General features: G+C 50.3%; 2 protein-coding genes and 2 long non-coding RNA genes across 7 annotated transcripts; 3 read left to right on the top strand and 1 right to left on the bottom strand.

Annotated features, from left to right (window-relative positions):
* The first annotated feature begins 23,871 nt into the window (after positions 1-23,871).
* LOC140624553 (uncharacterized) lies at positions 23,872-30,968 on the top strand. The gene is made up of 3 exons (XR_012024019.1): positions 23,872-24,144; positions 24,997-25,329; positions 30,720-30,968. It is a non-coding gene; the product is annotated as an uncharacterized lncRNA (long non-coding RNA).
* A 1,509-nt stretch (positions 30,969-32,477) lies between these two features.
* On the top strand, positions 32,478-55,073 carry MEAK7 (MTOR associated protein, eak-7 homolog). 4 transcript variants are annotated; one of them, XM_072819477.1, is made up of 10 exons: positions 32,478-32,615; positions 33,680-33,878; positions 36,151-36,186; positions 38,959-39,136; positions 40,437-40,667; positions 40,977-41,121; positions 43,610-44,035; positions 46,677-46,795; positions 48,480-48,607; positions 49,128-55,073. In XM_072819477.1, exons 4-10 carry the CDS (start codon positions 38,984-38,986, stop codon positions 49,393-49,395), a joined length of 1,470 nt encoding a protein of 489 aa, XP_072675578.1. In that variant the 5' UTR covers positions 32,478-32,615; positions 33,680-33,878; positions 36,151-36,186; positions 38,959-38,983; the 3' UTR covers positions 49,396-55,073. The 4 variants fall into 4 exon arrangements, with proteins under 4 accessions (XP_072675578.1, XP_072675577.1, XP_072675580.1 ...); XM_072819476.1 differs by having other exon boundaries at positions 32,583-32,711; XM_072819479.1 differs by having other exon boundaries at positions 32,583-32,711; positions 48,480-48,659.
* Positions 55,074-60,118: 5,045 nt separating this feature from the next.
* On the bottom strand, positions 60,119-120,429 carry ATP2C2 (ATPase secretory pathway Ca2+ transporting 2). The gene is made up of 27 exons (XM_072819475.1): positions 120,167-120,429; positions 100,894-101,004; positions 98,955-99,071; positions 94,614-94,703; positions 93,059-93,094; positions 92,892-92,953; positions 89,188-89,296; positions 84,448-84,597; positions 84,301-84,369; positions 83,870-83,945; positions 80,041-80,107; positions 75,485-75,609; positions 75,255-75,352; positions 74,320-74,421; positions 73,146-73,235; positions 72,181-72,282; positions 69,801-69,957; positions 68,398-68,568; positions 67,551-67,648; positions 67,421-67,471; positions 66,312-66,478; positions 65,029-65,097; positions 64,818-64,934; positions 63,280-63,427; positions 62,014-62,112; positions 61,714-61,855; positions 60,119-60,472 (listed from the first exon to the last, which is right to left on the bottom strand). Exons 1-27 carry the CDS (start codon positions 120,260-120,262, stop codon positions 60,354-60,356), a joined length of 2,838 nt encoding a protein of 945 aa, XP_072675576.1. The 5' UTR covers positions 120,263-120,429; the 3' UTR covers positions 60,119-60,353.
* Positions 120,430-136,475: 16,046 nt separating this feature from the next.
* LOC140629979 (uncharacterized) lies at positions 136,476-138,539 on the top strand. The gene is made up of 3 exons (XR_012027772.1): positions 136,476-136,929; positions 137,449-137,511; positions 138,048-138,539. It is a non-coding gene; the product is annotated as an uncharacterized lncRNA (long non-coding RNA).
* The last annotated feature ends 2,952 nt before the right edge of the window (positions 138,540-141,491 follow it).

Genomic DNA, 141,491 nt, shown 5'->3' with positions numbered 1-141,491 from the left:
TAGAATCAGTTTACAGGGTTCCATGGTGCTCATCTCCTCCCAATGCCACGTTTGTTGACCTCACATTGGTAGCTTGCCATCAGCCACAGGGGAGGTATTTGCACCAGGGGAACTGGACATTGGCAAATAGGGCTCCCCTCACAGTCAGCTCTTAAGCACGTTGGCCAGCCCAGCTCTGTGTGCCTGGAACTATTCCAAGCTCTTCCCAGGGACTGACTCATTTAATCCTTCCAACCACCCTCTGCAGTACCTGCTATGATGGCTTGTTCCCATTCTACAGGTGTGGAAACAGAGATCCGGAAAGTGTAAGGAACTTGCCCCAAATCATGCAGCTGTATCAGACCCAGGCTTTCAACCTAGACATTCTGAATCCACTGTTGGCCTTGGTAATCAGGCTTGTCCAAACCCTAATGTTGTGGATATTTCCTAAAGCTAAAAAGAGAAAAGCCACAAGAGGTTGATTTTTAAAAATATGAATGAAATAATAGTACTGCTATGTTGCAGACAACAGAGTTAGCTTATTTGCTATGGTAAGGCTAAGAACAGGAAAACCATAGGAGGTTGATTTTGAAAAATATGAACTAAGAAATAGTACTCACTGCTGTGTTGCAGATACCAGAGGTAGCTCAGAGGGGCTCTCCTGGGTTACTCACACGGGAAGGGTATGCCCTCCTTTGGAGAAAAGATTCCAAAGCACTTCACAGTGTGGAGGTTCATACTGGTGGGGAAGCTGGGGCTGGTGTCCACAAGCAGGGGACTCTGGGAGATCAGCATGTCCACATGGTGTTTCTAGATGTCTTGAGTTGCACATTATGGCTTTGACTTTTAAACAATGATACTAGTTCAAATTTATCCTCAAATTTGGAGCTGTGCACATGCCTTCAAGATCTTATTGATAGGTAAATAGAAAACAAGGAGATTTAATAATCTACCCTTGGCAATGCCTGGAAATGAGAAAATCTGTCAGGGTGGCCTTGAATGAGGACGTCTTTGAGATGCATGGGCTCACTGGGCCTTCTAGCTCTGCTAGTGTGCAAAGCTCTGGCTGCAGCTTCCTTATGGTTGCTGGGGTGGGTTGGGGGTGTGGAGTAAAGGCAGGCCCAGAATCGGGGTTGACTGCACCCCTCAGACGTGCTGGACTTCACTGCTGACAGCTCACTGCAAGAATGCCTGTTGACTGGGGCTCAGGGAAGTTGACATAGAGAAATAACAGGGAAATCCTCAAACTCAAGACCCTGACGTCAAATTCCTGAAAAGTCCCCTATGGAGGATAAAATTTAGGCTGAAATCGCCAGGCTGAAGGGGTAGAGTGATGTGGCCACAAGCCAAGGAATGCCAAGGAATGCTGAGGAATGCTGGCACTCCTGGAAGTCAGAAAGGCCAGAGTGGATTTTCCCCTGGAGCCTTGGAAGGAACCAACCCCACCAACACCTTAATTCTAGCCCCATAATATTCATTCCAAACTTCTGATTCCAGAGTGTTAGAGTAAAGTTTAAGCCACTGTGTTTGTGGTTAGATGTTAGAGCAGCGTAAAGGATTATCTTTGACCATTTTGGCTTCTGTCCCGTGAGGTGACCTTAAAAGCTCTCAGAATGTCTTGCTTGATAAGAGTCTTGACTGGGAGCCACATTGTATAATTTATGCTAAAAATGTAATTTATGGTAGAGGTGGAGGGACAGTATCAACTTGACCCCTGGAGGGGCTGGAGAGTTAGCTGTGCGGGGAGTCAGCCAGGCCTGAAATCACCAAGCCCCAGTAAAGCTGGGCATCAGGGCTCAGGTGAGCTGCTCTGTCTGGCAATACTACAAGTGTGTTTTTGCACATCAGTGCTGGGAGAAATAAGTGCTGTTCACACAACTCCTTTGAGAGGGAACAATGGGATGCTCGTGTCCCGTCTTTCTGGGACTCTGCCCAATGCACCTCTTCCCTTTGCAGATTTTAGTCTCTATCTTTTCACAGTAGTAAACTGTGATGGTATGAGTATAATGGCTTTTCTGAGTCCTTCCAGCAAATTATCAAATCTGAGGGTGGATCTTGGGTGCCCCCAAACTTGCAGTTGGTATCAGAAGAGATGAGGTCTTGGGATTCCCAAACTTTGCAGGCAGCAATGGGAAACCACTATGATATGCAAAGGCCATGTGGTACAAAGGCACACCATGCCCTGGGGGCTTTCACTAAGCCGGTGTAGCCGGGATAGAGAGTGATGGAGGATGGGGTGGAGTGCCAGCCACGGAGACACACACAGTGCCTCCACCAGTGACCATATGAGGCTTGTCACCCCCCTCTGATGTCTAGTTTCCCCAGCAGCTATTCCCCATTAGAGATGGAGAACTCAGGCCTCCAGAGCCGAGCTATTCAACACCGATCCCGTGCCTCTTCCTGGCTCTTTTCCTGAGATCCAGGAACTATTCCAGGATGTTCCCTGGACTCCCGTCAGAACTCTGCTTCTGCAGTGGTTGTCGGAAAATATCCCCCCAGAGTCAACTTCAGACAGCTTGTCCACCGGGTCTTTCTCACTCTGCAGCAACTGGCTCTGTCTGGTGGGTGTGTCCCCCTCATGGTGCTGGCAGTCTCACGGTGAGACTGGGAGGGGGGTCCTCGGGTCTGGGTAGAGATGTCAGTAACCAGCAGGAGCCACACACAGTGACATGTCTGGGGAGTGCTCACCTACACGGGACCTGCCTTGCCCCCTCCCCCCGGCCTCCCAACCACTCTGTGGGGCGAGTGAAGATTGTTCCAATTTCACAGATGAGGGGCCTGCCCCTCAGAGGGGCAGGAACAGACTCTGGTGAGTGACACAGGTGTGCTAGAATCCAGGTCTGACTCAGAGCCCAGCTCCACGTCCATCAGGGAGACTGCACATACTCCAGGAAACCCACCACTTCACTGATTTGTTCAAAAATGCTTCCCTGAGTGCCCCTGCATGCCAGACTCGGCGTGCTGGGGACTTCATGGCTGGCTTAATTTGGGTTCCCAAATCCATTTTGAATTATCTGGGATGTGGGTCTTTCAGTTGTAAAACCGGACACTTCTAAGGATGATCCTGGGCAGTTGGTGACTCTGTCCCCACCCAGACCATTTGCTGGTTTGTGGTCCCTGTCTGGCTCTGGAATTGGAGTTTGGGGCCCCTTGTTAACGATGTGTTAATGATACCACACCTCCCCCATTCTTTTGCCACACTAGCCCTTTGCAGCCAGGAGGCAGGGAGGACCCCCTTGTTTCTCTGTATCCTAAACCAGCTGGGGGGGGGGGCAGGGAGGGAATCTGAGGGGCCAGGGAGGCAATAGGAAGAATAGCCTTCCCTGAGGCCACAAGGCAGAGGCCCAGTGTGTGGCTCTGCCAGCAGAGGAGGAGAAAACCCTGCTCCTGCCCTCCAAGTACTCAGGAGGGACACAGTTCCAGAACCCAGGGAGGAGGTGCCATGTGAGCTGGCCTTGCAAGGTGCAGGTGTTCAGTCACCAAATACATTCACGTCACTGCTGCAGCTGCAGACCTTCTCAGTACTGGGGACCCACCGGGGTGGGGGGGTCAACAGCAGGGTCCTGCCTTCCTGGAGCCCAGGGCTAGGGACTCAGTTCCCCAGGGAGGGATGAAGGGGAGCACCTGCCAGCATTTGGGCCAATGACACTCAGCTGTTAAGACTGGCTGGGAACTGCCAGGCCAGGGCCAGCCCCATGGGTGATGGTGAGACTTCCTCCCCGCTGGCATTTATTGACCACCTGTTGCATGGCCAGCACCGTGCTTGGTGCTTTACCTGACTTTCTTATCTGGTCTCTAACGGTCCTCCTGACTGGCATGCCTATCACCCACACTGTGCAGATAAGGAAACCGAGGCTGGCCAGATGAAGGGACTTGAACACTCATCCTGTCTGTGTAGCTTGCTCTGTCTCCTGGGTGCCCAGGACATGTGGGCGCCACTCGATTATGGTTCTTGGTCTGTCTCCGGAGGGCAAGAATTGCATCCGGACACGGAAAGTGCACAACACATGTTCGTGGAGGGAAGGGGCGCCTTCCCTGCTCCCCACTCTCCTGCCCATCCCAGACCCTCATATCTCAGGCATCCAGCCATCCTCCTCCCCCTTGGAGAAACTGCTGCCACCTCCTCTTCCACAGTGAGGTGCCAAGGACCGGGAATAGCAAAGCAGTGCCCTCCCAGGGCAAGAGTGATGGCAGGAGGGATGGGAACTTCCATGGTGGGATTTCAGGCATCAGGTAGGGGAGCATGCTTGAAGCCCCCTCTTGCTTGCATCCAGAAGTCACCCCGTGGAGCTGGCTACAGTAAGAGGACACAGGTTGGGGAGGGAGCTAAAGCCCAGATTTTCCATTTCTGTGCTGCTGTGATTTCCCAGCCCAGTGGACACCGGCCTGCACGAATGTCCCCCAGTCTTCTGGATCTTGGGAAGGGTACCCAACGCTTCTGCTCTCAGCCACCATCACCTTTTGGCTTAGGACTCACCAGGGGTTCAGTAGGCCTTTCCCGGTGGGTCCCAGTTACTTTAAAAATGAGAGAAAAATCGAGAGTATCATGATGTGGCATGATGCCCCATCCATGGCCACCAACAGAATTAGTGCCCAGAGGCCAAGGGCCAGCTGGCCCCTTCCCTGTGGTCCTAGAAAGACTTCAGCTTTGATGTCGGCGTGAAGGTGACATTTCCTCCCTCCAACCCAAAATAAATTAACCTGCATGGGAAGATGGCCTGAGGCCCTAAAATTGGGTTTCCAGCCCCTGTTCTGCCCCCCACGTGGCCGTGAGGCCTCAGGCACCCGCTTCTTCTCTCCAGCGTCTTGATTTTTCGAGAGAAACCACGCCTTCGGATTTTTTTTTTAATGTTAAGATTTTTATCATACTTTTGTCATTCTGAGGTTTTGAAAAAAAAAGTTTCTCATTCATGCCCAAAAAAGGTGTTCAAGTGCACCTTATCCCCGCCCCCCTACCATCACTGCCTCTCAGTCACCCCCCACTCGCCGGGTCCTGACCTCTAGCACCCTCGGTGGCTTTGACAGTTGTCCTGACACCTGGTACACACAGGGTGCATTCTTGTGTCTGGTTTCTTGCCCCCACCCCCACATCATACCTGAAATTCTACACGTTTGGGGCGTAGTTGTAAAGTGTTTGCATTAGGCTTCTGTACTGTAGTCTGTGGTGTGAATATACCACACGCCTTCATTCTTTCTACCGCAATGGGTGTTGGGTGGTTCCTTGGGGTGGGTGCTAGGACGGGTAGAGCTGCCCTGAGGACTCACACCTTTTGCAGGTACATGTGCACATTTCTACTGGATCTATCCCAGCAGTGGGACTATGGGGTCAGAGAGTGAGGCAAATAATCCGAGAAAGATGGATTTTATCTGAAATCTCCCTGTTACTAGGACTTATTTGGGGCGCCTGGCTGGCTCCGTCCGTAGAATATGTGACTCTTGATCTTGGGGCTGTGAGTTCGAGCCCCATGTCAGGTAGAGAAATGACTTAAAAATAAAACCTTATGGGGTGCCTGGGTGGCTCCATCAGTTAAGCATCTGACCCTTGATTTCGGCTCAGGTCATGGTCTCGGGGTCCTGGGATCAAGCCCTGCATCAGGCTCTGCACTCAGTGGGGAGTCGGCTTGAAATTCTCTCCCTCTCCCCCTCCCCTGACTCCTGTATGTGTGCACTCTCTCTCTCCCTCTAAAATAAAGACATTTGGGGCAGCCCCGGTGGTGCAGCAGTTTAGCGCTGCCTGCAGCCCGAGGTGTGATCCTGGAGACCCCGGATCGAGTCCCACATCGGGTTCCTTGCATGGGGCCTGCTTCTCCCTCTGCCTGTATCTCTGCCTGTGTCTCTCTCTGTGTGTCTTTCATGAATAAATAAATAGAATCTTTTAAAAAAATAAAATAAAGACAGTTTTTAAAAATAATAAAATCTTAATAAATTGATAAATATACAAGGACTCAGCCAAGTGGAACAGTCCCCACGCAGATCAGGCCCGCTGGTGGCCAGCACACAACCTCAGGGCTGGGCTGCACTTGACTTTCCTCATCCCTCATAACTTCCAATCAGCCTCATTTATGCTTTATCTTCTTAATTGTTTATGACTTTTTTTCATTATAAAAGAATTATGACTGTATTATAGAAAATTCAGAAAACAGAGAACAGTATCTTTGTTTTTTAAAGATTTTATTTATTTGAGAGAAAGAACACGAGCAGGGAGGAGGGGCAGAGGGAGGAGAAGCAGATTCCCCCCTAGGCCCCTCAGAGCAGGGAGCCCCATGTGGGGCTCAATCCCAGGACCCTGGGAGCATGACACGAGCTGAAGGCAGACACCTAACCGACTGAGCCACTGGGCACCCCAGAACAGTATCTTTGTATACCGTGTGCTAGTGCTCCCCTGTCCTGTGTGTACATGTTTTTCCTTGTATAAGTGTGATACTGCTGTACATAAATTACATATACTGCCCCCCTTTTTGAAAAGATTTTATTGATTTATTCATGAGAGACAGAGAGAGAGTCAGAGACACAGGCAGAGGGAGGAGCAGGCTCCATGCAGGGAGCCCGACGTGGGACTCCATCCTGGGACTCCAGGGTCACGCCCTGAGCCGAAGGCAGATGCTGAACTACTAAGCCGTCCAGGCATCCCCATATCCTGCTTTTTTGAGTTAATCATGAGCATTTGAATGTTTTTACTCGGTCTTCCTACCCAGCTATGGTTGGTTTTAGCTTCATTTGATTTGCTGGGGGAGGGGCTTTGTGTCTCGTAATAATAAGGCAGAGAGGAAAGTGGGTTTAAGAGCAGGAAGTCTGCAGTCTCGCTTGGGTCGAGAATCCAGCTGTGTTGATTGCCCACCACCGGACCGCTCTAGGCCTCAGTTAGTTTCACCTGGAAAATGGGGATGAGAAACTGCACCTGCCTAAGAGGGTGTGCCAGGCTTAGTGCTTATATAATAGGCCCGGAACTCAAGGTCACATGATGTGTGGACTATTTTATAAACTGTTTCTCGGTGACGCCCCAGTTTCTCTGTGTCATTTTTGGGGCACAATTCTCCATGGTGCTCTCGGTGGTCTGGAGGTCTTGAAAGCAGAAGCATGGACTCTCTTTTTAAGGGTGTTTATGTAGCAAAAGGCCTTGCTGGTTAGACAGTGTCTTCCTCTGAGCGAAAGGCAACGTGGTTTTCTGCCCACTGTGACAGTCTCACTCCAGGACGAAGGTCAGGCAGGCTTTCTGCCCAGCAGAAGAGGTTGGCGGTTCCTGAGCTCAGGGTTTCTCAGTGGGAAAGAGCAGGCTGGGCCACTTCTCATCGCCCCCACCCCCAGGGTCCTGGGGCAAAGGGAACAGATGCAGACCTGAAGCTCAGATTGCTGCAGGACTGAGAGAGAATGAAGTCCTCCTCGGGGTCAGAGGGATCACACCTTCTGCAGCAGACCTGGATTTACTGGCTGGCACACAGGGTAGTCTCTGCTTGTCACGAACACTGGGTCATCAGCGGTGCTCCCCCGTGTAGGTCCTGCTTACCCACACTCCCTGGGCCACTCGGTGGTCCTCCCCAGTGTACGTCCTCTTACCCACAGCCCCTGGGCCACTCAGTGGTCCTCCCCAGTGTATGTCCTCCTCACCCACAGCCCCTGTGTCATCGATGATCCCCCCCCCGTGCGTCCTGCTCACTCACAGCCTCTGACACATTGGTGGTCCTCCCTAGTGTACATCCTCTTCACCCACAGCCCCTGGGCCACTTGGTGGTCATCCCCAGTGTACATCCTGCTCTCCAGCAGCCCCTGGGCCTCTTATTGGTCCTCCCCAGTGTACGTCCTGCTCACCCACCACCCCTGGGTCGCATGATGGTCTTCCCCTGTGTATGTACTGCTCATCCCTGGCCCTGGACCCTTTGGTTGTCCTCCTGAGCATTATTCCAGTAGCTGTACAACATTCTCTCATTTTGCTTTTCTGTCCCAGTTTGCACCAATCGTCCATTTTCAGAGACATAGGTCATTTCTGATGTTCTCACTATCTGTGCAATGTTGTAGGGAGCAGTCTCGTAGCTAGGCTTTGCTCTCCTGTGACTCCTCCCATGCCATAAGTCAGAAAGAATTAGTGTGTCAAGACGCCTGTTACTGGCACGTCATGGCTCTTGATCCCATCGTAGATTGAGGCCTTGCTGATCTGAGCTGCTAGGGTCCTGCCCACCCCATTCCCACTGGCCCCTCCCCTTGGGCCTGTAGAACCATGCCAGCCTTCCCATCTTCCTGAATCCCTCCTGGGGAGCACTTAACACACACTGAACTCTAAAGGAAGAGCCATCCCTCCTACTCTGTCACCAGACCCTGAGTTCTTCAAGGCCAGAGACATCCTTATCTTGTGTCCCTAGTACCTAGAACATAGTAGATGCTCATCCAATGTTGGCTGAACCATAAATAAAACCAAGACTAACTAAGCTCAGACACTACTGCACAGTATTGAACCTGCTGGCTCTCTCTCACCGTTATTGCATGCTAAGAGATGTTCTGGATGTCACGAAATCCCATCTAGTGTGAGGAGCCAAACAGAAGCCAAACAGAAGACAAAGGAAAGCTAGGACTTGGGAGGGCTGCCCCGAACCAGCTCCTTAACCCCTAAATCATCCCCACAGTGAGTCTCTGGGAATAGCTATTAGAACATTTGGCTTTACTTTCTGTTGAAATAGAACAGACACATAGAGCACACGTATCTGAGGTGTACAGCTCGCACTGAACACAGCTATGTTGTTGGCATCAAGATCAACATTACCAGCCCCTGACCCCACCTCATTGCCCCCCACCAAGCACCCGATCCCTGCAATGGTAAGCATTCTCCTGACTTCTAACAGCGTAGATTCATTGTCCTGCTTTTGTACACAAACCACACACACACACACACACACACACACAGTCCACGTGCTCTTTCCTGTCTGGTTCCTCTGACGCGGCATTAACGTTCGTGGGATCCAGCCCTGCTGCTGTGTGCACTTGTCAGCCATTCTTTGTTCTGTGTGGTTTTCTTTACTATGGGTAGACCACGTGTTTTGTTTTGTTTTTTTCCTGAGGGGCATTGGGGTCATTTGTAGGTTGAATAGTGCTGCTAAGAACGTTCTAGTGCAAGTTCTTACACTTGCAAGTCCTGTTGGATGCGAACTGAGGGGTAGTATTGCTGGTGTGCATCTAAGTTCAGCTTTAGTAGATATTCCCAAATGGTTAAGAACTGTTTGTCCAATGAATGACTTTCTGGAATCAAAGGATCAGGATGATGGATAAATCGAAAGCATGGCTACGGTCAGGGCTGGTGGACTGGGTAGTTGGCCAGTGAAGTCACACAAGGCCCCCTGCTCAGGCAGGCCTGGACTTGGGATTTAATTCTCTGTGGTGGCTGTCTTGAAATTCTTGATAAAAATGTTTAAGGATTTGATTTGTTTATTTGAGAAAGAGAGTATGAGCAAGCTCAAGTGAGGGGCAGAGGGAGAGGGAGAAGCAGACTCCCCACAGAGCAGGGAGCCTGACGTGTGGATCTATCCCAGGATCCTAAGATCATGACCTGAGCTGAAGGCAGATGTTTAACTGACTTTGCCATCCAGGCGCCCTGAAATTCTTGATAATTTTATCTTTGCATTTGCACTTTGTAAGTGAAGTGTGATGGACAGAGGAGCACGCATGGGGCGCTTGGTGGCCATGCCTGCCGCCACCTCCCTGCCTCCGGGAACACGCTGCAGCCCCAGCTCCCAACTCCTCCACCGCATAACCACTGCTGTTCTCCAGCCACTCTTCCGAGAGCATCTTGTTCCAGAGGGAGCACGACATTAAATAATAAATTAAAAACACCACCCCAGGTGGGGGCAGGGGGATTGCAGAAGAAGGGAGGAAGGTTTTTCCTGACTTTTGAACAAGGAGGCACACAGTTTCACTTTGCTCTGGCAACTGCTGGCCAGAGTTCATCCTGCACTTGCTGTGGCCCGGGCCCTCCGCCAAGCACTCCACACATGTGACCACGTTTAGCCTTGCAGCACCCCTGTGAACTCCGCCTTACTGTCATCATCCCCCTTCTGCAGACAAGGAGGCAGAGGCAGGGAGCTTGGAAGTCACCCTCCCGGGTAGTAGCTAGGAAGTGGGTACTGAGCGGATTTGAAAGCCTGTGCTCATTATCCGCTTAGGGTAGCTGGCCTTCCTGCAGGCCAGGGTCCCATCACACAGCGTGATCATCGAGGGGAAGCCGAAGAGCCTCATGAAGAAGGCCTGCCCCACCCCCCAGCCTGGATGGCAGCCAGGGTGGCATCAGCAGCAGGCCTGACTGGATTTATGGCAGGGGGGTTGGCAGTTCCCTGGGGGCGGAGAGGCTGCAGCGTGGAGGCGCCCTGGGGGTCTCCTGTGGCATACACCCTGGGGATGGGCAGTGGCCATTGCAGAGTCTGGAAAGCTTTGTGCAATGATGGTGAGGTCACGACTCATAATGCAGAAGAGGTCGGGTGGAGGCGCCTTGCTGGACACTGGGCCTTTGTTCCGGCAAGGACTGCTGGAGCACTTTGCTGGTAATCATCTCCGAGAGGAAGGAAACGAAGACCATTTATCTCCCAGAGGCCAATCAACTTCCTTTGGAGGGGAACACAGAACTCTGAATGCCCCCCCAGAGAATGCTTTGCAATGAGTTAGGATCAGACATTGAAGGACCAAAGATCTATAGCTTGCTCAGCGAGTCTGCGGAAATGTGTCTGTGCGCGTGTGTGTGCACATACGTGAATGTGTGTGAGATTTCTTTCCAAAAAGCCATTTTCACAGATACCTCACCCTCCCAGCCTGCTTGTGAAGTTTTGTTTGTTCATTTTGGTTGGTTTGGTTTTATTTTTTATTAAAGATTTTACTTATTCACTTGATAGAGAAAGTATGAGCGGGGGGAGAGGCTGAGGGAAAGGGAGAAGCAGGCTCCTCGCTTAGCAGGGCACCCGATGCTGGGCTCCATCTAAAAACCCTGAACTGTGTGATCATGACCTGAGCCCAAGGCAGATGCTTTAAGACTGAGCCACCCAAGTGCCCAATGGTTGTTTTGTTTTTAAACAAGAGAAAGAAAATGACAAGAGGCCATAGGATTTTCCTTAAATGGGTAGCTCAGCTGGAAACAGACTGAAGGTCTTTTGAGGACCCCTCTCCTGGAAAAGAGGCTGGGGGGGGTGTGGGCAGGAAATGGTTAAGCAGGGCACCACCACCACCACCACCACCACCACCACCACCACCCCCAGAGGGGGAGGCTGCTGCAGCCAGGGGGCTATGGAATGTGTCTCCCTGCAAGTTTCAAGGCAGGCTTGTTCTTTGACAATTGCTGACTCTGGTTTCTGCTTCCACTCGGAAGCTGTGTTGGTGCTGCGGGACCCTGACCCCTCGGCCAGAACTGGTTGCACCAGGACTGGATGCCAGACCCACGCTGGGCCAGTCAGCGTCCCTGTCCCCTGAAATTGCTTTTGGGATGCATCCTGGAACAAAGGCGATGAAATCCTGGGTGTGGCCGGCACCCATGTGTCTCCCTCCAGGAGGGGGTAAGGGCATCCTGGACTCCTCTTGATCTTCCAGACCCTGCTTCCAGCCTGGTGAGGCCCCACCATGGTCTTACCTTTGGGTTTCCTGAGACACCCCCTTGTCCTTCCAATAGGTTTTTGGTAATTCGAATTTCCTGAACGACTTCATGCAGGACCAGCTACATCATGCGTGGGGTTCAGTGTAAAAGGAAACCATGGATCCTCCTGTTCAAACATTTTTAAGAACTCCAAGGTGGCGACAGCTGAGCCGCAGCCCCATGTGACCGATCATTCAGGCTAGGCGCTCCTGGTGGAGCCGGGGCTAGGTTTGTGTTACCTGCAAATCAAAGGGCCTTGAGCAAGACAAACCTGGAAAGTCGGAAAGGTGGTCTCCCATGTCTTCAAAGGAAAGAGGCTTCAGAATCCTCCTAGAACTTCATTCAAGGGAGGCAGCCATTGACAGGGGGACCATAGAGGACAGCAAAAGTCTAGGGCGATTACATGAGAGGAAAGGCATCCCCGGGGCAGCTGTCTGGCAGAGAGCCCCCTGGGGTGGGAACTGGGAGTGAAGTCCCTTAAATTCCATGGTGCTTACAAGAGCACATGCAGACAGAGCCCGAGGTCCAGGGAGAGTGCTCCAGGGCAGGGCACTACAGCCCAAGAACCCCAAAGGGGTCCGCTATACGTGCCCGACAGGGAAGAGCGGGGTCTGGACCAGAGCAGAGAAGCTTCTCTTTGCCCAATGCAGCCCAGAGGCCCCATCAATGACATAGACAGGAGGGCCCGCAGGCCCCCTTGGCATCCCTCAGTAACCTACCTGCACGGCTGCCCTTGGGTGCCAGTTGCTGTGTTTGATAAACCGAGGAACCAACTGAACCCTTGTTCTCTTTCTCCATCATGAGATCTATACTCCTGTCCCACCTGAACCCTCTCGAAGGCCCTCATCTCCAAATGCCATCACATTTTTTTGGGGGGGGAGGGCTTCAATATATGAACTTAAAAAAAAAAAAGATTTATTTGAGTAGTAAGGACAAGGATAGGGACCAAGATAGCAGGGAGGAGAGGGAGAAGCAGGCTCCCTGCTGAGCAAGGAGCCTGACTCGGAATTCAATCCCAGGACCCTGGAATCATGACACAAACTGAAGGCAGACGCGCGACTGACTGAGCCACCCAGGCACCCCCAACATATGAGCTTTGACAGGACACACACATTTGGTTGGAAACACTCTTATCTGTGGGGTTTTCCTTAGGATCTGGCTGCATGTCCTGGCCCTGTTGATGTAAATAAATCTTCGTGGTGAGTACAACCACATGCTGAAAATGGGAGTCCTTTTAGTGAATCTTTGATGGTGGCATGTTCCCGGGGACCCTCAACACAATGCATGTGGGTGATTTCTTACTTTTTGTTTCTGGAAGGTAGTCATATCACTTATACAAGGAACAGATAAATGTGCTTTAAAAGATGGTCGAATGAACATGCAGCCACGATGTCGTGTTAGCAATGACCTTGGGTTCTTGTCGCGGCATCCACAGCGACATTTCCGGCAGCCGCTCTGCTGTGTGGCCTCCTGCCCGCTCCTGGTCCTTGGCTCCAAGATCCTTCCTGGGGATGAGAGTGGCTGAACCGTGCCCGCCTCTCTCCAGCAGCCAGGACACGGCTGGGTGTCCCTGGGAGGGGACTGAATGTGTGCGCAACGAGAAACCAAGATTCCCAGATGCAAAGATGAGATTTCTAGCCGTTGAGGAAGGTGCTTCCAGAGATGCTAGCTACCAAGGTCCTCGGGCATGTCTGGGGGACTTCCTCTCAAGAATGTGGAGGCAACTGGCCTTTCTATTCCGGAAGGGTCACCGTGTGCGTCACATTCACTGTCCCAGTGACCACCCTGGTTACACTCGTGAGCGAGAGACTCAGAAGGAAGTGATTTCCAGAAACAAGAGTGAGCAAAAGGACACTTTGCTAAAAATGCAAATCTGGCAGCCCCAACTGCCCATGAATTTGCAGGTCGGTAACATTTTTGTGATTTCTTTGTTCATGCTCCGGCTTGTCTGCGTGGAGGGCGTGTTTGTCTGGACTTCCCAGGGGCACCCGGTTCATGCAAGACGATGCAACCTCCCCAGCCCATGGAAATCGTGGGGAGACGAGCCCATGGTGGAGAGCAGGAGCGGACACACACCAAAGCTAGGCCGCCAAAGGGCGCAGGCCGAGAGATGCAGGAAGGAGCGCACGGTGGTCAGAATGAGGGCTCCGGCGTCAGGCAGTGTCCTCCCGCCTGTCTCCAGCTTGGAACTGGCAAGCCCCAGGACCTCTCTGAGCATCTGTTTCTCATCTGTAACACAGGGACAAAGGCTTCTCCTTCAGAGGGGTGTGAGGATGACACACGAGGCATCTAAAGTGCAGGCACTGTCTTTGACACACTCCTCGGCCCGGGGGCACCGCCAGCGCAGGCTACAGAGAAGGTGGAGTTTCTACCTCCCCGTGGGCAGAAAAGAAGGTCAGGGGAAGGAGCTAGCCTTTCTGTAAGTCAGTAATGTCCTGGGAACTTTACATTTTATTTACCCCAAGAATCCTAGGAGGTAGAGCAGGATTTTTCAAAATTTAACGTGCCTGGAAATTTCCTGGAGGATCTTGTCAAAATGTAGGTTCTGACTCAGCAGGTGTGTGTGTGGGGACGGGGGGGGGGGGGGGGGGGGTAGCCGAGATTCTGTGTTTCTTATACTGCCAGCCCATGCTGGTGCCACTGGTCCATGACCACGCGCTGAATGACAAGAAGGCTGGCAGCTCTGACTGTGCCCATTTCACAGATGAGGAAACAGGTTGAGTGAGGCCACCTGTCATGTTTTCCACTTGATAGAATTCATGGCCAGGGCTTTGGTGTTGAAATGAGAGAAATTACCTGCAGATGCAGCTGCAACCCCGTTGTGACCTTTGAAAAAGTCATAGTCATAAATCACAAGCCGCTGTGGTCCACACGTGGTTGTCACTAAGTCAGCCTGGGCAGCCTCTGGGGCAGAGGGCTGCATTGTCCCTGCAGAGTCATGCCAACGTTCAGACAGTGGGGAGGGGAGGGTGGTGGTGGTTTGCTGGGTGTGTCGAACTGACCAGAAAAGCAGGGGTAGCAAAGCCTAACTAACCTCTGCTGAGCGTTGAGAGCCAGGTGTCATTTTCAGAGCTGAACTTACTGCCTAGAGTATGAGGTAGGTGCAGCCACCCCCTTTTACAGATGGGGAAACTGAGCCAGTTAGAGAAGTGGCCTGGTCACACCAGTGGGTCTGCAGAGAGGGGCTCCGTGCCTTCTCTCTTCACCTAGAGGCTCTGCTGTCTCGGGTTGATGGTGCCTGTGTCACAACCAGTGGTCTGATGCTGCAGGCAGAGGGCCTTTTTTGCCCTTAAATCCATTGAGTTTTGACCCCGTTCATGAGCTGGACCAGCTTCTCTTTTCTTTAAAAAAGATTTTATTTATTTATTTGACACAGAGGAGAGATCATAGAGGCAGAGAGAGAGGGAGAAGCAGGCTCTTCACCGAGCAGAGAGCCCGATACGGGGCTCGATCCCAGAACCCAGAATCATGGCCCGAGCTGAAGGCAGACGCTTAACCAACTGAGCCACCCTGGCAACCCCCCCTCCCCTCCTCCCCCCGCTTCTTTCTTTGTGTGATCTTTCTTTTCTTTGCAGCAGAGGGCAGTGGTTAAGTTCACAGATTCCAGAAGCAAATCCCAGCTCAGACGTTCTCATGTGATTTGGAGCAGGTCCATTAGACTTTCTCTGCCTCAATGTCCTCGGCAATAAGAAGACTTGGATAAGGCCTGAACCACCTCATGGAGCTGGGGGCTGATGAGCGATCCAGTGCTGGTGAAGGGCTCAGAACAGGGCTTGGCACATAGTGAGCACCATGTGTGTGCTTGGTCTGATTACATCTTAAAATAGCAGCATCCATATTTGCTCAAGGAACAGATTTTGGTTGGAAAATTATTTTAATTGGTTCCTGGGTGACCAGATGAGCGGTGTGCTCTGCTTAGAACGAGGAGACCCGGGCTCCTGCCTTGGCCCTGCCCGTCCCAGCTGTGTGACTTTGCACCAGTCACTAGCTCTTCCAGAGCAGTGATTCAGACGTCTGTGAAATCGGGTGCCCTTCTACACAGGACCCCTATGAGCGTCCCAAGAAACACTGGCTCGAAAGCAATGGCTGAATCTGAGCCTCTTATTTTTAACCAATCTAAGGTTCACACAGCCAAGGGAACATCAGAGTGGTAATGTGTTTCTCTGAGATTTGCACGCCACCAAGCCCTTGGGGTCACCAACAGCACAGCCGCAAAAGTCACTGCCGCTGGCCTGGCCTGTTTTCCACCTCCTGGGCTGCTGAGGGGCTGGAGCCGACGTCTCCACGGTGGGGTTGGTGGCGGTGTCGCCAGGGCGTCAGCAACTCTCAGCCCTGACAAAGACGACACTGTGCCCGTGGCTCTCCGAGGGCCTGGTCCCTGCGGCCAGTGCAGGAGGGCTTGGCCCCCTGTCCCCACTCGGGGCATCACGTGACTGCTGAGCTGGAGGCTCTGAGCAGTCTGGCTGAGCCGCGGAGGGCAGACTGTGCTCTCTAAGGGGCATTTGCTCAGAATCTGCTTATGCTCTTAGCTCGGCAGGCAGAGCTGAACAAAGATGGAAGCAGGGCCGTGGGGCCCACGTGGCGGCAGGGAAGGAGGAAGGAGGTTGGGGGGGAGCAGGGGGGGATGCCCACTCCACCCCACTCCACCCCCAAGGCCCACGTGGGATTGAGACACTTCCCTCCACAGAAGGCTCCACTCCCTGCTCTTGCCTGGGGCAGGGGAGATGGGGGGCAGGGCTGGTCAGCCACTGGGGCACCTCCAAGGCAGAGCTCCTGCTTGGGGAGGCTGGGGCTCACCCCCTGTCCGGGACCTTCCTGAGGTGCTTCTGGGCAAATGGTCAGCAATCCCTAGGACCTTCATTTTTCCCTACAAGTAAGGGATGTTTAGTAGTAATACAGAAAGTGAGTCATTAAGGTAAGGATTCTAATTATTAAGTTGGTGTCCATGGGACAGGGGAAAAATATTAGCAGAAACGTATGCATTGGCTGCCTGGCTGGCTTAGCCAGAGGAGCTGTGACTCTTAATCTCGGGGTCATGAGTTCAAGCCCTATGTCAGGTGTGGAGATTACATAAATAAGTGAATTTTTTTTTTTAATTTTTAAAGATTGTGTTTATTCATGAGAGACACACAGAGAGAGGCAGAGACATAGGCAGAGGGAGAAGCAGGCTCCCCATGGGGAGCCCGAAGTGGGACTCGATCCCAGGACCCTGCCCTGAGCCAAAGGCAGATGTTCAACCACTGAGCCACCCCGGTGCCCCAAATAAATGAAACTTAAAAAAATAAAAAAGTATGTATGCCCTCCTCCACAAGGCCCCGTGTCTTCCCACTGCGGTTCTCAGAGCTGTTGTGCGTCGGAATGCCCAACACCTGAGTCCCGCCTCCCCTGGACCCTGGAGATCCAGGCTTGTGTGAGCTCCCCGCAGGATTCCAGCATGCAGCCAGGCTGAGAGAGCCGCATCGATCTTTCCACTCAACTCCCTCTCAGATCCCACAGACACTATGTGCTGTCCCAGAGTGTTTACCGGCTCAGATGACCTCTGGCACGTGACCACAGAGGACTGGGGACACTCGTTCTGGGGGTCTCATCAAACCAACTCCCGATCCCTTAGCATTGGCTGTTAGATGTTTCCCAAAGCACCACCAGATGAACGTCCTTTTATTTGGGCCTGGTCATTCCTGGTGGCCTCCTTGGGGTGTTTGAGCCCCAGTTTATTCCCTGAGATTCATGGGCTGCTGGGTGGGGCTGGCCTGACAGCCACCTGGCTGCCACTCTCTGGCCCTCAGTGTCCTGGTGCGTGTGAAAGCTGCTGGTGGTGCTCTGACCCGGGCTGTCTGCAATGTGGGGGGAATCATCGCAGCCCCCACTGGCTTACGGAGGACTGAGATCTCTTAGAGGACACAGCCTTTCTTCCGCCCAGAGGAGAGGAGATGTGACAACCATAAACTCCTCAGAGAAGAGCCAACTGCAGGTAGGCCCATGGCAGGTTGAATGCTGGCTTGAATGGTGGCCCCCCAAGAAGACATGTCCAAGCCCTAACCCCCCACCCTACTCTGGACTTGTCCACTTGATCTTATCTGGAAATAGGGGTTTTGCAGATGTAATTAGGGATCTCAGGATGAGCGCATCCTGGATCAGGACAGGCTCTGAATCCAATGTCCAGTGTGTCCTTACAGGACACAGAAGAGAAGTCACAGACATGGGTGAGGCCACGACTATGGCGGCAGAGGCAAGTGACACATCCATGGGTTCTGTGGCACCAAGGACCACTGGCAGCCACCAGGAGCCAGGAGAGGCCTGGAGTGGACTCTCTCCCAAAGCCCCCACAGGGAACCGACCCTGGCACCACCTTCATTTTGGACACTGTCCTCTGGAAAGCAAGAGAATACGTTTCTGGAGTCCGAAGCCACCCGGTTTGTAGTACTTTGTCACAGCAGAGCTGGCAAGCGGCATAAGACCCAGTCCAGAAAAATCAAACTTCAGCCCTGGAGGATGATCATTAACATTCGCCTTCTGAGAAGGGGGAAGGCAAGTAGAAGGTTGGGAGACACCAAACCCCGGAGCCAAACCACCTGCATGCCTGCATTTTTCCTGTTGGCGAACCGGAGGTTGAGGGACGGCCTAGGAGAATCCTTGTTTTCCCGAGGATCTTGTTAAAATGCAGGGCCTAAGTCACTAGTCTGGGGCAGACCTGAGATCCTGCGTTTCTTTTCTTTTTTTTTTTTTTTTAAGATTTTATTTATTTATTCATGAGACACACACACACACACAGAGGGGGCAGAGACACAGGCAGAGGGAGAAGCAGGCTCCAAGCAGGGAGCCCGAGTGTGGGACTCAATCCTGGGTCTCCAGGATCATGCCCTGGGCTGAAGGCAGACGCTAAACCACTGAGCCATCCAGGGAGTCCCCAGATCCTGCATTTCCAAGGGGCTCCAGAGATGCAGCAGATCTTGGCCCCACACTCTGAGGACAGAGGTCTTGTGAGGGTGCGTATCTGAGTGCTCCCCAGATGCTGGCTGAAGAATGAAAAGGCTCAAGGCACCACGCCTGGCAGATTCAGACTTTCTGGGACCAATCCCTGGAATCCACATGTTTAACCACCTTCCCCAGGATACTGGATTTTAGGTGTGTGGGACTGGGGCACCTGGGTGGCTCATTCAGTTAAGCATCTGCTTTGGGCTCAGGTCCCTGCGGACCCACATTGGGCTCTGCTCAGCAGGGAACCTGCTTCTCCCTCGGCCTCTGCCTGTGGCTCCCCCTGCTTGTGCTTTCTTTCTTCAATAAATAAATAAAATTTTCAAAAAAAAAAAAAAAGAAAGAAAGAAAGAAAGTATGTGGGACTATATGGGTTTCTGGGATAGTCAGAGTTGGGAAGACAGGGGTCTCTGAGGGAGTCTGAGTCCCCTCCTGATTGAGGCAAGGAAAAAAGTATCCACATTTTTTGAGCACCTCTTCTGTGCCAAGTCCTGGGGTAGAAAGCCTGACATTCGTGAGAGTATATAATCCTCAGAACAGCTCCCAGGAAGCAGCTCTTGTTCTTACCCCATTATACAGATGGGGTGAACGAGGCTCAGGAAGATGAAGCATCTGACTGCATCCGTCTGACTGCACCCCTCCCTGGGTCTTGGTGTGTGTCGGCCAAGCTCTGTTTAGGCTGGTGCTTCTCGAACTTTAATGCCTGTGAATCACCTGGTTAAAAGGCAGGTTCTGGCTCGCGATGATGCGGACGCTGTCGCCCTCAGTTGTGCAGGCGTTAGGAGCCATCTGCAGGGTCCATCTGCAATTACACATAAAGGAGGAGAGGCCAGGGGTCCCTGGGGAGATGGGGAAGGGCCAGACCACAGGCAAGCCCATTCTGTTTTCCAGCCATTTTAGCACCTGGATAACAGAGACCATGCAATCGAATTACTGAGCAACTGGCGTTTAAAGGAGCTGAGTCGATAAGCACCTGCTAACGGATTTCTTTGAAAATGAAACAGCTGTCCAGTTGCCTCGTTAATCTCATTAGGCCCCTGCTTAGAATTACGGTCTCCAGCAATTCAGTCTGCCTCCCTAATGAGGATGGAAGGGCTCCGTCCACATTAGCAGCGGGTCTCGTCGATGAGAGCAGAATGGGGGAAACCTGGCGGGGGCCCCTTTTTATGAAACCACGCCCTTGGGGGATGTCGGTGTGTGAGCAGCTGGGACTGGCTGGGAGAGCCCCCCGTGTGATCCAGGCCCCCTTCTGCCCTGGGAGAAGGTGTGGAGAACCAGCCAGTCCAGGGTGAAGTCGTCCCAGGTCTGTAGTTACACAAAAACCGTGAGCATTCTGCAATATCATGCGCTCCATTTATCCCTTCTTAAAAATCACATTTTTCTAAGACTTAGCTGTTGAAATGATTTTACTTGATGACAGAAGCCCGAGAGACAGAATGATTATTTTTAAACATCCTTTTAACATTGTGCCCGCCGCTCAATGTTTTGACTGGCCTGTGAAATCCGCAAGTCTAGAAACTCAACGTGGGGCCGTCGGTATAAAGGTGTGCGTGCAAGAATGCTAAATGCTTAGCTGTGCCGAAAAGATGGGGAGCAACCAAAATGCTCGTCCATAAGGGTTTGGCTTAATTATGTATTTTCAGATGGCAGCCGGTTCTAAAAATAGAGGGTTGTGTGTGCTCCAGGGTGTATTGTTATGTGGAGGAAAGAGACAACAAGGTGTGACGCTGGTTGTGGTCGGCTCCTGGTGTGTGTGCTTCAGGGCTGTGGATGCATTCGCGTGTGCATTCACAGAAGTCTCTGGGAAAAGCTTCTGGTCGTGGCTGCCTTTGGGGAGTAGGACTAGGAACGGGTGTCATGTTGAGATTTCTCTTTTATCATATCCTCTCTTAGGACTGTTTGAAATTATTACTATGTTGGTGTGTCAATGTCTCAATACGCAAGTTAACAGAGCGAGCCTTCTGGGAGCCCTGGCTGGCTGGAGATGCTAGTTTGAGGTCCAGGAAGGAAATACCCAGGCTGCGGCTATTGGTGGGGGATTTTGCTGCTTTACACCCGGATGGAGAGCTCATGCTCTTAAAGTCCCCACGGGTTGGTGCAGATGGAGGTTGTCAGAACACACGCAGTTTGGGCCTCCACTTGTTGAAGGCTCTGATTCTCAGGCTTGGGTGTGCATCAGAATCGCCCGGAGGCTTCCTTAAAACGTAGCTTGTCCACCCCATTCCCCCCACAGTCTCTGATTCCTAATGCACGTGTGGGGCACAAGCATCTGCATTTCTCACAAGCAACCAGGTGATGTGGATGCTGCTGGCGCACGATCCCATGTTGAGGACCACAGCTATGAGGGCCCCGACCCTGATGTTGGGTATTTCTCTCCTCCAGATAATCCACTAGCCCTTCTTCTCAGCAACCAGCAGCAGGTGGGGGCCTCAGCAGGTCGCTGTTTCATGCTTAACCGGGAAAGCAGGGCAAGGATTTCAGCTGAGGCCGCAGCTGAGAATCCTCGGCAGTGTTCGGAGCACCCACGCTTGAGGTGCACCGGGACCAGTGATGCCAGAACCTTTCACAGGGCCTCAGCCTCGGGGAGTTGAAAAACACCGCAGGGGAGCTTTGGAGTGTGGGCTGCGCGTCATATCCCAGGGCTGCTGTGGCAACATACGCCAGAGCTGCGTGGCTGAAACAGTGCGCACGTGTCCTCACACAGCTCTGGAGGCCTGGGGTCTGAAATCAAGGTGGTTCTCAGCAGGGCTGGTCCTTCTGAGGCCACCAGGCAGGATGTGTTCCAGCCACAAAACGCACCCCACCCACCAGCCTGTAGAAGGCCACCTTCTCCTTGTCTCCTTACATCTTCCTCCCTGCGTGTCTGTCCCTGTGTACAAATTTCCCCTTTCTGTAGGAACACCAGTCCAATCAGAGTAGGGGCCCGCCCCTGCTCCAGAGTGACCTCATCTGAAGTAACTCCATCTGCAATGACCCCAGTTCCAAATAAGGTCACATTCTGAGTCCTGGGGTTAGGACTTTGAAATATGAACTGGTGGGGGGGGAGCGGGGGGGGGGGGATAGAATTCGGCCCATAGGGGCGCCTGGGTGGCTCAGTCAATTAGGCCTCTGACTCTGGGTTTTGGCTCAGTTTGTGATCTCTGGATCTCCAGATTGAGCCCCATGTCAGGCTCTGCACTCAGCGTGGAGTCTTGCTGGAGATTTTCCCTCTGCCCCTCCGCCCACTCTCCTGTGTTCTCTCACACGCACTTGCTTGCTCGATTGCTCTTGCTCCCTCAAATAAGTAAATCTTAAAAGAATTCAGCCCATAACAGACTGGGTATAAAGTTTGCTTTTCATATGCGCAGCAAATTACTTGGGGACATGGATCAGACACGGATTCTGATTCAGTAGGTCTGGGGCAAGACCTGAGACCCTGTGTTTTCAACCAGAGTCCCAAGGCTCAGGCTCAAATGATACTATGGATTTGCGTTAATGGTATTGCGGTTGGGTAAGAAAGTGTCATATTTCACAAAGAGATGCAGATGGACCTATTTAAGGCCGAATGTCAGGATGACTTGGGTTTCCTTTTAAATACTAAGAACCATAGGAAATAGAGCAAAATGTTAACTGTTATAACTAGGTGGTGGGTATAAGAGGATTTGTCTTATTCTGCTTTTCTTTATGTTAAAATTTTTTTCATAATACAATTAAAAAAACAATTTCCAGGTGAGTCTAAGGGGACAGTGAGGGCTAAGTACCTCTGGAAATGGATGGATGGAAAGACAGAGGACAGATGGATGGGTGGGGGTTGGGGGACACTTAGGAGTGAGGTGTTGGGTTGCAGGGGCTCCCCTGAGTGCTCTGACTGGGAACAGGAGCTGTGTACACCAGCATCTTCTCCACATGGGTCCCTAATTCTTCCCCCACCGCCCCTGCTGCCTGTTTACCCGAGAGTGAGTTCAGGGAGGCATCGGGAGTGGGGAGACATTCTGGGATCCCCCTGCCTGCCTCGCTTGCTCGGGGGGCAAGGACACCTGATGTTTCTGAGCAGCAGGGCTGGCTTCTGTGTCCCCACCCTTAGCATAGCGCCCAGCACACAATGGGCACCCAACAAATGGGCTGAGTGAGTGAGTGATTATACACTTACTCTGAGGGACTGGTCTCTTCCAGAGAAGCCAGGCTCTGGGAGGTCAGGTGACCTGACCCAACCAGGGAATTGGGGTCTGAACTCAGCCAGCCCTGTCCAGTGAAAACAGGATGCTGTTTCCCATACAGGAAGCCTCAGGTAGCTGCATTCTAAAACGTGAAAAGAAATGGGCAACATTAATTTTAGTTTATATTTAACCTGATATGGCTAAGATATTATTTCAACACGTCATCTCTACTTTAAATTTTTGAGAGGTAGCACGAGGGAGAGCTTTGTGGTCAGGGACTTGTCCTGCATCTTGACTGCATGGCGGCTGCATGCATCCCCACGTGGGATGAAGGGGTGCGGATACACACACATCATGTCCGTTTCCTCACTGTGACACTGGGCCATAATTATAGAAGGCGTCACCAAGGGCAAAGCTGAGCGAACCTCTCCATGCTGTCCTTGCAACTTCCTGTGAACATGTAATTATTTCACAATAAAACTTAATGTGATATTTTACAATTGAAATTTTTGCTTTAAACAATTTTAACAACAACAAAAACTCACCCCTCCAAACCGGTCTCTGAATGCTGGTGTGTTTCGTGCTGTTGGCGCATCTTGTTTGGACTAGCCAGCGTTCCCATGTCCCACTGCATTGGATACAGCTGCTGCCAACTTTGCTCCTTCCCTCCAGCAGTGTCATCGGGGATGGGTTCCTGGACCCCTGGTCTGTCCCTCCCACCCACAAGGGGTCTAGGTAGACTAGTCCCTTATTTTGGATAAGTTGCTGCTACCCTCTGAGCCTCAGTTTGTCTTGTCTGCAGAATGGGATGAATAGTGGTACTTATCCTACTGGGTTGTTGAGATGCCAAGTGCTGGGCGCTTTGCACAGGCCTGGACCATGGTTCACTGGTGGTGACATTCCCCACCATTGCCCTGTTTGAGATCCAAAATGGCATCTTCCTCTGATCTCCGCCCCCCCCACCCCGCCCATTTATAATACCCTACTGCCTCTCTCTGCTGGCCTTCCCCAAGTGACAAGTTCTTGTTTTAACTGCTGGGCAGGAAGTAGGATGACCTCTCTATGTATCTTTGACACCTAATTCCTGGTTGCCATAGATACACTGTCCCTTCCGGAAAGCTAGTGAGCATACTGCAGGCTTAGAGGCCAGCCCTTCTGCAAAAAATCCTTGCAAAGCCTCTTTTGAAACTTTGGACTTCCTTTATGAGCCCTGCCAGGCTCCCAGCTCACTGCTTTTCACCATATAAGGCAAACCCCTGTGCGGGGCACAGGTGAGCCCGCTGTGACCCAGGCCTTGCTCAGCTCAGCTGCAAAGGCACTTCCAACGGAGCGCAGCGCGTATGCACAGATGATTTTAGCAACGAAGAGGTTTTGACACCTTTTATGGTTTTAGAGGAAGAAAGACTTGTGTACCACAACGGCAGAAACACGGCTTTGGCTTCATCGTGGTGAGAAATGGTGGGTTGTAAAACCAGGATGTAACTCACACCGGGGCTTTCACAGAACACTGAAGGGGCCTGTGTGTCCCTACGTTACCAGTTACCATCGTGTGGTGTTACCATCGCGTGGCAGGAGGCCGGAGGCAGTCCTCCAAATCAACATGAGAATTTCAGCCAGGAGGGTTTTAAATAAGCCTCCACCACCCCTCCCCAGAGCCCCAGGACTCATTTGTGAGGTCTTTCATACTGTCCTGGAACCCCGATCTTCAGGGGACTTTACCTCTGCCTCCAATTCTTCATGCCAGCGTCTGTGGGGCAGGTGGTACAGAAGGGCAGGCAGGTCTCTGGGAGGTGGAGCTTGCAGGGTAGGGAGAAGATGGGGGTGCTTATATCTGGAGGAGTGGAAGGGCCCATGTGAAGGTTCTGAGCTGGGGAGTTGTGCTCCCAGAGTGGGATGGCATGCGTGCAGGGAGATGTGGCCCAGCCCAGGGTGTGGGGAGTCGTGGGGTCCGTCTTGGGTCCGCTTAAAAACCGCTGAAGGGTTTTTAAGTAGGTGAGAGGTGTGACCAGACTTACTCGATGGGATCTTGCTGACCATTACAAGGAGGCTGGCGAGGACAGGGTGGGGGAAGTAGCCATCCCCTGAGCACCTCTTGACAGGTGCAGGGCCAGGAGTGGGGATGCTGCTCACAGGACAGGGTCACAGCACCCCTTTGCCCTTCTCACACAGGTGTTCTTGGGCTGTCTTCTCCTGCCTTCTCCTTTCTATGACCCCTTTGAAGATACTGATGAAGTTGTAAATGGATAACTAGAGAGGCAGGAAAAGGCTAGAACGCCAGGTAATTATCATATGTTCCTTTGAAAAACACAGGATTCCAAGAGCACAGTATGGAAGGAGGAAGGAGGAGAGATTGTACGATGGAGAAACCAGACGGACATGACCCTGGCCAGGTGACCAAGGTCAGGACCAACTGTGATAAGTCACCGTGATGGCATGTAACCATTATAGGACGGATGACAAGGTGCTTTACATCTGGGCTCTTCATTCCTCCAAACCCACAACCCTAGTCTAATCCATGAGAAAAACAGCAGACGAATCCCAACAGAGGGGGAGCTTACAAACACCAGGCCAGCGTGCCTCCAACTGCCCAGGCCATAAAAAACAAGGAGAGTCTGAGAAACTGTCCCAGCTTGGAGAGCTCATGTAAGGAGGAATCAATATTGCTTCATGAATGGTGACAAATGTACCATACTAATGTAAGATGCTAATCATAGGGGCACTGGGAGTAGGGCACACAGGAATTCTTTGTATTATATTCTCAACAACCTTATAAATCTAACCTTTGTCTGCAATTTCTATTGCTTTAAAGATTTGTAAGTAATCTCTACCCTCAACGTGGAACTCAAACTTTGATCTCAAACCCCGAGATCAAGAGTCACATACATACCACCCTCCTGCCCCTGAAATTTTAAAAACTGGGACTGTCGCCACGTGTCTCGCCGTGATCGTGAGCGCCACCTCGTGGGCACATTGGAAAATGGGAAAAGCCTGTTTCCCGCCCTGCAGTGGCTCCTAACCCAGCGGGGGTGGGGAGTGGGGGGCGGGTCGTGGGGGCAGGGTGGGTGGGGAGGAGACCGAGCAAATACTGGACTCTTCCACCTGGGTGACTGCACCTTGGCCTTGGGCTAGAGACTGAGCTCATCTATCTCATTATCCCTGGCTCGAGAGGGCCTTGCAGGCGCAATCATGCCATCACCTTTATTTCCTGCTGCCCCTTGAACCTGCTGATAGAGAGCCACCCTCCAGATCCCTGAGGAAAAGCACAGAACTTTCCCATGATTTTTTTTTTTTTTTTTTTTTTTTTTTGGGCCGTTCTTGAGAAATTATGTCCCAGGTCAGCAGGTCAGTGAGCAGGTCAATTCATTAATTAAAAATGTCCAGTCTTGGCTAATAAAGCTTGGACCTTGATTCTTTCTTTCTTTTCTTTCTTCTTTTCCTTCCATCCTCCTCCCTCCCTGATTTATTAGAGAGAGAGCACGCATGAGCAGGGGGCAAGGTAGACAGAGGGAGAGGGAGAAGCAGATTCCCTGTGGAGTGGGTAGCCCAATGACCTGAGACAACCCTTCACTGACTGAGCCACCTAGGTGCCCCAAATAATTTCATTTTAGTGTTAGCATGTCCCATGCAACATTTGGGACTATACCAAGAAATTATTCATCTGAAATTCAAATTTGACTGAGCTCCTGTATCCGGGTCTGCTACATCTGGCAAGCCTGTTTCTGGTCCCTGCAGGCTCACAGCTGAAGGAGGGAGGAGAGATGATGGCAGGGAGAAAGACTTCACTTGATTGACAGCAGTGTGTTCGTTTCCCATTGCTGCTGGAACAAACTACACATTTAGTGGCTTAAGACTGTATTAACTTATTCTCTTACAGTTCAGGGGGGTTACACGTCTGAAATCAGGGTGCCAGCAGGGCTGTGTTCTTGCTGGAGGATCTAGAGGAGAATTTCTCCCCTGCCTCTCCCATCTTCTAGAAATCCTTCCTCCATCTTCAAGCCAGTAACACAGCCTCTTCCTTCCCTCTCTATCCCTCTCCCCTTCCACCAGCATATCTCCTTGTGGCCTCTGACCCTCCTGCCTGCCTCTCAGAAGGACCTGTGATGACATCAGGTCCACCTGGATCATCCAGGATTATCCCCCCATTTCAAGATCCTTAACTAAATCACACCTGCAAAGTCCCTCCTGCCACATAAGGTCACCTCTTCACAGATTCTGAAGATCAGAACGTGGATGTTTCCAGCGGCTGTTATTCAGCCTCTCACTGTGGCAAGCTGGCTTCCGCCACCTGGGCCTGGCCTGCACGCACAGCTGATTTCGATCACATGGCCACGTCTGTGCATCCTTGGGAGGCTTCCTTGCACCCTGCAACTCCTGACTGGGTGGTGCCTGTCCTTGGCTGATGGCTCCTCCTCTGCTCTGGGCTGGCTGATGCCAGTACAGCCAGTCATTGCTGGGCCCTGGGGACAGTCTTTTTCACAGTGACCCCAGGAGGCTGTGCCCCCTTGGCATTCTGAATCCTGTCCTAGATCCCACACCTCTAATGAAAAGCTGGGTGGCAGGGTGGTCCCTGTCAGGAGCAAACCCTCTTTTGCTGCCCCTACACCTCTGATAATGCACGTGTGATGTGGACATGGGCTGGAGCTCTTGAAGAGGCCGCCACCCCCACTGACCCTGAGATGAGAGGCTGGCTCTCTACTTACTCCTGGGGAAATGGCCTCGGTGCCCCCAACAAGCCCCCTCCACCCCAGGTCTCCCCTCATCTCTGTGAACTTTAAGACCCTCCTTCGGGGATTAACTCTCCCTTGAGTGGAGATGTGACTTTGGGAGAGAATGTGGTGCAAAGGCGTAGAGCAGTGGGAGGATCACCTGGTGGGGTAGGAGATGGTGAGTAGGTGAACGATCCCAAGAGAAAGCTGAAACATGGACGGGACTGACCGGATGGTCGGGGGTCCTAACCATGCAGGCCAACCTCCCAGAACAGATGAGCTGCGCTTGCTGGGTCCATGATGAGCTGTGGTGCAGGAGAGGAGGTAGTCACCCTTGGGAGGGGACTCCCCAGGCCAAGGACGTTCTCACCAACAGTCACAGAAGGGTCACAGAACTGCCATCAATGCAGTTTGTCGCTGTTGATGTTGACTGCACCACTGCAAGGTTAACCCCTCTCCCATTTCCATCCTGTCCCCTTTGGAAGGAAGTCATGGTGCACTGCCCACAGAAGGACTGGGGAGTTGGGCTCCGCCTCCTTGACTTGGGAGCATCTGTGTAAATTATTGGGGTTGTTGAAGGGGAGATTCACCTCTTCTACATTTATTATTTAGTCAATCATATATGTACATGTTTTATTAACTTTCCAAATTCCTTCATGACACAGTAGCTCCACAGACAGGGAAAACCTACGTTTGACAAAGACTGATACAAATGTCCTTACGTAGTACATTTCAGAAACTGAGAAACTGTTCATGCCTTTGTGTGTTTGGGATTCATTCCAAAGGTTTTTAGGCTGCTCTGTCACTGAGAATTGTTAATCACAAAAACTCCAAGTGGTCATGCAGAACGAGCTCATCAAAGTGGCCCCAATGTCCGCTCCTGGTCTTTGAGATCACTATGTTTCTAATGTTTGCTTCCAATCCACTTTTTTTTTTCTTTGAGATTTTTATTTATTTATGAGAGAGAGAGAGCGAGGCAGAGACCTAGAGGGAGAAGCAGGCTCCCTGTGGGGAATCCGATGCAGGACTTGATTCCAGGACCTGAGCCAAAGGCAGATGCTCAATCACTGAGCCACCCAGGTGCCCCTCAAATCTACTCTTTTAACCCAAAAATGTACTGCAGGAGGGGCTGAAGACCCAAGCCACCTGAGTTTGGAAAATTCTGAACATTTCAAACCTCCCCTTGAGACAAAGGCCTGCTGTGGAGCCCCTGTGTGCTGGAGGCCAGAAGTATGACCGGGAGTTCTCCCCTCCCTCCCACCCAAAAACCTGGTTTTTAAAGGGTATGTAATACAGATGTGCAAATTTGAAGCTTACATAAATATTAAAACCAACAGTAAGCGTACTAACCTGTAAACCCAATCTGGCTGGCTGCCTGCTTTGGTTTGGCCAGTGAGCTACAAATGATTTTCACACTTTAAATTGTTGGGGGGAAAAACATCGACAGAAGATTACTATTTTATGGCACATGAAAATCACGTGAAATTCAAATTTCAGGGCATCTGGGTGGCTCAGTGGTTGAACGTCTGCCTTCAGCTCAGGGTGTGATCCCGGGGACCTGGGATCGAGTCACACATTGTGCTCCTTGCTGGGAGCCTGTGTCTCTGCCTCTCTCTGTCTCTCATGAATACATTTTTAAAAAACTAAAAAAAAAGAAGAAAAAAATTCACATTTCAGTGTCCTTCATGAAAGTCCTAGTGGTACACAGCCATGTTCAATTGTTTGTATAATGTCTGTGGCAGTTTTTGTGCAAAGACAACACAATCTAGCAGTTGTGAGAGAGACTGAATGGCTTGAAAAATCTAAAATATTTACTATCTGGCCTTTCACAGAACAAGCCAGCCAACCCCTAGGTTCGGGCTTAGACAAGCGAAAGCCTTTTTCGTGGAGTTATATTACTGATGTGGCTTGGGCTCGCCGGCTCGTGGTGAGGGAAAGCAGGCTGACTGTGGGCAGTGCAGCCACCGTGGATACTACCCAGTGGTTTCCCGCAGCCACAGCCAGGGCAGGGGGTGGTGGCACTGTCCTAGGTGCAGGGAGAGTCCCTGGCTATAGAGATTGGAATGCTATCAAACCAACAATGTCAGTCTGCATTTTATCCACCCGAGCCAGCATGGGTGCATAAGTACAGGGGGACCCAATCTCTCCACCATCTTGGCTGCAGAGGGCAGAAACCTAACTTGGATGAGCTGGAGAGCTGGGATTGTTCACTGGTGTCATTGGTCTGCATGACATTGGGTTGGTTGGGCTTTGGGACATTGGACTCTCATGGATTTGCTTCTCCTGGCACTCAATAGGCCTTGGTGCTCAGACCAATTTTGCCACAAGGAACCATGCCTTACAGCGTGTCATCAGCCAGGTGCAGCCCTCAGGCATGGCCAGTGGGGGGAAGGAAAGCCCATGTCTGGGTTTAGAGTTGAAACATGGCCAGGAAGCATCTGACTGGTAGGGAGGGTAGAGTTAAGGGTTGGCAGAAAGAGTTTGGAAAGGCGACAGACCTTTGACTCAAGATAGGGAAATGTTCAGATGGCCTTTGGGTTCTTTTTAAGCCTAGACATTCCTGTAGATTTCTTTCTCTCCCATCTGTTTCCCCATGATTGCCTCTCAATGTGTGTTTTTTTCTCCTTGACGGGTCCCAAACCTCTCTGATACAGACCCCCCCCCCCCGCCAGCCCCTCCCTTCAGTGTAATCCTCATCCCCCACCTCCCATTCATTCAGCAAGTGCAGGTGATGATGAAGCAGGGGATGCTGAGAGCCTGTCGCTCACTGCTGTGTCCCACTGCCTGGCATGTAGGAGCTGTTCATTGTGCCTCTATAAACTGGAGAGACAGGCACTGCCCTTGTCCTTTTGGACCTTAGGTCCCACCAGCCTAAGACCACCTAGTCTGGCAAAGCAGATTCGTTTATGCACTGCACCAGGAACCCTGAGCAGCTCACCTGACAAAGGTAAAGAGTGAGCTTTCATAGGATTTTGTGGAAGGTGGGGTTTGGGTGAATTGTGAGAGAAGCAGTTTTTCCACAGGCTTGGTGCAAAGCAGGGCCATGTGGGCCTGCCTGAAACCAGGATCAGGTCAGGGCTGCAAAGTGGACCAGCTCCCATTCCCTTGGGAACCACAGAGCTATTCTGGAGCTCTGCACACGGGTTGGAAATCCAGGCTCTTCTCTGGCAAAGGTGGCTTAAATTCTCTAGGCGGGAGCAGGATGTTTCATTCTTAAATGATGGAATTTCAAACAGCAAAGTTGTTGCTAATCTATGATTTTGGAGTTTAAAGTTGTTTTTGAGTAAAACATTCATTACTCAAAGGGATTATTGTGATACTTTACAGGTGCAGCCATGTGTCCCTGAGAAAGAACATTTCCTGTGAACTTTAGGAAGAGTAAAAACGGGATCCCTGGGTGGCGCGGCGGTTTGGCGCCTGCCTTTGGCCCAGGGCGCGATCCTGGAGACCCGGGATCGAACCCCCACGTCGGGCTCCCGGTGCGTGGAGCCTGCTTCACCCTCTGCCTGTGTCTCTGCCTCTCTCTCTCTCTCACTGTGTGTCTATCATAAATAAATAAAAAAAAATTTAAAAAAAAAAAAAAGGAAGAGTAAAAACTTTCAGCTGGCTTTCTCTGTGTCTGTTCCTGGGGCCTGATGAATGGGCCAGCGGATCCCGGAATACCCACTCTCAGTCTAGGGGCAGGAGGGGTATTTGTACATTAAGTGCTCCATTGGCTCCAGTGGGAGGAGAGGGGGAAGGGATGGGCTGGAGGAGGCAAAGAGGCTGGGAAGGAGGCTGTTACTGATGTCTGGCCTGAGAGGGGACTCCAGGGCTTGGAGGGAAGGGGTGGATGCAGAAGCTGTCTTGGAAGTAAAACAGAACCTGGGGACAGAGGGAAGAGGAGGCAAGGGAGGTGCTGACGTGCACTAAGGCAGGAACTAAGAGGAGCAGTTTTGGAGGGAAGAGGCTGTTTGGTTTCTGCTGGGGTGAATTTCAGGTGCAGCCGTGCAGAGATGCTGGATAAGCAAACATGGGGTCAAAGTGCAGGCCAGAGGCCCAGCGGGGAGCGCAGGTTTGGGGGGTCAGCACAGTGGACAGGTGGAATACAACTCACAGGAAGGCTGTTCTCTCAGGGAGGCATGTGTGGCCCTGGGAGAGCAGCGGGAGGAAGGCCAGCAGAGCCTGGGTGAAAACCACCTGGGAGAGGGGAGGAGAGAAGCCAAGGACTGGTGACCGCGAAGCCCAGAAAGCAGGGTTTTAATAAGGAGGTCGATGGAGGCCGATGCCCGCTGTGAACCTGCACAGGAGGCTGAAAGTGCCAGCTGGACTTAGGTGCCTGGGACTAGGTTTCAGGGGTTGGGGGAACTAATGAACAAGTGGGTCAACAGTCTGGAAACATTTGGGATTGAAGGGGGTGGGGGTCAGGGAGAGTCCGCGATCGAGGCTGGAACAGACACGGGCACGTTTAAATGCTGCTGGGAAGGAAGACTCCGAGAATGCAGGCAGAGGACCTGGTTCCCTGGGGCAGGTGGGGGAGGTGGTGGGCAGGGGCAGGAGCACAAACTCCAGGGTAGGAGGCTGCATCTTCTCCCGGTGGAAGGGGCTTCTGCCCCAAACCGGAGGTAGCAGGCTGCCTGGGTCCGGCTCCGCAGGAGCGTCCCACAGCGGCTTACCCGCCTCTTCCCTCACTGCCTCCACGGGGCCGGCTCTCGACCCCCGCTCGGACTCCCCCTCCCTCTCCAGGTGCTCCCCGCTGGCCCGGCCCGAACCTGCAGCTTCTCTCCATCCCAGCCCGGCTTCCAGCGCTGCCCCAGCTGCTCCCGCCGGCGTCCCGCCCCGCCCAGGTGTTGCTGCGGGCCCCGCCCCGTTCCCGCCCCGCCCCGCCGGTGGCCCCGCCCCCGCCCCGCCCCCGCCCCGGACGGCCAGGCCGGCCCGCGGGCCCCGCCCCCGTTCCTGCCCACGCCCCGCCTGTGGCCCCGCCCCGTTCCCGCCCACGCCCCGCCCGCTGGCCCCGCCCCGTTCCCGCCCCCGCCCCGTTCCCGCCCACGCCCCGCCCGCTGGCCCCGCCCCGTTCCCGCCCCCTTCCCGCCCCCGCCCCGCCCCGCCGGCGCCTAGGGCTCGGCCCCCTCAGCTTCTGCGTCCGCTATTGGGGCAGATGGCTGCCCGTCAGTGCCGTCACCTGGCATCGGGGGCGGGCTGCTCCGGGAAAATCCACGCCGGCATCCGGACAGGCGGGTTCCGGTGGGTGCTGGGTGCCGGGTGCCGGGCCCTGGGTGCTGGGGCCTGGGTGCTGCGGCCTGGGGCTGCGGTGAGCTGAGCAGGCCCGGCGGCCCAGAGGTAGCATCCGAGCGGGGAAGGCGGGGTGGGCGCGGTGGCCGAGGGGGCCTGGGCCCTGCCCCTCCTTTGGGCCCCAGGGCGGGCGACGTGGGACTCTGGGGGGAAGGCGGTTGCGAGGGACGGAGGCGTCGGCAGACTCGGCCCGCGTCCCTGCCTTTCGCGCGGTCGAGGCCAGAGGGTCCCCAGGTGGCGGCCGCCCCGCCCCGCCCCGCCCGGGGGAAGAGCAGAGCAGCGAGGGCTGCAGACCCGGGAAGAGCTGCGGCGCCCCCGCGGGGGCGGGCGGGGGGGGGGGTGCGCCGGCCTGTGTTGGGGGCGTCTCGTATTGACTGCGCGGCAGGCCTTGCCCAGGAAAGCGGAGCAGGTGGCTAAACTCGGCGCCTCGGGGAGAGCCCTAGAAAGCCGTCCAGGGCTCGCGCCCCTGCGGACGAGCCGGTGGGCTCCCTGGAGGCGGGGACGCCGGCCCAGGGCAGGAGCAGGACAGTCCAGCACCTTGCAGCGAGCGGGGACTGTACAACCTGAAGGCGGCCCACGCCCGAGGGACCCTTGGCTGAGGGGTTTCTGGTGCCGGGATGTCAACAGGGTCAACAGGGCTTGACGTCCCAACGTCCAGATGAGGGGGCTGGACTCTCCCCAGAAAGGGGGCGCTGAGGGCCAGGTGCTGCCACGACAGCGGCCCCTGGCAGGATGGAGTTGGGTGTCGGCTGGTTGGAGGGGAGGGCACCCCGAGGTCGGCAGGCCCTGAGCACGGAGCTGTCCCAGGACGCCAGCCAGAACCGCAGCCGCGCTCTGCAGCAGGACCGCCCCTGGCTCCGCCCCAGCCCGAGGGGCCTCCTTGCTTCCCTCCTTCCTGGGCAGGGATTCAGACTTGCCTTGCTTGCGTCTGTCTCCAACCCGGGACCGACCCCAGAAAGCAGAATTAAATGACCTAATTAACCCGACTTAATCTCTTCTGCTTCATTGTCCTGAAGTTGGAAAAGGCTTAGCGAACTCGGGTCTGCGCATCTTTGCTCACGCCGTAACCTCAGAGCCCAGCGCCCCTGTGCCGAGAAGCAAGCATTGAGGATTATCTGTGCGCTTCGGTGCCACCGGCCCTTGAGCTCTGCCCCACTGCCACACATCCCGGAAACCCAATTTGTCGCCTTCAGCCCTACTAACGTTTGGGGCCAGGTAATTTGTTGGGGAAGGGGCTATCCTCTGCAGTGTAGGATATTCAGCACTCCCGCTTTCTGCCCACTAGTTGCCAGCGTCACAGCTTTCCCTGCCAGATGTGCCCTGGTGGGACAAAATGACCCCCAGTTGAGAACCACTGGCATAAGCAATCTTAAAGTCGCATTGGGGTGTGGCCTCCTGAAGAAGAACTTGGTATACGTAACCTCCAGAAGGCTGAGGCCAGCGTCGGGATGTTTTGTGCACAGCTTGCCAAGAAAACAAGCTGTCCTACGTAGGGAGGTACACCTGGGATGGTAGCCTGGGACGGAGAGTTCAGGAAGTTGTATTTAGGGAAGAGTAGGGATGCAGCCAAGGCCTTCATTTCTTCCCCAGAGTTGATTAGAGGGATTTCTGGCAGGATCCCAGTGATGGAGGCTCGAATGGTGGTGGTGGTGGAGACACACACACACACACACACCTGGCACCATTGCCATCCTTCATCCTGCCCTGCCGGGCTCTTGCAAATGATGTGGGGCTGTCCTTGTGCCTGTTTGCAGCTATGTCCCCTCCGCAGCGCTCTGCAGACCCCAAGAACAGAGATTCAGGGGGCAGGGCCTGTCTCAGAGGCTGCTGCCCTCCCCACCCCCGTGACTCCAGGCCTATGGCTCCTGCTCGAGGCTGCTGCTCACCCTTCTCCTTCCTACTCAAGAAACCTGTGTTGCCTGCCATGTGCCCCGTTCCTGGGCCTTGCCCAGGGTCTCCTCCTGGCACTGACCCTGTGCCCACCCTGGTCTGCCCCTTGCCTGTCCTATGGGTTGGCAGCTGGCTCTGCCCTGTTCCTTCCTCATAGTGATTGGCCCCAGGAGGGCTGGCCAGGCTGCTGTGTCCTGCTGCTGTGTTTTCAGACAACACTGGAGGAACCAGCTCTAGTGGGTGGGAGGAGGAGGTGGGGGTGGCTAGGTGGGGGTACCTGAGGGGAGTCTCTGGTTCCCCTCTGCACACCAGACCTTGCCTCGGGGATCTTGCTTTGCACCCCTGCCCTTCTGTGCATGCCGCCCCTCACTTCCTGGGTGAGCCACCCGTGGGTGCCCGAAGACCCACCTGACTCCGGTGTTCTCACCTGGATCCCCCCTGACTCCTGCCTTGTCTGTCTCTCCCCCCGTCGGACAGACGGACGGACCCTTCTGCTGGCGGGCACCTGCCTGAGGCTTCTGTGTTTGCTGGCTCCCTGTGACTGGGGACGCTGAGTTGCTTATTGCAGGAATAAGGCAGAAGGGCCAGCGTGCGGGAGGGGGTGGGCCTGGTGGTCCCTGAGCGGCACAACCCCTCAGTGTTCCCTCCTCTGGGATGTAGAAACTTCTGGAGGAGAGGATTTAAATGTTGGTGGCCTTTTAGCTCCCAGTGTCCCCCGTAGAGAGGCTGGCATCGCCCTGGTGAAGCAATTCCTTGGTTTTGAGCAGGGAGGAAGCTTTCTCAGGATTTGGGGATTTGGGAGGCAAGGCAATCAGAATGTTGAAGAGAGGCCGGAGGCGGCATCGGCTGGACACCCAACCTGTGCTGCTGGCTCTCCTGTGGCTTCTGGGCTTGTTTCCTCCTCAAGGTGGGATGGTTCAGCACATGGAAGCACATGTGTGGAGGCCCTGCTGTGGCTTGGGCCTGCTGGGCCATGGGATACAGAGATGAGGGCATCCTGGAGCTTGTCCCTGGGTAGGGGATGGGTCTTGGTGGTAGATCAAGTGGCACTGTCCAAGGAGCCTGAGTGCCATGGGGGTTGAGAGCCGGTCTGTTGGGGGAGCACTTGGGCCTCTCTCAGGACTTGGGCCAGGCTGGCCTGGAATTTGCACACCGGAGCCCATGAGGCAGTGGGAGAATGGGCCAGTCTTCCTGACAGGCCGGCCAGGGACACGACAGGCTTTGGACAGACGTGTCATCGAGCCTGCAAGCACCCACCGGCTTGCCCAGGTGCTGGGCAGGTGGTTGTAAGACACAGTCTCTGTGACTTTCAGATTTAAGCAGGCAAGAAAGCCAGCCTGGAGGGGTGAGTGGAGCTGGAGAGGAGGGGCCCGTGCTCTACTTCAGTGAAGGCAACCGTCAGTCCTAGGAAAGTCAGGAATATCGAGTAGTCTTAGAACCCAAAGGCTGAGTAGGGTGGTGGGGTGCAGAGGTGGAAAGTGAGGGCCTCTGAGCCAGAGAGGGGACTAGAGTCTGATGCCCCGAGTGGACCACATGCCTCCAAGAGTCCAGTTCTGACATGAAGCTGGGCTGACATCTCAAATCCTTCCCCTCCCAGGTGCTGGCAAGACCTTCATCCCTTCCAGCCGTTTAGGTAAGTCATGGGCCTCATCAGGTCACACACCTTCGGGTTTTCTAGAAGTGCAAAAGTCGATGATCCTTGGCAGGAAGAACCTTATCTGAGAATGAAATAATAGAATCATTAGGGTGCAGTTTTATACGTCTACCATTTTCAGGGCTTGGACAGAATAACAAGATTAGGGGCACGGGGAGCGTTGTATGACAAGCTTTTCAGTGACTTGACAAATTAACACAGATTCTGAGAGTCTTGAATCTCCCTGGTGGGGGTGGGGAAATAGGAATCTAAATACTTTTAGCTAAAGTCGTCAGTGATTTACCAGCAACACATGGGAAGCTGTGACAGGACAAAACAAAAGCAAGACCACGCCGTACAGACCAAGGTCAGGTCTTGTGCAGGCTTGGGGGGCAGGAGGGCCTCCTGGTAGATGTGAACATGCGGGGCTCCTCCCAGTGATGACTTAGCTCCTCTGTTCTTTGTGCTTCTGTGAGAAAAGTGATGCACACACCCAGTCACCGAGGGGTACCCAGCCCAGTCCAGACTGAGCTCCCCTCGTGGGAGCCTTCTAAGAAGGCAGGCCTCAGCCCCAGGTGCCCGAGCCTCCTTGCGCAGCAGCTTAGAGGGCAACCCTGAGCCCTGAGCCCAGCCCTGCTGGTCTTCAGCTGGCGGGCATGGACATCTCCCGTGCGGCTTCTCTGGGCGTGGCTCTGGCACACTCAGTGCCGACAGCACGGCCTCGCGGTCCGTAGAACATACCCTGTTCACAGCTACGTCAGTGACAATAGTAGCTGCTTGTCCCTTTGCTTTGCACTCTGCTGTTCTCCTTCCGAATCAGTGGGTATCAAAAATCAGGTAACAGTGGCTTGGGTCCTACACCGCCAGCTGTTTGCTTGGTTGGGCCGTGCCCCTGGAGGGGACCAGGCACCAGCTGGTGTGGCCCTGTCTGTTTCAGAGACGAGGAGAGCCTCCCGCAGGCTGGCCCTTGAGCCCAGGGCTGGAGGTTCTCCTTGGCCGTCATGCTGCTGAGAAACTCGAGGAGTGGAAGCATTTGGATCAGGTGGCTGTGAGGGGCAGCCCCAAACCAGGCTGTGTGAGCCCCCCTCCAGCTGTCTTTGCAAGTGCACTGCGGTCCCTCTTTGAGTCCCCACCGGAGTCCTCCTGTGCGGGGCAGATGGGCCCTCCTGCCAGGAGGGCTGGAATAAAAAAAGAGAAGTAATAGTAGCATCGAGGAGGGTGTGGAGAAATTGGAACCCTCCTGCTTTGCTGCTGGGAATGGAAAATGGAAAACTGGTGGCTCCTCACGAGTTAGGTATCCGTTTACCATATGACCCAGCAACTCGGTTCCCGGGTATGTACCCCGCAGTGGGAAAGCAGGGACTTGAGGAAGTGTAGGTACACCGTTTGTAGCAGCCCTACTCATAATACCCAGTAGGGAGAGACAGCCCAACTTCCAACAGCAGATGAATGGTAAACCCAGTGCGGTCTGCCATTTACCAGTTTCCTGCAGCCCCATGGAGTACTGACGTGCCACGGCGTGGATGGGCCTCGAAGACCGGACACTGAGGGAAAGAGACCAGACCCACAAGCCCATGGATTGTGTTGTTCTGTGTATACAGAATGTCCAGAACAGGGACACCCATGCACACTGCACATTGGTGGCGGCCAGGGACTGGGCGAGGGGACAGGGGGACCACTAATAGGGACGAGGTTTCCTTGGGGGTGACGAGGATGTTTTGGAACCTGGTAGAGGTGGGGGTTGCACAGTACCGTGAAAGCGCTAAATGCTGCCGAGTGGTTCATTTAAAGTGGTTAGTTTCATGGTAAGGGACTCTCTCTTCAGTAAGAGGAAGGAAGAAAAATCCGAACCGTGCCCCATTTCCCTTTGGGGTTTCGATCAGGCAGGTCTTGGGAGGCCTGGGATGGTCTGCCCTCCCCTTCCCTGCGCCCTGCCCTGACCTGGTGGGAGGATGCACCTTCCTGGGTGGTGGGAAAAAGTGCTCGTCTCTCCAGCAGTTTCACCAATGTCAGCTTCTAGGAGAAGTCTAAGGACTTCCAGAAGGAACAAGTCATAGCACTTGGCTTCTTAAGAGGTTTCTTTTTCGTCTCTGACTGTGCTTTTCTGTTTGACTCCCGGATCTGACTGCACTTGACCCCTTTCTGTAATGAGGTCTGTAACGATGGACAAGGCCCCCGGGTGCCCGTCTCTGTTACTGTCCTTTGAGGGTCACAGGCACCGTCTCAGCCCTTTGCTTTGACTGACTCCATTGGAGGGCATGATGATGCCTATTTGTACGCAGGCGGACGTGGCGGCGCAGAGTTTCCGTAGCCTGCCCCAGCCCGCACAGCTGGCAGGGGGCAGAGCCAGGGTCCCAGGAAAGAACTTGTGCAGTCACATGTTTGCTTTGTGGGTCGTATTTTCAAGGTGTCGATTTTATTCCAACATGTGTGATCATCCAGCCTTATAGACTTTTTACAAGTGAGGTTTTGAAAAATAGGAGTATTTAGATTAACATACCGATTTTTCTACCTTTTAGTTACAGTACGGTAGGAACTGTGTTTTCAAATAAGTCCAGACTGCTTGGCAGGCATGAGCATGCCCGGGGAGACCCCGAGGTTGGGGGCTGGTTTTCCCACGGGATTTGCATCAACTCCATGACTTAGCTCTGGTGAGTTCGGGTGGCCTTTTGCAGCTAAGTCAATATGGATCAACTGACCCTGTATAATTAGCAACATTTATTCTTCTATGATGACTGCATTTTGACCTCTCTAACTTGGTGTCCTTCGCAGAGAATTGTGCCGGATACGAGGAGGGATGGGGAACGTCAGAAGCCAGTTGGGGCAGAAGTTTTGTTCCCAGTTTCTCCCTGAGGAGCAGGCCGAGATTGATAGACTGTTTGATGCTCTGTCATCGGAGAAGCACAGCTCAGACACCTCGCCCCGATCCTTCTCTCTGAAGGCGCTAAAGGCAAGAGCAACAGGTGGCAGCTAGTGTGCGGTGCCGGGCTGGTGCTGGACACCGTGGCCCCAGGCCCGAAGCGGCTCTGTGTCGATGTCTGTCACGCATACGGCAGCACCTCGCAGCTCATTCTCTGTACAGGGCCCATGGTCTGCCTTTTCTGCTTCGCAGGCTGCGGGATCTGTTGCAGTGGTTTGGCCTTTGTAGTACGGTGTTTTGGGGGACACTTCTAACTTGAGATCAACCAAGGGGGCCAGCCCTGCATGTCCCATCTCTTAAACCTTGGTCCCCTGATTTCCCTCCAAGATCGGGTGATAGGCAGCCTTAGCGGGGTTCCTGGGTCTGGTCACCACAGTCTCAAGTGTACCTTGCCTTTAGATAAATTTGTGTTTCATGTCCTAGAATTTTTATGGTACTCCTTTTTTTTTTTTTTAAGATTTTATTTATTTATTCATGAGAGACACAGACAAAGAGGCAGAGACACACACAGAGGGAGAAGCTCCCTGCGGGGAGCCCAATGTGGGGCTCATCCCAGGGCCCCAGGATCAGAACTTGAGCTGAAGGCAGATGCTCGACCGCTGAGCCACCCAAGCAGCCCTAGATTTAAAATTTATTTTTATTTTTATATTTTTTAAAAGATTTATTTATTCATGATAGAGAAAGAGAGAGAGAGAGAGAGAAAGAGAGAGAGGCAGAGACACAGGCAGAGGGAGAAGTAGGCTCCATGCCGGGAGCCCGACGCAGGGCTCGATCCAGGGACTGGTCGCGCCCTGGGCCAAAGGCAGGCACTAAACCGCTGAGCCACCCAGGGATCCCCTAGATTTAAAATTTAAATAAAGCTTAAGTAAAAATACATATTAAACACAAAGACCTTGGGTAAGAAGAGTTGGCTCTACTCCTCTAGAGAAGTTCTGCACAGACATCTGTTCCACATGTTAATAAATTCGGACAGGCACGTGGCAGCTGTTAGTCTAGAATGAAGAAGGCATAAGCAGAGTGAAGAGCCAGCAGTGGCCAGAGACAGGAATGATGTCACCAGTTTGGGGCGGGGGGCTGCAAGGTTTGGAGGGCAGGATGGAAGAGTCTGATGGCCAAGATGAGCCACAAGCCAAGACACGTCAGGCCTGTGTGTTTTTTGGGTGGTATGATGCCCTTGGGTGGAGGGGAGGGTATACATCTGGGGTGTAGGAAGGTTGAGTGCTGGGAGAAGCAGCCGGGAGCGGCAGTCTTGGTCCCTGGTCCTTTCCCTACAATCTTACCACATGTAGCTCGACCCTGTCCAGCCTTCTCTCCCACTTGTCCCCAACAGAGCCACATTGGGGAAGCTCTTCCCCTGGAGATGGTCACCAGACTGTATGATGGCATGAGGAGGGTCGACCTGATGGGGAAGGCAAAGGGGCCCAGCGAGAGCATCTCCCGCGAGCAGTTCACAATGTCCATGTCCCACTTGTTGAAGGGAAACTCTGAGGAGAAGAGTCTTATGATCCTGAAAATGATTTCTGCCACAGAAGGTCCTGTGAAAGCAAGAGAAATCCAGAAGGTAGAGTGGCCACGGGGCCCTTTGCAGCCATGCCACGCAGCCTTGGTGTGCTGGGGGAGGTGGGAAGCAGCTAGTGGAGGTGCATGGAGATGCCCCCTTGGGGTCCCTAGACCACTGGTGAGGTCAGGACTCCTGGACAGAGCCTTGGCGAAATAGAGCTTGAACACCCACCTAAGTAGTGTCATCTCTAATCATGTTGTGGCCCGTTGGTCGGCATTGAAAAGATAAAGCCCCCTTCCCAGTGTTGATAGGATGTAGGTCATGAGTCGAAGTAGAAATGTCACTAATGGGAAAATTGTGGTCCTGCAGTTTACAGAGGATCTGGTTGGCTCTGTGGTGCATGTGCTCAACTACAGACAGGAACTGAGAGGCTGGACCCAGAAGACAGGCCTGGGTCCCCCACCCAGGGTGCAAGTGCTAGCTGCCCAGCTCTTCTCCGAGATGGACCTTCGAGGCAAGTGCCCCGTGTGCTCGCCCACTGAGACCTTGACACGTAGACTGCTACCACGTGGGTCTTGGTCACTGTGAGCTTATAGTGAAGTTTCAAGATCCATAAACATGAATCCTCCAAATTTGTTGTGGATTATCTAGTTGGTTGGCCATGAAACATGCCTCAGAGTAAATTGAAAAGGACTGAAATCGTACAATGTTCTTCAACCACAGCAGAAAGAAATTATAAATCTGTAACAAGAGGCATTTGGGAAATTCACAAAGATGCAGAAATTAACGTAATCATTCCGAGTGTCCCTTGTAATCCTGATTCTGCAAGGTCGGTAGTGATGTCCCCACTTTCCTTTCTGATCTTAGGCATTGGAGGCTTTTTATTTTCTTGATCAGTCTAGCTGAAGGTCTATGAGCTTTCGGTGGATGTTTTCAGAGAGTTAACTCGATACGGTTGTTTTCCTCGGTTACTTCCTTCCTCTCCACCCTAGTCTTCTTTCTTCCTGGTTGCTTCACATTTAGTCTGGTCTACTTTCTCTAGTTTCCTAAGGTTGGAGGTTCGGTCATCGATTTGAGATCCCTCTTCTTTTTCTATATAGGGATTTACGGCTATACGGTTCCCTCTAACCACTGCTTTAGTTGAACCCTGTAAGTTTTGTTGTGTCACGTCTATGTGTTCATCCCTCTCAGTATTTTCTAACTTGTGATTCCTCCTTTGGTCTCTTGGTTCCTTAGATGCATGTTACTCGGCTTCTCCGTGCTTGTGAATTTCCCAAACCACCGCCTGTTGTTGATTTTTTTAAATTTTTTTAAAAATATTTTTTATTTATTTATGATAGTCACACACACAGAGAGAGAGAGAAGCAGAGACATAGGCAGAGGGAGAAGCAGGCTCCATGCACCGGGAGCCCGACGTGGGATTCGATCCCGGGTCTCCAGGATCACGCCCCGGGCCAAAGGCAGGCGCTAAACCGCTGCGCCACCCAGGGATCCCTGCGCCACCCAGGGATCCCCTGTTGTTGATTTATAATTGCTTTCCACTATGGTTGAAGAACATACTTTGTATGACTTCAGTCCTTTTAAATTTACCGAGACGGGCTTTATGCACCAATGTGTGGTCTGTTCCAGTCAGTGTGCATGTGCCTTTGAGAATAATGTGTATTCTGCTATCATGGGATGAGAAAGCATATACGTTGGCATTTATGTGGGACTTAAAAATACCTATGGTGAATCTCTTTGCAAAGTAGATTTGTTTTATAAAAGCATTATTTTATTGTAAACCTTGATTTTAAATCTTATTTTGTTATATTTTACTCATTTGAGAGAGAGATAGCAAGAGAGAGCACGAGCGAGGAATGGAGGGAGAAGCAGGCTCCCTGAGAGCAGGAAGCCTGACTCAGGGCTCCATCCCAGGACCCCGAGAGCATGATCTGAGCCAAAGGCAGATGTTTAACCAACTGAACCACCCGAGTGCCCCTGTAAAGCTGGATTTTAAAATCCAGTTGGAAAAGAGGTCCTATGTCAAAAATCAAGTGATAAATTTGGAACTTGGTAGGAGAATAACATAATATACGTAAAAATATCAGTAGTCGGCCTTCTGGTATTACCATCCTGTCACCTCCTTTTGGTGGGTAAGAGATAGAAAACAGGACTATAAGAGGGGGTCAAGCACAATTCATAGTTAATGAACACTTTTTTCCCCAGATAAACAGTGGCAGTGGGGGGTGATTAATAAGTTACCAGGCACTACTCTGACTTGCCTGGAGAATGTCACACTTCTAGGTCCTTTCGAGATGGCGGTGTTGGGTGGAAGTCCTGGAAGGGTGGTTTTGGTGTGGCTCTCAGGAACACCTGCTTAAGGATTCAGGGCCGGGCCCACGGGTGAGGCCTGGCTGTCTCCTGGGCCTCTGCACTGCAGCTTGCAGAGGAGACAAAAGATAGATGTGGACATTGAGTTGTTGACATCCGTGCAGGCACCAATGCAAACCACATGTGAAACTTTAAATATTCTGGTAACCACATTGAAAGAGTAAAAAGAAGGGTGCGTGGGTGGCTCAGTCAGTGAAGCATCTGCTTTTGGCTCAGGTCATGATCCCTGAGTTGTGGGATCGAGTCCCACGTTGGGCTCCCTGCTCAGCGGGGAGTCTGCTTCTCCCTCTTCGTCTGCTTCTCCCCCTGCTTGTGTTCTCTCTTTCTCTCTCAAATAAATAAATACAATTTAAAAAAAGGTAAAAAGAAACAAGGGGAATTACTTATAATACATCCAAAGCATACTTCAGTATCAGTAATCAATACAAAAAGTGATTGAGCTCTTACACCTATTTTTTCATGCCAAAACTTTGAAATTGGGTGTCTATTTGATACTTGCACAGCTCTGCTCAGACCAGCCACATGTCAAGTTCTTAGGACCTCGCGTGGCTCACATGTTGGACGGCACAGGTGTGGGTCATGGATGTCAAGTGATGCAGTGGCCAAACCGATTGTGTTTGTTCCTCCCCCAGGTGGTGAGAAGCTTCCGGGGCCTCAGCAGCTGGACTGTGAGTGTGACCTAGCCATGGTCGAGGCCTGGGTGTTCAGGGTCCCCCATGTAGCCACGTTTCTGAGTGTGGTCATCCACAGAGGCTTTCTCCTGCGCTTGCCCCTCGATCTGGCCACGCTGGTCCCTGAGCGTCACGTTGACCAGGAGAGGGTGTTTGAGAGTGTCCTGGACATCCTGTCGGTCATCTATATCAACTCCCACCTGCCCAGGGAGCAGCGGCACCGCTGGCGTCTGCTCTTCTCGTCCAAGCTCCACGGGCACAGCTTCACCCAGCTCTGTGGGCACATCACCCAGCAGGGCCCGTGCGTCGTGCTGGTTGAGGACCATGATGGTCATGTGTTTGGTGGGTTTGCATCCTGTTCCTGGGAGGTCAAGCCTCAGTTTCAAGGTGAGACTTGGTCCCCAAAACCACATGTGGTAGCACGGTGCTCATTAAGAGTTTGGCCTGTGGCTGCTGCCTGGGAACCCCTGAGCCGACGCAGGGCGCAGCGTCCAGAGGCTTTCTTCCACCTCTTTGGGGTGCTCACCTGGACACGGTGGGGAGGAAAGGAGGAGGAGATGCTGCTTTGTGTGGTCTAGTGCATTGGGGGTTTCTTTGGTGATTCTGGCAACAGAGGAAGGCACACAGGACAGGTTTCCTGACGCTGGATGTCAGGTGAGGAGGCAGCGGCTTGGCATTAGGCATTATTTTAAACCATAGTGGGTCCAGGCCACGGGGGAGGCTGGGCTGTGGGTGCTTCAGCTGCTCCTGTCAGATGGATGTCTCTCGTCATGGGCCGCCCCTCATTCCTGGACAGCCTGTTTCCTGAAAGTTTGTCTGCTTTGCTGTGTCTGCTTTCCCTTCTGCCCTGGTTTTCCAGACCTGTGATTTTTTTTTTTGCAACTCAAACACTCATCGTGTGACTTTCAATGCACTGGATGAAAGTCTTTGAAGCAAATTCTTCCCCTTCCTTAAAGAAACGTGCTCTGATGAACATTTTTAAAGGATCGTTTATCTCCTGGGCAGTGGGCTGTTCTCCCCAGAGATGCACCTGCCTTCCCAGGGTCTGATGTCCCCGCATGTGCCTTGGGTGTGGCCCTGGCTGCCCAAGCCTGGTCCTCAGTGGGTCGCCCCACCTGTGAGATGGGGGCATTTCCCGAGAGACCGGATGTACCTCTGCCCTCGTACCCAGGAGCCAAGTGGTTAATCCTCTAACTGGCTTTGTTCCTAGATGTGACAGACCGATGCCATGTGCTCCTCAGGAATAGGAACTGCGAGTCTGAACCAGAGGGTCCTCTGTTCCGTCCCCACATCTCTCCACACAGTTCCCACCGGTGTTGCTGTGGGGACCTCCTTATCAGCCCCCTGGTTTGCATCTCGCCTCCAGTCCATTCACCACATCCCAACATGTGTGACATTGTGCTCTTCTCCTGAGACCCGTGAATGCTGCCCGCTGGAGGTGCGCCTCCTATCTCTGGCCTCATGACCCACACCTGTCGCCTGGTGCTCCGAGCTCAGTCTCCCCAGGCTACCTGCAAGCTGTGCCCCCCTCATTCTCAGACTTGGCACATGCTACTCTTCTCTCCCCCCTGACCTGTTTGCATGACCAGCTCCTTTTTAGGACTCATCCTAATGTCACCTCCTCCAGGAAGCCTTCCTAAACACAGGAGGGCTGTGTGCACTCTGAGTGTCCTCTGTAATTCTGCACACCTATGCACACCTTCCCTCTCCTAGGCAAGCTTCTGGAGGCTGTGTCCAGGTGCAGAGGTGACATTACTAGGGAGATTTTAGTAGCAGCAGGGTGGCCATCTGCCTGGGTTGCATGAAAGGAATCATGAACTGAATCTCTGAGATCCTGTTGTTTCTAGGATTTGGTTTTCTCTAAGACTTCAGAATGTTTTAGATCTTTAATCCAGTTGCTGCTACTAGCCCTTCCCCACTGTGTCTGGGACCCCCAAGGCCACCCACATGTCAGCGACTCCCTAGGAGGACCTGCAGGACTCAGGCTACAGTCTCACTCGTGGCCGTGATTTATTACAGCAAGAGGACACAAAACAAGATCAGCAGAGGGACAGGTGCCAGTTTCCAGAGCCCTCTCCCGGGGGTCACACAGGACACACTCAATTCCCCAGCAGTGTTGTCTACCAGCGATGCTCGTTAGGGACTCAGCACCCAGGGTTTTCCTGGGGGCTGGTTATGAGAGCACCCTCTGCCTCATATGCACATTCCAGAGTCCCGGGATGGAAGCAGATGTTCTGCATCAACCACGTCGTTTGTACAAACCGTATCAGGACAGGGAGCCCCTCTTACCAGTGCTGAGAGTGGGGGACCCTCCTGAATCCAAGTTCCCAGACGCCTGCCCAGGGAGCTTCCTTGGGGCCGAGTCTCAGCCCTGCTGGGTTAACTTGCTTCTGTGGCCCCCCTCCTTGTCACGGGGCCTGGGGGAATGAATGAGGCATCCTCCCCCAGCCCGTTCAAGGCTTTGGGGGAAGACGAGCCTGTTTGCACGGTTGGAGGCTCTGCGCTCGGGTACACATCTGAGAGTTGTCCTAACAGGCGCGTGGCCGCCTCTCCCAGCTCTCTGGTATTCACTGCAGGCCGGCTCCTTGGGCTTAATAGTATATTAAGAAGCAGTATTAGTCTCCCCGAAGGTCAGTGGAAAACCACCATTGGCAGGTTTTCAGACGAGCCCATGCGGTCCTGAGACACGAGAGCAGAATCCCGGCAGAGGGCAGCCTCGCATCACAGATGCGGTCAATATTCAGCCCTCAGTGGTTCCAGTCCTTTTGTTCTGGTTTGTTCTGGAAGCCATCCTAACCTTGCAGACTCCACGGGGAGTCCCTTCCTTTCTGCTTAGGTTTCTGCAGCCGCAGTGGAAAGACCCACGGCTTCGGGCTGAGCAGACATTCTCTAGAGCGCCGGGCAAGGGGCCCAGGTCCCCAGAATTGTGCCAACTGGTGCTGTGTGGGAAGGCAGCTCGGGCACGCTGCCGCTGGCTGGCGGGCGGGCGTCGTTGATGCGTGCTTGTCCGCACTCTGGTCACTTTCAGGCGATGACACTTGCTTCCTGTTCTCCATCTCCCCCCGCATGGCCGTGTACACGTCCACGGGTTACAACGACCACTACATGTACCTGAATCACAGGCAGCAGACCATCCCGAACGGACTGGTAAGAACCCAGGGAGACCAGGGGCCGCCCCTCCTTTGTGGTGTCCTTCCCACAACGGGGTCCATCCTGACACGCCCGGCCTGGCACTTGCCCCGTACGTGGGGGGAGCTGTAGGCCCTTGGCTTTGTGCCTGGGCCATTCACTTCCATCTGCCTGGGTCTCCGTGCCGTGGCCAGTGACAGCTGGGACAGAATTTTCTCCTGCAAGGTCAGGCTCTGCTGACACATGTCCATGGTTTGGGTGCAGATGGTGGATTCGGCCACTTTTCCTGTGGCCTTTGTGACTTGAGCCCAGATTTGGGCTCCCCAGGCCCATCAGGAGTTGTCAGTGGGTGGCTCACAGGACTGGGGCTCCCGTCAGGGTGGGCGCACCTCCCACCTACTCTGTCTGCAGCCTGGAGACTTAGCCATGGGAGGAAGGTGATGGGGAGGGGTGCTGGGATGGATGCTCCCGCCTGTGCCCCACCCACACCTGTGAGCTTTGTGTGGGTGAGAAGTGGGTCTCCTGCCAGCACCCTAGCCTGTTCCTTTTCTCTGCTGCTTAGCACAAAGTGCCTTTTGGGAATTTCCAGCTCTGTGCTTGTAGAGCAAGGCCCAGGAAGGCTGGTCCACCTTGTCAGGGTGGAGGGGACCCCAGTGCTCCTTCCCAGGCTCACTGTAGGCTCCTGTGGGGCCATCTGAGGGCCCCAGACACCTCCCAGAAAGGGCAGTTGGGTGCCCTCAGGAATATAGTCCCCAGTAGGTCCTCAGGAATCGCCAGTCATCAGCCTGAGGGAGAAGTAGCCCTGAGAGTCAGCATTTCTGCTCTAGTCTCTTGCTCAGCCTCCGTCCCCATCCTGCCAGGGGCCCGAGAAGGCAGCGGTGGAGGTGGCATTGGGAAAGGTCATCGGGAGGCTGAACAGTGGTTCTGTCTCGCTGGCCTCAGCCTAGTGTGACAGGCGGTGGAGACATTGGGTGTGATCGCCCCCGGGTCTGCTCCCCATTTCTTGTCCCTGCGGGGTCAGCCTGGGCTGAGTAAGACAAGTACCCTTGTGTGTGTGGGGTGGGGGGAGTGGGACAGATACAGGTTTTTAGGGTCAGGATTGGTGCTGACCTCTCCCCTTTTAGTTTAATGGTTTGAATCTCTAGGCCCTGGTCTGAGTTCAATTCTTCTCTTCTCTTCTCTTCTCTTCTCTTCTCTTCTCTTCTCTTCTCTTCTCTTCTCTTCTCTTCTCTTCTCTTCTCTTCGTTTTATTTATTTATTCATGAGAGACACAGAGAGAGGCAGAGACATAGGCAGAGCGGAAGCAGGCTTTTCACAGGGAGCCTGATGTGGGACTCGATCCCAGGACTCTAGGATCGTGCCCTGAGCCAAAGGCAGACACTCAACCACTGAACCACCCAGGCATCCCTGAATCCTTTTTTTCTGTCCTCTGCTGTCACGTGTGCTCCCAGCCAGTGTAGCCTCAGGAGAAGGAGCCATGGGGTGGGCATCCGGACACCTCAGTGATTTATTTTAGTAGCTTGAGGCAGGATGTTTACATTGCAGGATTCTGTATGTTTCCAGTTTTTTTTTTTTTTTTTTTTAATTGAAAGAAAACCGCATCCACCTCTTAGCGGCCCTCCTGCCAGTCTGGTTCTGGAGGCTGATGCAGGCTCTGAGTGGCGTCAGAGACTGAGGAGATGCCGTGCTCTTCCCCCCACAGGGCATGGGAGGCCAGCATAATTACTTTGGGCTGTGGATCGATGTGGATTTCGGGAAAGGACACAGCAAGGCCAAGCCCAAGTGTACCACGTACAGTAGCCCTCAGCTGTCAGCCCAGGAGAACTTCAGGTTTGAGAAGATGGAGGTGTGGGGAGTGGGGGACGCCCCGGTGTTGCAGCAGGTGAGTTGGGGGGCACGGCTCCGCTGTCTCCATGCTCCCCCTTTACTCTTCCATCTGGACGTAGCTTATCCTAAGTCTGGTCCCAGCAGCTGATGCTGGACAGAGATGCTGCTGGGTACGCAGTGGGGCTGGGAGTCCTGTCGGGGTCTGTGGGGTTTAGTAAAGCAGGGCCCTGCCCTCGGTGGGAGCCTAGCAGGTGAGTGGCCCGTCTACAAGATGAGGAAGGTCTGGGGTTCCTCCTAGTTCCGAAGTTCTGCAGTGAGCTATTCTTGGACCCTCTGCACCTTGTGACCTCCCAACAACAGCACCCGGGGGGGGGCAAGGGGCACCTCAGTAAGAGTGCCAGAGCCCCCAGTGTGTTTTCCTCGTGACGACAGGAGGACATTGATTCTTACCATCACGAGCTTGAAACCAGCATGACATCCCTGTCGTTGGGCAGACGCTCACCGCGGTTCCCTTCTTCCCAAGGCCAAGAGCAGCAGGAGTGTCCTGGACAAGAATCCTGAGGCCCAGATCCTGCTGGAGGCCAGTGGGCGGAGTCGCCACAGCGAAGGGCTCCGGGACGTCCCGGATGGTGAATGAGGAGGTCCCCCTGAGCTTGGGCCTCCCGAGAGCTGGCCCCTGGCCCCCTGGATGGAGCGCAGCCCGCGGACCCCTCCCCATCTCACGTGTTCAACATAGGACTATACTGGTCACATCCAGGTGGTTCTGGATGTGCTGCATTGGAACACAGTAAAATTGCTTTGATGCTGTATGTGGATTTGTGGGCGCATCTCCCAGAAATCCTGAGTGTCAGCAACTTCATCCTTGTATTCTGTTCGTTTCTCGTCAGTGAAATCCGAAGACATGGATGCTTGAGACTTCTGCTGGAGCTAGCGTCTGATGGGCAAGCGCATTCCTGCCACGCAGGAGAGGGCTCTGCTGGGGGGGCGGGTCACCTGGCCCCCCCTCAAGCCACTGCAGTTAAAAAAAGTGCCTCGATGTCCCGTTCCAGCTGGTAAAGGGCAGAGGCACTGGGATGTGAGTCTCTGTGCTTTTGGGAGCAGCTTCCTATGACGTGGCATTTCTAGGTTTATATAAAAGCCTAAACTGTATTAATAGGAGGAATAGCTGAAGGCTTTGGAGAGAACAGGTGTCCCGGTGGCGGGGGGTCCTCTATAGGTGTTTGTAATTAGGTTCCACATTTGCCTTTCTCAGCTGCTTTGAAATGAGTCCGTGCCATGATCTACAGAGGCTCCAGGTGGTTCTGTTGTTAATTTAAATGTGGGTAAATCGGAAGCCTTGATACGTCCTGTGGTGTGGATTAGTGGTGAGTAATTTGACAGTACTGGCCTGGGTTCCTGACCCTGGTGCCACCTCCTCAGTGTCGCCCTCTGGCCAGGTGGCTTCCCATAGTGCTGAGGGGTGATTTGACAGCAGAGACTCCCTTTAAACCAACTCGAGTGATCTGAACGTGCAGACGATGACCTGGGTGGGTGTTCAAGGCTGGGCCGGAAGAAGCTAACCCCTCCATGAGAAGTCCCTCCTTCGCAGTTGCAGCTGTGGGTTCGTCTCTAAGACGTACACCTCCCTTCTGGGGTCTTTCGCTATAAACTTTGACAGATCTGAGGACAATGCAGCCTTTTATTATAGAACTTGCCTGATCACGAGCCATAGTAAACCTAGCTGCTTGCATCTTGCAGGTACTGTATTTTCTCCCAGGAAGCTCCTCAAACTTGGCCCTTAGCGGCATCCTGAGCAGAAGGCCTTGCAATTAGCTTTCAAAAGAAAAGTGTGTCCAATCACCCCTCAGCGTTTGCTCATGGGCACACTCTCTGCCTCGTGCTGGTTCCCATCAGAGGGCAGCGGACCAGTGGGCACCTGTTGCCCCAGATGGCACGCTCACACACACAATGGCGGGGGCCCAGCCCAGGTGCACGAGAAACCAGGGGTGCAGCCCTCTCGGAGGGCTTCTCAGCACACAAATCTGTGGAGGGTGTCACCGCAGCCGGGGCCACTGGACCTGGCCAGCCTCCCTCCCCCTGGGCCTGGGACACATGCGGTGCTGGTTTTAACAGTAAGGAGTTTGTTACTTGATGCAACAAAAGAGAATTCAGGGCCAATGGTTTCCTTGTGAGTGAAGACCAGTGAGGGCTCCAGAAGGTGCTGGAAGGAAGAGGTGAAAGGATGGGGTCCATGGGGCAAACGTTGCTATTGTTACTTTTCCTCCTGCCATGTTTTCTTTATTAAAACATGGTATATAGTAAAAAAAAAAAAAAAAAAAAAGTTGAAATAGGAAGGCTAGAACTCAAAGAGAAATCTTCCTCTAGCTGTGTTCTTTCCCAAGGAGCAAAGCCACTCATGAGAAAACCACTCCTGCATGAGAAAACCACCCCTTGCACGCCCAGCATGAGTGTGTCTTCTGCACTCTACCCTGGTGTGTGCCCCGCTTGTTCTTGGTCAGGGTGGCTTCACACATACCCATCAGTCTCTCTTTGACCTCACGGACCGCGCAGTGCCCTGTGGTGCGAATGCTCCGTGGTTTGGGGAACGTGACTGCTGCCACAGGCTCCTGGGTGTCTGTCTTGGTGTGATTTTTGTCGGGAAGAATCAACTCTTAGAAGTTGAATTGTTGGATCAAAAGATGCTGCTTAACTTCAATCCTGACAAATGAGCAAACCTCTTCTGAGTTCGGTTTATGCTCCTGACCTACCACCGTGCCTGTTTGCCATAAAGATACCGATACTGTGTTAAAACCTAGTTTTTTTTTTTTGTTTTTTGTTTTTTGTTTTTGTGGACCCGATATTTTCTCTGAGTGACCGTGAACCACTTCATATTTCAAAAGCCATCTGTGTCCTACCCTTCACCTAGTTTTCTGGGGCGTGGGTTTTCTTCTTACCAGTTTGCGAGTGTGCTTTTTTGAATGAAGCAAAATAGTTTTTAGCTTGTGTGCTAAGTATTTTTTCCACTTTGTTTGACCTTATTTTTCTATATGTAAATTTTGCATTTTTGTCCTCCTTTTTTTTTTTTTTACCAGCATTTGCTCTTTTTTTTCTTTTTAAGATTTTATTTATTTATTCAGAGAAACATAGAGAGAGAGAGGGGCAGAGACACAGGCAGAGGGAGAAGCAGGCTCCGTGCAGGGAGCCCGATGTGGGACTCAATCCAGGGACTCCAGGATCTCGCCCTGAGCCAAAGGTAAGCACTCAACCACTGAGCCACCCAGGCATTTACCCCCCCTTTAAAAAGATTTTATTTATTTATTCATGACGACACAGAGAGGCAGAGACACAGGCAGAGGGAGAAGTACAGCATTTACTCTTAAGGCTTCTGATATTTGTGGTTATTTACCCACTGTGATTAAAAAAAAGAAAGAAAGAAAATCAGGGCACCTAGGTGGCTCAGTCAGTGAAGCGTCTACCTTTGGCTTAGGTTGTGATCCCAAGACCCTGGGGTCAAGCCCCGTTCGGCTCCCTGCTCAGTGGAGAAGTCTGCTTCTCCCTCTCCCTTATTTATTTAAAATAAAATCTTTTTTTAAAAAATCATGTTTTCTTTTATTGCTTCTCTGCTTTCCATTTTTCCTTCTATATTTTGGTCCATTCAAAATGTATTTTAAAATGTACCTCTATCTTTCCCCCCCCCAAATAAATTCCAATATCTTTTATATATTAAACAGAATGTTTCTTTCCACCGACTTAAAGTATTGCTTTTGGGGCGCCTGGGGGGCTCATTCGGTCAAACTCCGACTCTTGGTTTCGGCTCAGGTCATGATCTCAGGGTTATGAGATCAAACCCCACATTGGTCTCTTCGCTGAGCATGGAGCCTGCTTGGGATTCTTTGTCTTCTCTCACCCCAAAGAAGGGGAGGAAGGGAGGACTGTTTTCTCATCCCCTGAATTTTTTTTTTAATTTTTTTTTAAATTTTTATTTATTTATGATAGTCACAGAGAGAGAGAGAGAGAGAGGCAGAGACACAGGCAGAGGGAGAAGCAGGCTCCATGCACCGGGAGCCTGACGTGGGATTCGATCCCGAGTCTCCAGGATCGCGCCCTGGGCCAAAGGCAGGCGCTAAACCACTGCGCCACCCAGGGATCCCTCATCCCCTGAATTTCTATATGAACTTCAGTTTCTGCCTCATGTTTTAAATACTGGAGTTTTACAATAAAAAGTTTTAAGAGCTATTCCCCAGTGATTTATTTGTTTTGGGATTTTCCTTCCCATGCTTGCCTGTTTATTTTCTCTGATCTTGGGTAACCCTTCTGAAAAGTTTGATGGTTGCATTTTAGAGATAGCATTAAATGTGGATCCGTGTAGGCAGAGCTGATACCTGGCAGGTGTGCACGGTTCCTGCCCCCAAGGATGGTAACGTCCAAGTCTGTAACATAGATTTTGTTATTGCTGGCACCATACGTGAACTTTTCCCCCTGATGGTTGTTTGAACATAGGAAGGTTCTTGATTTTTCTACCTAGTTTTGTGCCCAGCCGCCTTGCTGAATTCTTTGGTCTGGGGGTTTTCAACCTTGGGTCTGCATCAGAATCCTCTGGAAGGCGTCCTTAAGGGCAGGTGGAAGCACTGGGAGTGAACATTTCTTGTGAATCCCTGGGCTCAGTGCAGCTGTATGCTTGGCTCTGGTGATTTCTCCTTTTTTCTCTCCAGCGTCACTGAGCTATAACTGATACAACATGTTGAGTTGCACTTACTATGGTGACATATCTCGAAATGAGGATAATTTCCCTCCTTTTGCAATTTCTAGACTTTTTCTTTCTTTCTCTTGGTGGATTATATCAGCAAATACTTTCAAATTTCAGAAGCAGTGACACACTCTTCCCACTCCTGACATTAATGGAAATGGGTCTGGTCTTTTTTTTTTTTTTAAGATTTTATTCATTTACTCATGAGAGAGAGAGAGAGAGGCAGAGACACAGGCAGAGGGAGGAGCAGGCTTCCTGCGGGGAGCTCAATGTGGAACTTGATCACAGGACCCTGGGGTCAGGAGCTGAGCCAAACAAAGGCAGATGCTCAACCATTGAGCCACCCAGGTGCCCCAGGTCTAGTCTTTGATCATGGAGCAGGATGCTGGCTTTTCAGATAGATGTTCATGTAAAGGAAGTATTTGTTTGTATTTATGTTAAGAGTTTCTGTCCAGATGTCGAATTTTCTAAAAAGTGGTTTATTTTTTTTAGTATCCATAGTTTTCTGATTCTTTTTTTTTTTTTCATAAGGAATACCAAATCAGTAGGGCTCCAGATACTGAGCCACGTGTATGTTAACTGCCACTCGAGTGTGTGAATTCATTTGGACCGTGTTTGGTACTTTTGTAGCTGGGTGTACAAATGAGTTGGTCTGTAGTTTAGTTGTAAAGTTATGCTGGCCTGGGATGCCTGGGTGGCTCAGTCAGTGGAGAGTCTGTCTTCAGCTCAGGTCATAATCTCAGGGTCCTGGGATCAAGTCCCGCATCTGGCTCTCTACTCAGTGGGGAATCTTCTTCCTCTCCCTCTGCCTGCCACTCCCCCTGCTTGTGCACATGTGCTTTCTCTCTCTTTCTGTCAAATAAATAGAATCTTTAAAATTTTTAAAAAATTGTGTTGGCCTTAGAAAAATAATTTAGAACTTCTCTTCTTTGCAGGATCTAGAAAAAAAGCAAATGAAAGTCCCTTAAAGTTTGGGTAAAATTCATCGGGAACTTTTGGTTTTGTGGGCAAGGAGGGGTGAACTCTTCATTACCTCATCCATGTCTTTTATCATCTGTGTGGTTTTAAATCTCTGTTGGGGTTCATTCTGATGATTTTTTAATTTCTTGATAAGTTTTTCATTTTATGTAAGTCTTCAAATTAATTTACATAGGATTGACCAAAATATGTGAAATCTTTTATAGTTGTGGGTTTTAACTTGCTGTCCCTTTTCCTACATTATGTTGTACCAATTTTGCTTTTTTAAAGTTAATTTTGCTTTTATAGGATCTCCTCCCATGTGTCCGTTTCTTTTTAAAATTTGAGTTGTCAAATTACTCAATAAAGAAGAATGGAGGTAAATACATACATGGAGGTATTACTTTCTTCTTGGAGCTCTGCCTTTCTTGGCAGTACCGTGTCAATTGTGACAGATGTGTGTTCACGGTCGGCTTCTAGATTTTCTGCAGTTCTTATTCCAGTCACCACTTAGACCCAAGAGTTCTAAAATTTTGGCGTGCTGGACAATTTTCCTACAAATGGTGGTGTTGATTTTCAGATTTGCTGAACAGTGATTAGAAGAATTGAGATTTTAGGTGTGTCCTTACATGTGGCCTGCTAGTCTCCCACGGACTTTTCTGTATGTTTTCCTACGTTTTTCATACGATGCTCTATGAATTTGGATGCTGTGTTACTGCATGTGTAGGCTCGGTCAATTTTACTGGTGACTACATCTCATTAAATATTCTTCTTTCTCTCACCTAATGCTTTTGGCTTTGATTTTAATCTTGTCTGACAGTAACTGTGTCACCGCAGCATGTGCTGTTTGCCTGGTAGATTGTAGCTCAATTTTTCTGAGTCTGTTTTTTTTTTTTTTTTTTTTTTTCCTAAACTTTATTTTGAAGTAATTTAGATCCACCTAGAGGTTGCAAAACAAGTCCCAGGAGTTCCTGTGTACTCCTCACCTGGCTTCCCCTGATGAAAACATCTTCCCTACTCAGCACAATTGCCTAAACCAGGACACTGGCATTGGGACAGTGCTATCAGCTAAACAGCAGACCTTATTCCAGTGCTGCCAGTGTTTCCATTGCATCTGCTCTTGGGCAATGTCAAGGCTAAGGGTGCGGCGCTACAGCTGGCAATGTTTGCCCAAGCCTCTGACACCCACTACTAGCTCAGGGTTCCCCAAACCACCCTCAGATTGGACAATTTGCTAAAAAGACAGAACTCAGTGAAACCCATTGTACTGTTGGTCGGGCTTATTACAGGGAAGGATGCAGGTCAGAAGCAGCTAAAAGGCAGAATCTGGGGATGTTCCAAGAACAGAGCTCCTGGGCGGCCTCTCCCTGGGAGTCCTTCTAGAGAATCACCGAGTCTGAGCGTGGCCTGAGGGAGTCCCCTGGCCCCAGTCCTGTTAAGACTTTATCACATGTGTGGATTCACAGAACCATCACTACTGTTGACCTGAACTGTTCCATCGCCCCCAAAACTCCCTTCTGTTCCCCCCCACATATAGTCACGTACTTCCTAACCCTGTACCCTGGCAGCCTCCCCTCCGTTCTCTGTCACCCTGTCAGAGAATGTTAGGGACATGGAACCATTCGGTACATAACCAGGAAGACTGCTTTCTTTCACTCAGCATGAGACAGACCCAGGAGACCCATCCTGGGTACGACTTCTTATGGCTGGCTGGTACTCTGTCGTGTGGCACTCCCGGGTCCCTTCACCCTTCACCCACAGAAAGATATTTGGGTTGTTCTAAGGTCTGGCTCTTACAGGTGAAGTTGTTGCGAGCACTTATGTACAGATTTTTGTGTGTGCACCTAAGGGTCCGTGCCTGGGAGCGGAATTGCTAGGTCACATGCTAAGCTGTGTTGAACCTGACAGGATGCGGTCAGCCTGTTCTCCGGTGGCCATGGCGCACACCTGTCCCCCAGCACCGTGTAGGAGCTCTTGGTGCTCCACGTCCTTGCCAGCACCTAGTATGCTTGGTGTGTTCTGAGCTATTTTAGTGGGTGGTGTAGCACATCTCCTTGTGGGCTAAGTGGCACATCTTTTCCTGTGCTTTTGCACTATCTGCATGTCCTCTTTGGTGAAGACTCACTTCAAGACTTTTGCCCATTTCCTTTTTTTGTTTACTGTTAAATTTTAAGTTTTTGAAAAATATTCTGGGTTAAAGTCCATTTTGGGATATGTGACTTGAAAATATTTGTTTTCCAGTCTTTTTTTTTTTTAATGCTCTCAAATAGTGACTTTCCTGCACAAAATGTTTTGATTTTTGGTGGAATTCAATTAATCATTTTTCTTCCCCCCCCCCTTGGAGTTTTAAACACTTATTTTTTATTCAAATATAATTTAGCATTATATTAGTCATAGATGTATGATATGATTCCACAATTCTATGTTTCTCAGTGTTCATCAAGGTCAGTGTACCTAAAAAAATTTTTTAATTCCAGTATGGTTAAGATACAGTGTGGTATTAGTTTCAGCTTTACAGTATCATGATTCAACACTTCTGTACATTATTCCGTGCTCATTATGTGAAGTGCTTCATCCCTATCACCTGTCTCCCCATCCCCCACACCCCTCCCCTCTGGTGACCATCAGTGTGTTCTCTAAAGGTAAGAATCTGTTTCTTGGTTTGTCTCTTTTGTTCTTTGTTTTTTAAGTTGCACTTATGAACAAAATCATACAGTATTTGTCTTTCTCTGACTTATTTCACTTAGCATTATACCTGATAAGTCCATCCATGTTGCTGCAGATGGCAAGATCTCATTCTTTTTTAAGATTCTGAGAGAGAGAGGATGTACGGGGTGAGGAGAAGCTGATTCCCCACTGAGCAGGGAGCCCGACATGGGGCTTGATCCCAGGACCCTGGGATCATGACCTGAGCTGAAATTGAGAGTCCCACACTTAACCCACAGAGCCACCCAGGTGGCTCAAGATCTTATTCTTTTTATAGCTGAGTAATATGCTCGGGGCGTCTGGGTGGCTCAGTCGGTTAAGTGTTTAAATCTTAATTTCAGCTCAGATCATGATCTCAGGGTGGTGAGATTGAGCCCACGTTGGACTCAGTGCCAGGCATGGAGCCTGCCTAAGATGCGCGCTCTCTCTCCACCCCTCCCCACTGCACAGGCACATGCTCAGTCACTCTCTCAAAAAACAAAAGGGCAAGATCTCATTCTTTTTACGGCTAACAGTCCATTGTGTATATATAATATATACACACACCATACCTTCTGTATCCATTCATCTATGGATGGACACTGGGCTGCTTTCATGTCTTGGCTATCGTAAATAATGCTGCAATAAACATAGAGGGCATATATCTTTTTATTTTTTATTTTTAATTTTTTTGGTATATATCTTTTTTAATTAGTGTTTTCATTTTATTTGGTTCCCTCAAAGTTACAAATAGAATTACCATATGATCCAGTAATTCCACTAGAGGGTATTCAGTTTTTCATATCTTTTAGGGATGGTCTTGTGGGGTCATACCTAAGAACTCTGCCTAACCCTGGATCCCAAAGATTTTTCCCCCCTCCTTTTCTTCTGTGTTTTTTTTTTTTATAAATAAATTTTTTTTATTTATTTATGATAGTCACACACACACACACACACAGAGGCAGAGACACAGGCAGAGAGAGAAGCAGGCTCCATGCACCGGGAGCCCGATGTGGGACTCGATCCCGGATCTCCAGGATCGCGCCCTGGGCCAAAGGCGGGCGCCAAACCGCTGCGCCACCCAGGGATCCCTCTTCTGTGTTTTCATTTGTAGCTCATTGAGTTAACTTCTGTGGAAGGCATGAGGTCTGAGTCAAGGGTGGCTCTCTGAGGAGTAGATGTCTAATTGTTCCAACACCATTTATTGAAATGATCATCTTTTCTTCATTAACTTGCTTCTGGATTATTGTCCAAAGTCATAAGATCTCCTTTTTGGGGAACGGTTTTAACTATGTCACTGTCATTGTGAGTTCTAGGACTACTCTGATTACTGCATTTTCAGTGTGTTATGGTAGTTTGTGGTTTTCAAGGGTTGATTCCCTTTAACTTGTTAAATTTATGTGCATGATATTCTTAGTATTACTGTCAGAATATCTTGAGGTGGCTGAGTGACCTAGCACCTTCCTTGCTAATATTGGCAATTTGTATCTTTTTCCCTTTGATAGACCTCTAGCAAGATTGGCCATTTTGTTGATATTTTCAAAGAACTAGCTTTTGATTTGATTTTTTTTCAAAATCCAAAATCTTTGACTTCACTGGTAGCTGCTCTTTCTTATTCTTATTTTGGTGACTGTCCCTCTGCCCTTGAGTGTTCTATAAATGGGAATCAAGCTAAGCTGCTTAACGTTGTTCCAGTCTACTATCTATTGCTGAAAAGAAGGTTTACATTTCTGTTGCATAGTCTGATTTATCCATTTTACTTTATGATTAGTATTTTGTGTCCTGTATAGTAAGATTTTACCTGTTCCTGTTTTTAATCCCCGATGGATTATTTTATCTTTTATGTTGACAATCCACCTTGGGCTGTTTTGTATGGCATTTTATTTAATGATTTCTGTATGGTATTTATTAAGGATAAGAGTACTTTTTGATATTGTTACTGTAGGTATCAATCAACCCTGGTTCTTCTTATTTTTAAGGGGAAGGACAATGCTTGTAGATGCCCCTGACTCAGAGCCATGCTGTGCACCAGGCTGTGCAGGTGGCAGGAGTTGGCCTGCCCCTCGGAGGAGTTATCAAGGTTTGGCAGCTGCTGAGTGGGTATTACCCCTGCAGGAATGGCTTCCTCTCCAGGCAGACCCCCCAGATAATCTCTTTGTTGGGAGGATGTGTGTGTGTCCCCTCATTTAGCTCCACTATCACTTGCAGGGGTTGTGAAGGGAGGATAGCGACCCCAGGCCACACATCTTCCTTCCGAGGAATCTGAACTTTACCTGGGAACTGCAGGGGTCCACTCTGCCCTCCTTCGCCCTAGGCAGCCAGTTTGGGCAAGAGGGTTACTTTTGTGTGTCAATATGGCCAGGCTGTGGTGGCTAGCTGTTTGGTCAAAGACCAGTCTAGATGTTCCTGTGAGATTAACACTTGCATCAGTAGACTTTGAATAACACAGATTGCCTCTATAATGTAGGTGAGCCTCATCCAATCCATTGAAGGCTTAAGAGAAAGGCCTGGGATCCCCGGGAAGGAGGGATGCACTCTGGAGCCTCCAGCCCACTGGCTGGCCCTGAACACTGCGGACTGGCTGGCCCCACATCCCGTGAACTGGTGTCTTAAAACAAGTCTGTGTCTCTCCTCTGCCCATCCTCCTGGGGTTCCTTGGAAAAACCCTAATCCCGGGGTGGGCAGGGGGTGGTGGCTACAGCTATAGCACACACAGGGTTTTGCTGCTGGTCCTTCCTGGTCCCTTCCAGCCTGGCCCCCCTCTACCATCTTTCTGCTTGGAGGGCAGAGCTGCTTTAAGATTAGTCCTGGGGCTCATCCTCAGGCAGCAGGGAAAGATTTTGGATCTGGTTGCTGAGGCAAAGGCCCTTGTCTGTTCACCTTAGAATATGGGGCCTTGGCTCAGGCTACTCGGGGTGTGACTGCCCCCCACCCCCCGGACATGGTCATGAACAATAGGCTGTGTAGGTTTCCCACCTGGCCGCTTGTGGAAAACACTAACCAGACGCTGGCACAGCACTCCACAAAGTGATTCAAAGCCCCACCAGCAGCCCCAGCCCCGTGGCCAGACCCCTGACCTTCCCTTTCTCCCCCGAGTCCGTCTTCCTCACAATGGGGCTGCCATGGCGCAAATCTGGAGGCAGATATAGTTAATACAAATCACTGTGATTTAATAAATAGCGGGGTGTTCCTGTGCGGTCTGGGCCCGGCCCAGAGCCCAGGGGAGAGACAGGCCGGATGTCCTGCTTTCCAAGAAGCAGAGCCGAGGGAGGGACCTACCGCACAGTGTCCTAAAAGCACCCCTCTGAAGAGGGGTTGGGGGAAGGGCCACAGTCACATAAAAATAGAGATTATTTAGGGATTTTACACAGGTGGGGTCCACTATACATCGTCTTGGTGAATCTGGGCTTTCTTGGCTCTGGAAAAGAATTTTTCACCTAGTTTGAGGAGCTCTGACAAAATGAACACGGATGAGGCCAATCCAGTTAAAAACAACAAATCTGCAAAAAGGTGAAAGAAAAAAGGAGTCAGAGAGCACAGGCTGCTGCCCAGAAGAGGCGCTGAGCCCAGCAGGGCCACAGCCTGGGCTTCCTTCTCTACATTTTATCTGTTGTCACAGAGACAGCAGAGGTGAGTGGGGAGGACCCGGGAGCAAATCTCAACCCAGGACAGGAAATGCTACAGAGCCAGCTCCACAAGGACCACCTGCCTTTCCAGGGGGCCCAAGTGGGGGTGTTGCCCACTTCAGCTTTAACAGAACCCTCAACCCCCCTATCCTGAAGGCAGATGCCCTGATCTCCACCTTGGGCTCCCTGTGCAGGGGGTCAATCCCTAGAACCTCCGCTGACCCCATAGGATCTTACTGTCAGAACCTTCCCCGGCTCCCTGTTGCCAACGATTCATTACAAGCATGGTGCCCAAACCATCCCCATCCAGGGCATTCCTGGAGATTTGGTAAAGCTGTTGGGAGGAACAGCCATAATTTTTACTTCTTGCCTGTAGCGGCAGGGCACCTACGGGGCCCACAGGACCCTGCTGCTAGATTTTGGGGAAGAAAGAACAAGTGGTCCTGAGCCTTGCCCACCAAGGGCTCCAGTGCATCCGTGTCCACTGCCTCAGACCTGACCTGTGTCATGGCCTGGGGATGTGCCCAGGGCACGGCTCACCCCACACCGGGGGCCCTGGTTACTGTTGCTTCTTGGGTGACCTCCTCTCCCTGACTTTCCCCTCTTCCCACTTCTGCTGATGGTCAGCTCTGTTTCTGATGAAGGAGCCTCCATTACCCAGGGCATATTGCAAAGCACTTGGCTCCTCACTCAGCCTGGGTGGGGGTGCAGGGGAGCCCCAGGATTCTATACCTGGGCAGGTGTGCTCAGGTCTGGGACAGCCACGGGCATAAAACCATGTTCTTTCTGGCAAGAACCATGAGCTGGCTTGCTCCCTGGCTTGAGGTAAGTGGGTGTCCAAGACACACCAGCCCACTACCCGTTGGGGGGCAGAATGAGCCCAGAGTGATGCCCACGCCGGGGCAGCCCCAGGCCTGGCTGTACCTGCCGTGTGTACTCTGAGCCTCCAGGAGGCCACGTCCCCTTCTGCCCTTGGTGGTCTTCCTGGCAGAGGTGCCTCTTCCTATGGTTCTTGTGTGCCCCAGGCCCCCATCACATCGCCCTCCCACCCAGTGTACCCTGCAGGGCACAGATCCCTGAGGACTACCCCCCCCCCAACATCCCCTCCCACTCACCGAGTGCACCCAGGTTCTCTGTCTGGAAGACCTTCTGTAGGGGCGGGACGTAAATCACAGCCAGCTGCCCCAGGATTGAGCCCAGCACTGAGTACAGGAACATGGGGTTCCGGAGGAAGCCGATCTCGAATATCAACTTGGTCTGTGGGGGCAGAAGGGCACATGTTGGCTGGGTCACATTCACGGATGCCACCATCCAAGCAGAGGCACGGAGTGGCTAGGACCCTGGCCCCAGCACTTCCCACGGGGAACAGGATGGGGTCCTGCAGGGAGGGGAGGGGAGGACAGCCCTGGGCTCACCTGGGAGCGGCAGGTCAAGGCATTGAAGAGATCAAAGAACACAAAACAGGTGAAAGTCATGGTTGTGGTGCGCGGGGTGCTGGCCTTGTCTGCGGGGATCTGGAACACAAAGGCGCGGGATGAGCATGTCCAGGGAGGGCATGTGCTTCCCAAGATGAATTTGTCCTTCACCCAGAGCCAGAGGGAGCAGGAACTCCAGCGGGGGCCTTACTAGGAACTGACCTGAACCTCCTCTCGGTCTTGTAAGGGGAGACATGTTTCACGACCCCCCAACCCAGCCAACCCCGGCAGGTGGAGGGGCCAGCAGCCCTTCCTCAGGGATTGTGGCTGCCCCCCATGCTCCAGCCAGGCTCCCTTGCACAGATAAAGGGAATGCCCCTTCCTCCAGCAGGTGACATTGCTTCCTGGGAGATGACACTGCTTCAGCTACATCCACAGAGCAGAACATCACTTCCTAGATGACACACCTTCCCTGGCTCTTGGCTCTGCTGCTCCGACCCGTGGCAGGGTCTCATTCCCCTTGACATCGTAGGGCCAGGCCTGGAGGGGAGGTGGAGCTGACCCCTTCCCACCTGGGCTTGCATGCTGGACTAGGGGTCTCTGTGGACTCCACTGGGGGGCATGAGTGAGAGCCCGACTCCACAGTCGTGGGGAAAGCCCCAGAATCTGCATTTCCTACAAGGTCCCAGAGAGGGTGATGCTGCTGTGGGAGCACAGGAGGGTTTGGGTCCTCTTCCAGCACACAGGCTGGGTACAGGTGGGGCCTCACCACCTCCCCAGGTAGTTGAGAATTTGGGGAAAAGCAAAGCCGCTCCTCTGGGGGCGAGGCTGGAGAAACCCAGAGGTGGCCCCGTGTCCCATCCTCCTTCCTGCACGTGGCACCTGCCCGGCTCTCCAGCTAGAGCACTGAATGTTGGCACGGGGGCCACCAACAGGTGACCCATGAAGTCCCACAAATCATCACCTCCAGGAAACAAGTACTACCTTTTATAGATTACTAATTGTTTCTTGGTGACAGGAGGAAGCATCAAGTCTCGTTTGGAGTAAAACCTGATTTCCTCCACGTGCCCAGGAGGCCTCCTATCCTTCTGCCCTGTCTGCCCCCTGCCCCCTCTACATGTACATGTGTCTCCCCCCCTGGGAACCCAAGCCCTACACCCACGCAGGGACCATCCCCAATGCTTTGCACACGCCCCCGGCCCCGGGTCTCCCTGCACAGGGGCTTAGCCCATCCTGGCCAAGCGAGCCAGTGAGGACTTGGCTCACCTCCTTCCAGAAGATAAAGAGGGTCCCACTGATGATGACGGCAGCTGACAGGAGGATCTTCAGGATGAGGGATCTACTGAGGATGGTGTCCCTGATGTTCCGTGGTGGCTGCTGGAGGGTGTCTTTGTCAACTGGTTCCACCCCCAGGCTGTGAGGAACAAGGCACGGGGCACCTTGACACAAACCACTGGGAAGGGTCATGTCAAACAGCCGGGTGGCGGCTGGGCAAGCACACCTGAGGTGGAGTGCTGAGCTTTCCAGGCTCTCAGGTCAGCTCCGGAGGCCCGGCCAGTGCCGGGAGGGTCGGGGGGACCTTGGGCCGAGCACATTTGGGCTGTCCACGTGAGCCTGGGCTGATCCCATGCTTACAGGGACATCTCTGCGCTGGATGCCCGCCCCTCACCTCCTCTGCCCTAACCAACTGTCCAGCTCCTTCCACGGTCTCCACCCTCAGCCTGGGCCCTATGGGGAGCCCTACCCCCTCCATCCCTCCCTGAGCATGGGGAAGGAAAACCTCCCTCAGGGCTGGCCACACCGAGGTCCTGGAAGCACCCCGAGTCCCCCTACCTCATGCCCGGGCAGCTTCTATCACCAGGGGACCTCTAGCGGGCTGGAGAAATGGGATCCACGCCCTGCCCACCACAGAGCCCCCCATGGGCGGAGGGACCCCCGCCCCCAGCCAGCTGTGAAATAGCAGGATTAGGGATCAACCAGCAGCAGGCGGTGTGGGGGGCGCTGAGGGGTAAGTGGGCTGGGGGAGGCCCCGTGGCACCCCTGGCCCTGTTCCCACAGGTAAGAGGCACCCTCCCCTGGGGCAGGGTGGGGGAGGGGGTGGACACAAAGTAGGGCTCTTGCCCTTGGCAGCTGTAACAGGTGATACTGAAGTGGTAACATAGATACTATGTATCAATAAATAATAATCAGCTGAAACCACACATACCCTGTGCCCAAACAGTGCAGTGCCTCCCTGCTCGTGGAGGCCGGTTTCCCCGACTCCCGAGGTCATACTTTCTCCGGCACCATCCAGCCAGCCTCACACTGCCTTCTCATCCATCCAGCAAATAACTTCCCCAGTCAGCTACGGGGTGCCAAGCACTGGTCTAGGAGCTGGGATACTACAGTCAACAAACCCACAAACTCTGCCGGCGGGGAGATGGATCACAATCAGATAAACAAGGACCTATGTGTATATTTTCTTCGTTAGGGAAAACTAAAGCAAGGTAAGGTGAATGAGAGCCAGGAGGCTGCTGTTAGAGTAATCAGGGAGGACTTCCCAGAGGTGGTGACTGGAGGAGAAGGGCTGAGCCATGGAGCCGCACCGGGAGAGCTTCCCCCCATCAACCCTGGCTGCCCACGAAGGCGCTTCCTCCCATGCCCAGGGCACATCGCTGGCTGTCTCCCCACCCTCCACAACCCCCGTGGACCACACTCAAGTCTTCTAGACTCCAAGGGACAGCGGCTGTGTTTGCACCCGTGCTCTGTGCAGGGGCCTGAAGCTGCAGAGGTGGGGGCAGAGCCTGGTGGAAATGGCATCTCACCTCTGCGCTGGTGGCCCGTCCATGATGATGTTGATCCACAGGATCTGCATGGCATTGAGGGGGCTAGGCAGGTTGCACACGGTGGATAGAGTGATGAGGCTCAAGGCTGAGATGCTCCTGCGGGGCACACACACAGGGACTGTCCATGGCCGCTTGCCAGACACGCACGCGGCACCCGACGGCACTGGGAGAAAGGCTGGCCTTGACTTACGTGCTCAGCTGAAAGCGGACAAAGTTTTTGATGTTATGAAAAATCCCCTTGCCTTCCTCCACCGCATTCCTGCAAGAGAGGAGAGGGCGTTTATTCACAAAGAGGGCCGGGTGGAAGGGTTCAGGTACCTCCGCCAGCCCTGAAGGAAGCGACTGTGTCACCAAAGATGCCCTCATGCTTGGCCACTGCTCTGTTTCCTCTCACTGGCATGCTCAGGACACATCAGCAGAGGTGATGACGCCCTGCCCGGCACCACCAGGCACTGGGGACTGGACTGCCAGCCCAAAAGATCACCCTTCTGTCCAAGAACTGTACATCATCCTCCCACCCAAGCCTGGGACTCCGGAAGCACCTAACACACCTCGCTGATTCACCCACAAGAGGCACAGCAATCCAACCTGCTAATTAGACGCAGGGGCATGGCAAGAGGGGAGAGAATCAGGAAGTTTTAACCTCTATTGTATTTTTTGAAAACTCTGCAAAAGTCCTTTAAAAAACTTGATCTAGAGTCACTAACACAGAATACTGCTTAGCCCTTTTTTCTCCTAAAATTTTTTTGAAGAACTAAAATTACAGTTACTTATTAACTGCATCTTATGACTTTTTTCACCCCCTAAGGGAGAAGCATGCTAAGGATTCCTATGGTGCATCCATTTATAAAGAAAAGCCTCCTTCTGTAAAGTCAGAAACCACACCAAACTTCAATTTTTGTTCAGATTTTTGGTACCAGGCTTGAGCAAAATTTTCTCCCAACCCAAATTCTTTAAATTCACATATGAGGAAAGACTTCATTAGAACTAATTAAAATTAGAGCTAGAGGGCAGGCAACTTTATTAAGAAAACAGAAAAAAGCGACACAAGAGAACAGGCGCCCTGTCATCTTGGCAGCTCGAGATCACGTCAGTGCCAGGGACGCAGACATTTCTCCCCCTCACTTAACACTGCAGCGTGAGCATTTCCGTGTCTTTGATATATTCCTCAAGACATGATTTTAATGCCCCTGTCGTACTCCTCCTAGGGCTGTCTAGGCTTTTCCCATAAATGGGGCCACAGCAGGCCCGCTGGCATATGCCTCCATCAGTGCCCCGATCCTGGCTTTCCCGTCAGATGCACCCTCAGGCTCAAGCAGGGTCTGCTGCATGTTGTCTGTAACATCCCCCTGGGTGCCCTATGGGCCTGGGACACTCCTATCTCTAGCACAACAGATGCCGGTTGGGGGGGCAGCTGGTTACCCCAGGACTTTCTGCCACTAAAAAAAAAAACCCAGCTACTGAGCAACTTACATGATGGCCGAGAAGTCATCGTCCACCAGGATCATGTTGGCAGCCTCTTTGCTCACATCTGTCCCTGTCTGCCCCATGGCAATCCCGATGTCTGCAGACTTCAGGGCGACTGCGTCATTCACCCCATCCCCTGTCATGGCCACGATCGTCCCTGATTCCTGTAAAGCCTTTGGAAAGAAGAGATGAGTGAAGAACCTTCCTTCCTTCCCTCTGGATGCTCTGGCTCTCCCATCACACGGCCGACAGCAGAGGCGCCTCTCTGGAGTCAGCTGGCTGAAGTCTGAATCCCAGCCCTGCTCACACTTGCCGCTGTGGGAACTGGGTAAGCCCTGAACCTCTCAACCTCAGCTTCTCCATCTGCAAAGTGGGGGCGACCGTCCCTCCTTCTGTGAGAGCTACAGTAAGAAGGCGGGTGTGACGGCACCAAGCCCATAGTGAAGGCTTATTCGTGTTGTCCGTCTCCACTAAGAAGTAAAAGTCAACAGCTTACCCCTGAGACCACGTGGTGCCCAATAAGTATGAATGTTTTCTCTTAGGAATAACGTGCATGGAGATTTACTCCCTAGAACTAAAAACCCTGAAAATGGCATAAAGGATAAAATAGGAGAGAGCTACAGAGTGCATCTTCTAGTGCCCACGTGCAGGAGACAGGGCACACCCATAGGACCCTCCTCCTGGCACCAGCAAAAAACCACATCAACTCCCTGCTAGGCACCTGCTGGGTGCCAGGCTCTGTGCCAGGAGCTTCGCAGCCTGGCCTCCTATAACCCTCTCAGCAGCCTTGTGAAGTAGCCGACATCTAGCCAACATCACCCATACTGCCCCCAGTTTACAGACGGGGGAACTGAGGCCTGCAGGTAAGTAGCAAGAACGATGCCAAAGAGCATTGACTAGTGGAGGCTTGTTGCTTTCTGTTTTTCCCTCTGCACCATGTAATTCCCACTCCTGTTTTTGGTGAACATGGCAAATGTCCCTCTGTTCTGCTCCCCACCCGCTGTTTAAGGCTGGCCGAGGCTCCCGCCAGCTCCGGCCCCGGGTCACTCCCTGGAGCAGAGCCACCGCCATCGTCCTGGACTGACCCTGAAGGACAGATGAGGCCCACAGCTTACCTTTATGATTTTGAGCTTGTGCTTTGGGCTGGTCCTGAAGAAGACAGATACCTGGATATAGAGGCACAGAAGAGCAGAGTTGGTGACCACGGAGCTGACACTCTCCCCCCGCCCCCCGGGAGGACCCCACCTTCCCGATGCAGTTGGCCAGCTCCTCCTGCTCCATGCTCTCCACCTCTTCCCCGGACATGGCTTTCAGCTTCCCGTTGCACAGGCCGATGTTCCTTCCTGCATGGTACAGAGAATCCGTTCTGAGGGCTTGCTCCCAAGCCTGAGACTGCTCCCGTGCCCGCCCCTCACTCCACCGTGTGACCTCAGTCCCTGCCTGGGCCACAGAGAATGACAAGAAGAAAAGCCTCGGCAGCCACCAGCCACCAAGCACCTGCTACGTCACACGGTCTCAACTCCATCCAAGGAAGTACCTTCCCACAGAGCCCCGTTATCCCTGCTCTAAAGGTGAGGGAAGGGAAGAAGGGATTTCCCCAAGGTCACAGAGCTGCTGAGTGGCAATGCTGGAACCAGGCGTGGTTTTGTCTGATTCCAGAGCCTCTGATCTGTTCACGGTGCCGGGCGCCTTGAGACACAGTGGGGAGGAAAGCAAGGTGTGATGCCCTCATTACAGCGTTAAGTCGAATTACAGGAGGAGGGTTGCTAGCTAGCCCTCTGCGGACGAAGAGCCGGGAGGTCAGAGTGGCTCAGTGACGTGCCAAGGGCCCACAGCTCATGGCACAAGCCGCCCCGGGGTAAACTTGGGGAATGGCATTGCCTGGGAAGAGGAAGTGAGCTCGAGAATGAAAGCACCCCCCCTCTCCCCCCCTTGCGAGGTTGTCAGGGGTCGCAAGGGCTCCGCCCCCTTCGGAGGGCCTGCCAACATTTTAGGGCCGACCGTCTCTGAAGGCAGAGCGCTGGCCTGTGAAAGGTCATGGTCGCCGTGTGCAGTCCTGGCAAGCCCCCCCAACCCTGCCATCCCTGCTTACCTATGGCTGAGGCAGTCTCCAGGCCATCGCCTGTTATCATCTTCACCGACACTCCCGACTGACAGAGAACCTTCACCGCTTCCTTCACGCCAGCCCTCGGAGGGTCGATGATCCCGACGAGACCCAGAAAAGTCAGCTTCCCCAGCTCGGGCCCAGAAGCCAGGGCCAGCACTGAGGAGAGACCCAGAGCCACAGAAGGTCCACTGGGGGCCAAGGGGCGATGGTGGCCTCAGTCAGCCCAGCCCTTCCGCATCCCACGTCCCTCTGTGCCTGTGAGGGGCAGCAGCTCTTGAAGGCCGGCCCCAAGCTAGGAGAGGAAACCTGACCAGCAGAAAGCAAGACATTTGTCCACCGGTGGTCTACATGCCAACCGCACCCCAATGAGAGTGGCCAGAAGGAAATCTGTGGAGTGGCACATTTCCAATGGCTTTTTGTCTCTCGTATTGTCACCAGCCCCAGGGGAAGAAAATGCACAGGAGGGCACTGCAGGTAAGAGTACTCTGACTGTTGGCTCATCCTGGCCTTGACCCTGTTTCGGTGGCACAGAAGCCAGGCCAGGCTCCTAGGGACAGGTGTTCCGAGAGGGGGTGTTGTGAGAACTGACCTCACTGCATCACCTTCCAGCTACTGGGGCGGGGCGGCGCTGTGGCCCTGTGACAGTGGTGGCAGTGTCCCGAGCCAGTGGTGTAGACACCCTGTGCTAGTTGGCATAGTGTCATTCATTCCTCCCCACCCCGCTAAGCTGCATCTCCGCACACTGTGACATCCTCACCTTGCGCACTTGTCAGCAATCTGCTGGCAATTTATCATTTCGGTTTCCTGAAGGGAAAAACCAAGGCAACTGGCACCCAGCCCAAAGCATCTCATTTTCCCCAGAGAGAATACGAGTGAGTTCCCGAGTGTTTTTAAATACTTTGTCTGGCAACGGACAGGCCGACCAATGGCGCTATGGGCAATGTGCGTTTTCATGTTCAGCTAGCTCGCCAGGGAAGCCGCTGTCCCTGGTGCAGAAGATTGGAAATGGCCAAGGAATTAAATGTCTGCCTTGATTTTACAAGAGCTTTGGGTTTTCCTGAGAGTAAGCAACAAGGAAGAAGACCAATCAGGAAAATTAATGTTTCTAGTACGCCTCATTCATCTGCCTGAGAAAACTCAGGAGAAAGGCTCCAGCCTTTCTCACACACGAGCCACGTCTGGACTAACAGGGGTCGTTTGGTGGCTGGGATGGGCTGGGGGGCTCCCTGTCCTTCATCTGACCATGGATTCCACATTTGCTTTACTTTCATTAGCACACTGCCTGCCTGCCATTCCGATCAATTACTAAGAACCCCACATTAATGCACTTGAAGAGTCAGTGTGACGCGCCAACCCGAAGCTCGGGGCTGGGGGCAGAAGGTACTGACCACGCAGGCCGAGTGAACCCATCCTCTTCTCCTCCTGCTGCCAGAAGGATCTCTGCTGGGGTGTCAGTGGCAGGGGGATACCTCCATTGTTGTACATGGTGCAGTAATTAATCACTTCTTCAAAGGCCCCCTTTATGAAATAAATGTCTTCCTGGTCCTTGAAAAAGAAAAAAGGCCACTGTCATTGGATGCCTTGGCTCATGGTGACCCTCAACTCCTGCACACAGAGATGGTCATGGTGGGGCGATTTTTAGTGGACCATTAGTGCTCATCAATACAGGACAGGCTAAATTACAGGAAAGCCACATGATAGGATATGCACAGCCCATAGGAGGATTGAGGCTGACCCTCGATCCACATGCCCCTCTACGTGAAGTCCCTTGTTGAGGTCACCGAGAGCATCCCGTGCATTCCGTTAATCGGTCCTACCCCAGGCCCTGTTACACTTGTATGTGTAGGACTGATTGCTAGACATCCAATTTGGACTGCTGCCTCCCGAGGGCAGGTGCCATTTCTGTTTTGTTCACCCCTCCACGTGGTGCCTCATAAAAAGGAACCCAAACAAGCCCCTAACCGTTTTCCCTGTATATTTAGGCTCTGTCTTCCATAGACGGCAAGCTCCGTGCAGAAGGCACTGTGCCAGTGTGGGTCACACTTTGTCCCCAGCATTAGCACAAAGCCTGAATGCTCATGGTATGCAGGGAATGAGCTTTATGAATTGATAGGGAAAGATGTCAAAGATACCACCGTAAGGGAAAAAAAGCAAATTATAAATACTATATACAGCACGACCTAGTTTTAAAACAACCACCCCATATGTTGCTATGTGCATATTTAGAACTTGGAATATTCCATCTCAGACTGTTGGGGGGTTACCTTGGGGCAGGGGTGATGGGTCAGGAGCGAGGAGGAGTAGAATTAAAAGAAGCTTCCATTTTTAAAGTTGTATTTCTATAGTTTATTTATATGAGAATATATTACCATTGTCTTTAGGGAGGGAGAAAGAAAAGATCTGAAGGTATTAAAACATTTAAAAAATCTGTAACCCCTTTTAAGCAGAGAAGATCCATACACTCATCCATTTGTGGCAGAGGCCTGGAACGCGCTGGCCAACCTGCCCACTGCCCTGAGTAAGAGAGGAGGGATCTCGGCATGAGCAAGACATGACAGGTTCCAGAAAGGGAGGGAAATAAAGAGCTGGAGGAAAAGGTGGCAGGCAATACAAAACGTTTTAAAAGACCCTTTTATCGTAGAAAATCTGAAAAGCTACAGAAGGTTAAAAAAAGAAAAAGAGGGGAAGAACTCAGCTTTAATCCCCACTCAGGGATAACCAGGAGTAATTTGGTGTATGTTCCTCTGGTCACTCATAGCAGGTGCACACACACACACACACACACACACATGCACATGCCTATGTGCGTACGTGTGATGCGTGAGCTCACTGTTCACACCATCTGTGGTGGGTGCTGGGATGCACCTCCTGATCTCCGCCCTTCAGGAAGGAAGGACTGTCCCCACCTGGTGACAATTAAAGGTGCTCATACCTGTAAGGAACTCGGTGCCAGGGTGTGAAAAAGAACCCCCAAGTTAGCAAGGAGGTTGGTGTTCACAGTGGGAGCACACATCAAAATTCCCAGCAAACACAGGTTACTGGCTCCATGACTGATATATATATATATATATATTTTTAATTTTTATTTATTTATGATAGTCACAGAGAGAGAGAGAGAGAGAGAGAGGCAGAGACACAGGCAGAGGGAGAAGCAGGCTCCATGTACCGAGAGCCCGACGTGGGATTCGATCCCGGGTCTCCAGGATCGCGCCCTGGGCCAAAGGCAGGCGCCAAACCGCTGTGCCACCCAGGGATCCCCTGATATATATTTTTTAAAGATTTTATTTATTTATTTGAGAGAGAATGATTACAAGCAGAGGGAGGAGCAAAGGTGGAGGGAGAAGAAGAGTAAAGAATCTGAAGCAGATTCTATGCCTCAGCATGGAGCCTGACACAGGGCTCGATCTCATGACCCTGAGATCATGACCTGGGCCGAAACCAAGAGTCGGATGCTTGACTAACTGAGCACCCTGGCATGCCGCATTCCTGATATTTCTGACTCAGAGGTTCTGGGTGGAGCCTGAGAATCTGCATTTTTAGCAAATTCCCAGGGGATGTTGCTGGTCCAGGAACTTTGAGACCTACTGTTTCAGACAAAAATCTCAGAAAAGAACCCAAGATAATCAAAAGTCTAATGGCTATCAACCGTATTTTCATGTATTTGAAACTTTGTAGAAGAAGCTGGGAGCTTTAAACTCTCTCCCTTGAGAATTTTCCTTTCTTTGGGGTGTAGGGAGAGGGTGGGAGGGGGCAGAGAAGCAAACTCACCTCATTCTTGGGGCTGCATTTCACTGCCATCCACTTCTGCTCTGAACTGAATGGAATTTCTTTTTTTCTCACGTATGAATCTTTAATATCACTTAAGTCCATCTAGGATAATAAAATGCAAGCTTCCAGTGAGTCATCCTAAACCAATTTCTGTGCAAAGCTCAGTTCACTTAAATTAGTCATTATTCAAACCATTTGTGGCTGATGAGAAATCCAAGCATGTAGCTCACAGAAAAAGGCCACTTGCTTTCCAACGTCCCACCAAGGAAAAAAGGTCTCATTTCTCTTGTTCCAGGAGCAGAACCAGTTTGGTCTCCACAACAGCTCTGGCACCCCACCAGCCCACCACCCATCACCATTCTGCACCTGGAACTGGGCACAGAATGGAGGCATTTCTGCCAAGTTCCAGACTCAGGGTCTGACTGCGGAGTCCTACAATCAGTCAAATACACTAAAAGGAAGGGGTCTTTCCTGGAGGGAGGCTGGGGGGCCACCAGGCGGGTTGCATTTCTTGCTCTATCTCCCCGGCACCTCCATAGGGTCTGAGCCACGGGGCACCCAAGGATTCTTATGGGATGGCCAGGAAGGGTTAGAGGCCTACAGAATGTTCCAAAGCTACCTGGCATCTCAGTGACAGCCTGAGGATGTTTGGGGCCACTCTCTCCCATTATTACTAAACTTTCCCATTCCTCATTTGCCCAGACATGAGCTCGAATTCTGCTAATTCAGTCCCAAGGGGAAGAACTCCCAGCACAGACCATCGAAGCATCCCTACCGGGTGCCTGGGTAGCTCAGTGGTTGAGCATCTGCCTTCAGTACAGGTCGTGATCCCAGAGTCCTGGGATCAAGTGCCGCATTGGGCTCCCTGCATGGAGTTTGCCTCTCCATCTGCCTGTGTCTCTACCTCTCTCTGTGTCTCTCATGAATAAATAAAATCTTAAAAAAAAAAAAAAAGGCATCCCTACCTTCATGGCCAGAGCAATCAGGGCCCCTTCCGTGGGCTGTCCCATCACGGTGTTCTTTCTGATGACAGCGTTGTTGGCCACACAGCCTGCCTGAAAGGGGGGATTTCCGAAGGTCTGTAGTTACTATTTGGAGCTGGCACCCTTGAGCCTGGGCTCACTCAGGCATGTGGAAAAGTCACATGCTGAAGGCTTGACCCATGTTGGGGATGGGGGCTTGGGGTGGGGGCGAGGGACAAGATTTACTCTTCAAAATACATCAGAGTCCCCGCTCTTCAAAACAAACACCATAAATATTTACTGACTTCTGAGCTCTGATCCTTACAAAGACCCTTGTAAGCTTATATCATAGGGGGCAGGCAGGGAGGCTGGGGTGATAGAGTGATTGCTAATAGGTATGGTTTTCCACGACAAAGTGTCCTGAAATTAGATGGCTGGCTGGTTTGGGGCACTCTTGTCACCTCTATGAGCTCGTTAGACAATGGCTCGATTTGGACCAACAAGGGCACTCGGCATGTGGGAGGCCTGAGTTATGGCTCATACTACTCATATTGACAGTCAAAACAGGCTCATTTTCCAACATTCATCAACCACCTTCTCTATTCAGGCATCTCTCTCTCTCCCTCTCTCTCTCTTTGTTAAGATTTTATTTATTTATTCATTACAGACACACACACACAGAGAGGCAGAGACACAGGCAGAGGGAGAACAGGCTCCATGTGGAGAGCCTGACGTGGGACTCGATCCCAGGACCCCAGGATCATGAACTGAGGTGAAGGCAGACGCTCAACCGCTGAGCCACCCAGGCGTCCTGCAGGCATCTCTTTAAAGCCTTTCTGAGGATGCCTGGGTGGCTCAGTGGCCCAGGTTGTGATCCTGGGATCCCAGGAATGAGTCCTGCATCAGGCTCTCCACCGGAGCCTGCTTCTCTCTCTGCCTATGTCTCTGCCTCTCTGTGTATCTCATGAATAAATAAAATCTTAAAAACTAAAAAATAAAATAAAGCCTTTCTGGCAGGCAGGGATGATTACAGAGGGCTCTAGATCCTCTCTTTGGGCCACTGTGACCCCTGACTCCGAGGATATGGCCCAGTCGTCACCAAGAACCCTCTCTTCAGAGAGAACACCTATCAGCAACTTCTAAATGCATATTTCCACCATGAGGCTTTGACACTCACCTCTACTAATTTCCCCACTGAGACATTGTTGAACTCCTTAATGACTTCCTTGGAGGGTAACAGACAGACGGTCCCTTTGCCATTATACCCAACTCCGCTGACCTGCAGGGCAAAGCCGCAGAGGGGATGTCAGCACGTGTCAAAAATACACTCCCCTGGTTGTCCCATCATCTCTTTTCTGGGGGACCTACCCCCAAGGACATAATCCTACACACGAGCAAGGCTTAAGGCATGAGGATGTTCCCTGCATGTTGTGTATTGATCAGAAAACTCCCTAAGTGCCACGCTTTAGCAATTGCAGTAAACTTCCTTAATGAGAAAATAATGGTTAAGAAAACGAGGTAATATCACAGAAGAGAGCTTATGTTCTAGAACAGAGGTGGGCAAACTTCCCCTTAGGGAGCCAGAGAGCAAATACGTCAGCCTCTTGCAGGCCATGCAATCTGTCACAACCCCTCGGCTCTGTGACCGTCGATATACAGTGCAGAAGCCAAAGGGTATGCCGGCCTGCCAGCGAAATCCTATTTATGAAAACAGGCCCTGGCCTGTGAGATGTCATTTTTCACACCTTATTCTGGAAGTTTTAGGAAAAACGTCACAGGACGCAAAACGGCACGTTCGGGGAGCTTACAACTTGTGCCACACAGAGGAGAGAGATTGAAAAACCCAAAGGGACTGTCATGGTTAGTTTATCACAGGCGGTTAGGGGCAACTGCTTTCCCACTTCTACATTATGCGATGTGGTTATTGTTAAAAGGTAATTACAAAAAAAACAAAAATAAAGCTGGCTCAACTCAGTTGTGTTCCTTGCTGCTGTTTGTAGCAAGGAAATTGTAGAATAACCCATTTTTATTTCTTCCTTATTGCTTTCTGGAAGATTCTTTTAGGAAGGAAAGGGTCTGAAGGTAGACAGCTGTCCTCGGCACGGGACTCACCTCGGCATGGAGCCCGTCAGATGTCACCAGCTGGGTGACGGTCATCTCATTGGCGGTCAGAGTCCCTGTCTTATCCGAACAGATGACATTGCAGCAACCTGGCACAAGAAGACCCCAGTTCAGAGGAAAGAGAACCCATCACCGTTAATTCTCAGGCTAATGAAACACCCAGGCCGAACCACCACCCAGTCGATCCCATTTACAAGATTTCAACCAGGATGGTCCTTTACCTAACGTCTCCACAATTGGTAACTTCTTCACGATGACCCGCTTCTTGGCCATCCGCAGCACTCCTAGGACCAGAGTAACCGTGACAACGATGGGCAGACCCTCAGGAATGGCAGCCACTGCCAGGCTGGATCAAAAGGCCAGACAGGTCACCTTTAACATGCTCTTAAGGATCACATGAATCCCAGCTGGGGTTGCCAATACTTTCACCTGTTGAGGCATGTCTCAGGTGTCCCCAATGCCCCCATTCTAGTCTCTGTTCCCAATACCATGATGCACCTGTCACCTTCAGCATCCATGGCTCTAAGTTCTCCTATTGCAAAACCCAGCTCTTGGGAAGGGACCTCCCCTATCAGATATCCACCCTTTAGCATAAATTAGTCTCTCAGTTGTTTTGCCTCTTTACTTTTGCACTTAAATTACTGTCATTTATTAAACAGAAAGGTCTTTGGGTCCTACGAAAGGAATTTCCAGAATTAGGCAATAAGTGGGAAGTGGAATTTTTTGGTTCAGAGAGCCCTCCCCGAGTCTCCTGAATTTTACTTTTTATTGGTCTAGTTGTTTAGACATTTCTGGTAAAGAAGTCAGACTAGGAACTTAAGGCTGAAGGACGTAGTGACAAACTTGTGCCTTTACCAATTGTAGCAGAACTGTTTGAGTGTCTATTCATTTCATTATTACCCCTCCAACTCACTCTCTTTCTTTCTTTCTTTCTTTCTTTCTTTCTTTCTTTCTTTCTTTCTTCTTTCTTTCTTTCTTCTTTCTTTCTCTTTCTTTCTTTCTTTCTTTCTTTCTTTCTTTCTTTCTTTCTTTCTTTCTTTCTTTCTTTCTTTCTTCTTTCAAGATTTTATTTATTCATGAGAAACACAGAGAAAGAGGCAGAGACGCAGGCAGAGGAAGAAACAGATGCCACGGGGAGCCCAATGCAGGACTTGATCCCAGGATCATGTCCTGAGCCGAAGGCAGACACTTAATCATTGAGCTACCCAGGAGCCCCCCTCCAACTCCTTGCGTACCATGGGACTCTACTCTCCCAAAGCCATGGCTGATTGGATTAGAAGAGAACATCTGACTCCAGCTGAACTAATGGGCTTCTCTCTCTGGAGACTGAATTGTGATAAAGCATGTGGATCCCTTCCCCCTGGGCAGTGTGTCAACATGTGAGGGGATGTTAAGAAGGGGCTCTTTCTGCATCAAATTTGGTTCCAGAACATTATGGCTGATTGATTCCCCATTCCACAGTCTTGAGCAGGTGTGGATGAGGCAAAAGTTAGTGTGGGGCTTCCTGCTGGCTTTGGGCCCATAGGGGAGGCTGAAGAGTTTTGGGGCAGACTAGAGAGGGTGCCTCTGTGCAGAGCTAGGGGTAAGCGTTGCCAGCCACACCCCTCCGCAGCTCACCCTCTGCACCAGGACATCCAGCAAAGCCCTACAGACATTCAGCAAATATTTGCGGGACAAACAGATAGGAATGAGTGAAGACAGGCACACTCAGAGGTACTGGGTTTCAGTTCCAGACCACCACAATAAAGCGACCGTCACAATAAACCCAGTCAAATGAACCTATCGGTTCCCAGTGCACATAAAAGTTGTTTACACTGTAGTCTATTCAATATGCAATAGCATCAGGTCTAAAAAAAAAAAAGTATACAGTTTAACTTAAAAATACTTTGTTGCTAAAAAAAATGCTAACAATCATCTGAGCTTTCAGTACACTGTATCACTCACTGATCAACATAAAAAATAATGAAAAGTTTCAGATATTGCAAGAATTACCAAAATGGGGCACGGGGATGTGAAATGACCAAATGCTATTGGGAAAAATGGCCCTGGTTGACTTGTTCAACACAGGAGTGCCTTTCACTTTGTGAAAAAGGCAGGATCTACAAAGCCCCATGAAAGGAGGGATGCCTGCAAGAGCCTAGAGCTGGTTGAAATCTTGTAAATGGGATTGACTGGGTGGTGGTTCAGCCTGGGTGTTTCATTAGCCTTAGAATTAATGGTGAGGGGTTTCTCTTTCCTCTGAACTGGGGTTTTCTTGTGCCAGGTTGCTGCAATGCCCAGCGCACAGCCAGCATCCTACGCAGCCTGGTGCATCATCAGAAAGCCCGGCTGAGGAAGCGCACAGCACCAGAGTCACCCGTGGCAATCCTATTTCATCAAATCTAAGACATAGCTGATGGTGAAGGGCACCATTATCTGTGTACCACTAAGAAAAAAAAAATACTGCCAGTTCATTAACCACCTGGTGCTTTCTTATCTCATCATTTATAAGAAGCAGCCTGACCTCAGAGAAGTTAAAGTGTGAAAAGAAACTACATCTTAGAATCAAAGATATGTGGTACACGGATGGTGGCCTTTTCCCTGGAAACAATGAGATTACTGGATTTGGCCAAGGGACTGTGCCCAGTTTCTATGGTGACAGCAAGAAGGCTTCCTTGGTTTTATGGCACCCGCTGACAAGACTAGCTAAGCAAACATTTGCAGAGGGATACGAGGAAGACTTTCTCCCCATATGGTGTGGGAAGGGCGTTTTTACACCTATTTGGATGCTTGCATAATAATAAAAAATTAATCCATAAACTAATAAAGATTAGCATGGACCAGGAAAAGCGAGTATACTTTGGATCATCTTGCACGTCACTCAAGACACAGGGAATTAGGATAAAGTGTGTAAAAGAACAATTCTCATGTTACTTCTTTTGGGAGAATCTCTTCCTCTCTGGCTACCCGGCTTATTTCCACCTTCTGAGGCCGTGATCTTGAGTGGCTAACTCTGCTAAAAATCTTCATCTTTTCAAAGTCACAAGTGAAACAAACAGTATACAATTTCTCTGAATGGCAAGTGTCTCATGGACCTAATGGGAGAAGTCAGAGGGAGGGGATGTGGAGGCCAGGACCCAGGAGTGACCTACAAATGGCACTGGGGATGGACATGGGGGCCTTTCTGTTATTTACTTGTAAATATTGGCTGGTCTTTTTGGCTCACAGAACCTCCCATGGTTTATAAGATGGGAATGGAATGTGCCATTATTTGAAGGAGGTTCTTTGTCACAGCTTCTGAGTGCTCTGCTTTTTCTGGGAATTCCACCCCCCTATCCTCCCGCCAAGGGCTCAGGCTCCTCTGTCCCTCTACCACTGCACCTCCCTCCGAAGCCTTAATCACCTGAGTACTCTTGTCAGGGGCTCAACTTCTTTCCTGGCCCTGCCTCTTGCTGGAACCCCAACTGGGCCACCTCTTAGAGCAGCATGAACACCTGGGGAAGCTTGTTACGAATGCAGACTCCCAGCTGCCAGTCCCCACCCCACCCCCCACCAAGACCCACTGAGTCAGGGCACCCATGACTGGTGTTGAACAAGCTTTCCCCAGGACCCTCATATCCTCAGGCTAATGCCAGAGACCCCTTCTCTACAACAACCCAGACTTCCAGGATGCCCATCCTGGACTCCAATCCACATTCCACAGCATGGCCAGCTGCACACACCCCATGAGCTCCCTCTTGGCTGCAGAAAGCTAGGGTTCATACCCCTGTCACCTCCTGTGTCTATGTCAAGAATGGCCCAGCATGCCATGTGGAGCACTCTAATGACATGATTTAAAATCAGGAAGAAAGATAGGACTCCTGGGTGGCTCAGCAGTTGAGCATCTGCCTCTGGCTTGGGGCGTGATTCTGCGGTCCCTGGATTGAGTCCCACATTGGGCTTCCTGCATGGAGCCTGCTTCTCCCTCTGTCTGTATCTCTGTCTCTCTCTCTTTCTCGTGAATAAATAAATAAAATCTTTAAAAAAAATACAGAAAAAAAAAAAAAAGAATCAGGAGGAAAGAGGCCCATAAGCAGCAGGTGATATGTTCCCTGACTCCACTATGTGGCTCTGCTCACAGAGCCCACCCTGTCCTTCCTGGTGTCCCCAGGTGCCCACAGCTCGGTCCCACCGCCTACCATGGTTGGGCCCTCCCTGCTGAACCCCTTTCCTGCCTTCTCCAACGGGTTCCTCTATCTCTGCTTCTGCCCCTCCGAGCACCTTCCCTGGCCACCTGCCCAGGACATGTCTCTTCCCACCTCCCTTTTACTCTCTCTGCAACTGTTTCCTTGGCAGCCTTGATCGTAAGTTGTGATGATTTTATCAATGTTCACTTGACTTGTTTACACTTACTTTTCCCGCCAGCCCAGAAAATCTGTGATTGGGCTCCATCACCCCGGGTGATGCAGCCCAGAAAATCTGTGATTGGGCTCCATCACCCCGGGTGATGCAGACCAACAGTCAACGGATGCTCAACTAGTATCTGCAGGGCAAAGGCCGGTGGCCCGGAGGGCGGATGGCTAGGGGGTAGTGGCACACGGGAGAATTTCTGCCCTGCCCCTGAGGCTGTGAGGGCACCGCTGCACGGGGTAGGCTGGCTTCCGCTGGGTTTAGGCCAACACACTTGCCCAGAGTCACAGAGTCGGGGAGTGGAAGAGACAGGCTTCAGTCCAACCCATGGCATTCTGACCGGGGATGCCCCCCTTCTCCCTACCTTCCCTGCTGTCCCAGAGAGGGGAGGTCAGCACAGTGCCCTTACCTGACCCCGATCGTGAACATACTAAGGAGCGGCTTCCCTTGCAGCCAGCCAGTGAACATGATCAAGCCTGGGAAAGAGACGAAATGTGTGTGTGCACACACACGCATGCACATGTGTACAGCCTCTGACATGTCAATGTGTTTCAAACTCATTTCCTTAAAAGAATTTCAGGAATCTATGCATAAGGTGACAAGAGCCTCAAGTATTGTGACCACTTTCCTACTTCTTTTAAAGATACTTTCATACCTGCAAAAAGGAATAGTTGCACTTTTTCAGGAAGGGCCCAAACCAATCCGAGTTAAAGAAATGATCAGCCAGTTAGTTCATCTCAGGCTGTTGGCAAATGTTTACAGATGATTCCAAAACTTTCCCAGATGCCCCATGTGCCTGGATGCCCGCCCTGCGGTGTCTGATGTGGCAGGTGACAGCTGCTCCTGTGACGGGCAGATGGGCCCGATTTTTACAGGACTGTGTCCTGCCGTGTTCATGATTAAACATAGTGCCTTTCCCTTCTCTCCCTCATCATTCACCCAGTGTTTACCAAACAGCAGGCCCGGTGCCAGCAATGGACCCTCAGGTCAGAGAGGGGGCACGAGAGACACTGGGACCCATGAAAGTGCACAGGATGTTCCAGCAATGGGGAAAAGTTCTGGGGCTGCCAGGTGCAGCCTCAGTTTCCTTATCCATAAAGCGGGGATAATGACCATGCCTTCCTCAAGGAGCTGTTTCAGGATTTAAGATGCAACAATCTACCTGATGTGCTCAGCACAGTTCCTGGCCCACAGCAAGTGCCTGGTGGCTAGCTGCCGTTGCCTTTGTCGTCAGAAGAGGCAGGAAGGCAAGCAGAGTCACCTGTGGAGCCTCGGAGAACTTGCCGAGGAACAGTAGTTTCATTTCGCAGGGAACGGGGAGCCAGGACAGGTTTTGTGCTGGGCAGTAGTAGTGTAAGCATGCCTATAGGGCGTGTGTATGTTGGTGGTAGGGGTGGGGGTGTCACAAGGTCTGATTTGTTAGGGTTATTTATTTTTTTTCATACTGTAATTGGTGGCAGTAGACAAATGAAATCTCAGTTGGAATCCAAATGAATCCAGATACAAAGACTGGAGGAGGGGCAACTCTATTAGAAATAGGGGTGGGTGGTGAGCCTGCAGTTCCAGTCCCTGGGGTCTGACCATTCCATGGGGGCCCCCGAGGGCTGGTGGTGCACATCTCTTCCCAAACTCACACTCAATGACTTCAATACATGAGTGGTTTGAAAGTGGCCACTGGAGGGTATTTACACCACAGAGCCTGGCAAACACTCATCTCCCAGGAAAACTGGTTCTTAAGCATTGACCAGCCCATGACAGCTTCCCTGTGTCTCCTCCATGGGCCCTGCAGGGATCAATGGAACCAGTTCCAAAACTCCCACTCTGCTAGGGTAGCTCTTGAAATATTTATTAAGAAGAAAAAAAGTCTGAGTCCTATCATAGGGTTGGTCATGGATGTGCCAATGTACCTAAGTTCTAATTAACTTGAGGAATAATGGCTTATACGAGACAATAACCTTGCAGAGCCTCTGGCTTGGAACTTGCAAAAACCAAATTTCATCTACTTGACAATTGGCCTTGAAGCACCTCTACATGATATCTGTTCTACCTCAGAAAGAGCAGCAGGCACTGACAGTGCACTCTCCTTCAGGCACTCCTTCTAGAGCGGGTGTCAGAAGGCTTTTTCTCCAACAGGCCAGATAGTGAACAGTTTTGACTTTCTGGGCCACATGGCCTCTGCGGCAACTCAATGTGGCCACTGTAAAGTGAAAGAGGCCGTAGCAATAGGTGAATGGGTGTGGCTGTGTTCTAAAAAAACAACCCCATTATTTATGAATACTGAAATCTGAATTTCATAGAACTTTTATATTGTGAAGTATTCTTCTTCCTTCGATTTTTTCCCCAAACATCTAACAATGTAAAGCATATTCTTTACAAAAACAGGTGGCAAACCCAATTTGGTCCAGGAGTCATAGTTTCCAATCCCCACAACGAGAGAGCAAAGGAAGCCTCTGGACAAAGGGCCACATGGTCATTTTACTCTGCCAGAGATGCCAGAGATGTATGCATCCCCAAGGATGGCAAACAAATGGCATTGCGTAGGCCTCTTTCCCCACCCGTGTCCATGACAGCCTTCCCTAATCTGTCACTGTTGTCCTTGCCACCAAGCAGGAACATGACCTCAAAGCCCCACTGGTCGAGATCAGACTTGGCAGGTTAAGATAAAACCCATCTTCCATTATGGCTTCAGGACAAAATAGGGTGGGAAGAAGGGAAGAAGACATAGAGTTACGTAAAAACATTAAAGCTAGTGATTTAGCCAACTCTGAGAGCTTAAAGCCAAAGTTGAAATTTGGAAAATAGACTAGACACTGGAATTTTGGGAAATGGTACCCAGGGAAGAAAGGGTGAGCGGATCTGTCCCTAGCACAACAGAACTGGAAGCCCTGACTTCAGACCACATCCTCTTAACCTCTCTGCTAAATTTACTAACCTCTCATAAGTTACAAAGGAGTGAGGATCCCCTCCATGCCTGTGAATATATCCTTTCTTCTGTCTGGAATTCTTTTTTTATTTTTTTATTTTTTTATTATTTTTCTGTCTGGAATTCTTAACTCCCTCTTTTTTCATTTGGCAAACTCCTACTTAGCCTGCAAGACTCAGTTTAATGTCATAACTCCCAGGTCTCCCACTCCAGATTAACTGCTACCTTTACATTTCGTATTTGTTCAGGTATCTCTCTCTTATTGACCAGGGGTCTTTCAAAGGGCAGAAGCTGCATTTGATACATCTTGGTAGCTCCCAAACATATCCCAGGATCTAGCTTGTCATAAGACACTTGTTAAATGAATTCATGCACCTGGGTGGCCAGAGGCACAACAAAAGTGCTTCTACGAGGGACACCTGTTTCTCCCATGAACTTTCTCTGGCTCTACAAGTTTTAGGGAGCCTCACTGGTTCTTCCTTTCATCACTCCCTGTGCTATGAGCAGTGGTTCCTTGGTTGGTTCCTTTATTAACACATCACTCAACAAGTGCTGATTAAGGATCTGCTATGGGCCAGGAGCCAGTGGATCCTTAAAGCTGAGAATGAAGAACACAGAATCAAAGCCAGAGCTGGAGATAGCAGGAAGGAGACGGTGAAGGCACCAGGGAAGCCCCATGGGGACATTCAGGCTAAGACCTACTTTTAGGTCCTCAGCATCATGTTGATCCTGTCTGGTGTGTTGCCAAAGGCCAAGAGGCACGGCCTGCTCAGTAGCATAGAGCTCCTGCGGGGTGCCCCGCTAAACTACAGCTCCCAGGTTCTTCTGCAGCCAGCTAGGCCATGTGACTCCATTCTGGCCAATCGAGAACGGGCAAGGTGATGACCCCACCTTGTGGGCCCAAGCCTTCAACATTTCCCACACAAGCCTCTGTTGCCGGCTTTCCCCACTTGCTGGCTGAACAGAATTATGGCCCACCTCTGAGGACCCGGAAGAGGGAGGACAATACTGTGGTAGGGGCCTGAGACCCTTTCCCTGGAGGTGACCTGCCTTGGAAAGCCACTCCATCAGGAACGTGCCCCATGGACTGGGTTGAGAGCAAGAAGTACACCTTGCCCAGGTGAAGCCATCACAATGCAGGGCTGCTTGCTAACAGTCAGCCTGGGCTAAGACAGAAACCTCTTGGTACTATCAGAGTCGCCAATCCCAAACCTCGGTCCTCACCCAAGTCAGCAGCAGGATTTCTGAGAAAAAGCCGCGGCTGCTCAGATGGCTTCCCTCTGTACCCTGGACTGAGTACAGACGCTTCACTCACCGATTATGCCAAATGAGAAAAGTGTCAGCTGCTTCCCCAGCTTGTCCATGCTTTTTTGTAGCGGGGTTTTAGGCGTCTGAAAGGATAACAGTGGGTGTGTTAGAGAAGACCCCGGTAGTGCCCCTCAGCTTCTGTTGGGCTTTTTAAATATCTTGAGTGGAGTGATGATTACACAGGGGTGTGCATCTATAAAAACTCACTGACCCCTCCCCCTAAAGCCTGTGCATATTACTGCTTGTAAGTTATATCTTGACCCCCCAAATCCTAATAAACGCCATTCCATAAAAATAAAATTTTAAAAGCATGCAAAGCGTAACTCATATTAACCCCAACACCCTCATTGCTAAGGAGTGGGCACGGCTGGTATCAGTAGCCAAAAGTCATCTCAAACCCCAGCTCACAAGAAAACCAAAGTCCCCACTGGCCCTTACCTCTTCAGCCTGCATCATCTTAAACACTTCTCCGAACTGGGACCTTTCCCCTGTTCCAATCACGACTCCCTGTGTTCAGGAGAGAGAAGCGTGAGATCTGAAGCTGGAAGCCTGCTGTTGAGGGTGGCCAGTGTCCCTGGGGCTTACCTGCCCCTTCCCATACTGCACCAGGGTCCCCATGAAGACAATGTTGCTCAGAGTGGTGAGGTCCCCTCCGCCCGTCAGCGGGCTGTCCGTCTTACTACATGGCTCGGCTTCTCCTGTGAAACTGGACTCGTCTACCAGGAGGTCTGTGACCTAGAGTAGCAAGGGGAAAAGACAATGGATTCTCCCCTTTTCACTCTGAGAATAGATTTTAAAAGCACAGAACAGACCACCCTTACCCTCTAAAACTTCTCAACTGGGAAAAGCCTCCTGTGTATATGAGATCGTGCCCCTGATTGCCAAGAATGAATCCTTACCAATGGGCATCTATACAGCTGGCATGCATCTCTAAGCAGAAAATATCCCTCTGCTGGGACCTGGAGTTGGGTTGTAGAGGATTTTTTGCTTAGGTTACCTATACTCAACTGGCAGGATATTCCAATGAAGTCTTTTTATTTTTTATTTTTTTATTTTTTTCCAGTAAAGTCTTTTTAAATTCAATTTGCCAACATATAGTATAACACCCAGGGTTTATCCCATCAAGTGCTCTCCTTAGTGCCCATCACCAAGCTGTCTCATCTCCCCACCGACCTCCCCCCTTCCGCAATCTTTTGTTTGTTTCCCAGAGTCAGGATCCAATGAAGTTTTTTCCTGAACAAACTCCTAAGACTGTGTTGGCGGTCTTAGGCAGAAGAAAAGCAGATTCCTTGGGACCATCCTTGATATTAAAATCACAAACTGAGAAGTCCCTGAGTTTCTTTTCTCTCTCTTTTTTTTTTCTTTTTTTTTTAGTCCCTGAGTATCATAGAGAATTTAGGAACCTCAGACATTTTTTGTGGGTGCATTAAAGAAAGCTTGCATCTGTGTTTAAATTTGAACACAATCTTTAGGCTTTGAGAAATCACTGTCATCTTGCCAACTGATAAAAATGATTGATTTGGCATTGATGGTGTCGAACAGAGGTGTGGCCCAGGAGAGGCCTCTGGAGAGCAGCTGGATCTGCTGGTACCCAGCTACTTCGGGCACAGATGTGCTTGCTTTTCCTAAACTGGTGTCTTCCAGAAATGTCTATGATGTCTGGTTTGGAAAGTAAACTGTGCTTCCCTCATCAACCCCTGCCATAAAGTTATAGCTGTTTTCATGAGGATTTTCTGCCAATAAGAAGTAATCCAAATCACAACTTAGAATGTAACAAAAGTTTTTTGGTTTTTTAAATTTTGCCATAATAAAAAACCCCACAAAAACACATAACCAGAAAAAGCACAGGATGGTATCTGGCACCTTAATGCCATTTGCCAACAGATAACAAGGAGCACATCAGAATCAAGGAGCAAGTATGAGAACATGGCCTCTGGGAATTGAACAAGCTTTAAATGTGTGGCCCCTCTTGAAAAACATCTCATACCTTCTTTAACGTTAGTTAAAATTTTAATGTAACATATAACGTTAGAAAAAACTCTAGCAATGGTTAATTTAGAATATACCTTTCGGGGACACCTCAGTGACTCAGTGGTTAAGCATCTGCCTTTGGCTCAGGTCGTGATCCTGGGGTCTTGGGATCAAGTCCCACATCGGGCTCCTTGCAGGGAGCCTGCTTCTCCCTCTGCCTGTGTCTCTGCCTCTCTCTCTGTGTCTCTCATGAATGAATAAATAAATAAATAAATAAATAAATAAATAAATAAATAAATAAATAAATAAAATATTTTTTAAAAAAGAATATACCTCTCAAAGCACCTGTGCCTTTCTCTGGACACACCATATCCTGCCCACCTCAGAGACTCCCATTCAATCCATGTGCTTCGAGCATCACTGAGCCAGGTTATTCAGTAACAGCCTGAGGTTACGTTAACACCAGAAACCACACATGGACACAGCACACATGTGTGCACGTGTGCACACACACACGCACACGCACGCACGTACCAAGAAAGGAGGAGGGAGGTACTCCCATTTCCAGAACTCCTAGGATGGGCTACGCTCTGTGCCAAGCACTTCACAAGGCCTATCTCTTAATCTCCACATTCTCCAGGAAAGATGCTATTGGTTTCTCCATTTTACATATGGGGAAACTGAGGCACAGAGAGATTTTAAATAACTTGCTCAAGTAACTTGTTCAAGGTTATACAGTTACTTCATTGCAGAGCAGACATGGGAACCAAGGCTCTGGTTCCAGAAACTACACTCTTGAATCATCTTGCAAAACTGACACTGACACAGACCCAGTAGGTACCACTCAAGAGGTGAGTCTCCTGTAGCCAGAACTGTGCCAGATACTGTGCAGAACATAGAAGGGGTCCAGGCTGAGTGAACTTGAGTCTGCCCCTAAGGACTTTGCCATTTAAGCACAGTAGACCAAATTAGAAAAGCCATCTTCTATGAACTCACAAGAGAACAGTGAGATCAGTATGATTCAAATAGAGGCTGGTGAGTTCTGTACACATTCAAATATAAAAAATTCAGTAACTATCTATTACCAAAATGCACACTGCCATGGGAGCCCAGTCCCCAAGGATGACAAGGGCTACCCCTTGCCTGTATAATGTCCATGCCCCCTCTTCCTAAAAGAACCCCCACTGGGAATGGTATTGGGAGTTGGGGGTAACCATGTGCCCCCCACCAAATACTACTTCCCAGCTTCCCTTACAGCTCCCAGTGCCTCTACCCTCTGGACAACTGGACATAAGTAAAAATCACTGACAGTCTCGGGTAAGTTCTGTGAAGGTGGCTGAGCTGTAAGACCCTCTTCATCCTTCTGGCATCTTCTTTCTCCCTACCTGGGCCTTTGTAAGAGTGGCTCCAGAAGCCATGTTACAAGCATTAAAAGGATGGTCACACCCTCAGGAGGTCAGAGTAGGGGACTGGAAGAAGCCCTGGTCCTTTGTTCCGTGATGGAGGCACCATATTGGTTCTGGAAGCTCCATCTCCAGTGTCTCATTATGCAAGAGAGGAGAAAATCCCTGGCCCATTAAAGCCTACATATTTCTCTTACTCTATTAACCACAGTCAAACAACCATGAACTGATCATGTGTGTTTGTTTTTTATCTCCAGGACATCAAGGGAAAGTCAAAGGACTACCTGGAGGAGCTCCTAACACGATGAAGGAAGAAAATGGGAAGGGAAGGTCACCTAGCACCACTGGCTGCCAACATCACAGACCACAGGCAACAGAAATCAGCACCACATCCCCCCTGGCAGGCAGGGATTTAGTTTCCAGAAAACACTGTCTAATGGAACATGATGATAATTGGGGTAAGTTGTACTTACTTGGAAAATCTGGCTGAGGTTTACAGTTGCATAAAGTTTGAATCACATGGAATTTGTACCTAATTTTATGTTTGTTCATGGTTAGGTAACCCCATAATAAAAACAGTAAGTCAACAGTGGAAAGGGAACCCCTCCATTGACTGAATCCAGGAGCTGTAATTATGACAGTCCGATGTTCTCGTCAGATCAGATCTGCAGCAGAAGGCTTTGGAGTGGGGCACAAGGGAGTGGAGTGGCTGGTGACCTCCCAGGCACCATGTCAGCTGAGGGAGTGAGTGGCTGAAAATAGTCAAAGCACAGAAGCCACACAATACCAGTGACCACCCAGAGGTGGCTGGGCCTGAAGGCAATCTGGTCACTTCCTGCTCATGTGCAGACAAGTGTCTTCCTGTCTCCTCACACCCCGCCAGTCTCCCACCTCAGAGACAAAGCATTACTTGGAGCCCTGACAGATCCCATTCAACACCCTTTTCATGTCAGAAGTGGGAGAGGAGAAGGAAGAAGCAGTGACCCCGCTCTACTGGCTAGTCCAGGTCAGCCTCCCACCCCAGGCCTTGGCCTTTGTCTTAACTATGGGAAGAGAGAATGTTTTGTGACCCTCACACACGATGCAAAAAGCCTAGTATTTGGGTTACTAACTTAGAGAACTTTCACGAACCTGTTGTTTCCTGGACCTAAGTGACTTTCAACTCCACATAAAGCTCTCCTGGATCTCAGAATTTAATAGCTGACACAAATAACCCACTGTGAATAAACAAAGCTATTGATTGTTCAGTGGAATTGCAAAATACCAAGGGGGAGACGGAAGAAAGCATTCTGTGGTGTCAATAGCAGGTACAACTGAATTTAACCTAAGCAGGGCAGGAGGAAAAATCGTGGAAATGCAGAGTTACCCAGGGCCTTAAAAACTGTTTCAGGGACTGTTGAAGAAGCAGGGAAGGAGCTTCTGAAGCCACTGCTGATATGCGGTGACCACTCATGTCACACTAGGCACTGGGCTGAGCAGCTCCAGGTCTTACTTCCTCAAGGTAAGACGAATAGTGGCCCCTTTTATAGATGAGGAAACCAAGGCCCAGAATAGCTGATCCTTTCCAAAGTCACAGCTGGGAGATGCAGGGCAAGGATGTGAAACCCAGAGTCCCCCCCACCCCAATTTCCAACACCTCCAACAATTTGCTACTGTAGTCGCTGTAAACCAGAAACTCACGTAGCCAAACTTTGTTAGGCTTTTACTGAAAATGGGAATAAACAATTTATGAAATAGAATTTGAGGGGCCTTGTGATAAAATTAGCTTGGTTGCTAATTTCATGTCTTGTGTATGTGCATGTATGAGCACACCTGTGTGTGTGTGTGTGTGTGTGTGTGTGTATGTGAGCAAGAGAGAGAGAGAGTGCAAGAGAGAGAGCAAGAGAAAATGCTTGCCTCCAATAAGCTAAGTGTCTGCACATCGCACAGACCAGGCTTCAGGACCTCTCACCTCGGTGAGACGTATGTCTGCAGGGATGCGGTCTCCGATCGAGAGGGACACAATGTCTCCAGGAACCAGGTCTCGTGCAAGCAGGTGCTGGAGCTTTCCTTCTCTTATGCTGCATTTGAAATGGTAGAAAGCAAAAGCACACTGATCACATCCCATTTTTGCACACTTTAATAAGTTTGAGCAAAGAATAGAGAATCACACTTTCTCTTTCACTTACGGACAAACCTTTGTGCCTTTATGGTTTTATTGTATTTTAAATTCTCATACCCTAGAAGACTTTTGGAAAAGTGTGTGGCTTCTGGGGGACCTGGGACCTCATCTGAAAAAATGGGGCTACCACTGTTTACCCTGCCTGGAAACAAGGCAGAGCCACATGGCCTCTGGAAGCTTCCGTAGGGGCAAGTCAGCAGCTCTAAAGCTTCCTTAATGGAACCAGGAGCTAGCAGCACTTCTGTCCTCAGAGAAGACACCACTCTGGTAATGGAGAGCCATCTCCAGCCCTCAGCATGGAAGAGCCTCATCAGAGCTGATGGGGGGTGGGTGGGGTAGGGAGCATTGTAAGTGCCGGAGAAGCCTGGGACCTTCCTTCCCAGTGGGCCAGGAGCCCTCCTCACAGCAGTGCCAGGAACAATGCATGCGGTTCCATGCACAGGCTCCACCTGCTGGCCCACCACACGTCCCCCGCCCCTTGGATGCTGCAGCCCCAGCTGCACTCCTGCCCCACCTCTGGCCCCCTTCAATTTGTCACCTACACAGTGGCCAGAAAGCTCTTAAAATGCAAGAATCAGATCCCAGCTCCCTCCTGCTCCAAACTTCTAATGACTTTCGAGGACCTTGGATTCAATCCCAAAGGCTCTGCTAAGGCCCCCTTGACCTGGACCTCCCCCCTCCCTCATCCCTGCTGCTCCCTCTCTCAGGCCACCCAGCCCTCAAACACACCCAGCTCTTTCTACTCTCGAGGTTTTTGCTAACCTTGGACGTTGAAGAGGACATTTCCCTCCCTCTTCTTTGTTAACAGAACTCACTCTTGTTCAGATATCCACCCCTCCCCCTCCACAGCTGTCTGTTCTAGGGAGTGGGTCCCGACTCAGTGAGACCGTCAGGGTGATCCCGCCCTCTCCCATGACTGGCTTAGGCACAGGCATGTTCCAGAACACTAGGTTTTGAGACACGAGTGGACATTTGCTGCGGGCTCGAGAGAGAGGTTTCCTCATTCTTTGAGTTCTACCAACCTGCCTGCCACCGCTGTGCTTGAACATAAAATCACCTTTTAGAAATGACTTCTGGGCACGTTAATAATGCATACTATTCACTTGAAAGGCCAAGATTTGATACTTAAACTTAAGATCAGATCATCAGTCACATAAATCGTAGATGCGCGTGCGTGTGGCTTCTTCATTTGTTGGCTCTGGTGCCTGGAGCTGTGGCCGGTGTCTTAGGAGCTCGAGGGGATCCAGCCAGATGACAGAACCAACAAGCCAAGGATGGCAAAGTGAAGAAATGAAAGGACCAGGTCCTCAGCATCTTCTCAACCTAACCAACCACACTGTCCCTCCCACCTCAAATCCCTTGCCATGAGACAACACAATTTCTCTGTTTTGTGTGGCTGAGCTGTCCCTGGAGCCAAGAGCACCCATCAGATATTCACCTGCTGCTCCCTCAGTTCTTCCCATGCCTGGCTCCTTCTATTCCTCAGGTCTCAACTGAAATACCAGCTCCTCCTCAAATGTCAGATCAGGGCAGCTGGATCACCAGCTATTCAGAGCTGGTCCCACTCCTCCAGCAACTGCTGATACATCTCTGGGTGGTTTTCCTGTGGCTTTGTGTGTGTGTGTGGGGGGGGGCTGTTTGGCTGTCCTGTACCTGTCAGAATCCACAGTCCTCTTGCCCCTTCACTTTGTTATCTGCCTCCCCTGGTACAAGCGTGAGCGCTCCGAGGGCCAAGGCCTTCCCTTCTTGTTCATCTGTGTAACCCTGGCACCATTCCTCCTGGCACACAGTAGATGCTCAATTAAGATGTACTGAGGGCAGAGGATGGGGGAACCCAGGAGGGGCCTGCGTGGCAGGGGTTTCTTCTGGCTTGTACAACAGGCCTCAGATGCCGAGACAGGGGCTGCCTATCTTCGGTGCCCTTTGAGTTCTACCAACCTGCCTGCCACCGCTGTGCTTGAACATAATATCATCTTTTAGAAATGACTTCCGGGCACGTTAATAATGCATACTATTCACCTGAAAGGCCAAGATTTGATATTTAAACTTAAGATCAGATCATCAGTCACATAAATCACTTCCGTTTCTGTTTGTTCAGATGATGACATCACCCATCACACATCTGGATTTCTGACAGCCTTGTTCGTCTACTTACTAAGCCCAGACATTTTTTGTGACCCCGGTGAACCTTCTAGAATTGACTCCCCTTCTCTTGCGCTTCCACATCATCCTCTTTTTGTCTGTTACTCGTTATTCTCTGCCTTGTATTCTACACACACACACACACACACACACACACACACACCCGCTTGCTGGCTCCTTGAGAGGCGGGACTCATCCCACGAGATCTTTCTATCTGCAGCCATGAGGCACCACTGTGCCATTTATATCCAAATATATGTTAGGCATTTCCCCCAAACATCATCGTTCAGAAAACAGAGTTACTATACGTTTAAACCTTTATGAAGCCCCTCGGATCGTGAGATACTTTCAGTTACTTTTGAGCAACACGTGCTTACTTGGGAAAGACACATGGCCCCGAAGCAACCTCAGCAGAGCTAGTCAAGGGAAGGGGTGCAGACTTAGACCTTTTCTGAAATCAGACCATTTCTACAAAGAGGAAAAGCATGTGGATTACTGGTATACTAGAAATTATGTGGAGAAAAAGCCAGGCCCCAAACACTTTCTCCTGTGTGTGTGTCATCTCCTCCCCAGGGGCGGCGGCCCCAGCAGCGGCTCTAAGCCTCGGCTGTCCCGGGAACAGCCCCCACGAGCCCCCACCGGCTATTTATGCTAAGAACGTGAAGAGCTCACTTCCCCAGTAGCCCCAGCCACACCCAATTCCTCAGTGGTCCTGTGTGAGTAGTGGTGCTGTATTAGCATGGATTACAGAACATTCCAGAAAGTTCTATCACACAGCACTGAGGTTTTGTCTTTCCTTCCTCCTCCTTAAACATCTTTGGTGAGGGCTGTGTGATAACAGGAGGCACCGTGGAAATGTCCGGGCAGGAAAGAGGCTGGCAGGGCGGCGGGGCACCTGGCTGGAGGTCATCCTTGTGTCATCTCACCCAGCAGCCCAGTGGCCTGGAGCCTTGGCCTGTTCTAGCCCCACATCCTCTCATCCCCTCTCGGAGAATCTAATGCAACCTCTGAATGCCCTCCATAGGAAAAATGGGCACAGCATTGCACAACCTACCATGGGTTTTGTGGACCGCCTTCTTCCCAAAGCCATTCCCACCATCTGTGCACAGCCCCAGCCCAGGCTCCCTGATTAGACTCTGACGAGAGACTTGAGCCAGAGAAGTAGAAGGACATGCCCAACGACACAGAGTAATCTGTTGGCAGGGCAGATGCCAGGTCTCCCAACCCCTGGAAAGACATGGTCCTCCTCCATCACGCTACAAGAGACACAAATATTGCCAAACTTTTGCCAAACTCACCAACCCATGGGCTCCTCTGATGAACCAAAAAGTTCCAGGGAATCTCTGACTTACCAGTTACATTCAGGAGGAACCAGCTTGGTCAGCTCTTCCAGGGATTTCTCCGACCTGTATTCCTGGCAGGCAGGACATTGAACACGATAATCAAGACTGGGAACCCCACAGAGCCACCAGCACACCCAGGTCACCCTGACCAAGACCTCAGAAACATAATTACACACCTGGATGAAGGCAACAGTGACCACGATCAGGACAGCCTAGGGAGCAAAGGGGGAAGGTGATGTCAGCACCCAGCTGTTGAGTGAGTGGGTGAATGAGCCCATGGAAGGCGGGGCACAGCACCTCACCTTTCCAAATAAATTTCCTTTCTTCTTGCAAAACAGGCACAGACAAATTTATGAAACAGATGAACCCTCTCCCACCCAACCCCCTGAAAAAGAACAGAAAAATCATCCCAAATTCTGGCATCCACAGGTTCACGTTTTAGGGCACCCTTCTAGATTTTTCCGCATAGATGTAAATACAGGATCCTAGAGTACAGACATATTGTCTTATAAACCACCTTTGCACACAACATATTGTAAACAGCATTCCACATCAGAAGGTTTGGATGTGGCATCCCTGGGTGGCGCAGTGGTTTGGCGCCTGCCTTTGGCCCAGGGCGCGATCCTGGAGACCCGGGATCGAATCCCACATCAGGCTCCCAGTGCATGGAGCCTGCTTCTCCCTCTGCCTGTGTCTCTGCCTCTCTCTCTCTGTGACTATCATAAATAAAAAAAAAAAAAAAAGAAGGTTTGGATGTAGCTTCCACCTTTTCAACAAAGGAGCAAATGCCACTTTAGGGAAGGAGTTGCTTTTGTATTTTAAGAGAGCACATGACAGATAGAGGGAAGCAGGAATGACAGTCATCAAAAGGTATTCAGTAGGAGCCAGATATGAAAGGTCATATATTGCATGATTTCATTTATATAAAATATCTACATGGGTCATAGAGGCAGAGAGCAGAGTGGGGGTTGCCAGGAGCTGGGAGATGGGTTGGGAGGGATGGAGAGGGGGAAAGAAGGGGGAAGGGGAGGGAGATGGGAGGGCAGAAGGGAGAGAGGAAGGGAGGGGGATGGGGAGGGAGAGGAGGAGGGGTGACGGTAAGTGGGAAGTGGGAAGGCATGGAAGATGGGAGGGGGAGGGGAAAGAGGAGGAGAAAGGGGAAAGGGGATGGAGGAAGTGTGGGGGGTAGGGAGGGGTCTCCTCTTAAGGCAAGGAAGTATTTTGGTACTAGCTAGAGGTGGTGGTTGCACAACATTATGAATGTGCCAAAGGCCACCGGAATGTACACTTTTAAATGGCCAAATTTTTAAATCATGTGACTTTCACTTAAAATAAAAAAAACCTCTTTTTAAAAAGGTGCTCAATGGTTTCCTCTGGGTAATGGCTTACAAAGGCTTACAAATGGTTTGCTCCTTGTTCCTCATGCACAGAGGGGATGCAGCAAATCCAACCCAGGGGTCATAAAGAAGGAATTCACTGTAATAGCAAAGAACTAACTAGAAGCCACCCAGGTATCCACCAACAGTGATGGCAAAATGAACCAGCACACCTCCATGGGCGGCAGAGAAGGATGAGGATTTGCTTTCCTTTCTTTCTGCTGTACTCCCCCACCCCCCCCCACCCCCCAAGGCCAAACTCGTTTTCCTTGCATGCTGAAAGGGGCAAAGACTCCGCAAGCCCCTTGGCAGTGGGGCTGGGAGCCCGCTTCCCCGCCCCCCCCCCCACACTCACCATGGCGATGCTGACTGCGTCCTCGTACTGCTTCGTGAGGACGCTCACCAAGGCGGATGCCAGGAGCAGCAGGATCAGGGGGTTCTTAAACTGCAGAGTGAACACAGGGCAGCGGGGTTGTGGTGGGGTCTCTTCTAGTTGGTCCCCATCACACAGCTCTTCCCTCAGGGCCAGGCTTCCAGGCTGGCACCAACCACGTGACCCCAGGACTAGGGAGGAAGACCACCCCAGCCAATGGTTCTCTTCCCCCTGAAATCCCACCCCTGCAGTTTCTTGGGGGGTGGGATGTGTGTCATCCAACACTGCCTGTCCAGATAGCAGCCCCATCCCCGACCTGGAGTTCTTGGTCTCACCCTGCCATGTCTCCATGACACTCCAGGGCAGGACCTGGCCCCTCTGGTGGTTCCAGGTCCATGCTGCCAGCTCTGCTCCAGCATGGCCACTGGGCCAGCTCCCCAATACCATGTGCCCCGATTATACCAACCTGCTCCTGTAACTGCCTTGGAGGGCTCCTATGATGTCCTTCCTGAGAAAACGGGCCCCATAGAAACTTCCCAAAAGGATTTTTACTTGATTGCTTTATGTATCTATTCCCTCATTTCACAGATCTATTACATAGTAGTTCATGTTACCGATGATTGAAAGGAAACATAAACACAAACACACAAAAACAGAAGAGAGACGGGAGACCAAAGATCAGGATCAAGGTAAGACTTAACATATCAATATGCAAGTCCTGTTTCAGTGGTTTAAAATGCAGCTGTGCATTTGGCTTTGAGCTTCCTAGCAGCCAAGGCAAAAAGAGAAATGTGATCAGATGTGTGATTCATGAAAAGAAGCACAACAGTGTTGTGCATGCAGGGATTTAGTGCCCCTTACTCCCCATCCCAGACTTGCTGTGCTTTATCTCCTCTGAATGAGGGACAGGACACTTTGTGGTCAGTTCACCAGCAGCCCTGAGTTAGCCACAGCATCTATTTTGAATTCTCAAGACTGAGCAACTTGAAGACATTTTGTCTTCTTAGCTACAATGTTTCTGTGATCATATCTGAAACTTGAAATGTGCAAAGTGAGGGTAGGAATTTTTTAAAAATCTTAAAAAAGATTTTATTTATTTATTCATGAGACACACACACACACACACACACACACACACACACACACACAGAGGTGCAGAGACACAGGCAGAGGGAGAAGCAGGCTCCATGCAGGGAGCCTGACATGGGACTCGATCTCAGGGGGTAGGATTTATTCAGACACTGCTTTGAACAAATCAACTGAAAAAGGCGTCTTTGAGGCCTGTGGGGAAAACTGACTGTGGACCTTGAACTGGACCAGGCCATGAAGTGACAATGGTATTGGTGGGACAAGAGTATTATTGTCACATCTGAGAAAAAAAGAGAGAGAGAAAGAGGAAAATGTCTTCTAATGATACATAGCAAAGTATAGATGGCAAAAGGATTCAATATCTAGAATTTGAAAATACTGCAAAGAAAAGTGAGGAATAAAAGTGGGTCAAATGGATTGATAATTGTTGAAGAAAGATAATGGGTATGTGGGGGTCATTATATTATTTATTCTTTCTACTTATGAATATATTCGTAAAAGATTTTGTTTATTTATTTGAGAGAGAGAGCAAGCACAAGCAGGGTAGAGGGCAGAGGGAGAGGGAGAAGCAGGCTCCCCACGGAGCAGGGGCTCCGTCCCAGGACCCTGAGATCAGGACCTGAGCCGAAGGCAGATGCTTAACTGACCGAGCCACTCGGAGGCCCCTTTACCTATGCATGTTTCTGAAATTTTCTCTAATGAAAAAATCTAAGAAAAAGGTTTCGGCTAGTGAAGTCCCAAGTTTGGTGCCGACCGCCCCTGACAGTGAGACCCGGGGTTGGGGGGTCCCCGGGCAGCCCGCACAGGGAGGGGCTGTGCCCAGTGCTCCGGGCCACGCACTCACACAGCAGGGCGGCTACAGCCTTTCCTTGGAAATCCAGGGAGGATGGTGTCCAGGAGCAGGGGGGACACACGAGCTCCGGGAAGGGGGCCTGCCATAAACGACCACAGCCTGAGGGCTTCCAACAATGTAGGCGGGTTCTCTCCCAGCTCCGGAGGCCGGAACCCGTATGAAGGTGTTCCTGGGGCCATACTGACTCCGGAGGCTCTGGCGGAGAATCCTTCCTGCCTCTTCCAGCTCCTGGTGGCGACCAGCCGTCCCCGCTGTTGCCTGGCTTGGGACACACCCCTGCTGTCTCTGCCTCTGTTGTCACGTGGCCCTCTCCTCCCATGGGTGTTCCATGTGTCTCCCCTCTTCTTATCAGGGACACCAGCCATTGGATTTAGGGCCACCCCAATGCAGTACGACCTCATCTAAACTAGTCACAACTGCAAAGACCTTATTTCCAAATAAGGTGCTATTCTCAGGTTCCAGGTAAACATGGGTTTGTGGGCACACTATTCAACCTAGCAGTACAGAGGGGAAGAACATCTCAGTCCAGTAGAGCCAAGAGGATTTCATTTCAGCCCCGAGCCCATCACAGACTTGCCATCCAGTTGGAGAGAAATGAGGTGAGGGATGTACAAACAGGGTTGAATATGCATCACGCACCAGGTATCTGGATTCTCCAGGCCACCTTCTGAAGCTCAGTTATCCTCACATGTGTCCGGCCTCTTCTGCCTCAGGACCTTTGCACTTCTCCCTCCTGCACATCCTTCCTCCAGACCCTCAATGGCTCTTTTCTTCTTTTCATTCAGGTCTCTGCTCCAAGATCACCCCCTCTGGGCATCAGTCAAACGGCTCCCCTGACCACGCAGCCCAAAACAGAACGGCCATTTCCTGGCAGCTGTGCTGACTCATTTCTCCCCACCATGCTCACACACGCAGCTGTCTGTCTCCCAAAAGCAGGAAGTTGGTCTGGCTGCTGCTCTTTGCGCAGTGCCTGGTACTGAAGGTTCCCTGCTCTAGGAAATGTAAGAGATATTTTTGCAAAGGCCCTGGCTGGCGTCTGTGGCAGTTTTAATAGGGCAAAGGCAGGAAGGAGGACGGTTGGGGAAATGGGAGAGCCTCCTGGTGGAAGGGGCACCAAGGGCAGGAACTGATCACCCCAGAGGCCCAGTGGCAGAAGGGAGGCCGTCCCCACTGCCTGTGTGGCCTGCTTCCCTGAACTCCAGCTGCCAGGAGCCACTGCTGCTTCCTTCCATCCTGGGATTCCGGGAAGCTTTCGGGCTGGCAAGAGCCACCCGTGCACCAAGAAGTCAAATTTTGGTGCCAAATGCGTCAAAGAGTCACACCTCCCGGTGTGCTGAGACCTGACCAATGAGTGGATGAGCGGCCCCCAGAGCACAGCTTGAGGATGCTGCAAGGAGGACTGTGACTGGCCCCTCAACCGACCAATCACGAAGCTTTAAACGCAGAGCCACTAGGAAGGCTGCTGAAGCCCAGGAACCACAGACCAGAGAGACAAGTGTCAGGGACAGGAGGGAGGCCAGGAGGGGAAACCGGGGCAGTCTGAATGACTTCAGGTATCTGGGTAGTCAGCCTGTTACCTGGGGCTTTCTGAATGGATACTGGGTAGGTGGTGGGGGTGCTGACTCCTAGACCAGAACTTGTAGCCATGTGTATTTCCAATTTTTCCCTCCTCTTCCCAGTGGCTTCCAGGCATCCGACTTGTGTGCCATCCATTCCGCACGGTGCCAGTACCAAGTGCAGAGGCGAAGAAGGGTGGGGGCTCTGGAGCCAGCTGCCTGGCTTCACTCCCTAGCTTGCCACTTACTGCCATGTGACATTAGGCTCCAGCTGCCAGACAGACTGTAAGACGGCCAGTTAATAGTGAATTTCAGATAAACAAGGAATTTTTTTGGTATAATTATGTCCCATGTGACATTTGGGACACACTTATAGTAAAAAAAACCTCTATTTATCTGAAATTCACATTTCACAAGGCATTCTGCTTGTCATTTGCTAAATCTAGCAACCCTACACAGCCTGGGGGACATATTTCAACCTCTCTGTTTACCCTCCTCATCTCAAAATGAGGATTAAGAGGAAGATGAAGTCAATGCTTCCTTATTTACTGGATGAGTATGGTGCCCAGCATGTGAAAACCTCTCTATGAATGTAACAGCTATTGTTCGTGATCACGGCTGCCTGGGTAGTTAGTGATCTACTCATGGCCGTCCCTCTTGTCTAAAACTAATGAGCATGAAATGAATGAGCATGAAACTTCCTAATCTTTGTAGTATACAGCCACCATGTTGGTTCAAGGACATCCCGCAACCAATATTTAAAGAATGAATGATCATTCCACCCTCTCTGGCTTACACCAGTTAATGTCAAGGAATGACACCTACCTGGACAAGATATTTCTTCCACACAGGCTCAGTATTATCAGCGACAAACTCATTCCAGCCATGGACCTGCCTTCGCTGCAACACCGAGAACTCGGACAGCCCATTTCGTAAGTCCACCTGGAAGGACACGGTTAAGCACAGACTCACCGATGGGCCCTGAAAGACCAGGGAGCCCACTGCACAGAACTCCCACTTTGGAAAGCCAGCCACTTCCAAAATGGACAAGAAAATTCGGCTGGCCAAAAAGGAGAAGGAACTTGTTCAAAGACCTCAAGCAAATAGGAACAGAGAGAGAAGGAAAACCCATAGTCCAGTTCTTTCTCAAATGGACTGCACTTTTGCCCTATAATTATAGCAGAAGAGACAACCTCGACCTTATATTTCAACAAGCTAGATTGTAGCAGGAATTCCAGAAAGGTAGAAACAGTTATATTTTCTTCTTTAAAAAAATAGGCCTTGGGGACCTAAAATGGTACAGCTGTGATACAGAACAGTATGGGGATTCCTAATTAAAAATAGAATCTGAATCATACATTCAACAATGGTGAAGATGGCAAAATTTACATTGTACGTTTTACCATAATTAAAAATTAAAAAGGAAAAATAAAAAAGGCCCCTCCTTAGAAGCAACAGCTAAAATTACTATATCATACATACATTGTGCCAGATATAATTTCAAGCTCTTTACAGAAACTATCATTAAATTGATAATTATGTAAGGTAACTTTGCTATTCTGGTTGCAGCAAAGGTGTCCTTGTTTTTAAAAAGTTGGCAACAAGAAAGCTGTACCTGGTAAAAGAGGTGACAGGAAAAGTTGAACGGATCTCTAGATTTCAATAAAGAAAACCAAGCATGTTTGCTAGACAAGGGAAGACATTTAGGTGAGGCAAGACTATTTCCTTCCCTTAATACTAACAAGCAGGACTTGAATTTAAACAGACTTCTGAATTATTCTCAAGAAAAGACTGGCATGAAAAAAAAAAAAAAAAAGACTGGCATGATGGGGCGCCTGGGTGGTTCAGTTGGTAGAGCATCTGACTCTTGGTTTCAGCTCAGATCATGATCTCAGGATGGTGAGATCAAGCCCTTTGTTGGGCTCTGTGCTGGGGGCATAGAGCCTGCTTGGGATTCTCTCTCTCCCTCTGTTCCTTCCCTCCCATTTGTACACCTTCTCTAAGAAAGGAAGGAAGGGAGAAAGGGAGGAAGGAAGGAAGAGAGAGAGAAAGAGAGAAAAGGCTGGCATGAAACACCAATTTCCCAACCATCTTGAGATTGTGGCATAGACCCCTTTATTGGTAGATTTTTATTTGCTTCCCCAAAGTGTGGTGGATTATGAGTAAACACACACACACATCACTATGTTTGCTCAGCGTTCTTCTAGTAAATGAAAAACAGAAGGCAAGCAATGTTCTTTAGCTTCAGAGAAGAGCTTCATGGAGGGAAGGCAGTGTGTGTGTGTGTGTGTGTGTGTGTGTGTGTGTGTGTGTGTTTATGGCCTTGCACTGGAAGGCCAGGAAGTCAAATCCACTTGAGAAACATGTAAGAATTTGGTTTCGGTAATTGCAAACACCCCAGATTATAAATGAGGAAGTGTGTAAACAGAGGGTGATTAAAAGTTGGAGCTTTCATGTCAGACCACCTGGACTCAGGTCTCACTTGCTCCTTTGGAACCGTGGGGGTGAGTTACCGTGTTCTCTGGGTCTCTGAGTAAGAAAAACAAGGATATGGAGATTCGGGTGGTGCCCATCCTCTGGCAAGGGCCCCATGAGGGTTGGTTCCAGTGACAGCCATGATGATGATAGTTCACGTGGGATAGCGGAACAGTTCAACATCAGTAGCATTTTCTAGCAACGATGATAAAAATGTATAATTTGTGTTGCTTTCTTCTGAAGCTAAAAGCCTTCCCATACCAGCTTCAAAGGCAAATTCAATTCTTACATAAAACGCCTTGGCCAAATCCTCTCTGTGGCATTTGCTGGCCTCCTTCGGTGACAGAGCTACAACTGTTTTCTCTTTTTCGATGGCTTTCGATTCACATTGTCCGCCAATCTGTGAAAAAAAGCAGGATTTCTGTTAAGCGAGTTGCAATTTTGTACTGCTGCGTTGTTTTCAGAGAATAACATACACAGAGAAGGTGCACATATCTTAAGTGTACAGCTCAAATTCTCACAAACTGACCCATATAGCCAGCCTCCAAATCAAGAAACAGAGATTAGCAGCCCCTAGAAGCAACTCGTGCTACCCACCCACCGGGAGAAGGGTGATGCCTGTCATGATCTCAGTCACCATAGGTGAGTTGGGCTGGGTTTGAACCTTATATAAGTGGTAACATGCAATACCTACTCTCCCATGCCTGCTTCCTTCCACTCAGTGGTGTCAGAGGTTCATGCATGACTTGCACGTGGGGATGGCTGGCTAATCTCCATGGCTGCACAGTATTCCACTGAAGGAGTTTATGCCAATTTATTTGTTCATTCTACTCTTGATGGATCTTTGGGTTGTTTCCAGTGGTCGGCTACTACTGATGCATATTTTTTTTTTGCTAGGTTTTAAAGATTTTATTTATTTGAGAGAGAGACAGCACAAGCAGGGAAAGGGGCAGAGGGAGAAGCAGGCTCCCCACTGAGCAGGGATCCCGACGTGGGGCTCGATCCCAGGACCCTGAGATCATGGACCTGAGCTGAAGGCAGATGCTTAACTGCCTGAGCCACCCAGGTGCCCCAGTTCATCTGTTTTTAAGCAAATTTATTGAACAGAACTGGAATGCACGGAAGTGCCAGAGCAGGGCAGTAACGAGCACATTTAGAATCCCCAATCTTGAACTTCTGGGATTCTCGGTCAAGTAAGTACAACACTGTAGGGAAAGCCCCCTGGTGAGGATAAGTGCTATCACAGCCTGTTCTGTGTCATTTGCAATAACCCAAGGAAAGGGGGGGAACCCAGCTGAGTTCTGGGTATCTGGCCGGCCTGGGAAGCAGCCATATGAAAAGCCCGAAGGCCATGGGAAGACATGATAGCACAGAAGAGCTCAATCAGGAAAATGTTAGGTATTTTTGCAAAGTGATTCCTGGTATTCTGATCCCCCAGGACATGATAATCATCTTTTCCTTTTCCAGCAGGTTGTTGGGCACTGGGAAGGAGGAAGCAGAGGAAGGCAATGGCCAACCCCTTCCTTCAGCTAGAGTAGAGATGGCAAAGTCCCTTTGTCCTTCGTGCCAGCCACCCATCCCCAACAGGGTCTCTCAAACGCCTTGGTGCTGAGAAATGCTCTGCCAACCACATCCACTTCCTTGTCATTGCCCCTTGTGCCACAACCAGGAACCAAGCACAGCCATGATCACATTCAACGGGTGCCCCCAATTTTCATGAGCTCTTCTAAGTCAGCATTTAAGAGAAACATGCATCACAAAGTAAGACAATGTTTTTTTCTGTTTGTGCTTTTTTGTTTTGTTTTCTGTTCCTAAGCTCTGGTTTCATCACGCCAAATTAAGTCCTCAGTTCCTGTTCATACCACCCATGGTTTTGGTCCTGTCCAGCTGGCCATTCCAGGTCTTGCCATTTCTTTGTGGCCATGATCACACCCAACTCACTTTTGATAGAGTGTCTGAATGACCCCCAAAATCATAAGTCCAGTCCCCTGCCCCACCCCCACCCCCTACACATACACCATGCTTGAAACATTGGATAGATTTAACTGCTGTCAGGATAAAACCCATGGTTTTCTTTTTTATATTAATTATTTAATTAATTGCTTTTAAGATTTTATTTATTTATTCATGAGAGAGAGAGAGAGAGAGGCAGAGACAGGCAGAGGGAGAAGCAGACTCCATGCAGGGAGCCAGATGTGGAACTTGATCTCAGGTCTCCAGGATCACGCCCTGGGCTGAAGGTGGCGCTAAACCGCTGAGCCACTGGGGCTGCCCATTTAATTAATTGCTTTTAAAGATTTCATTTATTCATGAGAGACAGAGAGAGAGAGAGAGAGAGAGAGAGAGAGAGGCAGAGACACAGGCAGAGGGAGAAGAAGGCTCCATTGCAGGGAGCCCGATGCGAGACTCAATCCTGGGACCCCAGGATCACACCCTGAGCAGAAGGCAGACGCTCAACCGCTGAGCCACCCAGGCGTCCCCGAGCAACAGTTTTCAACAGGGCTACAGCAGACCCCACCTCATGTCCGCCCCCCAGCTAACTCTTAGGCCCACGAGACCCAACGCTGCCTGTTGGAGGAGTCCTGTGTCCCTCAGGAATAGGCCGACCTCCTGCGGGGGTCCTGGGGGCACATTTATGTGCTTTAAATCAGGGGTTCTCAAGCAGGGGCAGCCTTGCCCCCAGGGGACTTTCGCAATGTTCGGAGCCCTGTTTGGCTGTTACTGGGGGGCAGGGGTGCTGGCAGCTGGTGGGCAGAGGCCGGGCACGTTGCCAAGCATCCTACACATATGGGGCGCGCAGAGCATGACTGCACAAAGCCTCAGCAGTGCCGAGGGTGAGAAGCCCTGCGCCAGGCGTGGAAGCATTACTGTGTCCTGATGCCTTCCCAGGCCGATCCATCAGGCTGATCCAGCTTCTCAGCCTCTGCCTGTCGCCAGTGCGGCGGGGACCAGAGCCCGGGATCAGGGAGCAGGACGCTGGCAGAAATGTGGACAGGCACATGCCCTCCGCTCCACCGAACGGACGAATGGATGCGTGCTCGCAGGCACAAGCCCTCAGTTTACCCTCACCGCAGCCCCACCCAGGACACAGCCCAGCTCTGCTCGCCAGCATGTCATCTTGGGCATCGTGTCACCCTGGGCAAGTGACAACCTCTCTGATGACAATTCCCTCATCTGCAAAATGGGGATGATGCTGCCTCCCTCATCCTGCTTTTGTAGACTCAAGCGAGCACAGGTGTGTGCGGGGCTCCGTGGCATCAGACCCGCCTTCTTTCCGGACACACATCGGAGGCTCAGGCGCTCACTTCTCTCATGCGCAACGGTGGAGCTTAGGACGGAGCTGTCTACACTCACCGTCCCTACTTCCTGGCTGCCTGCTCCTTCTTAACCTACTTCTGCAGGCTCCCTCCAGGTTCCACGGCTGCTGGGCGGGTGTGGACTGGAACACCACTGGTCAGGGCTCGCTATCTTGCCCCAAGGTTGTTGGTTTCAGGAAGCGGGGCCCTGGGATCTGGGGCTGAGCGTGTGGCCCCGAGGCCCCCACCCCATGTGGGGAGGACCTCTGCCAGGGACGCTGACACGTGGCCAGCTTGCTCCCTCCGGAACATACACTCGGATGCGTGCCCACTGCCACTAGAGTGGCACATCCTGATTGAGGTCAGGCGCCCTCTGGAGCACCCTGGTCCTCGCTTCCAGTCAAACCTGCTGCGGGGTAGGGAGTAGTGCTTCTCCTTTATTCTTTTTAAAATTAAGATGAAATTCACGTGACATAAAATTAACATTTTCTTTTTTAGATTTTATTTATTTATTCATGAGAGACACAGAGAGAGAGAGAGGCAGAGACACAGGCAGAGGAAGAAGCAGGCTCCCTGCAGGGAGCCTGTCGTGGGACTCGATCCCGGGTCCCCAGGGTCACGCCTCGGGCCGAAGGCAGGCGCTAAACCGCTGAGCCACCCAGGCGTCCTTAAAATTAACCATCTTAAAGGGAACAGTTCTGTGACATTTAGTATATTTCCAATGTTATGCAGCCACTACCTCCACCTGATTCCAAGGCGTTTTCATTCGCCCAAAGACAGACCCCAGGTTCAGGATTGCTCACTCCCCTCTGCCTCCCGCAGCCCTTTGCTGCCACTGATCTGATTGATGTCTCCAGGGATTTACTTCTTCTGCATATTTTATATAAATAGAATCATATACAATCTTCTGTGGTCCCCACGTGACCTCCCAAGTATTGTTTGCCCATGGTAAAAAGACCCACATTGCCTGCCAGGCCTGGTGATGATGTGGGGCCTTCCTAACCCCTCAGGAAATGGTCTAGAACCTAAGGACTTAGGAGTGTTCTTAGAGTGTTTTCACAAGCAATGATAGCTCAGAGCTGATATTTAACCTACTGGTGGCTTCCAGAGGAGCCACCAAGGGCAAACAAGACATTCGTTGAAAGATGAGTTGGCTAACAAAGTGAGCTGGGAGCTCACTGCAGGGCAAGTGCTCACGTGGCACCTAACAGGTGAGCCAGTCTCCCCTGAGCCAGAAGTCAGGCTTTCTTCAAAGCCTTCCTGTCCGGCTTGGGGGGTTCAGTTCATTGCAAACACTTATAGAGTCAGATCCCAGTGCCTGCTCTCCTGTTTAAAAGGCGTAGACATTTATTTCTGCAAGATATTTGTCTAAAATCTCCCCCATGCCTCCATTTCCCTCTCGAAAAGCGAAGGTTTTAATAGCAGAGACTCATAAGGTTCCAAGGGGGGTGGTAATAGAAACCAGACATGGAACCCCGGGGGCAGCATCTGGCCCCCCTGGGAAGCATAAGTGAACATAAACAGTGGGAGCTTGCCCAATACTGCACGGGACACACGTATACTAGAACATTACTCTATCAGAAATTCCCATGCAACCAAGTATCTGTGCCAATCTGGCAACATTGGGAAGGAATAAGCCGAGAGATCCAAGTGGCGACATCATGATGGGGACACCCCGCTCTATAAAGGAGACAGACAGGGGTGCAATTCAGAGCAGGGGTGGGGCTCAGGAATCATGAGAAAACTGGCCTTGAAGAAGGTATAGGAGTGAGTTCCCTGGGGGCACAGAGGGGACCTGCTGGGCTCCAGAAAATGCAGGAGGGCTCTAAGCAGAGTAAATGGTCCATTTGGGGAACTCTAAGTACCCTGAAGTAGTGATGGAGCGTGGCTTTCAGAGGGAGGGATGGAGCCAGAGAAGAAGCCAACTCAGCCCTGACTCTTCAAGAATTTTGTAGTATGGGTAGATGCAGTTATTGGGATCAAGGCACTCAGAAAGGAACAATGTAAGGGTCACAGTAACCCAAGAACAATCCGGCTGCAGGGTCATTAAGGAGATGACATTTGAGAGGAGGAGGAAATGACCCAACTCAATGCAAATGCTTCCTTCTTTCCCAGACTTTTCTGACAGTCTCTCCTAAGGTATGTATCTGGGAGTTACCGGGTTCTGCTTTAGCCTGGTGGTTCTCAGTGGGTGGTCCTCAGGCCAGCATTACCTGGAACGTGTTAGAAAGGCAGATTCTCAGGCCCTACCTTGGATCTAATGGATCAGAAGCTCTGGGCATGGACCTTGCAATCTATGCTTTAACAACTTCTCCAGGGGACTGTGATGCACTCCAAAGTTGAGGAACCATTGGGGTCTTGTAGAAATACATTGCCAAAAAAAAAAAAAAGAAATACATTGCCATGGCCTATCCCCAGATCCCCAGGCCAACCAAGGAGTGGGGCTCAGCTAGCAGGAGTCCTAAAAGCCCCGGGTGATTCTTATATGCAGCCAGAGCCAATCTGAGGATGCCTGGCTGGGAGACAGCAATCCTATGGGGTCTTGGTCTTAAGGGGCCACCATCTTGGAGAGAAAGGGCCATGGCCAATGGACCAAGCCCCAAGCTGTGAGTGCTGGGCTGGGAGAGCTGTGGAGTCAGTCCAAGCAGGAAGTGTTCCTTCTGCTTCCTAGGGGAGGGGTGAGGATGAGACCTGAGGCAGCAGGTGCCCCCATGTCCTTCTAGATGTTGGGCAGACAAGAGAAAGAGATGCCCAATGAAGAGATGGCTGAGAACAGCTAATAGGTCATAATGAGGATAAAATGTCACAACCCTAGCAACATGTAATGCAATGATACAAGAGACAGAACATCTAACATTTTGATATCAGAGATCTTGTATAGCATTTGACACCTACAAGCTCATTAAATCATCCCTGCAACCCTTTGAGATGGAGGCAGTCTTCATCCCTATCCCGCAGATGAAGAGAGATGGCTGAACTGGCTGCCTCCCGGACCGGCACTTGTCACTGCTCCATAAAACATGAGAAAACATCTAGAGGGGAATTGTGCTGAGCAGAGGGCAGAAGGAAGAAAGCACAGAGAGAAACATGACTTTCTGGAACCTCCGAGGGGAGTAGGGGAAGAGGCTGGTGGGAGCGGGGAGGAGAAGCTGAACCTGAATGATGCCAAGAGATGTCCCTGTCCTGATCCCTGAAGCCTGTGACCACGTGACCTCACTTGGCAAAGGGGACTCTGCAGGGGTTGTTAAGTTGAGGTCTTGAGCTGGGGAGGTGATCCCGGATGATCCCGGAGGGCCCTGTGTGCTCACAGGGTTCTTGTAAGAAGGAGGCAGGGGGTGGAGAGGGGATGTGAGAATAGAACAGAGTGGGGAGTGAGAGGATTCCTGGCTTTGAAGGCAGAGGATGGGCCACAGGGAAGGAATGCAGACCACCCTCGGAAGCTGGAAGGAGGTCAGGACACAGATTCATCCTGGAGTCCCCAGAGGGAGTGCGGCCCTGCCCACACCCTGATTTTAACCCAGGGAGACCCGTGTCACACGTCTGACCTCCACAACTGTGAGACAATGAATTTGTGTTGTTTTCTACCACCAGGTTCAGGGTTATTTGTTGCAGCAGCCCAAAGACATTGACATACCACCCATCATGGGCCCTGCAAGGAACTCATTCTCTGAGCTCCCAGACTCCCCGTCCTCCCTGTGCCAGCATGCCTGGGTCCACGTGTCCACATCCAGCACTGGACCGGCAGCCTGGTGGGGGAGCAGCTGCTCATATCCAGCATACACCCCAATGCCCAGTACAGCACTGCAAATAAAAGGTGCTCAAAAATGTTTGTGGGAGGGAGGGAAGCAGGGAGGGAAGAGGAAGAAGGAGCTGCCCGGAAGGTCTCCATACCCCTGGGTGCCAGGAGCTATGCCAGGACCAGGACCGGAGGGAGGGCTGCCAAGGACAAGAGCCTATGCAGACAGCTGCAGGGGCAGCGGCTGGAAGGTACAGTCACACGTTACAGAACATGGTGCTTCCAACGCGACAGGCTTCCCCTTGGTGGTGGCCGAGCCAATGCCCTGTGCCGTGGCCATTGTAACCAGCCTGAGTCTGATCCTGAGGCTCCTCTCTTCAAATGATCCCTTGTTGGGCCCCTCATCCACTCCCCAGCTTCTCATGGTGTGTAAGAACCCAGGCCTGGCACCACAGGAAGGCAGACACAGCCCTCATCCTAAATGGAGGAGTTACATGAGTTTGCTTAAAAGCATAATCAGGACAATTAGGAGGACGAGAAACCCTATATAAAAGTACTAGAAGAAATCACAGACCACTTTTTTTTATCTTAGCAGAAAAGGACTTTCTGAGCACAAGACAAAGGCAGATGCCCATGAAGGAAAAAACTGATACATTCATGCTGTAACAGTGGGGCGTGGGGCTGTCTTCTGGAAAATGCGCTGCAAAGTCTGAGGACAAACACCACACTGGCGAAAGCACCTGCGATTCCCCACCCAAATGCAGAGCTCTGACTCATGAAGAAGCAGAAGACCACCAGCTCCTGTTTTTTTTTTTTTTTAAAAAGGACAAAGGATATGACCTAAGAGTTCACAGAAAGGAGGTGACAAATAACTCTGAAATGTAAAAAGATAGTCAAACTCACTGAAAACCAGGGTGTGTCTGAAAAAGGCGCAAGTGTGCCAGCGTTCACCTGGCTCTTAGGGTAGGTTCAAGAAATCTGTAGCAGGTAGTGCCAGGGGAACACAGCTTTCTGAAGGCAATTTGGCAGTATCAGAGTCTAAGACTGACCAGTTCTAGCTATTTCTTTTTCAGACTTATTCACTGCAGGATAGTACCTGTTCAAAGTCATCTGCGGCACTATTGCTTACAACAGTTAACTACTAGAAACCCTCGTGTCCCTGAATAAAGGACCAGTGAAGTTCATCGTGGTACCACCGTAACATGAATGCTGCCATTAAAAGCAGACTGTGAAAGCTTTTTATTTATTTAATTTATTTATTTCCATTTAGTATGGAAAATACTAAACATGAATTGAAGTATAACCCACAGATGGTCGTGTGCACAAACGGTAAGTGTGCAGCTGGATGCCTGCTTGCATACGTGTCACCTGAGCAACCCCCACGCCGATGCAGTGGAGGACGTCTCTAGCAACCGGAAGGCTGCCCTGTGTCCACTCTCCGTGGGCAGCCCTTGAAAGATGAGCAACATTTGGACTTCTGTCGACGTGGATGTGTTCTATTTTGGAAAGTCATATAGACGAATATAAATCACACAGATGTCCTTCTGTGTCTGTCTCCTCTTGCCAACATTACCCCGGCGAGATTCACCTGTGTTGCTCCAAGAGCGATGGGGATTAAAAACTATAATTCATCCTCTTTTGTTGCTCTGTTGCATTTCAAGTATTCCGCTGACCAGATACGCCACAGTTCACTTAACTATTTGCATCAGGTTGGGCGTTTGAGTCGTGTCTGGTTTGGCTTATTACACATAACACTTCCACCAATGGGTGTGTGCGGGTCTTTTAGCGAGTGCAAGCCCTCATGTCTCCTGGGTGGAATGCTGGGTCCTAGGCACCCAGGCCTTGCGTGATGCTAGACACCATCAGGCAGTTTTCCCAAGCGGTGGTCCCATTAATGAGAGAAAGAGCAAAGGTGCACAATACTGTGAGTACTAAGTTAGCCTACAGATAACGAAAAGGGAAAGGAAACCGGGGCCATTGCCTTTGGGCCTGGGGAGGGGGTGGCTGGAAGACAGAGGCTGCCAGAGACTCCTAAGGAAGTACTCCTTTTTGTACTTTCTTGAATCTTGAGTCACCAGCATTGAATTGCTGATTCAAAGGCAGAAAAGCAGCCCAAACCTGGGGGCAGAGCCTGTCAGGAGGGGAGGGGGCTTCCAGCTTGAAGGACTGCTGGAGAATCCAAGATCAAGCAGACACTCAGGCAGGTGGGGAGGGTAAGCCAGCAAAGAGAGGCTCCGTGGGGAGGAGCGAGGCCCGTCACCCCACGGGGCCTGCCCAGCATTCTTTAATGTTAAGGGGAAACAACCCCAAATGAACAAACTGGGCAGAGGGAGCACTGCCTGGCCCACAACTCACTGATCTGGGCTCTCTTCTCCTTCTCCCAGCTACCAGCTGTGCAACCCTCAGCCAGGCCCTTGACTTCTCTGAGGCCGTCTTCTCCTCTGTAAGACGGGAGTCATGATATCCCTACATGCTGGATCGCGGAGGCAGGGTTGTTAAATTCCAGCCTCAGGTCAGCATGGGTTCCAGATGTGTCTTCTGGTTACTGAAATTCTATCTAGGCAGTGTTTGCGAACCACGTGTATGTGTGTGTGTACTGGTGGTGTGAGCCCACACAACAAAGTACTACCAATAGGACGGAATGAGACACACGGAGTACATGTCTCTTGCAGGGAGGGTCAGGGTGGTCAGGGGCCCAATGAAGAGATGCCCAAGCCAGGTGGTGGCCAATGTGACCGGGGACCACTGGGAAGGCGAGGAGACTGAGTACCGGCAGGGCAATTATGCAGTAAGTAAACGCAGTGCCACTCTCACTGGTAAAGAGAGGAATGGATATAAAAAGCTGGCACCAGGGGATCCCTGGGTGGCGCAGCGGTTTGGCGCCTGCCTTTGGCCCAGGGCGCGATCCTGGAGACCCGGGATCGAATCCCACGTCGGGCTCCCGGTGCATGGAGCCTGCTTCTCCCTCTGCCTGTGTCTCTGCCTCTCTCTCTCTCTCACTGTGTGCCTATCATAAATAAATAAAAAAATTAAAAAAAAATTGTAATGCCTACCTCCCAAGCTGTTTCTGTTAAAAAAAAAAAAAAAAAAAAAAAAGCTGGCACCAACCTTGTGGTATTCCCTGGATCGGATGGAATCGATGCATATTTATATACAGTACACACACACACACACACACACACACACACACATATACACATACACACACCCCCGGGAGGGCCCAGCAGCCACAATACTGCAGGAGCATGAGGACACCTGGCATCAGACCTCGATTTCCACTCCCGTTCTTCTACTAAAAGGAGCCAAGAATCCCAAGAGAAATGGCTGCTTGCAGGGTGGGGGTGGGGAAACGATCACAGGAGCCAGGACTTTTCTTGTGACACCAGAAAGTGGGGAAGGACTCAAAGAGCAATGGCAAGAACATCCAGGGGACACAGCGGGCACCGTGCAGAAGCTCCTATTGGCCAGATCTGGGACAGCAAAATAAAAACGGTGCTAACAAATGCGGGCACACTTGTTAAAACAGGAACTCATAAAAAAAAACAAAACAAACAAACAAAAAAAAACAGGAACTCATGATGAGTCCATGCGAATATGAACGAATGAATGAGCATGCAGAGGAGCAGCTCTCCTTCCCAGAGCACCGAGGAATAAAGGAGGCAGGGATGGAAGCAGAAGATCAGCAAGCCTTGTACGAGTAATCCCTCCGGACAGGGACCATCCACAGATGCGAGAACCAGAGTGAAAAGGTATGAGAAAGGATATCGACGCAGCCTCCACACGACGCTCCGTGAAATGCTTACTAATTACGGCGGGGAAGTCAGGGACTTTATGGAAGAGAGAGCTGCCCCGGAGGGGTTGGGAGAAATCCAGTACACACTGGCTGACCGGGGTCCCCGTTCCTGGGATGGCTGTGTGAACCCGGGCAAGCCACTTCACTCCCCAAACCTCAAGTTTCTGCAGGGATTTTTGTAGACGACTCAAAATAACATGGCACACCCAGAGATGTTCACTGGAACATCCTTCTGAAAATTAAAAAAAAAAAAAAGGAAACCCTTTAAGTGCCCATCAATAGGGGGTGGGTGACACGGAAACCCCTATGTAGCCACTGAAGAATGTTCTGGATCTGTATATACTATCAGGAGCACAGAGAGGCTAGAGGGGGGTTGCAGCAGATGGTGCGCACAGTATGATTTTATGTCTGTTGGGTTTTTTTTTTTTTAAGAGACACTACGTAATCGTATATAAATAATAATTACTGAGATCGGGGACTGCCCTAAATGCTTTATGCCACCTGAATCATTCCATTCCACAACAGATGGCTGCAGCGAATACCCCGTCGTACAGAAAACTAAGGAGTGTGCTCGGAGTCTGACGGCTGGCAAGTGCAGAACAGAATTCGCATGCAGGTAGCCCGGGCACCTGGACGTCAGTGCTCTTAACCGCAGGCTCTTGGGAACTGCAGAGCAATAGGGCCGGGAACGCCCAGGCAAACAGTTCTGATTACTGCACACTGATTACATACAAACAGTACCTCCCTCCACCCCCCACCGAGGAGGAAAGTGGGAGCAAACAAGTGCCAGGTGGAGGAGGAACCTCATATTGTGCACATTTTTATTGTGGCTTACGAAAAAAAAAGTTTAGAAAGGAAAAAGGGAGGGAAGGAAAGAAAAATAGGTATAGTTCCTGGTTCATGAGAGACAAAGAATAGCAGCTAATATTAGTGTATTTCCATGACTAAGGAAAGCAAAACTATCACTTGCATTTCAGTGCTAGAATGTGGGGGAAGGAGAGACGGCTGCAGTAAGGGGATTCCTGAACCTGGAGCCTGAGACTCTGCAGAATCCCCTGGGCATCAGGTACCTCCCTGATCAGAGGAGGGAGGCCAGCTTGGCTTGGGGTAAATTTGTAGTAGCTTGAGCGCAAGTCTCAGTGTGCCAAAGCCCCGCTGCCTCTTCCAGGAAGTCTCCCTGGGTTGCACCCAGAACGCAGCAGTAAAGTCCCCACCACTCTGCTACACACAGGCTGTGCCCAGCTCCTGTCTTGCATGTGCTTTCCTTCATGGGACTTATCTCAATTTGTAATTATATACACACTACTATAATTATTTGAGAAGTTTATCTGTCTATCCCACAAGGCCATAAGCTCCACTTGGTAGGGTCAGTGTTTGGCTCCCTGTCTTGTCTCCAGTGCCTCCAAAAGGGTCTGGCAAATGGGCGGATGGCTGTCCAAAGAATGGAGACGCTAACTGTGCAGAGCAGAGGTTCTCAAACTCAAGGTAGCAGCAGACCCACTCGAGGGTTTAAGACTCAGATTGCTGGGACCAGACTGTATCTGGAGAACAGCTGATCTACAGAAATAATGGACAACAGTATGGGACAGTCAGAAGAATGGTCTGCGAGGGGGCTGAAAATGGGAGACCGAGCAGTAAGAACTTGTTAGCATGTTTATTGACTCCAGCCCCACGGGCATGCTCAGAAGGGTGCGTGCTTCATGTCAGGCTCTGCTGTCATCTTCTTGAAATTTTTGGTTATTCCCCCCACCCCTTCCCCATTTTCCATTTGCACTGGGCCTCTTACATGGTGTAGCTGGTCCAGCCTCCACCACTGAGCTCTTCTCTGGGCACAGGGCCACATGCTCGGCCCAAGTCAGACAGCAAGATAGTGATGATTCTTTTTTTCTTTTTAAAATATTTTATTTATTTATTCATGAGAGACATAGAGAGAGAGGCAGAGACACAGGCAGAGGGAGAAGCAGGCTCCATGCAGGGAGCCCGATGCTGGACCCAGGATCACGCCCTGAGCCAAAAGCAGACACTAACTGCTGAGCCACCCAGGTGTTCCAACAGTGACGATTCTTCATCAAAATTACTGTCGCTTTTGAAACAAAGCATCGTATGAAGAGTTTTAATAAAAATTACCACTTTTGGGGGGCACCTGAGTTGCTCAGCAGTTGAGCATCTGGCTTTGGCTCAGGTTGTGATCCTGGAGTCCTGGGACCAAGTCACATATCAGGGTCCCTGTGAGGGGACCTCTGCTTATGTCTCTGGCCTCTCTCTCTCTGTGTCTTTCATGAATAAATTAAAAATCTTTTAAAAAAATGATCACTTTTTGGACTAGGCATATGCAAAAATGTTTTAAACAATTCTCATTTATCCTTTTTAAATGACCACATTCACCAAAGAAAGGCATATTCATGAGCAAAGAAGTGTGCTGAGCATTACCTAATCTAATCAGCTTCATAGAAAGCTAGTGAAAGGCACTGATGAGGCACCTAGATGAGAAAGGGAATCCAACACTATATCATTGATTCTCACAACGAATGTCTCCACTTTCAGGCAAGGGCATTTGAAAGTGGAGAGATTAAGTAAATATGCTTAACTTCTCATTTCCATAAATAACAGACCCCAGGCTGGAAGTCTCAGCTTCTGGTCCCAGTCTAAGCCCTAACCAAGATCTCCTGGTTGGGACTGGTCTCCTGGGTCGATATTCTTTCCCCCCTTTCCACAAGGAACCCCATGTTCAGTCTTGCTGGAGAGGCGAAGATAAGAAGTGCCTGAGGAGTATATGGTATAATCCTGGGGTGAGCTGTGAAATAACCAGATCTAATTAACATGGTGGTTTGGTTTTAATGGTTTGAAACATAAAGAATGATTATATGGAGTGCCTGGCTTTCTTCTAGAGGTTTTAAGTCTTCCTTTCCCCCAGGGACTCTGAAATCATGAATCCTGAGCACTTCTTCCCAACTGTGTACTTGAGTTACAGGCTGGGCAAACACATGCTTTGCTGGGCTCTGTTCCCTACCAATGGGAAGATCAGTGGGAAGATGATGGAGCTAGAAGAACACAGTCTGTCCATATGCTACCCAGAGACTTAGGGCAGAGGGTAAAGTTTGTAACACGGCTTCAAGAGTGTCTATAACCTCAACAGAAGATTATGTATTTTCCCATTATGGCCCACAGTCCCTACCTACCAATACCCTTCAAGTTTCTATAAGGAACATAGTGTTATAGGCCAAATTGTACCTCTCCAAAATTCATATGTTGAATCCTAACCCCTAGTACCTCAGAATATGACTGTGTCTGGAGGTAAGCCCTTCAAAGAGGTGATTAAGTAAAAATGAAATGATTAAGATGGGCCTTAATCCAATATGACTGGTATCTTAGTAAGAGGAGGGCATTTAGACACATACACACAGAAGAGGATGACATGAAGGCAGAGGGAGAGGACAGCCATCTCCGAACCTTCTAATTCCTTCCCCTGAGGGGGTCTGGGGAGTCAGGATCAACTGCCCTTAATAACAAAGCTCATGACATTAGGATTTGGGGCAGGGTTTTTGGCATCTTTGGACATATTCTCAAGAGCCTACAGTTCTCTAAGAGCTTCTGAACTCTATGTGTCTCAATGATTATCCTAATTAATACAGACCCTTTGGGGCCACTTGATAACAAAGCACTATGACATGACACTAGTGCCCACATGTGCCTCTGTGACAACAAACACATGACAGCCTGCAGGGATGAAAGCTCCTCAGTGGCTCAGAGTGGAAGAACTGGCAGGAGATAGAACCATCACACAATACATGGTACTGACTAGTCAACTAGAAAGTATCAAACCACTGAGTAGTGTAATCACATTGTAAGCGGGGCCTGACCTGAATCCAGTCTGTGAACACAGCTACTTGCCATAGTATGGTAATCAATACCAAGTGAAGAATATTTTTCCCCACAACGCCTGACACTCACCTTATATTCCAGTGCGTGAGCAATTCTACAGTTATCCAGTGACAGCCCTGAAAACTGACATTCACAGGTTGTTTGCTGCCCCTTGTGCTTAAGTAAGGCTAGTTATCCTAAAGTTGCAAACAGACTCGTGACATATTTAAATACCATTTTGTACACATACACATAATTAGACATTCTCAGCATGTGCTTTATCAAAATCAGAATTCTAAAGGAGTCTACATGAAGACTAGAATTCAAGAGTAAATGAAAACAGTAAGAAAAAGATAACTATCAAGCAGATTAAGCACCAGGTGTGGTTCTGCTTTCTAGGTGACTGGGCTCATGTAAGAAGCTATTCCTTTCCGCCATTGTGGTGGGCAGTCTCTGCCCCCAAACCAGCCTTGCTTCTTGGTATTCACACCCTTGTGTAATTCAAATCCACCTCTGCCCCACCTCAAGCATGGGCTAGACCTAGAGTTACTTTATTTTATTTTATTTTATTTTATTTTATTTTATTTTATTTTATTTTATTAAATCATCTCTACACCCAATGTGGGGGCTCAAATTCATGATGCTGAGGTAAAGAGTTGCACGTTCTACTGACTGAGCCAGCCAGGTGCCCCTAGACTCACTTATAATGAATAGAACATGGCAGAAGTGATAAGATGTCACTTCCAAGGTTGGGTTATAAAAGGCCTATGGCTTCTTGGCTTTTATGGATGCTTTCCTAATCTCTCTTGGACCATTCACTCTTGGGAAAGCCAGCTGCTAAGCCATGAAGCAGCTCTGTAGACAGGCCCATACAGTAAGGGTGCAAGGCCTGCAAATAATCCGGGAAGTGAATCCTTCCCCCTTCCACACAGTGAGCTTTCAGATGAGATCACAACCCCAGCCAACAGCTGGATGACCACCTCATAAGAGATCAGATCCAGGAGCACCCGGCTGAGCTGCACCCAGATTTCTTACCAACAGAAACCACGAGATGATCATTTGTTCTTTTCAGCCACTGCATTTTGGAGTCATTTGTTACACAGCAATAGACAACCAGCACAATCATTCAACATCAGTGGCTAAGCTAAAAAAAAAAAAATCACTAGCCATGTCAAAATTCAATTGCTACATTTGTACTTTATGATTTTATTATAAACTTAGTTTGACTTTTCTGATTTGTGTTACACACACAGATCTACATTTATTTCAAGTTTTATGCTTATACTTAAGTCACCTTTTGATATAAATAACTTAAGAATACATCACTTCAAGAAGTAGTCCTATCTTGCTATATTTTAAGAAACACTAATGATGTGTGTAAGAAGTCTCTCCTATACACTGTATTCCTGCAATCCAGGTGTGATCTCTTCAAAATGCAAATCAGATCATGTCTGTTTTGTTTATTGCATTCTTAATGTTTGGCACATCTGTGAATAAGGGAATGACTGTCATATCCTGATTTAAACCCCCTGATAGATCCCTGCTACTCTAGGGATAAAGCCCAAATTCTTCTTGGCAGCCCAAAGGCTTTTCGTGGTTCACCTCTGCAACTTCATCCCTTTCACACCAACTCCTACCCCTCACTCCCTCTGCCCAGAACCGCTATGACTTCTGTCTCTCCCAGCACACTCCTGATCTTTATCATTCTCAGGAATCTTAAACACTCCTCCCCCTCCCAGCTGCTGCACACCTGCCATTAAAGAGTCAGCTGTGCTCTAAAGTTTGGTACCCATCGCTGCCCACCAGGAGAGCAGGGAGATCTTCTGAGCCCCCATCCCTGGCATGCAGCACTGGCCTGACACACAGTAGAGGCACTGTAAATCTGGGCTGAATGAATGGGGTGACCACTACATGAGTCTGTTGGAATGCTGTCTTCACCCTGGAGAGCTCCAGGAGGATGAATCAGTTCACCAACCAGGAAGGCAGCAGAGGGTGGAGCCATGCCAGACTTGATTAAGAGATGGGAGCTCTGAGGGTCACAGATAACTTCCCTGGAGTTGGCACTGACCGAGTCATCAGGAAGCAGGAATTTCCAGTCCAACAGTCTCCTTACCCACCATTCAGGTTAACACAGAGAAGGTGTTTTCTTTTTTTTCCCTAGTAGTTGAATTAACAGGGTCTCCTAAAGCTCTTCCTTGTTGTTACATTGGAAATACACAGCAAGAACGGGGCATCTTCAAAGCCATGGGAACCACGCTCTAATGCCACTAACTGGGTCCTCCCTGGCCTCTGCCATGACCACATGTCCCTGCTTTCTTGTTTCCCATAATACCCTAGACAGCCAGACCTTCGATTAAACATCTCTTGGTCTCTCTGTCATCTGTGGGCCTCCCTCACGAACTTCGTTTTGTACACAGCTGTATCTTTAGTACCTGGCCCACCTGTGAAGCTTGATGTCATCATTTATCATATGATTATAATAATAAAATTAACCTCGGCACAGGGAGACCTGAAAGAAGACACAGCAAGTTCTCAGTAATACTTAGTAGGATAAGTAAGGTGGCTGGGCAAAGTGGCTGCGGGGTTCAGAGGCTGCCCAGAATGCTGTATACAAGTGTTCATAAAAGGGAGTTCACAACTACTGTAAAAATGATCACTGTGAGCACACGTTGCTTCTTTTTTCAATTTTTCTTGGCAAAAAAAGGGTTCCAATTGGGGAAAGTGTGAGAGCAAAGAACGTTCAGGCTCTGAGCTGAGCTGGCAGGAAACAGGTCATCTCCCCACCCCATCATACCCGCAGCTCCTTTAGTGCCATCTCCTGGATTTGCACCAAGCACCTTTGGAAATCAGACATTTTGTTTTTCACCCAGACTTTGGGGCCAGCTACCTGGGTCGCCAGTCTCCCCTCCCCTCCCCACTGCCACATCACCTATCACCCACCCTTCAGGGTGCTGCCAAGAACATCCAAGTCCACGACCAGGTGGGTGAACCCCTGACATACCTACAGGCAGGTTGAAGACCTGTCATACCCTTGCGGACCACCCGGAAAAGATTTGGGGGAATGAAGTCCACTTTGGTGCACAGGTCAAACTCACCCCAGCATCTCAACATCACCCTCATACCTGGCATACCTAGACACCTGGCACGTTTGAAAAATACCTAGCTTCATGCAAAAAACAAAAGATAGCAGGGCACCTGGGTAGCTCAGTGGTTGAGTGTCTGCCTTCCGGCTCAGGTTGTGATCCCAGGGTCCTAGGATTGAGTCCTGCATAGGGCTCTCTGCAGGGAGCCTGCTTCTCCCTCTGCCTGTGTCTCTGCCTCTCTCTCTGTGTCTCTCATGAATAAATAAATTAAAAATCTTTAAAAAAAAGAAAAGAATAGAACAAGTAACATAGAAAAGGCAATAGTGTTGGCAAACTGACTTTAAACTCCTTGAGCAGACTTCAGTGCAGGACTTTTGGGTAGACAAATTGATCTCACCAAAATCATCAAACTCTACATCCAATCCATGTTTGAGCCACACGTCACTTCAGAAACAGAGATTATGTGAGAACCCGTAGTTCACACCCCTGTGATCTACCACCCTGGTGCCAGGAATTCTCGTGCTAATTCATGTATAAAGTACTATTTTTTTAAATGCACAAATATTTAAGAATCATACCACCAAAACATTTTGACTGTTGTCATTCTTTGGGAGGAAAATTATTTAATTTAAAAAGATCAGTTTTTTCCATCTGATCTTTTCCATTAAAAAGTAAATTTAGGGGTGCTTGGGTGGTTCAGCAGTTTGGTGCCCGCCTTTGGCTCAGAGCGTGATCCTGGAGACCCCGGATCGAGTCCCACGTCAAGCTCCCTGCATGGAGCTTGCTTCTCCCTCTGCCTATGTCTCTGCCTCATTCTGTGTCTCATGAATAAATAAATAAAATCTTAAAAAAAAAAAAAAGTAAATTTAACCGTGAGGTTTCACTTTCCCAGTCAGACGGCCACGGCAAGGTTGTATTCTCCTGAGCATGCCCAAGGCACTATTTCAGGAATTATATTTTTGAATGACTGATTAAGGTGAAAAGAAAAAAAAAAATGCAACAACCCTGAGATGCTTTTGCAGGAATTCAGCACTCCCTGCTCTCCTATCATGCAAGATGCAAAGCTTACACTCTTACAAAGCTATGGAGAGTTGCCGGGTCATCCACTGACCCTGGCTTCACCAGGTGGAAGGGCTTTTTTGAACAACTTTGTCAGTTCATCAGCCTGCAAACTCCTCTCCCCAACCCTCCCACTCCCCAGCCTGATAATCCGGTTGATTTATCCTAGAGGGTCCCCTGGAGGCTGCAAAGTCAACCTACAAATCGGAGTGCTTTTCAAAACTGCGCTGGAGGTGCAGGAAGCAAAGCTGGGAGGCCTGGCTACTCTTTACCAGATTTCTACCATTATTACTACTATTATTGTTAAAACATTTTTGCCAAGAGTATTTTACTTTGTTTTTTTACATCACTTTAATTTTTTTTTTCCAATTCAAGTAACTTGAAAAAAAATCCATATAGGAGCCTGAGTGTGGAGACCTAGGAATGTAAACTTTCTGAAGTCAGAGAAACCTAGGTCAAGTTCCTAGCGGGGTGCCTCTTAAGGGACACTAGTAACCTCTTTCTGCCTCAGTATCAAATCCACAAAATGGGCTGTCCTAAGAGGGTTAAACGGCGTGAGCCCGGCTCTGGGCAGGAACGCGAGCTGGCTCGCTCCGAAGATGGCTTCTTTCTAGAGCCAGGAGCAGGTGAGCGAGTTGCTGGGCGCAGCACGCGGATGGGGTCCTGGGGGAGGGTGGGGTGCGGTGGGGCGGAGGGTCAGGTGACCCGGCCCGCGCCCGGTCGCCCAGACTCACCAAGATTTCCAACTCGCTCCTCTCCAGTGGCTCGTACAGGTGACCGGCGCCCGAGAAGGTGAGTTTCTGCAGGAACTGAGAGAAGCGTCTTTCCATGATGCCCAGGCGGGGAGCCCCCTCGCCCAGCCTCCCGTCCGCCCGCGGCCGCCCCCGCCCGCGTCCCTCGGTCCCTGGCGTGGCCGGGACTGGCTGCGCGCGCCCAAACCTCCTGGGCCAGGCCTGGGTTACCAGGTAGCCGCCTACCTGCCCGCCGCAGGTGGGGCCCCGCCCCCGGGGCGGAGCGGCGCGCCCCGCTGCACCCGGCGCACCTGGCCACGCCCCGGGAGCTTGCAGCGCGCTGAGCTCCGGCGGTTTCCCAATCTTGCCAGAGCCTGAGAATCACCTGGAGCGAGGGGTGGGGTGGAGGTGGGCGAGCAAATGCTTATTGAAAATGCAAATTCCCGGACCTCGCCTTACCCTGGGTTTTTGGGTCTGGGGCTGGCCGGGGAGCTGGACTGTAATGAGCGCCGGGTGGTTCTCCGGGGGAGCGGAGTGCGGTCAATCCTAGGCCCTGCAAGCATCGCGGATGGGAGCTGAGTCACTAATGCTGTGCGGCTCGGGGCCCCTCTGGGCTGCGGTCCCCTGTCTGTAATTGAAGGAGAAGGCTAAGATCTCACCTCTAGGGAGGGCCCTGGGAGTGCATCCCAGGAGGGGGAGGAGAGAGCTTGAGGTCTCCACTGCCTTTGGGTTCTGTGTGGTGTTGGATGATCTCTGAGCCCATTATTCTCATTTACAGAATGGGCTCCTGCACTAGCTAAGCATGGGGCCTCGGGCAGGTGCCTTACATTTTCTGAACCTTGATCTACAGATCTGTAAAATGTACAACGTGATAGCACTTCCTTCATGGTGAAGTGGAGGGTATGTTGGTGGTATTATTATCATAGGGAAGTTGCTGGACTCAGCCAACTCAGCCAGAGTAGATGCGTGGATGTGCCTCCAAGTGGATGTCTTGAAACTGTAAGGGGCTTTGCTTCCCGTGGGCACTGGAACCCATAACAAAACCCACCACTTAGTAGGGAGGTGGCTTTGGGGAAGGCTGTGCCTCTCATCTGTGCCAAGGTCTCCTTATCTATAGAGGGGGGCTTCTTAACTATAAGAACTGTAGGAGGGGACATGAATGTTTGTCCATTAAATTGTGGTGCCTTCTTTGAACAAATATATGGCACCCACCTCAACTGCTCCCCACAGCGTGTCTACCTCAGCTCCCTTCAGTCTGACAGGCAGTTCTGGTGACCCTTCTTGTTTTCTCCTGCCTCTTGTCCCTTGACTGAAATAAAACAAGCTACTAGCATCAAGCTGTCTGGCTCTACCAGTTTCAACAAAAGCCTAGGAATAATAGAAAATGCAAATTTCTGGCACCAGTTGCTCTAGATTTGAATCTCAGGCTTGTTGCTTCCAAATGCATGGCCTTGGGCAACTTTCTTCACCACTCTCCATCTCAGTTTACTCATCCACAAAATGGGTATGGCACTACCTACCTCTGGGTCAGGGTCCCAGGAGGAAATAGGTGGCACCTTCAAACTGAGTGACTCGGGGAGAGTTGGATAACCATACTATTCACAAAGGTGTGGGCAGGGTGTTGAGAAACATGAAGGGATTGTGCAGCTGCCCAAGATTAGCAACAGTGAGAAACTGCTACCATTCAGGGCTTGGAAGGCAAGAGGAGGGAGCAGTTACCCAGAAAAGGTAGCTGTATAGAGCTGAAAACTTCAGTGGAGGGAAACAGAATGGAAGCCACAGATGCAGACTCTTGAGCTGAGAACTTGAAGGATAAGGCAAGAGGTGGAGAGAGGGTCTGTGGGAGCAAAGGGGAGATACAGGGAACAGACCACATAGTCCTGTTGTACAGATATGAGCTAATGTTTGCATAGGTGGAGGGCCTAAAAGTACTATCTAGTCCTTGTCATAGTAAGTCCTCAGGAAATTTTATTACCAGTATAAAAGACACATGGGAACTCAGCTCACTTATGTCTCAGGTCCTTTCCAACTGGGATTCTGAGATTTTGAAATAGTATTGGATCCAGGGAGGAAGAATGCCTTGTTGGCATAGAACTTCACGTTCTCCGAAGGGTGTCAATCAGGTGTGGTTTCTCCAGGTGGTGCAGCCTCTGTGAGCAGGGAGTGATGTGTTGGCCAGGTAGGTGCCTTTTCCTTTAAGCCCAACCTCTTGGATTCCATCACAGTGGCCTCTGCTCCAGCTCAGAGATGTCAAGAATTTGTGGATCAGGTTTAAGAACACCCAGAACATTCAGGAAGGAAACTCTGGGTGGAGGATGTTGTGGAAGACCTGGACCTGTTGCCATGAAAAACAAAAATGGAGTGGACCACAGAGAAAGCTAAAAGTTATGTGACTGGAAGCAACTGAATGGGTACCTTTAGGCTTAAGTTTGTTTAATTTTTGTTTTTGTTTCATTGTGATCAGCCTGCATACATATCTGCTGATTCTTTTAATATGTTGAAACTCTGTGTCTTGTTTGTATGCAATTTTTGTAAATATTTCAGTGGCACTAGTAAAGTTGGTGTATTCTTTCTAAGGGTATTGGTAAGCTGCACTCTTCTTTTCAAATCAGTTCCGTATCTATTCACTCTGTTTAGTGATGTTGTTCCTGTTCTTACTTTTGACTACTTGATCTGACATAAAAAAATAATGAAGAGTTTAAAATCTCCCAGTGTAATTGCTTTCCTGCCCATTTGTTTCCTTGTATGTCTCAATTTCTGCTTTTTGTATTATGCTTCCCTGTTAGTGCATATTTTTTACCTGTTCATGTTTACTTGTAATTGTTTAATGCCTCTTGTATCTCATTAAAACATATCCCTTAAATCCCACTTTGGAGTTAGTTACCACTGTTTCTTCTCTGTGGTTTAAGTCTGCATGATATAAACTTGCTATCTTATTTTTAGTTGTCTTGTTTCATTTCTCTCTAGAATCTAAACTTTGTGAAAGCAGGGAACTATTACATCTTCATCATTGTGTGTCTGCTCAGTGTCTGCCACGGTAGATAATGGTCTTGCAACACGGCAAATGCCCCTCAAATATTTAGTTGGCATGTGTCTCTCTCATAAACTGTACCTCATTGAAATTTATTCTTAATCTGAGATTATTTGCTTTATAATGGGGAATTGTATTATGTCTACACTGTTATAGTTGTTACCATTAGACTGACTTCCATCATCTTCATTCATGTTTTAATTCCATGCCTTCTGAGGCAAATTCTCTGCTATTTGCTGTCATCTTCTACTTTGATTTCAGAATAAACAACCTACTGAAAATTCTATCAGGAATCTGAAAGCATATCAGAAATAGAGACCTATTTATACCATTTCTCTCTCTCTTTTTACAATGTAAAGGAGTTCTTTCATTTTCACTTTTCTCTTTCTAATCTTTGCTTTTGTCCCATAATCTTAGCAATTTAATCTGGTTATATAAACGTTATTTTTTTTTAGTCTTTTTGTTGTTGTTTTATGTTCTCCACTTTCCCCCAGAATCACACCTGCTGTTTATATTTGTTTTTAAACATCCTTTCTTAGCTCTGTCACTTTGTTTGGATTCCATGATCATCACCACTGACTTCAAGATTGTTTCCTTCAAGAGTTTTCTTTTGCCTTCAGCTGGCCAAATTCTGGAGTCCACTCAATCAAGTCAGGCAAGATGGTTTGCTGGGGACTTACTGAGTTTGTAGCTCTGACAGTGATGCCCATGCTTTGGCTGGTATTGAGAGTCAAGGGCGGGACTCAGCCAAAAGCATCCAGCCTTTCCTGAAATATCTGCTCTGGGCACCTTGAACAATGAGGTCACACTCTTCAACTCTCATTGACTATATGAAAGTAGTGTCATTTCATTTCCATAAATTATCTCCCAACAATACATCCTACTAGAAAGATGTGATGTAATCCCAAGGTACCTGACACTTATTTGGTAATAAACCTCACTCACAAATTATAAGGTTGGCATTTTGAAGCCATCTTTTTTCAAAAGGGTATGCTATACAAAGGGTGTTGTATGGCACATGTGTGTGCATTTAATTTTAAGAATTAGTTTGAAGGGGCAGCCCCAGTGGCGCAGTGGTTTAGCGCCGCCTGCAGCCCAGGGTGTGATCCTGGAGACCTGGGATTGAGTCCCACGTCGGGCTCCCTGCATGGAGCCTGCTTCTCCCTCTGCCTGTGTCTCTGCCTCTCTCTCTGTGTCTCTCATGAATAAATAAATAAAATCTTAAAAAAAAAAAAAGAATTAGTTTGAAGTTATGGCTCTTTATGTAAACCCTCAATTCTTTTTGTGTTTTTAATGGCCATGCACACAGACAATGATATAATCAGTTTTTAGATGAAGAAACTGGAATTAGGGAGGGAAAGTTACTTTCATTCATTTAGCAGATAGTTTTAAGCATCTGTTATGTGACACTGGACCCCTGAACACAAGACTATTCCCGCACTTTTGTATTTTCTTTCCTAGTAGATATGATAGGCTGCAAATAAATCCATGTGTAATGTAGTGTAAGGTAACGAATATACTGGGTTGAGTAATGGCTACCCCAAAGCATATGTCACATCCTAACCCACAGAAACTATGCATGTAGCCTTATATGGAAAAACAATCTTTGAAGACATCATTAAGTTAAAGATCTCAAGATTATTGGGTGTGCTGTAAGTCCAATGACTGTCCTTCCTTATAAGAGACAGAGGAGGAGGGGGTGCCTGGGTGGCTCAGTTGGTAGACAGTATACCTCTTGATCTCAGGGTCATGAGATTGAGCCCCCCTTTAGGTATAGAGATTACTTAAAAATAATTTTTAAAAAATCTTTTAAAAAGAGAGAGAGAGAGAGAAGAGGAAGGACACAGATACAGGGAGGCCACATGGAGCTGGGGACAGAGATGGGAGGCTTGGTCATTTGTTGTAGTCAGGGTAGGGCTGGAGAGTGAGTGGGGCTCTCGTTGCCAGAGCAGTCAGGAGAGATGATGCTTGATCAGAGGCCTGAATATGGTGAGAAGTGAATATGGGGGACAGTATTCTATGCAGAGAGAAGGCAAAGAGCCAAGGCCTGGGGTGAAAATGTGCTCCACTGTGTTACCACAATCAGACTTGCTTATGTGAAACAAGTTTGCACCGAAACTGTGGTCACACACACATACATACACACACCACACAGCCCATTTCTGGGCACTGTTCATGTCATACTCTCCTTGTTACTTTTTCCATAGTCTTTGGCCATAATGAGGGAGAACACTGGCTGAGCACATCCTACAGCTGCGGGCATTTATGGGCTTCCAAGGGACTTCATTCCAGCAGGAGAGAGCAGGCACAGCCCCATGGAACAGGACACCAGGTGCTAAATGAATGTGCCCTGGGACTTGTTTAATCCCAGGAGGTAAATAAGTAGCACAAATGCCACAGCGCCTCCTCCTACACACCCATGGCAGATGTTGCCACTCATTCATGGGGTGACACCTCCTTATTGGCTGGGACAGGCATGGGAACTCTTGTCCCTATCACTTTCCTCACCTGCAATTGTTCGGACCTAACACATGAATAAAGCTATTTACCAAAAGATTTCCTGAAGAGGAAGGAATGATCTTGGGCAGGGAACTTCTAGAAGGTTCCATATGTGTGGTATGGCTGAAAGAGAAGATTCCTGTGCGTCAAGTCCATAACTTACACTAGGCTTCCCTCTTGGTGGTGTATGTTCTGTGGGTCTTGACAAACATGGAATGTCATGAGTCCACCATCATATCATACAGATGGTTTCACTGCCCTAAATACTCTCCTGTGCTCTACTTTCCCTTACCCCAAACCCCTGTCAACTACTGATCCTTTCACCATCTATTCACCATCTCTATAGTTTTGCTTTTTCAGACTGTCTTATAGTTGGAAATTTGACTCTTTCAAAACCTACTCTCATTTAAAAAATAAAAAGCAGAGCACCTGGGTGGCTTAGTCAGTTAAGCTGTGGACTCTTGATTTCAGCTCAAGTCATGATTTGGAGGTTGTGGGAATGAGTCAGGTGTCTGGCTCTGTGCTTAATGGGGAGTCTGCTTGAGATTCTCTCTCCCTCTCCTTCTGCCCTCCCCCTGATCCCTTTCTCTAAAATAAATCTTTAAAACAAAAATTCAAAAGCACCCAGATCTGTCAGCCAGAGTCAGAGTTTCAGTCCAAGTCAAAATCGCCCAAGGCCTTACATATCTCTGCTCACCACCTTCTGCTCCCCATGGTGATGGAGGGTGATGATAATATTCTGGAATAAAGTAGAAGGGATGGTCACCAGACTTTGTGACTATACTACAACCCACTGATTTTCACACATTAAAATGGCCAAAATGGTGAATCTGATGTTACATGAATTTCATCTCAATAGAGATGTATTTTAAAAGGACACCCTGTGGGATCCCTGGGTGGCTCAGCTGTTGAGCATCCCTGCCTCCAGCTCGAGGTGTGATCCCAGGGTCCGGGATCAAGTCCCACATCAGGCCCCTTGTGGGGAGCCTGCTTCTCCCTCTGCTTGTGCTTCTGCCTCTCTGTCTCTGTGTCTCTCATAAATAAATAAAATCTTTAAAAAATAAAAAATATAAAAAAATAAAAGGACACCCTATATATGTATTTACTGAATGAAAATGGATGAGTTTATATGTAAACTGGGAAACCTAATCAGAAGTTAAATGAACAATTTTTAAGGGATTTTTGATATTAAAAAAAAAAAAGCATTCAAAGTCCCCAGGGACTCCCTGTGAAAACTCCTAGGGGGGCAGCCCCAGTGGCACAGTGGTTTAGTGCTGCCTGCAGCCCAGGGCCTGATCCTGGAGACCCAGGATCGAGTCCCACGTCGGGCTCCCTGCGTGGAGCCTGCTTCTTCTTCTGCCTGTGTCTCTGCCTCTCTCTCTCTCTCTCTGTGTCTCTCATGAATAAATAAATAAAATCTTAAAAAAAAAAAAAAAAAAAAAAAAAAGAAAACTCCTAGGGCCCTGGGTTCCCAAGTGAGGTTGTGCCTGAAGGGGGAGTTTTTCAGTGAAGTGGCTGCAGGAATGGGATGGAACCTTCCTTTCCCTGGTTTGGTGCAATCTGGCCTGGTGCAGCCTAGCTTGGGCTCATTCCCTGAGAGAACTTCAGGAGGAGCGCAGAATCCCTCGAGCCAGGGAACAGAAAGGTGTGGCTTTCCTACCCCCATTCTGACTTCCTCTGCACTCAGTTCTTTGTGCAACAGTCTGAGTGACCCTGCAAAAACCAACCAACCAACCAACCAACCAACCAACCAACCAACCAATGTCAGAGTGTGCCTCTCCCCTACTCCAAGCCCTCCCAGCTCCAACATAGCAGAGCAGGTGCTGTGGGCACTTACTTCTGAGTAAAGGGTTGGATTTTGGCACCCTGGGCCAGAAATATGGTGTTCATGCCCGGGGCTGCATAGAACCCTGAGGATTATTCTGGGGTTTCCCAGGACCCTCCCAAAGGATCAGCTGCTTACAGAGGTGCATAAACCAATTACACACCCTTTGTCTGCTTTCCCTGCCTCTTCTTCCCAGTCCCCTACTTCTGTTTCCTAGGGGGTGACCTCCAGAAACCTTGAGACTTCACCTTAGGGCCCTGGGAGCCCTCACAAGAACATCAGACTTCTCATACTGGCTTCTGCCTGCAGCCCCCCAGCCCCACCCTGCCTCCTGGATCTTGGGGTCCCTCCCCAGACCCGCTCTCCCTCCAGCTACCCACAGGGACTCCTGTTTCTTCCATTGGGGCTCTGGCTTGAGCCCCTCCCCAGGAAGCCTGCCCCTTGTCCCCAGCACCTCATTAAAGTGTTCCTCACGCTGCCCTGCTGCCTGTTCACTTTGTAATCGTTCATTGAGCACTTTGTGTACTTTTCTGTAGGTAAATTTTGCTTCAATAAAAATTCTGTTAAAATTTAAACAAAAGCAGATGAAGGCTTAATGAGAAACACGATATTTACACAGTCTTACAGTATGTCTTCACAAGATGCTTATGAATTACAGAGGGGAAAACAGCCTCATTATAGTGGAAGAAGCTGCCAGACCACAGCTTTACTGAGGGATCAGTATTACCAGGACCAGTGACAGGACAGATGACACAGCATGACCCTGGGTATGATGCACCAAGGAAAGTGCACCTTGCTTCTGGGTATTCCTGCTGAAATGCTTCATGTGAATCCTATCATGAGGAAATATCATACCCAGAGTGACGAGGATCTGAGGAAATCGCTGACTTGTAGTCTTCAAAAATGTCAATGTCGGAAAAAGATAAAAGAAAGGCCATGGAACATTCCAGATCAAGGGACACCAAGGACATTTGATTTTACACCAATCAAATGCCACTATGATTCTGGATCAGATCCTGGCCTAGGAAAAAGAAAGTCTTTATCTCTTGCTCTAACGGACATTAGTGGAACAATCATTTGAAGCAGGTCTGTAGATAATGGTATTATAATGATGTGAATTTCCTGGTGTTGCACTCTAGTTATGCAAGAGAATGGCCCTTTTTGGAAGTGTGCCCTGAAGTTGTTAGAGGCGAAGGAAGAAGGGAGGCAGAGAGAGGTGAGTGGGAGAGCACAGGTACAGACCCAGAGAGTCTGGTGACGAATACATGCAAATCTGAAAAAAAAAATGACAGGTTATACAATTCGGCTTCTAGAACATTTTGGACAGCACGGTGTCACAGAGATGGAGAGCCGCTGAGTGGTGGCAGGAAGAGGACAGAGTGACTGTGAGGGTAGGACAAGGAGTCTCTTTGGGGGAGGAACAGGTCTGTATCTTGACGGAGGTGGTGCTCGCAGGAATCTAGGCATGGGATCAAATGGCTAAAACCTCCTACCCACAGCCAGTTTCCTGGCTCTGATGTGATGCCAAAGTTACCAGCTACCTAAGATGTCACCACATGAGATGCAGCCGCTGAGGGATCCTAAGTTAGAGGTACACACAAGGCTTCTCTGGACAATCCTATGAATCTGTAATCATTTCAAAATAAAACACTCAAAGCGTAAAAGAAATGGTGCCCCACCTGTGTCACCGGCATTGCCTGTCCTGGTTTGTCCTCCCACAGCTTCTATTCACTGGCTTCACTGCTTCGGTCCCATGCCCCCCTGGTGGACGGTCAGCTCTGTGAGGGCAAGCAGGGAACGCAGATCATCCCTGCTTTATTCCTAACTTCTACTGTAGTGCCTGACACAAAGGTGCCCACAATTTGGCTGAACTGATAAACGAGAAAGCTGGAGACACAGGCCCCAGAGGGCCTCGGTCATGGTGACACGGAGGGGAGGCCAGGCCCAGGGATGAAGGCCGTGTCCCTCTGGAAGACAGGATGCTCCCAGGGAGTGGGACAGATGCTGTGGAGACACCCACAACACCCGTTTGTACCTGCCAACCCGGCCACAGAGACTTCTGAGAACCAGCCCGAGGAAGAAGGGGCAGGCGTTGGGTACCTGGTTAACCAGGAGGAAAGCCGGTTTGTTCATCAGACAAATAGTGAGGGTCTGCCGAGGAGGAGAGAGGCCACCCACAGTGGGGTAGCAGCAACACCAGCCAGCAGTTCCGCCCATTTGTCCTGGGTCCACACTCACTCAGGTTTCTGCCCTCAGGCAATCCTCATAACCACGTACCTTCTCCCGCACCCTCATGCCATGGAAGAGGGAACTCTAGCTGATGATGTGGCCCTCCACCCAGATCCCTTTGGGATCCGTTTGGGGCTCTGTCCCTCAATATTGGTGGCTTCCCCTCCCAAAATTCATTACCTTCAGATATTTGTCGGCTGGAGGGCACAGAGTGGTTGAGTCATCTGACCATAGCCACACAGCTATGAGAAGATGGAAAGACAGAATCTGTGTCCCCATGTAAGCATCATGCTACCCTCCCTCCGCGCAGAGACTCCACTCACAGCTGTGTTCCGTCTGGCCCCTGCTGCTGGGCATGAAGCCAAGGATGGCACACAGGATGCTCAGAAGCTTCCTCCACAGAACCCTGCAGCCTATTTAGGAAGGCAGACATCCTCATCCATTTGATCAGTCACTGATTCAACAATCCCACACTGAGGACCTACTATGTGCCTGCACCATGCTAGATGTTGGGAGGGACATGGGTTACACAGAGTGCTTGCCTTCCAGAAGCTCCGGATTTGGTGGAGGAGCAAACCACATGGCACGTGCCACACTGTTCCCACATGCAGGACCCCATGGGAACACCAAGGGGCACGGGACAGTCTAGCGGGGAGCTCAGGGAAGACTCCCAAGGAGGTAGTGCAGAGAAGTTTGACTGGGGGGAGGGTGACAGATGCATAGTTCAGGAGAAGGGCAGTTGCACAACAGTCAGGGCTCCCGGCTGACACATAATCACAGCAATCATGCTCTTGGCCTGGCCCAGGAGGAAACGCCTCCAGAGGTGATCCTCCACTGTTTGTGGGCAGGGTCTTGCGTCATACCATCCCGTAGGAAGCCTGTAGCGTGGCACGAACACCCAGGCCCCAGTCTGATGGCTTCTCTACTTCTTTGGGGCCTTGGGCCTTGTATCTTATCCTCTGAGCCTTGGCCTCTCTCATCTTTAAAAGCAAGAAAATTATACACACCTTGTAGGTGGTCATGAAGAATGACCAGATTACATGAGAGTTACCTGGCTCTGAGTATGCCCGGGATGGAACCCAGCAAGGCTGCCAGGTAGGCTCAGGCAGGCTGCAGAGGCTAGGGGGCACCAGTCACACCATTATAGATTTGTAGATGCTCCTGGCAGAGGATGGGACCTGCACCTGTCTGTCTACCAAAAAGCTATACACAGCAGAGGTTGTGTGGGGAGCTGGGAATGGGGTGGTACCAGTCTGGGGCAGAAGCTGACAGGTAAACAGCCACAGGCACTGTCTATACCCGGGTGTTTGCGATTACCCGTCTCCTCCTACCTCATTGGATCTTCTCTTAGTGACTTGCTGTGGGTTTCCCCAGAAGCAAACCTTGGGACAAGGGTTTGAGGGCAAGTGGTCTTTCTGGGAGGTGACTCCCTGGAAACCCCAGGAGAAGGAGCAAGGAAATGAAGCAGGGGAGGGAAGGACCCAAGAAAGGAGGCCTAACCCCATGCTGGGCACCTGGAGCATGGTCTCACCAGGGAACCTGCAGAGAGAGCACAGGACAGCTGTCCCTACCACAGGGAGTGGGCACTGAGTCTTCCAGGTCTGCACGCAGACCATTTTCATAACTGGGTTCCACTCGTTGGCAAGTCTGCTCTGCCCCACTCCTGGGCATGATGTGAGTCCAAGCTCTGCAGATCTGTTTTCCTTTTCTCTCTGTACCATTGCTGTGCTGCAGGCAAAAGAAACCTCAGCAAGATCGGGGAGGGAGGATACCCATCTTCTGTGGCTGCAGATGAAGTCTGATGCTACACCACAAAGCCATCTTCACAAATATTATTATGGTTACCTTGTTAAATATAAAATGAAAGTCTTAAGAAACCACGTGAAACAAAGGTGTGGCTTAATGAATGATTATCAGGTGAGCCCCTTGAAGCCACCAGCCAGCTGGGACAGAGCGTGGGACACAAACACCCTCCCCAGGAGCTCATCCATGAGCCCTCCTCTGATAACAGCAGCCCCTTGCCCCACAGACATGCCCGTTCTCCTGACTTTCATGTTCATGTGTTCATGGCTTCCTTACATGCCACTCTAGTTCAGTCTCATGCATTTTGCTAACCTGCTGTGGCCTTTGAATTTCTTTCACTGACAGGTTTCCCATCTGCATTCATTTCTCATCACCATGGTAAAAAGACAATCACAAGCTTAGTGGCCTAATTGATTCCTCACAGTTGTGGAGGTCAGGTGTCTGAAATAGTTCCACTGGACTGAAATCCCAGTGTTGGTGGGGCAGCATTCCTTCCAGAAGCTCAGGGGACGATACATTTTCTTATCTCTTCCAGCTTTTAGAAGCCACTGCATTCCTCTGCTCATGAGGCCTCCCTCCATCCTCAAAACCAGAAATGGCTGGTTGAGTCTTGCGCATGCTGCTTCACCTCCCTTTTGACTCTCCTGCCTCCATTTTATGAGGATCTTTCGATTGTCCTTGACCCTTTGGACTATCTCCCTCTCTCAAGATCCTTAACTTACACACACCTGCAAAATCCCTTTTGCCATATGAGGCCATATGTTCATAAGTTCTGGGGATTAGGACATGGACATTTTTAGGGGCCATTTTTCTGCCTGCCACTCCATCTACCTCCCCCACCCCTTATAATTTACCTGCTGAGGAACCCAGGCCATGTGGGTTGGGTTTTCCCACTGTCTGCATTTGGCAGATTGCACACTCCAAGAGCAGTGCTGCACGTTCCTCTGTCCTCTGAACTTCCTGCAAACTGGCAATGTGATTGTGATCCGGAGGCTGGATTGGCTCAGGCACCATACCTCTGGCTCCTAATGTTTGGTTGTCTCTTTTTGTGATGTTGGCATGCACTGGCTCTCAACGTCTAGATTCACTAATTCATTAGGCAAAACTAATTTTCTAATCCCATCATTTCCTTCAAAGTGTCAATTGTAATACTTTCCTAAAGAGATGCTTTCCTTTGACTCCACTGGGGTTACTCATTTAGAACAGGAAAGACAGAGCCACTGCTTGATCCCTTCCCTTTACCAGTTTTCAAGATAACATGTTGATTCCTCATCATCCTCTGAAGGAGATCCACTAGATTTTAAAACATATTTTTGTGAACTCATGAATTTTAACATAGATTTCAATGGATAGGTTCATAGATTTTTTATAGCAAATATAAATGTATTTTTTTCAAAGAAATAAAAATAAACAAGTGGGAGTAAATCAAACTAAAAAGTTTTTACACAGTGAAAGAAACCATCAACAAAACAAAAAGGCAGCCTACTGAATGGCAGGAAATAGTTGCGTATTGCATGAGGGGTTAGTATCCAAATATATAAAGAACTCCTGTAACGCTACCAAAAAACAATCTGATTTTTAAAACAGGCAGAGGACCTGAATAGACATTTCTCCAAAGAAGATACCCAGATGACAGACACATGAGAAGATGTTCCACATCACTGATCATCAGGGAAGTGCAAATCAAAACCACACGGAGATATCACCCCACACCTGTCAGGATGGCTGGTATCAAAAACACAAGAAGTAAGTGTTGGCGAGGTTGTGGAGAAAAGGCGAACTGTTGGTGGAAATGCAAACTGGTGCAGCCACTGTGAAAAACTGTATGGAGGTTGTCCCAAAAACTAAAACATGAATTTGAAAAGATACACGCACCTCTATTTATTAGAGCATTGTCTGCTGAAGTCATGATATGGGAGCAACTGTGTCCATTGGTAGATGAATGGATAAAGAGCACGTGGTGCACATAGAGAATGGAATCTTACACAGCTGTAAGAAGGACATCCTGCCATTGGCAACAGCATGGATGGGTCTCCAGGACTTATGTCAGAGAAAGACAAATACCATATGATTTCACTCATATGTAGAACCAAAATATCCAAACAAACCCCAAACAAGCAAACAACAAAAAGAAACTCATAAGCATAAAGAACAAACTAGCAGCCTCCAGAGGGCAGGGGAGCAGAGGATCAGCAAAACAGGTGAACGGTTAATAATGAAATCCCTGGTGAGCTCACACTGTGAACCTCGGTTTACTGTGAACCTCGGTTTTCTTACCTCAAAGCTTGTCCTGATTGTACCACTGGATTGGCATCTCCCTCCTCTTAGAGATTAAATCCCGTGACTCTTCTCTCACATGCACAGACAGGGAAACAAGATTTCTAGCACTCTGTTAAATTTCTCATTTAAATGAAGGGTCTGAGAGTCTGCCCTATTTAAATTACCAATACGTAACTCCTGTTTCCAAGCCTCGGGGACAACCATACCCATGGCGACTGTCCTCGGTGTTTGCTCTGAACCCAGCACAGGCCTCCTGGCCCCCAGCCTTCGTGGAGTCCAGGCTCCCCCTTGCTCCTTGATTGTTTCTCTGTTTCCCAGCTGGGCCCTGGAAGATCGGAGAACCTTCCTGGGGCTCCCAGGGGCAGCTCTTACAGCTGAGCGGGCCCCTCCGGTACCCTCTCTGGGACTTTGGGAAGCCCATCACCCTGGGCAACCGTGAGCTCTTCCCTCTCCATCTCTTGCCACGTCACTGCCTTGCAGGCTCCCTGCCCCAGGGGGGGGTCCTAGCTTTTCCCAGCAGCCCCCCAGCCTCCTTCACACCTCCCCAGAGGCCCACCCGCACCCTGCCTCTGAAAATCAGGCTCCTCCTCATACTACCCCAGCCTTGATGCCCACGTTTGGTAAGAACAGCTGGTCCTTTCATAACACTTGCTATGCACTGGGAATCATTCTAACTGTTTCCTGTACTTTACCTATCGTCCTTCTTACAGCCAGCCCAGGACACACATGCTGTTAGGTGCACATTTTATGGATGAGGAGGCTTTGGCTCAGGGTCACCCAGGATGTGAGGGGAGGAGCCAGATCTCACCCACTAATCACCAGTCTCCAGAGTTGCCAATTCAAACTGGAAGACAATATCACTTATGACCAGCCCCTCAGCATCCTTTGGAGAAGGAGTTAGAACCAGCAAAAATAATAAACCGACTAAATGCAAGTACAGAATCAACTCCATGGGCTGTCCGTCTTTCTCCAGAGCAGAAGTTCTTGAGCTTGAGCTGCCATCAGAATCCTGGGGGGATGTGTTAAAACAGATTGCTTGGCCCAGCTTCAGAGTTTCTGACTGAGTCATTCTGGGATGGGCCTGAGAATCTGCATTTCTAGGGACTTCTCTAGTGATGCTGCTGCTGTAGTGATCTTGCCCACCTTGGAAGAACAGGACTTGCCTGGGACTGTCTGCCTCCTCCCAGGACACATGGAATGATGGTTCCAATGTGAACTTTCCCAACCAGTGGTCTTGTGACAATGAGCCTATGGTTATGTGCAAAAAAAAAAAAAAAATTCCTCATCTGTTAGAGATGCATTTTGGAACCTTCATAGGTGATGTACAGGCTTTCCAGAATTTACTTTAAAATACTCCAGTGCCTCTGCCCTTGCAAAAAAGTTTAAGGTATAGATGAAACAATGAATGGCAGTTGGCTGGTGAGTCCAAAGAGGTTCCTTATACCACTTTCCTACGCCTTGTTTCTATTTCAAAGTGTTAATGATAAACCTTGCTGATTTCATATTAGAGAAAAAAAAAAAGCTCTGGCTCCCACATGTAGTCACTGGATAACCTTGAGCAAGAAGCTAGCAATATCTGAGCTTCAATTTGTTCTGCTATCAGCGTGGATGGCATCCTTCCAACCTGGTGGCTGAGGAGGTGACGGATGTGAGGCACTCATCTTGGCATGTAACTTGGGAAATTATGACAGTCCCAACGTACTCCCCTCTCACACATTCTCCAGCCTAGGCCTGGTCGGGAGTCTCCCACCTTAAGGCACCTGTTAAACAAGTTCCTGGGCTGAATGTGGAACTTGCCAGAAGCCTGCCCATCTGAAGCAGGAGGTGTGGGTGTGGGTGTGGGCGTGGAATGTGGGGCAGCAGATCACATGCCCGCTCCTTGGGAGGTGAGGTCTCGGCGGGTCAAGGCAGGATGGCCTCCCAGGAGCCTCGGCAGCTGCCCCCTCAGTACCGCTTGGGCTGGTTTCTTGACGTGGTAACCAAGTCTGGGGCAGGAATTTCCTGGCGTCCAGTTCGAAGGCCGTTTCAGTGGATTCCAAGGGGGCTTCAAGTTGCCAAAATGTCCCAGTCAAGGTGTTTGCTGTTCTGGCTGTTTTGTTTGGGTTTGGTTTTGATGGCAAATATCAGAGACTCATCTATGCTAGCCTAGGCCAGGCTCGGAGCGGCCAGGGCAGGGCGTCTTTCCAGGGACCTCCGTACAGGGAGGGCAGCCAAGTCTCTTATCAGTTGGACTCAAGTCCTGGAACGCTGTCAAGGGCCTGTGGTCTCTCTCTCCCTGTCTGGCTCCTTCTCCGTCTTCCTCTCCTCCTCACACGCGAGGCAGCAGTGGCCTCCGCACAGCCCGAGTCCCGTCCCCCTCTGTTCATGGCGCCCGTCTGGCCAGGGTTTCCCGCGTGCCAGGCCTCGGGCAAAACGCTTCACCACCGGGCTTTCACGTTATCCCACTGGAGCCACGGAAGAAAGTGCTATTTTCATTTCTCTCACTTCCAGAGAAGGAAACTGGCGCGAAGAGAGGCTCAAGAAGCTTCATGAGGACGCAGAGCCGGGAACGGGGGGAACCTATGGCGGCTGAGCCAGGCGCCTCGTCACCCCTCCCGCGTCGGGAAGACTCAGGCGCACAGAGGGATGGGAGATTCTGATTGGCCCCTCCTGAGTCAGGTGGTCCAGGCTGGACCAATCAGCTGTGGCCAGGGCGGGGTCTCAGCCTACCAACATGGCGCCCCCCCAGGCCCAGCGTCGGAAAACCACTCTCAGTGAGGGCGGTGGGCAAATGGCATCAGCTCTTTGAGCCACAGTGTTTTCAGCTGTAAATGAGGATCAGCTTACTGGCCTCTCAGAGATGCGGGGACAGTCAAGTGACATAATAACCCAGGCCCACCCTTCTGTGGCTTCCCGTTGCTGTCGTGGCCAAGTTCGAGCTCTGGCTGTGAGCTGGCCGGCACCTGCCCGACGACATACCCCCCGTCTTCCCCCTCCCAGAGACCCCCTTTTGAGAACCATGCCCAACTGCTTGCAGTTCCTTGAACTTCTCTGGTCCGTGCCTTTGCACGTACTGCTCCCCTCTGCCTGAGCTGCCTTTCCTCTACTTCCCCAATCGAGGTTAGCTAACTTGGGCCCTAGAGTTGATCTAATCGTGCCCCCCTCCTCCCATCCAACCAGAGGTATCCACTGCACCCCCTAATCCCTGGAACTCTGGAACCTGCGTATGTGGCCTTAGTTGGAAATAGGGCAAATGTACTTAAAGTATGGATGTTGAGACGAGGTCATCGTGGATTCCGAGTGGGCCCCAAATCCACTGAAAGGTGTCCTCATAGGAAAGGAGAGGGGAACTTGGGACACAGAGGGACAATGCCGTGTGAAGACAGAGCAGAGAGGGGCGCCCGGGGGGTTCAGCCCATGAAGCGTCTGCCTTCGGCTCAGGTCATGATCCCACATCCAGCTCCCTGGTTGGCCGGGAAGTCTGCTTCTTCCTCTCCCCTCTGCTCCTCCTCCTGCTTGTGATGTCTCTCTGTCATAAACAGCAGAGATCACATTATAATGGTGGGATTTTAGGCAACTGGCTACAAGGGGTCGTAGGAAATCTGTTTTGATCTGGGTACCTCTCACCTTTTCATCCAGGGGCCTACTCACCTCTTCTCAGGTGAAACCATGAGGACACCTTTCCTGGGATTCTAAGAAAGGGTATGTCCTATACTGCCTTCACCCTAAGGGCCCCAGTTTCCTTCTTTGTAGACAACCCCGATGATCTCCATGTGAATGTTCTTCTAGAAAAAGACTTGGGGTGGGGGGAGTTAGGTAATCCTGGCCGCTCAGACGGAATATGGACCCAGGAAAGACTATGGGTAAATTGACTAACCTAAGGAGAAAGGGGATTATTGAATGATATTTGTTCTTATGGAAGAGCCTTCTCAGTGGATGAGGTCCCTGGCCAGCCCTGCCCTCAGCCAGGTGCCCCCCACTGGGTCTAGCCACTTTTCAGGGGTCTTGTAGGAGGCTCTTTGTCTCCATCAGGCAGGGCTGGAACAGTGCCTGGGCTTGCTCACTGTTTCCCAGCTCCCTGGTGCCCTACCTCTAGCCCCTGCTGTGAGGCCCTGTTGGCTGTCAGGAGGGACTCAGCCCTCTCAGAGACTAGGCCACCCCTACCCATCCCTTCATGGCTGTGGACTGGACCCCAGACAGCCACCAAGGTGGCCTCTATTGCCTCTTCAATATGGCAGGAGAGAAAAACCTCAGACTGGATTCGGAGAAATGGAGCTGGCCTCCTGCAGTTCTGGAAGAAGGAAAATGAGAGGTGGGGTTCCTGATCAGCCAGTTCGAAGCTGAGAGGCCTTGGGCGAATTGGCTTCACCCTATGGGACTGGAGCAGAGCCCAGAAGCCCTGCGGAGGCTCCAGTGCCAGCTTCCTGGTGGCACTGGTGTGCTGCTTATGCAAGCTGTCACCACAGGCCAGATGGATTCCCTGTATGTCTCTTTGCATGTCCTGTATATGTACCATTATTTCAAAGAAAACATGTTTAAAAATCATTTTTAAAAAAGAAAAACAGGTAGACAACCTTAGCATAAAGTGTAATCTGACTTTGACAATTAACCGTGGGGGTGGAGAGACCGAATGTGTTCTTTCCTTTCTACAATCTTTTCCAGAAAGGCTTCCTGTAATTCATGTTTCCTAGGAGAACAATAATAAATGTGTATTATCTTTCTGCTTTGAATGACTGTAGGTAGGGGAATGTCATAATCAAGTCAAATATTTTATTCAAAACTCAGTACCTATGTGTGTTCATGAAACTACACAAATTACAGGCTTATTCTCTTCGATAAAGAAAAAAAAAATCCCTACCTCCCAAAGACTAGAATCAGATTACTTAAGCCGGAATCCTTACCCTGCCATTCACTAGCTGTGTGACACTTGCTAAATGACTTTATTTCTGTGTGCCTCAGTTTCCCTAATCTGTAAAATGGGTGTTCATAGTGTCTTCCTCATGCTTGGGATAGTTCAAGTGAGTTGCTTGTTTCTATAGAGGGCTCCCAGAGTTACCTACAACGTAGTAAGTGCTCAGAAGGAGCTGGCTACTGTGCTAAGGTTTGCCATGAAGAGTAATGTAATAATGTAGGGCAAGGGTTAGGAACAGAAGGAGTTTCTCATGAGGCTCAATTGCCCACCTATCACTGTCTGGCTGTGTCTGACCTTGGGGAAGTCATGAAACATTCTGGGGTCTGCTGTCCTCCTTTGTAAAATGAGGAGTGGACATTGGGGAGATTGTCTGCCCGCCCCTGACGTGTGCATTTTCCTGGGACTCCCTCCTAGTGCACCACTACCCTCATTGCCACTGCTGATGGGAGACCTGCCAGTTCTTTCTTTAGCCTTCCCTTGACCTCGGTTGATGGGCCCAGAAATGGGTGCCTTCCCCAGGGTGCTGGAGGGGCAGCAGGCCGGGGGGCAGGTGGGCGAGATGGAGTCTGGAGTTGCCGAAGCCACATCTCACATCATGAGGAAAATGGTCACTCTACCCAGAGAAGACAGAACTGAATCCCCCATCCCTGGTTCCTGCCACCCCTGAAGCCCAAGTGAGGCCCTGTATTCCCAAGTGGGGAACATCAGATCTTCCTTAGAAGCAATCATAGTAACAATAATAGCAGGGAGCACTTACACATACATGCTATGAGCCAGGCACTGTTCTGAGAGCTGCATATGTACTAACACTTTTATTCCTCCTGACAGTATCAAGAGGTATCTTTACCCCCTTTTATAGATGGGAAAACTGAGACACAATGAATGACCTGTGCCAGGTCACACAGCCAGCAAGTGTCAGGGCTGTCATGTACCATTCTTAAGCACACCTCATAAAGGAAATGTAAGTGAAATGGACGGAATAAGGTATTTCCTAGAAGGTCATTGCGTATGGATCCAGCTCTTTCAAATTGCTTTTCCACTCTGGTTTGCCTGTGTCCAAGTCTTTCTGCCAAAATGGTCCTCTGCATCCCCAAGAGCTCTGGTGATGCAGAATTTCCCAGAAGGCTGTTCCTCTGTTGTTCCTGGAAGTTTCCACCAAGCTTGCTTATGCCCAATCTGCATGTTTCAACAAAATGATATGTGGGCAATGATGCGTGCCACCTGGTGGCCATGACTCTGACACATCCCAACTTCAGGGGAAGTGTGTCTTGGATTCACCAAGTGAGTGTGCTTAGTGCTTGGTAAATATTTCTTGCCAGAATGGATGTGTGAATGAGTGAATGAATGAGGAACAAGCAAGTGGGGAAGTTGGTGGATTGCCCTGCACCCGAGGGGCAGCGCACCAGTGGAATTTACAGAGGGAGGAAGTGACACAAATTAGACTCCAATTATGTGGGCCATACCAGAGTCCACAGTGGGGCTGGGGGTGGGGAGCAGCTGTGCCTCCCAGGGACCACGGTGCCAGGCTGATAATAAGGACTTACAGCCAGACCCACCGACACTTGCTGTACATCATCTCCCATATGCCTCCCCAGAGAGTCTGATAGACAGCACTTTTACCATGCCCACCCCACGGAGGAAGAAACGGAGGCCCAGACAAGGTAAGTGCCTCGCAGGTCTCTGCTGGTTGTACCCATTTGCTTCCACCATGTGTGGCCAGCATGGAATGGACAATCCCTCAGCCCTGTGCCCTCAACCCTGATCCGTCTGGCTGTTCAGGGTACCCTACCCCCACCCCCAGAAGCTTTAGCCAACCTCAGGCCCAGGTCCAGTGAGATCAACCCTCCAGGTCAGGGGGGCAAGTGCGGATTTCATTGGTGACCCAAGCTACGACCCTTGAAATCATGTGCATCAGTTTCACAAAGTGGCTTATGCCTGAAACAGACAGACATGAATCTCACTTCCCAAAATGGAAACCGGATCTGTCTCTTGTCAGACTTGCCATTCTTAGGAAAAAAAAAAAAAATCTTTCTATTCTATCAATGTGAAGGTCAAAACCTACACCCACTCCCTTCTTCACAGTGTGACAAAGGCATGCTTCATACAGCTTGTATATGAATTTCTTGACTGTTTGTCTTTCATGTTCCACACACAAAACCAAAACAATACCCCCCAAAAAAACCAAAAATAGTTATTTAGCAATGTGGATATACTGAGGCCCGCCAGGCACCTGTCTTCGCTTTAAAGCGGGCTTGGAATGTTTTCTAAGAGTGTGGATTTTATGGGAGAAAGCGTGCTTGGTCAGGGAGGTGCAGAGGGCCAGGGTTGGAGGGTGGGCAGGGAGGAGAGCTGCTTGTTTTTAAAATATGGGAATTTGGGTGTTGTCTTCACACAAGCCTATTTTAGAATTCCAAAGGTCGAGCCCTCCAAGGGACTGATTAGTACCGATCACCTTGGGGCTGTTTTTGAAAGAGATGAGTTGTTGGTAAGTGGACCCATTTCTCTCCACAAGCCTACACATGTGTGTGGCCCTATCGTGCAGCCACTGTTGAAATGTGTTTAACAGATGCTCCCAGGGCTCTGCCCACAGCGCCTGGAAGTGGCCACCCCTCCCCTAGGGGCAGCCCTTAACCTTGTCACTGAAGGCGCCAGGAGCCTTATACAGATTTGGCTCCCATGCTTCCCAGTGGGGCCACTTCCACACCTACACTATTTGCAAAATTAGCACATGACACCCCCCCTCACACTCCCCCCTTCAACAATTGTTAAG

This window comes from Canis lupus, chromosome 3 (assembly GCF_048164855.1).
Source record: "Canis lupus baileyi chromosome 3, mCanLup2.hap1, whole genome shotgun sequence".
In the NCBI taxonomy this organism is placed as follows: domain Eukaryota; kingdom Metazoa; phylum Chordata; class Mammalia; order Carnivora; family Canidae; genus Canis; species Canis lupus.
This window is presented reverse-complemented; position numbering and strand designations above follow the sequence as displayed.

Coding starts and splice junctions, on each gene's coding strand:
- MEAK7 (XM_072819477.1), top strand. CDS start 38,984: ATGGGGAACGTCAGAAGCCAGTTGGGGCAGAAGTTTTGTTCCCAGTTT. Junction 39,137..40,436: donor TCTCTCTGAAGGCGCTAAAG/GCAAGAGCAACA, acceptor TGTCCCCAACAG/AGCCACATTGGGGAAGCTCT. Junction 41,122..43,609: donor CTCCGAGATGGACCTTCGAG/GCAAGTGCCCCG, acceptor TTCCTCCCCCAG/GTGGTGAGAAGCTTCCGGGG.
- ATP2C2 (XM_072819475.1), bottom strand. CDS start 120,262: ATGGAAAGACGCTTCTCTCAGTTCCTGCAGAAACTCACCTTCTCGGGC. Junction 89,297..92,891: donor GTTCCTCCTGAATGTAACTG/GTAAGTCAGAGA, acceptor TTTCAAATGCAG/CATAAGAGAAGGAAAGCTCC. Junction 80,108..83,869: donor TTTCTCATTTGGCATAATCG/GTGAGTGAAGCG, acceptor TCTCTTTCCCAG/GCTTGATCATGTTCACTGGC.